Genomic DNA, 144,179 nt, shown 5'->3' with positions numbered 1-144,179 from the left:
TGCAGTATCATCATCATCACTCTCCTCTTCAAAATCTTCATCTTCATCTTCCTCCTAAGAAAGAACAGTGATAGTCCAAGAGATTGGATAGAAAACACACACTGCTCATTTTCTCCTAAGAATTGTACTTATCATATCTTTGGGGGTAGGCTTTCCTAGAGGGAGAGACAGTTGCACTCAAACATCATGATTAAAAAAAAAAACTCACTAAAAAATAAAATAAAATCCAGTAAGATAGCCTGAGAATACTTACCAAAATGTCAACCCCTGGTGTGCTTCAGAGATTATAATAGCATAAAGTATCTTTCATGGCCAAAAGGGAATATACATGTGAAAATATTTCTAAATTCAGAAAAGGAACACTTTCCACTGAAACAGAGAACATATGTATGGAGGGTGATAAACCATTATCACCCTAAGAGGGCCAAATAATTTTATGTAGCTCAAAACAACTGTAAGCTAGAAAGTAAGGATAATTATAAGAACTTTAAAAAGGGATAAATTCTGAAAGGAAAATAATTTCAAATGAAAAATCATTAATCTCATAAAACTGTTCCTGATTTAACTACATTTTTAGTAATTCAATCTCAGTTAACTCTACAATTAACTGCTGATTTATGTGCTTAATTAGAAGCAACTCATGAAAGGCCACTCAGATTTTTCCAATGTAGAAAACAGTAAATTTATTACAAAGTATATAGTGTCAAACTGAATTTAACATTAATAAAAATGGCAATCCTTAAAAATCTTCTGCTTAAATCACTTCCTTCCCTCGGCACGGAGGAAGCCATTAAGTTCACAAAGGACAACACTCATAACATATTTAACATGAAGACTCCCTGTGCATACAACTCTAGGGAGTGCTACTTATTTACACAGTCTAATGTGAAGAGTGCCCTGTGAAGCTACATAGTATGGCAGCCCAATCTCCAGGGTTTTGTACAGGAAATGTTTTAGGGAAACATATCCTTTAATACACTGATTTCTTATTTGGTTCTCCAGAATAAAACTTGCTGTTTTTGAAGTCAACCACAAAATACTATCTGCTTTAAAATGAAATGAAGTTTAGCACTGAGGCCAAATCAGTAAAAATAAACACAGACCACTTCTTAAAACCAAAAGAAAAAAGTACTTCAGAAAACCATTATCAATAAATTACTGGAACAGGAGGAAAGAAAGAAAGAAAACTTACATCTGTTAAAGGATCATCTGCATCGAGGTTGGCAGCAGGAATCTGGTCTAACCGAGGCTTCTTTGACACTGAGGAGGAGGTTGTATGTTCTGCGGAAAAACAATCATCATTGAGCTTACTGAAACAAAGACTATACTTCCTATAACATTTTAGAGAATTGTGGGCACATACAACTTAGATTTTAATCATCATGACAACTGGGATCTTACTGATTACGCAGCAGTAACTGGTGGTCCCTCTCAGGAAATTTAGGAACAGTCTACATACACTGGAAAAGATATTATATCTGATGCCTCTAGAGGACCGCCAATTGTCAGTGACAAATGGGAAAGCCTTAGTCAGAACCAACGGAACCTCACAACACACGGCTGGTGTAAACAGTCTTACACCCCTTGATCTGAACAGACATGATGATTACTGAGTATCTCTGGATCAATCATGTTCATTCTCATACAGAAGCATAAAAAGATGGAATTGGAATGACTCTCAGATATCATGTCTAATCATTTAAAAAAGTGTTACAGCTTACACCAATATATATCTAATATATATATATATATATATATGTATGTACCTTCCAGTTATCTGATGAAAGGAAAAACTATCTCTAACATATAATTTTATGAGACAAACATCTGGGATAGTGCTGGTACCTCGGGTTGGGCGATCCCTATTTTTCTCTCTTGCAGCAGCTCTCTCTCTCTCTTCCAACTCTCTCCTGAAGTCACGGTTACGAACCTCTTCAGGGGCATCCTGTGTAGTTTGTCTAAAGTAGAAACAAAGCAGGGCAAAAATATTTGTAAACAAACATATGGCTGTAGCAAATGGAAACAATTCACAAAAAAACCCATTTGTCTCCAGTCTCTCAAGAATAAGAGGGAACTAGAAAAGATCATTAACCTAACGGAAGTTTACTAACAGGCACTCGTGTGATGGTTATATTTCAAGAAGCCCAAACTAAATCACATACTTTCCCATAATAAGGCTGCAATTTTTTTTTTTAATAGGGGCATCACTCTGGACAAACCTACAAAATCTCATGTCCTACTCAAGGCTCCATGTACTTACAGCGTTCAATTAAACTGTCTACATAAATTATATTAGGAAATGCACAAGTCAAAATATAAATTTTGTGCCAATTAAACATTTTTTTGCTTTAGTTTCACACAGAAGTTGAAGTTTTAAAATATGAATTGCCGTCTATTTTCAACACCCTGCAGTATTGACTCGTTTTATCTCATGCAAAAACATTTTAAAATTTCTACATTTAGTCACTATCATTATACACTCTAGGCATTCCTAGGTTATACCATCTTTATCGTCTATCTTTCCTTTTGATTTCATTTGTGTAAGGCTGCATTGTGATGAATTTTTTTCTTAGTATTAGATCAATTCAGAGTTATTTATAGTAACACTTTAAATCTCATATTGATCAGCATTGATGATGTATGGTCTCTCTGAGGTAATCATGATGATGCATGGTCTCTTTGAGGTAATCAGGTATCAGTTTTTGTTTCACTTACATATGGAAATTCCCAGTTAATAGGAATTTCTGTTTAATGGAAAGTTTGTGAAAGTTTGCAATCAGAAAGTATAATTTCAGTGTTAAACATACTCTATTATATTCTATTTCTATGAAAGTAGACAATTCAAATGACACAACCCAAACATGCTACTGTCTCAGGACCATGCAATTAAATGCACTTGGTCTTATTCTGTAAACAAGAAAAAATGAGTATCTTTATTACCTGTATTTTATCTTTGTATGAGAGGGTAAATCTCTGCTGGAATACTGCTTTGAGAGCTGACTCAAATCACCTTCTCCTTTTCCTCTTCCACCTCTTGCAGGTTCAAAAGTTGGCCTGGCTGCTGTTGTCATCTTTTATGCTTTGAAGAAAAATAGTATCAAAGTTATTTCCAATATGATAAACTGATTTAATAAAGTTTTAATCAATAGTCAACCTTGTGAAATAATTTTCAAAACATAGTTTTCTCAAAGTTCTCAGGATAACAAATTATGACGTTAAAGGTATACAAGGAATGCAGCTTCTTAGGAAGCTGTTACTAAACACAAAATTTTGTAGTGAAGACCTGTGTTTATATTCCAGTTCTTCCCCCTGTGTGGCCTGGGCCAAGTCACCTAGTTTGTTTCTGCCATCTGTAGAGTTATTGCAATTATGAGATTCACCATGTCAAAACTCTTGCAAATTACAGTACTGCCATGAATGACTTAAAAAACCTCAACTCAACTAGACTCCCTAAGGTTTCCATTTTATCTAAAACTTGCACAACAGCAAATAGGCTAGTAGCCACAGAAACAAAATGATACTTTAAAATATCACTGACAAAGTCATTAAGTATCCTAGAGAAAAGTTAAGCTGGAGAAAAGCTCGTTAAACTTCAAATGACAGGTACATAGGAAAAATTCTCCAGCAATCTTATTGATTCAGTTATTCTATTACAACAGCCATCACCCTATAAATCAGATTTTTTTGTAGGTTAGAATTAAACAAATTCTCAAACACAAGAGCCTCACCTCACAGGATTCCGATAACCAAAAATCGGAGGCCTGTTCCTTATGTTACTCTCAGCTTTAAGTAGTTGGTTAAAATATTGCCTAGCAGACGTGACACTAAACGCCCTTAGCCCTCGGAAAAGCCACAATGTGGAAGGATGGGAGAACTGGACGGATCTTTTATTTCTGGTATACTTCTCTATATTTTTCCAAAGGGAAAGGCGTGTCTCCAGAGGGAAAAACAGGGTTTTCTGCCGCCGGGGGCGCCGCTGCCTCCCACAACTCCCCCGGATTCTTTATCACTCCGTCCCCCCGGGAGCCCGCTCTCGGCTATTTCCAGGAACTCGCTGACGCTTCTCCAGCGCCCGACTAACCTTCTTTTCTCGCCCCACCTCCCAGATGAGAAAGAGAATCTGCTACCCACCTGCCGCTCACTTTGGCGGAGATCTGAAGCAGGAACACCCGGAGCTCACTCAGACACCATCACGACTCCTAGTTCCCAAAAACCTCTGCGCCCAAGGCCGAAGCCCAAGACCCGGAAGCAAAACCCAAGCGCTTTAGCCGCCCCTTGGAGGCTGAGACAAAGACCAATCCGCAGAGGCCAAGGTGGAAGTCGGAGTGACGACAGCAAGGGGCGGGGCCGAAACGGCTCAGGGGGCGGGCGTTTGAAATCAGAGCTTTAGAGTAGACCCTAAATATCATTTTATACCTTCAAGAACCAATTACTTAATGTCTCTTCCGTCTTTTCCTTCCCCGACCCCCTCCCAGACTCCTTCATTCCGGTACTGCGTGGACGGAAAGCCCCGGGTAGCCGACACCACGTCCCCGACTAGCGGGAGAGAGCGTGGAAAAGGATTACACCAAATTGTTTAAATCCACCGGCTCCTGCTTCCTTTCTCCTGAACTAGACCCAACAAGCCTAGAGAGTTGGGCTACGGAAAAGCTAGTGTTTTCATTTAATTGGATATGAAGAAAGAACAAATATGTACGGGGGCAACCACGATCTTTATAAAGGTACCATTCCTGCAAAAATATTAGACTTCAAAGCAAAGGTTGTATTAGTATTGTTTGTTAAAATTATTATTTTTAAGTGTGAGTTCTAGTGGGAGGGAAGATGTCAGTATTAACGATTCATTCGTTTATTCACCGGACATTGAGCGTTTAGAACGGTGGGCCCAACTGCCAGAGCACAAGATGCAATTATAAATAAGATGGCTACTCAAGCGTTAGATGAAGTTTTAATAAGACAATCAACAGGAAAAAAAATCAGATATCTCCCCTCTCCCGTCGCAAAAAAAAAAAAAAAGCACTCAGTAGAGATCTTGTTTGCTGAGTTCATCTTGATAGGTCATCACATAGTCCTTGCACATAGTAGGCACTCAATAAATATTTGTTGAGTAAGTGAAACTAATCTCCCCAACTCATTTTCAGATGTAAAAAATTTCACAAAACTAAACATTTAAAAGCGGTTTCCCTAAACTCTTTCTTTGTAACTTTGAAACGGGAAAACAACAGTGGAAAAGTCCCTTCCGCTTAAGTCCAAGATGAAAATCTTGATTTTCTTTATAGAAAGTTTTCCTCCTCCACTCTTAAACATTTCATTAAATGACACTACCATCAAACCAAAATGCCAGGGCTCATTCTTGAGTTCCCTTTTCTTCATCCTTCACATCCAGTTCATCTGTAAATCGTGCTAATTCTTTCAAAATATGCCCTAAATTTGGCCATCACTTTTCAATCCATGGCCACCGCCCTAGTCCAAGCCACCATGATTTTACACTGAACTAACAATGAATTTTCACTTCACAGCATCAGTTTGGCAACAGTTAAAAAAAAATAAGTTAATACATCTGGATGGGATGAGAATAAAAAGGCATCCAGTCAGACAGGTGGGATTCATTGACTCCCGGTTTCCCACACAACATAGCCGAAGTCCACCTGATGGCCTACAAAGCTCTCCTGTTCCAGTCCCTTCCCTCCTTTTTTTTTTTTTAAACCTCATCTCTTGCACATGCCCCTCTTGGCTACATCGCTACCTGGTATTGCTTGAGCACACCCAGCACTCCTGCCTTAGGACCCCTGCACTATCTGTTTCTTCCACCCAGAACAGACAATCTTGCCCTCCTTATTTAAGTCTTTGCTCAGATGAGGACTACTTGACAGCCCTATTTAAAACTGCAACTTTCCTCCCCCTTTCTTTCTTAATACCCTACACTCCATATCTCCCTTAACCTCTTTTGCTCTACTTTTTTCTTTTTACATAACATGTATCATCTTCCATTATCCTGTATAGGCTAATTATATGTTACCTTTACTATCCTTCATCTATGTTTTCCATGCAGAATATAGATTCTACAAGCGCAAGGATCTTTGTTTTGTTCAGTGATGTGAGCCAAGCACCAAAAACAACACCTGGCACCAACAGGCAAAAAACACAACGAAATAAACATCTTCCAAATGAATGAATGAATGAAAAAATGAGTTTTAACAAGAAAAAAACACACTCTAATGTAAAAAGCTATTGCTTTTGTCTGTTTTATATTTTGAAGGGGGAGAAAAGTAACTTACTTTCTGCTAGTCTGAAATCCTGATTTTGAATGAAGATACACCGAGACTCAGAAAGATGATTTGCTTTTAGGAGAGGCTGTTTATATATAAAAAAAATCTGTGGTTATGATCAGGCTTTATATATACTATCAGAATTCTAATTGAATTAATCCCCTGATCTAATCACAGACTCAATGCACCATCTCTCCATCTCTTCCAATCGAATCATCTTTCCCAATTCTAGTAACCCCCCTCATTTACAAAGCTACCAGCCCATAAAGTGTGTTTTTACTTGAAAAATGTTTCTTTGAGCCTTTTAATAGGAAAATGAACAGAAAAAACCAACAGCCACAAGCATTTAATTTTTTCGAAAGCCTTAAAAAAAAGTTCTTTAACTTTGAGAGATGTTTATTTCATAATGCCTGTTTCCAAATGATATAAATAATGGCAGTGACTTTAAATTTTTAACCCCCAAAATACCTGTTTTCCCATTTGTAAAGTTAATCTTTTAATCCATTTTAACAAGTGAGAGTAGAAAAAATAAAGCCTCTACCAACCAAATCCTGATTTTACATGAGACCCTCGAGAGCTCAGAAAAATGATTTCCTGGAAATAGCCTCCAAATTAAATGCAACAACAAGAAAACAAAAACAAAGAAAAAATTAAATGCCACTTGTTGATGGTCCAGGCTAGGTTACTAGATACCTAATCTAATCGCATGGCTACCTGCCTAGCTGTCCAGTTTATTATTACTAAGGCAATTTAAAAGCAAAACACTAAAAATACACAAAACTAAACAAGTAGTGCATAGAAAATAAAGGGATAAAAAAGACACATCAGGCAAATTCTAACAAAATATTTTATAGCCATATTCTTCAAAGTATTAAAATTAAGTAGCATTAATATGGGCAAAGAGGGACATAAATTGCATTACAAAGAAAAATCCACTAGGAAAATATGATAATCATGTGCATTTGTACAACTAACCATATATAGCCTGGAAAAGCATGAAGTAAAAATAAAGAATTAAAAGGAAAGATGGATAAATCCGCAGTCATGATAGGAATTTTTAAAACTTAAATTTCTCATATCGATAGATCAAGCAGACAAATTAACACTGATCTATGTATGCATATTATATTTATATAATGAATGCACATAAATCCTGTAGCAAATAGAAGAATACATATGCTTTTCAGTAAACATTGAACCTTTACAAAAAGTGATTAAATATTAAGCCCCAAAATAAATTTTGATAAATACTATATGTATATTTCTAAACAATATTGTTTAGTCTCACCAATATTACATATGTATTATTTCATTTTGCATTTTCCTTCCACTTAATGTGTATTATGTATAATTTTAGTATACGATATAGAATTTTATTGTGTAAAAATACACCCTATAATTTAATCATTCTGAGAATTATGTTTGCTGTATGAGACTTACAAATAATGCTGCTATGAACATTCTTATAAATGTGCTGAGGTGCAAGTGTGTGCTTTTCTCTAAGATTTATATATCCTAACATTCCTATCAGCAGGATAAGAGTTCTTGTTCCACAATCTCAACACACTTGGTGTTGTCCAATTTTAAATTTTAGCTCATCTGGTAGGTATATAGTGATATATCACTAAGGTCTTACTTTGTATTTCCTTCATTATTAATAACTGTTTCATAGGTTTGTTGACCATTTGGATTTCATCTTTTGTTATCTGTTCAAGTATTTTTTGTTGGATTGGCTATCTTTTTCTTATCAACTTCTGCACGTTCTTAATACTCTGGATACCAGTTCTCTATCAGATATTTGTACTGCATATATATTCTCCAGCTTCCTGGTCTCTTTTTAGTATATTTTGATATACAAAAATCTTTTCTTTTAAGATAGTTCAGTTTAGCCAGTCATTTCCTTTTTGCTTAGTGTATGGCATTTCTTGATTAAGAAATTCTTTCCTACTTAGAGATAATAATGATCTTTTCAGATATCATCTTCTAAAGCTTTTATGGTTATGTATTTCACAATTCCACCAGGAATTCATTTTTGTGTATGGTATGATGGAGGAATCTTGGAATCTGGTAGAGCAAGTCTTGGCCCACTTTCTTACTTGACCCTTTGTACTTCAATATGAAATTTAGAGTCAGATTGTCAAGTTCCACAAAAATAATTTTGGAATTTTGATTGAATCTATAAATCAATTTAAGGAGAATTAACATCTATATTATATTGAGTCTTCACATGCATTAACAGGTTATATCTTTCCATTTAATTAGGTTTTCTTTAGTTGCCTTTTAAAAATGTATATCTTCCTAAAAGTCTTGCGCATTTTTGGTAGCTTTAGCCTTAGGTATAGTATGTATTTTTTTATGCCAGTGAAAGAGGATCTTTCTTAAAGTTTGATTGTCTAATTGTTTATTACTGGTATACAGAAATATAATTGATTTTTTTATATTACTATTTTAAGTTCAGGGATCTTATAAAACCCTCTTATTAATTAAGATAGTTTTATTCATAGATCTTTGGGATTTTTCACATATACAATCATATCATCTGACAGTAATTACAATTTTGTTTGCTCCTTTCCTATTCTCCCTCTCCTATCCTTTTTCCTTTGCCTTCTTCTATTGGTTAGGACAGTGTGGAATGAGTGGTAATCAAGGCACTCTTGTCTTTTTCCTAATCTTGTTACTTGTTTCCTAGTATTTTTACTTTACTAAATAGACGATGAATTTCATCATACACATTTTCTGAATCTAATGAGATGATTATATTATTTTCTCCTTTATTATGATAATTTGTGTTATTATACTAATTTCTGTTTTTAAGTTTCAACCAATCTTTTACTCCTGGACTAAACCTGACTTGGTGATGATGTGTATCTTGCTGGACTCAGTTTACTCAGATATTATTTAGGATTTTTACATCTGTGTTCATAAGTGAGATTGGCCTATTATTTTTCTTTTCATAGAGCCCTTGTTTGAGCTTTGTATGATAAAATGAATTGGGAAGTATTCTTTCTTTTCTGGGAAATTTTTCTAATGTTGGAATTACTTCTTACTTGAATATTTGGTAAACTCATTGTTGTAGCCATCTGGGCCTGAAATTTTCTTTGTGGGTAAAGTTTTGACTTCTGCTTCAGTTTCTTTAATGGTTATGGCGCTACTTAGCCTTCTTGTTCTTCTTGTACTTTTAAAAGAGAATGTATTGATTTCATTTGAAATTGAAAATGTATTGGCATAAAGTTATTCATATGATCTTTACTTTTTATGTCTACAGCATCTATAATAATGACCTCTCTATCTCTTCCAATATTGGTTATTTGTTCTTTCTATTTTTGTTCTTACCATTTTTACCAGAGGTTTGTCTATTTTATTAGTCTTCTTAAAAAACTAGCTTTTGGTGCTTTCTTCATTCTTTCTTTATATGTCAGTTTTCTATTTTATTAATTTCTAGTCTTGATTTTATTATTTCTTTTCATTTTTTATTATTTCCTTTCTTCTACTTTCTTTACTGTTCTTTTTGTCTAATTTCCTAAGATGAATTCTTAGATCACTTAAATTTCTAGCCCTCTTTGTTTTCTTAAATATTCATTTAAATCTATAAATTCCCCTTTTAATACTATTTATCAACATCCCACAAGATTTGCAATGTAGTATTTTCATTCTTATTCAGTTCAAAGTATTTTCTAATTTCCATTTCCTCATTTTTTTATGAAGTGTTATTTAGGTATTTTTAAATTTTACCAAAAAAGGTTGTTTTAAAATGTTATAGAATCAAAGATTTTCTAGTTATCTTTTACATATTAATATCTAACTTTATTATTTTGTGGTCAAAGAACATATTCTGCATGGTTTCAACTTCTTGAAATTTGTCAAAACTTACTTTATTGCCACAGTTATATGGTCAATTTTTGTAACGTTTCCATACTACTTGAAAAATAATTACACCCTGCAGTTTGAAAGTACAGAGTTCTATATATGCCCATTAGGCCAATTTTTAAATTGTATTGCTCAATTCTATATGCCCATTGCTTTTTAATGCTTAATCTGCAGAAGGATCTTGGTTTGTGCCTGTCAACTTTGTCTCCCTTTCACTCTCAAAAGTGCCTAGATTAGGTGATAAATGATAAGATGTAACAATGTTAAAGTTTAGAACCATTCCTATTAATATGTGAAGTGAACAGAGAATTTCTGCTAAGTCAGTCACCCTTCAGCATTTACTGGATATAGTATTTTATTACCTACATCTTCCTGCCAAGCTCCCAGATTAAAAAGAAGAAGAAGAAGAAGAGATATGAGTTTTGGAAAAGAAGAGGTATAATTTTTGTGATTTTTTTTTTAGAAAATATGATTATCTACATGAAAACTCTAAAATTTCAATGGTCAAGTTAGTAGAATTAATAAGAATTGAGTGGTATGACGTTTGGAATGGGATATAAGATAAATAAGTAGTAAGAAAAATTAATAGAAAAAAGTTTTCATGCACAATGGACTGAAAAATTGCAAAGTTCCTAAGAATATGTCTAAGGAAAGAGATATCTTTTATGGATAAAATTCTGAAAATGTATTGAAGTATATGCAACAAGATCTGAATAAATGGAGAAATACACTAGTTAAGGGATGAGAATCTTCAATAAGAAAACTATGTCCTCTTTCATGTTTTCTTTAACTTCAGTGTTATCCCAAATCAAATACCAAAAAGATTTTTATGGAACTTGACAAATTTACTCTAAAATCAGTGCTGAAGATTAACTATAAATCTAACCAAATTAATTCTGAACAAGATGAATAGGACATGGGGACTTGCCTCACCAACAATAATTATGAAGTATAAAGCTATGTAGTGGTGAAAACAGTATAGTTTTGGTGCAGAAACGGACATAGATCAGTGGGCTAGAATGGAGAGTTTAGAAAAAAAGATTCACGCTTATATGGGAACTTGGTGTGGGAGAGGATTTCAAATGCATGGAGAAAATGTTAGTAGATAATTGGATTTTCATTTAAAAAAAATTCCTGCCTCCCAACAACAAAAACAACCACACGACATTCTAAGTGGGCTAAACAAATAAAGATAAAAAACAAATTAACAAAGAGAAAATGGACCTTAATGACCTCAGGAAGAGAGAGATTTCTTAAATAGGACATAAGGGAACAAATTATAATAGAAAAAAGATTGATAAATTTGATTACATTTAATTCTTCACAAATATCTACCAAAGACACCATAAATAAAGTTAAATGAAGGTGGTGGGACTGGGATAAAATATTTGCAAAATACGATATACATTTAATTAGTATCTCAAACCTTTAAAGAACTTTTACATATCAATAGAGAAGAAAGACAATCTGAGAAGTGAACAAAGAATATAGCTAGCTATTCATAATAAATCAATTGAAAAGCGCTTCACCCCAGCAGGAAAAAGTCCATACCCAAAAATTAAGTAAATAAATAAATAATATAAACTACAATGTTATTTTACCAATTAAATTGTCAAAAGATAAAACACTGACTTTATCAAGTGCATCTGGATATGTAGAAAAAAATTCTCCTGCTCTGCTAGTAGGTGTGTTAACAAGGATAGCCACTTTGAACAGTATTGCCAATAAAATGCAAAATATAGTTTCTGTATCATGTAGCAATAATAATTCAAAGTATCTACCCTAGATAAATTCTCACATATAGCAAAAGCATTGTTTAATGTTTAATGCAGCATTGTTTATAATAGGAAACCAATACCAATAGGGAAATGGATTAATAAATATATTTCTAAAACAGACTATAGGTATATATATGTATGTGCATATTTTAAAATTATAATGTTGAATTAAAAATTGCAAAAATTAGCATACTTAGTATAAAATTATTTATATAAAATAAAAATAGCAGATACACAAAAACAATTATCTGTATCATTCATTGTTTTTGATAGAACAGATGTCTCTGGATAGAAAATCCAAATTCAAGACAATAGTTGCTTATGAGGAGGCAGAAGGAGAATGGAATTGAAGATTTGCATCAGAAAAGGATGTCCTTTTCATGTGAAATATTTATTTTATTTCAAAATACTTAAAGCAAGGACAAGACCCTAAAGGATGCCTGTTCTCACCACTTTCATTCAACATTGTACTGGAGGTTCTAACAAGGGCAGCAAGGAAAGTAAAAGAATAAAAAGCATCTAGGTTGGAAAGGAAGAAATAAAACTACTTGCAGATGAAAGGGTCTTGTACATAGAAAATTCTAAGGAATCCACTAAAAAGGTATTAGAACTAATAAACAAATTCACCAAAGTTGCAGTATACAAGATCATTATACAAAAATCAATTGATTTCTATACACTAGCTATGAAATGTAAAAGCTAAAATTATAAAAACTCTTAGAAGACAACATAGGAATAGATCTTTATGATCCTGGGCTAGGCAATACTTTCATAAATAAATCAGCAAGAGCACAAATGATAAAAGAAAAAAATTGATAAATTGGGCTTCATCAAAATTTAAAGCTGTATACTTCGAAAGATATGATCCAAGAAAGTGAAAAGACAGCTCACAGACTGGGAGAAAATATTTGCAAATCATGTATTTAATAAGGGGCTTGAAATCAGAACCTATAAAGACCATTTACAACTCAATAATAAGACAACTCATTCCAAAACGGGCAAAGGATTTGAATAGAAATTTCTCCAAAAAAATATTGAATGGTCAATAAGAAAATGAAAAGATACTCAACTTCATTAGTTATTAGGGAACTACAAGTCAACATCTCTTCACATCCATTAGAATTGCTTTAATAAAAAAGACAGTAACAATTGTGGTGAAGATTTTGAAAAATTGGAACCCTTGTGTATTGCTGGTGGAAATGTAAAATGGTGTAGCTACTACGGAAGACAGTAGCCATTTCTCGCCAAAATGTTGAATTTAGAGTTACCATATGATTCATTAATTCCAGTCCCAGTTGTCTACCGAAGAATCATTTAAATATATGTTCATATATATATATATTTGCATACAAATATACACAGCAGCATTCTTTGGTAATTGCCGAAAGTGGAAACAGCCTAAATACCCATCGACTGATAAAAGGATAAGTAAAATATGGTATATCCAGACAATGGAATATTATTTGGCCATAAAAAGAAGTGAAATACTGATGCACGCTAACCTATATGAATCTTTAAAAAGATGCCACATCGAAGAAGCCAGACACAAAAGACCATATATTGTATGATTCCAATTATAGGAAATGTCCAGAAAAGGCAGATATATGGAGATAGAAAGTAGTTTTATGGGTGGGAATGGTGGATGACTGCAAATGGCCACCAGATTTTCTTTGGAGGGAGGTGGTGGATGATAGAAATGTTCTAAAATCAAATTGGGGTGATGGTTGCACAACTCTGTAACTATGTTAAAAACCATTTTACAATTAAAATGATGAGGTTTATTTTATGTAAATTATATCTCAATAAAGTTAAGAAAAAGTACTTGAAGCAAACTGGACAAAATGTTAAGATATCAATTCTGGCTGTTTGCAATACAGGTTTTTACTATATATTCTCTCTGGTTGCACTATTTTAAATATTTCTCAAAAATAAAAACCCAGGCACCATAAATTCCTGGGCCCCAATTTCAAATGAGATAGATGTATAAATTTAAAGTCTTTTCAGATACTGATTGATGCCCCATCCTCAAAGGAGATGTCTGGATCCCAGCCAGAGTACTCTCAGTCAGGCCCACTAGTTACACATAGCAAGCTCAGCTATGCACAACTTTATATATACCAAGAATAACTAGATATATGAGAAAGGCATTCAATGTGAAAGACATACACCAAAACAACCTGGAAGTGTGAATTTAGGGGAAACAGACACAATGGTGAGAGAAAATGGAAACTTTAAAAAAATCCCTACAATTAATACCTTGAGAGAAGAGAAAATCTTTAGCCATGAAAAATATCAGAAGTCTATAATCAAAGAACTATTCAGAAAGAAGAATAATTTTTAGAAATTAAAAACAGTTGATAGAAACTTTGAAAAATAAAATAAAAGAACAAAAAGTTGAAAAATAGGATACTAAAGATTAATAAAATGAGAGGATCAATTCAAAATGTTTAGTATCCAACTAATTGTATTTCCAGAAAGAGAACTGAAAATATAGTGAGAAGGAATGTATCAACGAAATGATGCAAGAAGTTTCACAGTACTGAAGGACATGAGTTTCTACATTGAACGGTCTAGCACAATAGTTTACAGAAAAAAAGACTTAACCGGTCTTCTTAATGAACTCTCAGAAACTAAGGAGCAAGAGAATATCCTAAGAGTATCCAGAGAGAAAGAAATGAGTTATAAAAAGGATCAGAAAACAGATTGGTTTGGATTTCTAGAAGCTATAATTCAACGGAACAAAGTCTTCAAAATCCTGAAGGAAAAGTGTAAAAGTAGAATAAAAACATTTTCAGACATGCAAACTCTGGTAGACAGCTTTTATATTTGTGGCCACTGAACAACTTTAGAAGCCCTTTTTGTAATTTGGGAAATCCCTACCTTGTGACTTCTGCCTTGCCAAGGTTGGCGCCAGAGCTCAATTATCCAGCATCTCTTGTAGTAAACCATAGGCTATGACCTAGACTTTTCCATGAGAAATTTTCATGCAAGACCTCAATCTGGAGAAATGTGAGGAAGTTGCACAGGATTTGTTCTCCAAAGAGGGTCATGAGACAGTGAGCTTCCAGAGGCAGCAGTGGCATAGGTTCTAGTTGGTAATGTCCTTTACACAGGGTCTTTGGTAGCTTTGACCAAAGAAGGCATAGGAATATCTTGATACAGTTTGTTGTATAGTTGGGGATTGGTCCTGAATGCACAGCCTCCTGTCCTTTGGTCCTCCTCGAGATCTATAAGCTACCTAATACTCTCCTAAAGTCCTTTTTTGCATGTCTTAACATGTTTTCCTCTCCTATATGCTTTCCAAGAAAGTTCCTGGAGAATATATTACACCAAAACAAGGGAGTAAACCAGGAAACAAGTCTGGAGATGGAGGAATCAGGGATCTAACATAGTAGAGAGAGAAAGGAAATCCCCAGGATGCAGGCTATGTGATAAACAGTGGCTAGTGTAGATTCAAGCAGGCATATTGAGGTCTCCAGGAGGAATATTTTTGAGAAGAGATGTAAAAATGACATACTACCGAATGTGTTCTATGTTTTTAAATGAAATTTATACATCTGGAAAAGAATTTGGGAGTGAATTATAAGATTGGTGTTTTAGTTTGCTAGCTGCTGGAATGCAATATATCAAAAACAGAACAGCTTTTAAAAAGTTTACAGTTTACAGTTCTAAGGCTGAGAAAATGTCCCAGTTAAAACAAGTTTATAGAAATGGCCAATCTAAGACATCCAGAGAAAGATTCCTTGACTCAAGAAGGCCGATGAAGTTCAGGGTTTCTCTCTCAAGTGAGAAGGCACATGGTAAACACAGTCAGGGTTTCTCTCTCATCTGGAAAGACATGTGGCAAAACACAGCATCATCTGCTAGCTTTCTCTCCTGGCTTCCTGTTTCATGGAGCTCCCCGGGAGGCATTTTCCTTCTTTATCACCAAAGATCGCTGGTTGGTGGATTCTCTGCTTCTTATGGCTGTGTCATTTTCTGCTCTCTCAGACTCTCCCGCATTCTCCAAAATGTTTCCTCTTTTATAGGATTCCAGTAAACTAATCAAGACCCACCTGAATGGATGGAGACACGTCTCCACCTATTCCAGTTTAACAACCACTCTTGATTGAGTCATATCTCCCGGGAGATGATCTAATTAAGGTTTCAAACATACAGTGCTGAATAGGGATTAGAGGAAACGGCTGCCTTTACAAAATAGGATTAGGATTAAAACATGGCTTTTCTAGGGTGCATACATCCTTTCAAACCAGCACAATCAGTAAGTACAAAACCAAGAAAAGGAAAGAATGAGATAATTATTAATTACAGGATAAATAAAAATTTGTACATGTGATCATAGTAAACTATATGATCCAGCTGTGAATAATCTTTATATGGTTTAAAAAACTCAGCTTTTGATTTAACCAATAAAACTACACACACACACACAACACAATCTAAGGGAACAGAAATGATCCCGGTGGAAATGAAGTAAAAAGGACAATAGAGGACATCTTCTCAGAAGATAGAGCATAGTGATAAAGTGATAGAAAATTGGTAGGAAAAAAAATACAAAAGTGAGAGGGCCAGTCCATGATGTGAATAACCAAGTAACAAGAGTTAATGCGCAAGGGAAAAGAAGTCTTTGTCATCAAAGAAATAATGAAAAAAAAGAAAAAAGAAAAAAAGCCCTAAAGCTATAGAGCCTGAAATTTGCGATTGATAAAATTTAAGATCAATAGGGAGAACAGAAGGTCCTACAAACTTTCAGAGAGAGAGAAAATCAACAGGTCATGTATAAAGGGCCAGGAATCAAATGTACAGCTCACTTCATACCGAATAACCACGAAATAAAAAAGTTAATAAAACCAAAATCAGAATGAAATGTGTAACTAAAGCCAGAATTAAAATTATAATTAACATGTAAAAAGGGACAACTGTAAAATGCTTATCAGCCTCTGGATGGAGAACTAACTTTCTAAACATAAAAAAACAGGACAGCTATTACAGATGAAAAGATAGATTAAACAACATAAGAATTGAAATATGTGACAAACATTTTTAATGAACGTAAATTTAAGTAATTAAATATATGTCAAACTGGGAAAAAATTTAACATATCTAACAAAAGATTTAATATAAAAGATATGTAAAATATTCACATAAAATTTGTATTATTCATATAAGTAGATTAAAAAAAAACACTGGCACTCTATTAGAAAAAAAATGGGGAAAGGACATTCATGAAAAAAAGCCAACCTTAGTGGTAATTCAAGATGTGTAAATTCAAACCTGAGGTACACTTTTTTACTTACCAAATTAGTAAGGATTTTTTTTTCCCCCAAGTGGAGTTACTCAGGATTGAATATATAAAATGATATATTCTGAGTGGTGCAATGGTGGCCCAGTGGCAGAATTCTCACCTGCCATGACAGAGACTTGGGTTCGATTCCTGGAGCCTGCCCATGCCAAAAAAAAAAAAAGAATAAAATGATATATTCTTTCTGGAAAGTTTTGGCCGTATGTGTTAAGGATCTTAAAATGTTGAAATCCTACAACCCAGTAATTCCATTTCTAGGTATTTAAACTAAGGAATTTTATTCATTTAATCAATATTTTGCCTGATATGTTATTTTAGATACTGAAATAGGGGATAAATATTTAGGCAAAAATGATTAGCAGTGATTGTGGGAAAGTGGAAACTATTCAGTAATAGGGCAAAAGCTCAGTCACTTATTATATCCATGAAATGTCAAAGCCATCAAATATTATGGTTATAAATTATTTACAGTGAGTAAGAATATGATTGTGAGATACCATGGAGTGAAGGAAAAAACACAAAAAGACATCTAAAAGAGGAAATTTGTTTCAGGAGAAACATGATTAATTTTCACTAAGCAAGTTGACTTTCAGGGGGCACAGTGGGTCATCCAAGATGGAAAAGCAAAGCAAAACCCTAGGAAAGCCATGGTAATAGATATCTTCAAAGAGAGAGAGTGCAATATTAACGAAAGCCATGTGCATACATAGGAAATTTAGAGGGAGATGTTAAAAAGAAAGAGGCATGAGACCTGAGTTTTGAGATAAATCTGCATTTGTGTAGTAAGAAGAAGTTGAATATCAAGAATAAGAATGAAGACCCAGAGAGTTGAGGAATATCAGTGTGCTGGACATCAGAGGAGTTTTAGGAGGAAGGAGGTATTTCATGATTTGATGTAAAGATATTAAGTGTAACATGTAGAACAGCATTTGGGAGGCAATTTAATTATCTACAGAGAACAATTTTCAGTAGAGAGGTGGGGGCAGAACCAGAAGACAGATGATGAAATCGGTTCATGAATGTAGGGAATTGGTTTATGTTTTTGACATGCTGGGAAGGTGAGATCAAGGACAGTAGCTTAAACCAGGAAAGAGACTGATGACTGATTTAAGAATAGCAGAGATGAAAGTGATTATTTAATTGACCGTAGCCCAGATCAAGGGGGAAGTACTGATGTAAGGGACTCAGATAGAGAGATTAGCCTTTGAGAGAAGTGTCTCCTCTTCCTCTGAGATAGGAAGAAGAGCAGGAAGAAAGACTGGGTGTAGGCAAGAGGAGAGAGGCTGCAGCCCGTGCCAAATGTCCTCAACTAGTTCTTTAATAAAAATGTTTTGAGTGCCTGCAATGTAAAAGGTACAAGATACCTTGGAAAATAACATCATGAATAAGACACAGATGATCCTCTCAAATACTTTTAGATGGAAGATAAGATAGCCACAGAAAGAAATCTAAAGGTTGAGAACACAGCTATGGAGTTAGCTAAAAATGTTTCTACACCTTAGTTTCTTCCTCCATAAAATGAGACTAATAATAATACCAACTTCATAAACTAGTTGTGTGTTTGAATGAGATATTGCATAGAAAAGTGCATAAATAAAGGGCCTGGTAAAATGAAAGCTATATAAAAGTGACTCTTGCTATTCACGTTACGTAAGGTAGGAGTGATATGTGCCTAAAGAACTACAGGAGATCAGAGAAGAGATGGTATTTTGTTGGGACAACAAAGAAAGATCAAGGGTCAAAGTCATACACTTGGAAAGGAATGGAACTTGAGGAATAAGAAGGAAGGGAATTTTTTTTAGAAGAGAGAATGTGGGCAGAGATTAGACAGTTTGAAGTTTAATAGCAAAAAGTTAAAACTCAGGAAGATTTCATGTCATCCATAAGCTGGACTCAGTTAAAAACTAAGTTCATCTAGATTTTGAGAGGCTCTTTTATATATATATAACCTGGTATTTAGAGATAGGAACACAGCTGATCAGGTTGGAATTAAGGTAATTCAGAACACAGGGGTAAGGAAGACATTAAAAAAAAACAGAGTTCAAAAAATATTTCAGGCTTAAGTTTCTCTTTCTAGCTTATATTTATCTCCTAGTCAAACACAATTATTTGACTTAATGGAAGACTGCAACCCATGAATTGAATACTTTTTCACTCTCCATCACCATCCTCATGTTTTCATTTTCTTTTTAACCCAGGATAGATTTAAGGTCCATCATTATAATTACTCCTATGTCCCCCCATCTAATCTATAGAGACCTCCCTGAATCATACTTGCCTTGAAAAATCCTACCATGATGATACCTTTCTATTTGCTGTCTTTGTGCCTTTTGAGTGTATCTTTTCTCTATGGGAAATAATTCTGTCATATTAGATTGGTCCTTGCAGGGCTGCCACCACAGGGACAAATTCCGCAAAGTCACACCGTATGGGTTGAAGATACACAAGACTGAGCATGCAAGCTCCCTGTTTTCTCAGCATCCCCATTAAGAGATATTCCATGTTCAGGAGGTATGCAGGATAGAATTTGGATTTCATCCTTGTGAAGGGGCCCCTTCTCCCGTTTTTTTTCCCTTCACATGGGGCATTGATAAAAGCAACTTTATCAGCAAAGGGGCATACAGGCTGCTTGGGAAATCAAGCTGTCTAGGTATCATGCTAGTCATTTAAAGGAGTCTTACTGGTAAAGCCAGTGGCCCTATATTTTTGGAGGTGGTTTGAGGACCTTGGGTCATTTTGGATGATATAGTCCCCTAGTCATGGGGAAATCGTTACTCCCATGGAGAGCTGAATTTGAGCACTTCCTATTCAGCTGGGAGATGAGGTGTGAGCTAGCTATTGTTCAGGACTCAAACTGAACTCATTTTTGTATAGTCCTGCTCCTTTCCTAACAATCCATCCCCATGACCCTAGATGTTCATTTTGTATATCTAGTATAGAGAGAAAGAGATGTTTGACTCCCGCCCAACTTTGAAGTCCAAATTAATTGGATTTGCCATATCCCTTAAGGATGAGTTAGATTGTCATCTATTCTTCCCCCTCTACACCACTCCCTCCCTCCGCTCCTTTCCATCCATTAGCATAAATTCTGTAGAGACCTAGGACTGTTTCTACCAGATGTAAAGCTTCCATTCATCCTTTCATGTTAGAGGTGGAAAGGAGAGGAGTATACTGATCCTTCTCACCCCACCCTCTACAGATTCCCCTGATCTGAGAGTCCAGCCAAGACAGAGGTGCCAAGAGCTACTACTGCTCTCTCCAAGGGCTCCTGCCATTAGCATTTGAGTCTACATCAGTGAGTGATACACTCTTATAAAAGCCATCAGCAGGATCACAGTGAGTAAGACTTCCTTGACTATTTTTGCTCCAGACGCATAAGAAAAAAGGGCTTATGCTTAGTCAAAGAAACCAAATTATGGTGACCTCCTCGGTGTGGGGCTAAGTGAAGGATTGGGCCCTAGCCCTGGCTTCTGCTTTCCAAATGGATCTTGGGCAGAGTACAGGGACCTCTGGCACCAGGATCGGCTTTTTTTCACAGAAGCTGTGGAGGGTTTCCCTGAAGTGATGAGGGAGGAGCACATGGCAAGCTTCTGGGTTAGTGGCAATATTTTATTTCTTAATTTGGGTAAATGGTTCAAGTGTGTTTCCTGTAAGAAATGTAAAATTGTAAATAAGTGTTTTATGTCCTTTGCTGTATATATACTGCATATATATACTAAATGATTTTTTTCAAAGACGATTATACTCAGAAAAAGCAATTAATTGGCATGAAGTTACCGTGGTATTATCTTGTGATTTTTATTATTATTATTATTTTATTTTATTTTGCATGGGCAGGCACCGGGAATCGAACCCGGGTCTCCGGCATGGTAGGCGAGAGAGAACTCTGCCACTGAGCCATTGTGGCCTGTCCTGATTTTTATTATTTTGATTGTAATTCTATTATTTATGTCATTCCTCTTTTTTTCTCCCTTATCAGTATTGTCTCTCTCATCTTTTTTCCTTGAAAGTATCTTCTTTTTCTTAAAAAGTCTTTAAAAGTATCAGAATCTGGCTTAAGTGCCACTTTATTTTTGTTTATTTTCTCCTTTTATCATTATTGATACCTCACTTTTACCTTCTTTTGCTTAATTTTCTTTTTCTGACTGCTTGAATTAAACATAAAATTTTAATAATGAACTATTTAAGAATGAGGTTGCTAATTTTCAAACACATGGGTTGGGTGTGTCTTTTGTATTTTTGACTTTCAAGGTAATAGCCTTGTAGTCAGAGATTTGGCTCCACCTGACAGTGGTTGTTGGGAATCTGTTGAGTTTAAGGCATTGTATTTGCTCATTTTTGTTTTGCTGTTTTTGCAAGATTTTATATATGTAATATTAGTTCAAATTATTTCTTGTGTTATTTTGACTTTTTTATAGCTTTTCTAGTTTTTGAGATGCTGGAGTTAAAAGATATCTCCCACAATGCTTACGAACTTATTACTTATTCCTTTTAGTTTTCTCATGCTACTTCCAGGCTGTGTGGCTAGGAACAGACAATTTCAATATGTCGTATTTTCTGGTAACACTGCATTTCTTATCCTAGAAAATCTGTTTTCCCTTGGGAGTGTATCTCAAATTAATGATACTTTTAATATTGATATCTATCAGGTTTCTTTGATTTGATGTTTGTTTTCTATGTCTTTTCCATCCTTTAGTTTCAAGCTTTGTAGTTGTTTGGGTTTTGTTTTGTTTTTCTAATGTTTTTGTTTGTTTTATTGTTATTAGCATTTTAATGACTTGTATACAGGGGCTGGTTAGCTAGGGAGATACCCATGTGAATTCATTTTAGGTGGATCTCATTAAACGAGAAAATTATCCAGTTATATAGCCTGGACTATGAGCACATGGGGTCTTATTTTGATGTTTGTTTATGGAGAAAATACATCTCTCTGGAACCTGTAACATCTTATTTGGAATCAGGATTTTGGTTAGCGGAAGGTAGACTATTTTATTTTCCTTTAAACTTGAAAATCTTACTCTGTTAAAACTGTACAAAGCAGTTGAGATATATTATTAATTATTATAAAAATATGCGGTACAGTATAATTATATATAATGTATATTTTTAACTTTCGAAACTGGGGCTTTGTGAGAGCAGCATTTCTTTGAGTTTATAATTTGTGTTTGCATTTAAATATGACTTCAGACTTGTTAAGAGTTGGCAGACATTTTCCCTCCTATGTTTTCTTAGAAGAAGCCTCAGAAAAGTAGTGAAACAAAATATTTGTTTTTTGTGGGGTGGTATCTTTGAAAAATGATGTTGTTACTGGAATAGGGAAGGGTGATTCTGTTGGAAGTGATAGTTTGGATAGCTGATTAGATTCAATTGTGATTGGACTAAGGGAGGATGGAAATAGGATGGGTGGGGCTGCTTTAATTAGAGTTAAAGAAATTTATAGACCCTAAACAAAAGTACATTTAGAGGCTTCTCCTGAGATAAAATTATTTCTCCAGGTCCTGGAGGTTCTTTATTTGAAATCAGAAAATGAACTATTTTTTTGAATGCTTTTTATTGTTAGCTATAACATATATATAAAGAAAAGGAGAAAAAGCAATGATTTTCAAAGTACACTTCAATAAGTAGATACAGAACAGATTTCAGAGTTTGTTATGGGTTACCATTCCACCATTTCAGATTTTTCCTTCTAGCTGCTCCAAAACACTGGACACTTGACAAATTTTTTTTTCTTTTTTGTGAAAAATAACATATATACATAGAAGCAATAAATTTCAAAGTACATTGCAACAATTAGTTGTAGAACAGATTTCAGAGTTTGACATGGGTTACAATTCCACAATTTTAGGTTTTTTACTTCTAGCTGCTCTAAGGTACTGGAAACTAAAAGAAATTTCAATATAATGATTCAGTAAACATGCTCACTTGTTAAACCCTTCCTTCTATGTATAACTCTACCATCACTTTTTTTTTTGCATGTCATTCTTTTTTTTAAAAATTTTTTATTAATTAAAAAAAATTACAAGAAACACAAACATTCCCAACACATACACTCAGAAATTACATCATCACATAGTTGCATATTCATCATCATGATCATTTCTACCATCACTTTTGATCTTTCTCCCACTCTTTAGGGGTATTTGGGCTATGGCCATTCTAACTTTTTCATGTTGGAAGAGGCTGTCAATAATATAGGATAGAGGGATGGAATTAGTTGATGTTCTAAAGAGGCTGGCCCCTCAACATTTCAGGACTTATGTGGTCCAGGGACCCATTCGGAAGTTGTAGGTTTCTGGAGAGTTACCCTAGTGCATGGAATCTCTGTAGAATCTTATATAGTGCCCTAGATATTCTTTAAGATTGGTAGGATTGGTCTTGGTTGGGGTTTGGCAAGTTATGATAGGTAGCAATGCCTAACTGAAGCTTTTGTAAGAGTGACCTCCAGAGTAGCCTCTCGACTCTATTTGAACTCTCTCAGCCACTGATACCTTATTTGTTCCATGTCTTTTCCCCCTTTTTTGGTCAGGATGGCATCTTTGATCACGTGGTGCCAGGGCCAGGCTCATCCTGGGAGTTATCTCTCAGAAAATGAATTAATTTTTATATTCTGTTCTTTTTATCTTGTTGAAAGTGTAAATAGAATAAACAATAGTTTTTACATTAGAATTTGTTTTTCCAATTAAAAATCAGTGCAAACTAGACAAAGTCCCTGATTTCAGGGAACATAAATTTTACTGGATATAAAGGGCTGGCAACATAGGCAATCTACCTTTAAACATAGTACCATCCTTTTAAATTATATTAGTAATTTATAGGGGAAAAAACCAAACAATTAATAATTGAAAGTAGAAAATAAAGTATTCCAAATGTGTGATATCTGTATAATGTATATACCAGATGTGTATAATAATTCATTTGCAATAATAAGTATACATCCATTATGTGCCAGACACTATTCCAGGTACTTAGGACATATCAATGAAAAAGAAAGCAGAAAAAATATTCCTGCCCTTGTAGAGCTTACATTGTAAATTTGATAGTACCATGGAAAAATGAAAAGGAGGATCCAGGGTGAAGAGTGGAATAGGAGAAAGGTTGCAGGTTTCAATATCATCAGAAAGACCTCACTGAGATGATATTTGAGTTGAGACTTGAAGGAGTCTGAGTTGCCTATGAACAAAGTCCGTAAGGGGAGAAAATACCCAACTCTTTTTGAGAAATGAGCAAGGAGTGCAGTTGGAACTGAAAGCAAAAGGAGTAAAGAAGAAGGGGTGCAGTCAGGAGGAAAGGCCAACCACTTTTAGGACATCTTAAGGATTTTAAGTGGGTTGGAATAGGCATACAGGAAGTTTGAGGTGAGAAGAAGGTGAAATAAAGTTTTTGGAGAGTAGAAAAACAGGAATTCAAGAAGCATGATAGGATTAGCAAGCAGTATTATGGGACCGCTTGAGATTTGTGTTATGAAATTAAAGTGAAAACACCAAGCAGAGTTGAGAGACTTTTGCCACAAGTTTCAGCAGGAATGGAGGGAGGAAGATATGGATTTTTCTTTTTGTGTAAGATAGGTGGGAAAAGGTAATGTCTCTCCAAGTTAGGGTTTCTCAACCTCAGCACCATCGTCCTTTTGGGTCAGATAATTTGTTGTGGGTGTGTGTCCTGTACATTGTAGGATGTTGAACAGAGTTCCTGGTCTCAGCCCAACTGATGGTAGCAGCACCCCGCACCTAGTTGTTACAACCAGAATGTCTCCAGACATGATTATATGCCCTGCGGTTTTTGGAAGAAGAATCGCCCCTGGTTGAGAACTGCTACTCTAAGTTTAAAAAGTTGTTTTTAATTTTTGAATTGGGAGATTAGATTTGTTTGAGGAAGGCTTTTTGCTAAAATTTCAAAGAAAGAGTTTCACTCAAACAAATATAACTTTGTGAACAGTTACACTGAAAACTGAGGACTGGAAGGTAACAGTGTTTCTGGGCTGTTCTCTCCCTCTGACTGTTTGAGAAAAGAGAAAAGCAGTGATATTAGGCCAAAAAATAGAACACACATCCAGAATCCCACTGCCCCAAAATAACATTTGTTGCATTTTTTCATATTTGTGACCTGTATTTTTATTCAATTAGAATTGTATCCAATTATTTTTATACAATAAGTAAAACATTAAAGATAAAGAGGTAATCTTTCATTTAAAGAATTCTTCCATATCGAATCCCTATGGACATTATTTATATTCCCCTCAGATATGGGATTTCATCTCTGTAGTAAAGCAAGTACTTATAGGCAGAGGCCTGTTTCTGCACTATTTTGTTCTATTGATGCTATTTTGGCATCATTATCACACTTTAATTACTATAATATATAACATATTTGATATCTAGTAGAGCAAGACATTTCTTTTTCAGGATCGCCTTTACTATTTTTAGATTTTTATTATTCAACACTAATTTTTAGAATCATGTTGTCTGGTTCATATTTAAATTGAAATTATGTTTAATTTAGAAATAAATTAATGGCCAGCTGGAGTCACCGAGATTAGGCCCACGGAAGTGGTGTCGGATTGCAGTGGTGGCAGCCCTTTTGCTGACCCCAGTGACAGTGGTGGTGTTTCACGATTGAGGACAGTATGATGAAACTTTCCATCACCAGGGAAAATTTGGAGAATGGGGATGTCGTGGCAACATGTCCTAGCTGCTCTCTCATTATAAAAGTGATTTATGATAAAGATCAGTTTATGTGTGAAGAAACAATCCCAGCACCTTTCAACAATCAGCTAAACACCGAAGAAGGCTGTATGAATCCAAATTTGAACAGATGAGAATGAACTAAGATGGGAAAATCAAATGCAAAGTTACAGACCTCTTCACAAGGACAACCTTTTTTCTGTGGTTTGTTGTTCTGTTAGAGTATGAGTTCCTTCCATCAACTGCTACGTTTCCCTTCAATTCAAGAAGCAATCCACAGCATGACACATCTGGATTTCATGCATAAAATTTAGAATTGCAAGTGTTCTTAAGTTTCCATCCAAATTTTTGAAAAAGATAATTTCAAATCTATATCTATCTATCTATCTATATATAATTTTTTTAATTGTGAAGTATAACGTATATACATAAAAGCAATAAATTTCCAAGAAAATTTTAACAAGTAGTTATAGAAAAGATTTTAAAGTTTGGTATGTGTTACAATTCCACTATTTTTCGTTTTTTCTTCTATTTGTTCTAAGACACTGGAGACCAAAAGAAATATCAGTATAATGATTCAGCAGTCATACTAATTTGTTAAATCCTATATTCTCTGTTATACCTTTCCTTCTCTTAAATCAGTATATATTTTCTCTCAGTTTCAACATTTTTATAACTTAAACCAAAATTACTTCAGTATCTGATAACATAATCATTACCTCAAAGTTACTAGTATTCATTGACAAAAAAGTGATTGTAATTTTTAGTTGGTTATTAAGATATATTAACATTAGCCCTTCCTTTGAAATTTGGCATCAACCTTGCTAATCTAAATTTAAGAAAATTAGTCTCTCCTCAGTCGTGTCATTGTTAGAATGCTGATTTTCTGTTAAAGCATGCCGTTTCTGTTATAGTTCATGCATAGAGTGCTGGTTGTGGTATTAAAAAGAAAGTACAGTGAGGTTATAATTTCTTCAGAGCTAAAAGTTAGTGAATAAAAAGGAAAAATTAAAAAGTAAAATGGGCAAAGAATATTGAGTTTCCTTTTCAATGTTCTGTATGGTCCTTGAAATTCAGGATAAGATAAAAGACAAACAGCCAAGGAAAGAAAAATGAGAGGAGCCAAACATATCAACTTAGTAAATGAGTTGCTTCTGTGATTTTGCCAGATCAGAGCAAATAGCATTTCTGTATCTGGGTTTTGCTTGTTTCTTCTTAGAAAAGGCTAATGAACTTGTACTCTAGACGGGGGGCCCGATCTTTATGTCTGGAGGCAATGCTTTCAGCATGATTACAGCATCATGCCACTGTGGTTAAAAGGTGAAACCTCTAGACAATGGCTGCTGTTTGCTGAAGATGAATTTGAAAAATGGAGGTCTATTCTGAATAAATATACCATGGAGCATATCTAATGTGCCATTACCTGCAACCAAATCCGACATGCACTCTTACTCAGATGTTGCTCTGGAGAAAAACACATATATAATGATATTTAGCCATTAGTCTTCCTTTGCTGCAGTGCTGAGAAGTAGCACAAAATTAGAATAATTTATATGGAAATTCAAAATTTCCCTTTATATATACAACTCTCCTGTGTATATATAAAATCGAAAAATGAACTGATGTCTGGTAGATTGTTTGGGAAGTGGCTCCTGCAACTAAAGAGAAAACTAGCTTGCTAAAATTTGAACCTTCTTTTACTGATCGATAACTGTGCCACACACACTCACTGGAGGGTTAAATTAAAACAAATTTGTAGCTTTTCCCCTGCTTGCAGCATGGCTATGTGCAACCATTAGGCTGAGACATAATAAATCACCATGGTACATCATGTGAAGCATTCATTACATGGTATATTCTTGATGTGCTGAGAAATCTCATTGCTATGTGGGATACCGACACCCCTGAGGTAATCCACAACTGCCTTGCAAAAGCAGGTCTCCGAACCGGAGGCTGTTCAAATGAATACAGCAGGATACGTGATAACTGACTGAAATGAGCTGCCCCAGACACAGATATTGATGATTTTGTATATAGTGATACCATGTTAGCGCCCTCTGCTGATGTTGAATTTCAAAAAAGAACAGACCCCTTGATATAAGTTTATTATGAGCACAGAACCGAAAGAGAAGTTGCTGAAGTTGAAACATCCCAGGAAAATTGAAGTAAAAAACAACACTGGCCATCTGTGATGGATGATAAACTTTAGTGGTGGGAATGATTTTGTTTCCAAAGCAACCAAATCACCAAATATGTTTGTAAACTACAGAATAACCATCAGAATTCAATTTAATGTTAAATGGAAAGTAAAAACAGGGTCATTTTACATATGACTAAAGTTCCATTTGATTTATGTGCCTTATTTAGCTCAACAGACATTTCTGGAGCCTTTCTAAGAAACAATTTGTAGTCTAGGTCCTGCTTCTTATAAAAGGTTTGTAATTTTTGACAATGCCAATGGATTCCTTCTCTGTACAATTAGGTGGTTGGATCAGATGATTTCTGAATTGTCAGTTCTATAATGTCAGGTATGATAGCCTGCAGGAACTGATATGGCATCTAAAACCTTTATAAACTCAAACTATCTAAATCATGAATTACAGAGAAAGAGATTCTATTCTTCAAAAACTTGATGTTACCATACTTGAATTGGAAAACTAATAAAGACAGCTGTTTAAATGGTACTATATACACTTTTAGTATTCACCTCCTTGGAAAGCAGCCAATATTTTTTGATAACTGTACATATTCATTTTTTACCAGGATAAACTATTGGTCTGCTAAATAAAGTCAGATAAATAAAAAAAAATAAATTAGTGGGTGAAAGAGGGTAGGGATAACACAGACAGATGAGTGTACATCTTCTCAACCATTAACATGGGGTATTTCTTTATTCATTTGGGTCTTCTATTTAACTCATGAAAGTTTTAGAATTTTCTCTATAAACGTCTCATCGATCATTTTAAAGATCTGTTCCTAGGTACACAAAAAATAAGAAATTTTGCCATTCCATTTTGTAATAGATTTTTATTGGTGTATAGGAATGCCATACATTTCTGTATGCTTATCTTATTTTTATATGTTTGTCTTATATATAGTTACTGGGCTAATCTTTTTTATTCTGATAGTTTGTTGATGCATCTTTTTCTATTTTTATTAGAATGTTTCTCCTCCTTCACTGTTAAGGATGATATTTGCTTTTTATTTATTTTTATTTATTTATTTATTTATTTTTGTTTGTTTTCAAGGCTGAGGGAAATGGCTTTATTTTCTATATGTATAAAACTGTTATCTTAATAAAGTTGTTACTGCATTGGGCTTATTTGCATTGATTCCAGTCGCCTGGAATTTCCATTATGTAAATTTAGTCCCTACATGAAAAACTTTGTATAGCAATTGCTTTTTCAATTTAAAAGTTTGTCTCATTTTAATGCCCCTCCTAAGCTTGTATTTTTTTTTCTTTTATTAACTTTACTCATCTGCAGTTTGTTACTTAAACAACACTGAGATTAGAACAACATATGTAAGTGACTCAGATATTCTTTTGATCTGGGCCAGCCACATATCTCATTTCTCCAGAGATTCCACAAATTTATGAATGTTCAGCTTACAAAGTAAGTTGCCTAATATGTCTGCACAAAAAAAAAAAAAAAAAAAAAAAAAAAAGCACCACAATGGTGTGAGTTAACATTGAGACCTAAGTCTGGAAAAGTTTTTGTTTTTTTTTCTTTTAGACAAAAGGGAAAGAAAATCATGGTGCAGTTTGTCTTGTCCAAGAACAAGGAAGAATAGTACCTTCCAAACCTGTTTCCAACGAATCTCTTGTTGCTGTACTTTCTTATAGAATGTGAATAGGTAAAAATGTTATTTTCTCACTTCTAGATAAAGAAAGAAAAAATGATTGGAAGTCACAGAATTTGTAGATAGAGATGACTTGAGCAATCCCGTATTTTTCAAACTTCTTTTGTATCTCAGGATTCTTTCCTCCAGTGAAATCATTTCAGAGGCTGAAAGTCTTGCTTCCTTGCAGGGGTAGGTAGAATTCTGGCTGGCTGCCAGTCCTTAGTTTCCTCAGGTTTCCTATCACATGGTGATGTCCTCTCCTTTCTTTCCATGTTCTACTGACTTCTAGCTCCTCCTCATGAGTTTTTCTGAGCATGCTTGACTTTCTTCTGCTTATCAAGGATTCCAATAATTCATATTAAGATCTTCCTTCATTCAGTTGACAACACCTTTTGTGTCTGTCTTCTTTCGCTTAGCATATTTCAAGTTGCCTCCACCTTGTAGCTTCTATCAATACTTCATTCCTTTTTATGGCTGAATATTATTCCATCACATGTTTATACTACAATTTGTTTATTCACTCATTCATTAATGGGCATTTGTATCTTCACATTCATAGAGCTCTCTCCACTTGGATAAAACATCTGAGCTACGTGAATCTGCCTGCCTCAGAGTCAGCATCCTGGTACATATAATGAGCAAAGTCAAGTAGCACCAGTTTCAGAGGCTAGAAGGGCTGCTCCCTTCTGGAATCAGGAGCATTCTGAAGCCAGCTTGCTAAATCCTTGAGGTTCCTTGGCTTCGTCTCTACTTCCTTTGCTTTTTATTTTTTGATGACCTTTAAAACCCCTTATCCTACTTGTTATAGAAATTCTTTTCTTTAATATTTTAAAAGTAAGGATTTTAAAATCATGAATCGATGTTGGGTTTCATCAATTGTTATCTGTGTAACTCAAAATGATATTTCCTTCATTAATTTTCTGAGTTATATCACTAGATTTTCTGATGTTGAATTGTCCTTGCATTTCTAAGATAAATTCTATTTGGTCATGATGTATTATTCTTTTGCTGTATGACTAATTGATTTGATAATATTTTATTTAGCATGTTTACAGCTATGTTTATAAACGAAGGTGGCCTAAAGCATTATTTTCTGTCGTCCTTTTCTGGTTTTGCTTTCAGAGATAAAAATAGCCTCATAAATCACCTGATTAGCTTTTCAACCTTTTCTGCATTCTGAAAGTACTTGCAAAATAAGGGTTAAATGTTTCTTCAAGATTTATAGATTCATCTATAAAACAATGTGTCTCATGTATTTTTAGGGGTTATACTTTAAACCAGAGTGTTATATTGGGATAATCAAGCTGTCAATTTTTATATATGTTTTGGATATTTTTCCTCTCCAGAAAATTGTTTTCACTTATGTTTGGAAAAAGTTTGATGTTAAATTGCTCAAAAGATTCTCTTCCTTTTTTTACTGCAGTAAAGTACATATAATGTAAAATTTACCATTTTAACCATTTTAAAGTGTATAATTCAGTGGCATTAAGTACATTCACAATAATGATGTTCATTAAGATTAAAATCTCTCTACTACATGACTAGCTTTGTGTTCTATTTCACTCTTAATTTTTATTGTTACCTTCTCTTTGTTCTTATGATCATTTATGCCTGTGGTGGATGGCTTTTATTTGTCTCTTCAAAGAATGTTTTTGGTCATCATCCCTCTTGACTGTATTATCTTTTTTTTTCTTCAAAGAGAGAAAGAGTTTATTACTAGCCAGGTAGTAGGAGAGCAAATGGCCTAGAGGCCCAAAATCTTGTCTCCCTGGACCAGTAAAAACTATCAGTAATTCTACCAGTAAAAACTATCAGTTTTATTAGAGAAAAGATGGGCAGGGTTTAGGATAATGAGCACAGTGGCCCTAGATGATATAATTAGAGGTGATCTAATTACTGAGCATACGCAGATTGATGACATGCTTAGAGAAGGTATATAAGAAAATGGCAGAATGAGGTATAGGTGACTTCTAGGTTAAAGTCTAAGCTACTGTACTTGTCAGGCAGGCCCACTTTGGTTAGAACTAGTCTCGGTTATCAAGATTACTTTGGACTTGGGGTGGGTCAGTTCTGGGCTGACCCAAGATGCTTTTGAATGTATTATCTTTTATTATATTCTTTATTTCTTTACTTCTCCTTCCTCTTTTTTGTTAACTTCTTCATTGAATGTTTAGTTCATTTATCCTCAGAGACCTCTTTCATTCCCCCACTGAAAGCAACCTTTCTCTTTCCCAAAGATAACCACTATTCTGACTTCCAGCATTATAGATTACTTTTCCTCTTTTTGATCTTAATATAAATGTAATCATGTAATAATATTCTTTTGAGTTCAATAAATTTTGCTTATTATTATATTTGTAAAATCTATTTTTGTGTTTATATGTAGCTTTTTAAAATTCATTTTTATTGCTCTATGGTTTTCCATTGTAAGAGTGTACCACAATGTACTTATCCATTCTACTGTTGGTGAACATATGGGTTGTTTCCAATATTTAGCTACTAGAAATAATGTTGTTATGAACAGTCTTGAATGTGACTTTCAAGTATAGCCAATACTTATTTCCTAGACATGTGGAATAATTGGATCATAGTCCATGCATATTTTCAGTTTTGGTAGACACTACCAAAATAGTTTCCCAAAGTGATTCCAGTGATTTGTAGTCCCTCTTGTAGGGTATATAAATTCCCTTTGTTCCACATCCTTAGCATCACTTATATTGTCCATCTTTAATCTTTCCATTGGGTGGGTAGTAGATCCCATTGTAGTATTTAATTTGTAGATCCCACTAACTTCTTGCAAATGTTAATTTTCTGCCTTTCTGTATTTTCTCTTTCAGGTTTGGTTTTAAGCACTGTTTTTCTCTTTTAGGTTTAGGTTAGGTTTGCAAACATTAATTTTCTACCTTTCTGTATTTTCTCTTTTAGGTTTTGGTTTTAGGCCTTGAAGATACATCTGCTACATTTGGGTCACCCACCCAAGTCTGGGTAACTCAAGAGGAGAGAGCCAGCCTCTGTCTCACGAGGTCAGAGCTAGCCACAAACAGGATCATTACAGAGTTGCAGCACAAGAGCTGCTGCCCAGTGAGCCACCTGTTGAATCAGCAAACCTAATCAAGATTATCATCTCATTTACTTAAAAATTCTGTGGTGGTTCCTGCTGTCTCAGAAACACCAACCCATTTTCCAGCATCCTCAATTTAACAGAATATCCCTAGAAACTTGGAAGTTTGCTGCTTATTAAATTGAAACTATGAAGTCTAAGGCCAACTATACTCAGAACCCAACGTGTAGCATAATGATATTTCATCCAACCAAAGAAGAGTTTAATGATTTTGATAAATACATTGCTTACATGGAATCCCAAGGTGCGCACCGAGCAGGCCTGGCTAAGGTAATTCCACCCAAAGAATGGAAAGCCAGGCAGACCTACGATGATATCAGCGACATCTTAATAGCCGCTCCCCTCCAGCAGGTGGCCTCTGGACGAGCAGGTGTGTTTACTCAATACCATAAAAAAAAGAAAGCCATGACCGTGGGGGAGTATCGCCACTTGGCAAACAGTGAAAAATACCGGACTCCACCACACGTGGATTTTGAAGATCTGGAGCGAAAATATTGGAAAAACCGCCTCTATGATTCACCGATTTATGGGGCTGACATCAGTGGCTCCTTATTTGACGAAACCACTGCACAGTGGAACCTTGGAAACCTGGGAACGATTCAGGACCTGCTGGAGCAGGAATGTGGAGTGGTCATCGAAGGCGTCAACACACCCTACCTGTACTTTGGCATGTGGAAGACCACCTTCGCTTGGCACACGGAGGACATGGACCTTTACAGCATCAACTACCTGCACTTCGGGGAGCCCAAAACTTGGTACGTAGTGCCCCCGGAACACGGCCGGCGCCTGGAAGGCCTGGCCAGGGAGCTTTTCCCGGGCAGTTCCCTGGGATGTGCGGCCTTCCTGCGGCACAAGGTGGCTCTCATCTCGCCCACTGTGCTCAAGGACAACGGCATTCCCTTCAGACGGATCACTCAGGAGGCTGGAGAGTTCATGGTGACGTTTCCCTACGGCTACCACGCCGGCTTCAATCACGGCTTCAACTGTGCCGAGGCGATCAATTTTGCCACCCCGCGCTGGATCGACTACGGCAAAGTGGCCTCGCGGTGCACGTGCGGGGAGGCGGGGGTCTCCTTTTCCATGGACGCCTTCGTGCGCATTCTGCAACCCGAGCGCTACGAACTGTGGAAACAGGGGCAAGACCGGGCTGCCTTGGACCACAGGCAGCCCACGGCGCCGGCCGGCCAGGTGCTGACCACGTGGAGGGAGGTCCGAGCGCCCCCACGAGCGGCGCAGGGCTTGAGGCACCTCCCGCCCCGCCGCGCCCCGCGCCCGCCTCGGCCTCCGGCTGTGAGCGGTGGGACCCGCGGCCGACCCCGCGTGCACGCTGCGCTCCCGCGCCCCTCTGCGGCCGGCCGCCGCGCCGCCACCAAGCCCCGGGCCGCTGCCGCCGCCGGCATCTGCTCCGAGCCCGGCCGGGCTCTGCCGCCGCCGCTGCCGCCGCCGCCGGGCTCGAGCGCCCCGCAGCTCCACCCTTCAGCTGGCAGACGGCGTCGTGGTCGACGGCCTCGGGAGCTTGCGAACCCGGAACCGACCCTTCAGCCTGCAACCAAGAGGCGCCTTTTGGTTGATACAGAGCGCACAGCTCCGGGACCCAAGGCTCAGCCCCTGCCAAGGGATGGACCTTTACTAGATGACCCCGCTCTTCCGAGCTCTGGGCCCCAGCACCCTAAGGCTTCCGGGGGCTATTGTGCCCCTGACCCCTAGTCCCAGAGTCCACCTTTGTACCCATTCTCTCCTGTGTGGAGACTAGCTGAGACTTGTCACATTTGCATATATAGAACTTTGGGAGAATTTGCAGGACCCTAGTCACGCATGACATGCAACTGGATGCTGCTGAGTCCGTGGTATTTACCAAGACCACCATACCTCGTTCTCTTTCCCTTACTTCAGAATATTCTGGACAGTACTAACTTTTATGTTGCCAGCTTGGGTCGCATTAGTGACACTCTTGTGTCTCTGAGAACTGCCCCGCTGAGGTTACTGGAACCTGATTTGCCCCAGATTTCCATTCTCTTGGCCAACTCTGGGCTTTGCTGCACTTTGAATTCTAAACTTTTGTTTTCTTCAATTTCCTTCTGTCTTCTGGTCTCTGATCCTCCTTGTCTTTCTTTGCAGAAACTAGGCCCTTTTGGCCCCTGAGGTCAATTAAGCCTCAGAAGAAGTTTATGACCTGTGTGAGTTGATGTATTTAAATGTGTTATCACAAGTGTTTATTCACAAATATATTAAAGTAATTAAAATGTTAAAGTCTGATTTTATTTGTATTCCAGTTTCTTTCAATTGGGAGGAAGAGTTGCCGCACTTTTATTAGCTATTTCAAAACATTTAAGGCAAAATTCATTTTTTATGGGATGGTTACATTATGCAGTACTGGTGAATGAATTTGGGGGTGGTTGTTAGAGTTGGCTGGCTGGCTGGGTGGGGTGATTGGTTTGCAGTCACACCTTGCCAGATGACTTGGTGCAGTCAGCCAGGTACTAATCTGGGCTGGGCACAAAGGGCCAGTAAATTGCCAGATGGATGCGCTAGTTTATGGAAGAGTGCCACCTTCAGACCACCTTCAAACTCTCCAAGTCTCCACTGCTTTTTCAAAGCTGTATAGGTCACGTTTTAATTCATTATTTCAGCTACACTTTCAATAGTAATATGCCTTGTGAAGAAATTCAAGTAAGCTGAAGTGATATAGCAGGATGGGCAGCAGCTGGCCTAGGTTAAGTGGTTAGAGAAGGCTTTCCAGAGCAGGAGACTTTTGTAAAGGCTGATTGACAAGAAAGGAAAGTCCAGAGCAGACCTTGGAAACAGCATGTGCTATGAACTCAGTGTGGGAATTGGTTTTGTTTTCCCAGGAGTAGAAAAAGAAGCTCACTTGTGTTTGGGGCATAGAGAGGAAGGAGGAAAGATGCAAGCAGAGGCCAGATCTGGTTAAGCATTTGACCTTGATTCAACTTGAAATGAGAAGGCTTTTGGAAATTAAACACTAACAGATTAAAACACTAATATGATTTACATATTTAAATAAACCACCTAGTTCTGTGGAGAACAAGGGGGACTGGGAATGGGCAGTAGTTAAAGCATCTAAAAATACAGGTGAAAGTTGATGATTATTTAGACTAAGGTGGTAGCGTTGCAAATGCATAGAAATGGACAGACTCAGCATATTTTTTTTGGAGTTAGAAGCTGATAATTTGGATACAAAGGAAATACTTCAGAGAAGCAAGCCTACTCTCACCCCACCACAAATCTCAGAAATGCTCTGGAATTAGAAGTACTGTGTAATATTGAAGGCAGAGGTAATAAAAACTTAGGACTTGTTTGAAGTTCCTAATGAAGAGAAGCAAAAACCCATGTCTTCATCCCTATGACATGCAGCTAGGCAAATTTATCTTTCCTAATGTAATAGGAGATGGACATTTATTCTGGGGAAAATTGAACCTGAGTGGCCTCTGTACTCAGGGACTCCAGGCACAATGGAGTATGAGTGTGAGATGCATGATTGAAAATGGGATTAAGGGTGATACTGAATGGTGAAATCCTGTAGTCGCCTTCTGCTCAGCTCTAGAACCTCAATAGGCAGGAAGTTTTTCTCTAGCAGGAGCTTTGAAGGGGTTTTGCTGGTTGCCTGATGAAAATCTGACTGAATACCAGACCAGATCACCCTGCAGTGCAGACAGAGCTTCCCATCAGCTTTTTGTCCTTTCCCTTAATTAAGAATGGATTTGATGACACCTGCAATATGAAAGATAAAAATAAGAGCAAACAAAAAGAAAGAAAAATGGGACTCAGAGGAGACTGAGACAATGTAGGTAGCAAAAGAATTTGAAACTAAGCATATTTGTGAAAATAAGATATTACACTCATGAGACCAGATTAGATGGGTGTAAAAAAAAATCAAGGTAGAGGAAAGACCTCTCAGAAATTAAAACTATGATAATAAAAATTTAAAAATCAATAGAAATATTGAAAGAGCAAGCCAAAAATATTTCCCATAAAGCAGAACAGAAGAAAGAGTTTTAAAATAAAGTAGAAGAAAGATAAGAAAATAGTGAATCCAGGAGGTCCAACAACTGACGAATAGAAAAACAGAAAGCGATAATAGGAAATCATGAAAGAAAAATGCTCATAATGAGCATGAGTCCTCAGACTGAAAGGACAAAGCATGATTGAAAAAGTGTCCCCACCACAGCCTGTCATCATGACAATTCAGAATGCTGGGGATCAAGAGAAATCTCTAGAAACTTCCAAAGAGAACAAAATTAGTTTACATGTAAAGGTTTAGGAATAACGAAGTCATCTTTCTTTTCAATAGCTACAACAGAAAAATGGAGTGATATAGAAAGTGTGAAGGAAGTTGATTTTTCATCCTAGAATTTTACCATCAGTCAGTCTATCAATAAGAAGCAAGGTCATTTTTCACTTGCAGCCCTTTGGCTGAAACTAATTTCTTGGCCTCACTGAACTGTAAGGGAAGCTTGGAATTCTTCTCTTGGATCCAAGAAGGATAGGAGAACTGGATGTGGTGAGCATTAATAATGTCCACCATACTTCAGTAGGCAGTCAGAACAAGGGCTCAGATCCCTCAGGACTGAACATGAAGTCAGCACACTTTGTAAAGAGCCATATGTATTGAAAAATCAACTGAGGCTAAAGCAGTGGAGATGGCAAATCACAAATATTCACTATGGCCAAATAAGCAGTAATAGAAATGAACACCATAGCTTCCAACTGTATTTCATTTTTTGCTGTGTCACACATATATATTTTAGAGATTAAGTTGTTCACAGAGGCAGTTACAATGAGTTTCCCATCATTTCTCCTTCCCTGCCACCATGATCCTGTAACACATGTTGAGATGGTGGAACCACAAGATGGAAGGACTGGGTTCACTTGGAAATGAGCAACTCTAGAGAACAACTCAACCCACAGTAGATCTTTTAAAATTATTATTTTTAAATATTTTTATTGAGAAATACCCACACACAGCCCAACGATATACAATCAATGGCTGGCAATTTCATCACATACTTGTGTATTCTTCTTCATGATCATTTTTAGAACATTTGCATCACTCCAAAAAAAGAAAAAGAAGAAAAAAGAACTCATACATCCCATAACCCTTCCCCTCCTTCTCACTGACCCACAGTATTTCAACCTATGCAAATTTTACCCTTTATCTCCCCCTATTTATTTATTTTTTATCCATAGTTCTTTTACTTATCTGTCCATACCCTGGATAAAAGAAGCATCAGACACAAGGTTTTCACATTCACAGAGTCACACTGTAAAAGCTATATAGTTATGTGTCTTCTTCAAGAATCAAGGCTACTGGAATGCAGTTCAACAGTTTCAGGTACTCCCCTGTATCCAGTCCAATACACCATAAACTAAAAAGGGATATCTATATAATGTGTTTGAATAACCTCAGAGATAAACTCTTGACTCTGACATCTCTCAGCCACTGAGAATTTATTTTGTCTCATTTCTCTCTTTCCCCTTTTGGTCAAGAAGACTTTCTCATTCTCATGATACTAGGTCCTGGCTCATCCCCGGGAGTCAGGTCCCACGTTGCCAGGGAAATTTATACCCCTGGGAGTCATGCCCCATGTAGGGGTGAGGGCAGTGAGTTCACCTGCCAAGTTGGCTTAGAGAGAGAGGCCACATCCCACAGTAGATATTGCATGAGCAAGGAATAAACTTTTATACAATAAGTAGCTAAAATTTTGAGGGGTTTTGTCCTTCAATTAAGGTCTTATTGCTGGGCGGTGCAACAGTGGCTCAGTGGGAGAGTTTTTGCTTGCCATGCCAGAGACCCGGGTTCAATTCCCAGTGCCTACAAATGGAAAACAAACCAGCAAACAAAGATCTTATTGCTCCAGTTGATGGGAATGTACTAGACAGACAGCCTTCAGCTGTTAGCCCCTTCAGCTACAGAGAGCTGTCTCACCCAAGGTCATGCCTCTTCCCCGTGTGGCCACATTCAATGACAGATTTAACATTGTAATATAAAGGACTAGCCATCTCTGCTCAATTCAGGACAACTTTGTAGGTCCATTCTACCTCTAGAGTGCCCTGCCCTTGGGACTGCACCATAGCTTGACTTATCCCTCTGCTCAAGCCTGCTTTCTTCCCCTCCTTTCCACAGATGTGGATCCCAGGGGTATGATTTATAAACATCTTGTGTGATGAACTCTTAGAATCTACTTCCTAGGGAAAACAACCTGCAACACTATTCTAGGTTTCCACCCTATTTCAGAAATACAATTTCCTTGAGATCACACCCACCAATAATTGCAGACTAATACCCCTTATGAATATAGATGCAAAAATCCACAACAAATACTAGCAAAAATGAAACTGGCAGCATATTAAAAGGATTATACTATGGCCAAGTGGGACTTAGCACAGGAAGGCAAGTGTGGTTCAACATAAGAAAATCAATCAATGTAATACACCACATTCATAGAATGAAGTGGGAAAAAAAGCATGATCACTCAGTTGACACAGAAAAGGCATATGTCGAAATATAGCACCCTTTCTGGATAAAAGCACTCAGAAAACTAGGAATAGAAGGAAACTTCCTCAACATGATAAAGAGCATATATGAAAAGCCCACAGCTCACATCATACTGAATGGTGAAGGACTGAAAGCTTTTTCTTTAATATCAGAAACAAGACAAGGATGCCTGCTGTCACCAATACTATTCAGCACTGTACTGGAGGCAAGAAAAAAGCATAAAAGGCCTCCAAATTGATAAGAAACAAATAAAACAACCTCTATTCACAGATGACATGATCCTATATTTAGGAAATCCTGAAGAATCTACAAGAAAGCTACTAGAGCTAATGAATTCAGTAAAGTGGTGTAATACAAGATAAACACACAATTCAGTGGCTTTTCTATACACCAGCAATGAACATCTGGAAAGAAAATCAAGAAAACAATTCCATTTACAATAGCAACTCAATGAATCACATATCTAGGAATAAATTTAGCCAAGGATGTAAAGGACTTGTACCCAGAAAACTACAAATCATTGTTAAAAGAAATTAAAGAAGACCTAAATAAATGGGAAGATATTCCATTCTCATGGATTGGAAGACATTTTCATTAAGAGTACATCCAAAGCAATTTACAGATTTAGCATAATCCTAATCAAAATTTCAACAGCCTTCATTGCAGAATTGAAAAATCCAGTTGTCAAATTAAAACAGAAGGGCAAGGGGCCCCATTATTTTATTGGGTTTTATTTATCCCAATAAAACCATCTTGAAAAAAAAAGAATTACTAGGAGGATTCACACTTTCTGACTTCCAAATTTATTACATAGCTACAGTAATCAAGATAGTATGGCAATGTTGCAAAGACAGACATATAGATGAGTGGAATAGAATTGAAAGTTCAGAAATAAACCCTCACATATATAGCCAATTGATTTTTGACAAGGACGCCAAATCCACTCAATGGTGAAATAATAGTCTCTTCAACAAATGGTGCTGGGAAAACTGGATATCCATATGCAAAAAAAATGAAGGTGGACCCCTACCTCACACCATATATAAAAATTAACTCAAAATGGATCAAGAACCAAAATATAAGAGCTAAAAATACAAAACTTTTAGAAGAAAACAAGGAAAATATCTTTAGCAACTTTTATTAGACAATGGATTCTAGGACACTACAGCAAAAGTATGAGCCACAAAAGAAAAAATAGGGAAATTGGACTTCATCAAAATTAAAAACTTTCAAGGGACATTACCAAGACAGTGAAAAAACCTACACAATGGAAGAATATGTCTAGAAATCATACATCTGATAAGGGTTTAATATCCAGAATATAGAAAGCATGCCTACAACTCAACCACAATAAGACAAACGACCCAACTTAAAAATGGGCAAAGGACTTGAATAGACATTTCTTCACAGAAGATATACACACAGTCAATAAATACATGAAAAGAGACTCAGTATCCTTAGCCATTAGGGAAATGCAAATAAAAACCATAAGATACTACTTCATACCCATTAGAATTATTAAAAGAAACAGAAAATAAGTATTATAAGAATACAGAGAAATATTTGAACACAATGCTGTCTATAGATCTGATTAGCCCAACAAAATCAACTAGATCTGTTTAACTTTTCATTTTATCCATTCTCCTGCTGATGGACATTTAGATTATTTTCACGTCTTTGTTAGTTCAAATAATGCTGTGTTGATAAGCATTGTGGATAGCAGTGGAATTGCTAGGTTGTATTAATGTTCATTTTCAGCTTTTCCAGGAATAACCAGATTGGTCTCCAATTTTCATCTCCATCAGCAGTTTGGAAGAGTTCTGGTTACCCCATATTTCAGTCCTCTTTTGATATTGTCAGATCTTTTCATTTTTTCTAATCCAAATGGGTGAAAAATGGTATCATTCTTTTGCACTAGTTACTAGTGACCTTGTCATATTCATTGACCATCTGGGCTTCCTATTTTGTGAAATTGCCTGTTCTAAGGCTTTACCAACTTCTTTTGGATAGATGTTTTTTTAAATTGATCTTCAGAAGTTTTGTGATATTCAGGACACTAGTTCTCCATCTATTTATGTATGATAAAAATCTTTTCCTAGCCTGTAACTTTTTAAAAAACTTTTTGACGTTGTCATTACATGGGAATCACTTAAATGTATCAGACATTTCCATCATTGTGTTTGCTTTTGGTTCTTCTTGCAGATATTTTTTTTCCTACCCCGAGTTCACAAAGATATTCTGCAATTTTTCTGTACTAGTCTTAAAGTTCTGTTTCTTTTTATCTTCATGACTTTATTTGGTCTCAAATTTATGTAAGTGTTGTAAGGTCATGCTCTATCTTAAAATTTTTATCCAAAAAACACCCCAGAGTCAAGGCCAGTACCACATATGAATAGTTTCTTTCTCCCCACAGATTTCATATGCCATCACTGTTATCTTTAGACTTTCATGTATAACAGTCTGCTAGCTGCCATAATGCAATATACCAGAAACAGAATGGCTTTTAAAAAGGGGAATTTAATAAGTTTCTAGGTTACACTTCTAAGGCTGAGAAAATGTCCCAGTGAAAACAAGTCTATAGAAATGTCCAATCAAAGGCATCCAGGGAAAGAAACCTTGGTTCAAGAAGGCCAGTGAAGTTCAGGGTTTCTCTCTCAAGTGGAAGGGCACATAGTGAACACAGTCAGAGTTTTTCTCTCATCTGGAAGGGCACTTGGCAAACACGGCATCATCTGCTAGCTTCTTCTCCTGGCTTCCTGTGTCATGAAGCTCCCTGGGAGGCATTTTCCTTCTTCATCTCCAAAGGTCGCTGGCTGGTAGACTTTGCGTCTCGTGGCTATGTCGTTCTGCTCTGCTCTCTCTGAATCGCTTTTTGTCCAAAATATTCCCTCTTTTACAGGACTTCAGAAGCTAATCAAGACCCACTCAAATGGATGGAGACTAATTTCCCCAATCCAGTTTAACAACCACTCTTGATTAAATCACATCTCCAGGAAGATGATCTAATTACAGATTCAAACACACAGTATTGAATAGGGATTATTCTGTCTTTATGAAATGGGATTTGGATTAAAACATGGCTTTTCTAAGGGACATACATCCTTTCAAACCAGCACATTCCACCTTCTGGACCCTAAAAAAGACATGTTTTCCCCATATACAAAATACACTCATTCCATAACAATATCAGAGAACCTTAAACCATTTCAGTAGCAATACAAATGAAATACAAAGTTAGAGACTGTATCAAAGTTAGTTACAGGCATGGTCTGTTCTAAGGCAAAGTTCTCCTCTGTCTCTGCACCTATAAAAACTCAAAACAAAATATTTTCTGCCAACATACAAAGGAGGAACAGTCATAGAATACATATACCCATTTTTATAGGGAGGAAGGAACACAGGGGTCACCAGACCCATACAGTTTTGAAAACCTGCTAGGCAAAGACCATTAGATTTCAAAGCCTGAGAGTCATTTGTCCTCGGGGCTTTAGAAAGTGGCAGTTCCACCCTTTCCAAAGGACTACCCAGAAGCCTGCCTCTCTCCGAACGCAATCTTGGGGGACATTGGGGAGACCACCTTTTTCTCGACTCCGCCCTCTCCAAGCATCGGGGCTGCACCTGGGCTCTCTGCCATCCCGGGGCACACGCTCAACCCCTCCATGTGGTGGCAGCCAGGCTCTCCCCAAACCCCAAGGAATGTGCTTCACCCTCTCCAAGCCTGAAGCAACATGACTCTTCCACTGCAATGAAGTGGAAGGCCCACCCTCTGCCTTTGGGGCAAACTCACCCTCCCTGCAGGCTTGGGTGGGTCCGCTCTCCTGGCCTGAGGCTTCTTAACTTCAGACCCTAGCCTCCATGGTTTTGCCTCTGAACTTATTTTTCCTCCAATGTGTCCCTTCTCTGAGTCCCCGAGTCCAGACTGGCCGTGGTTCTGTTTATACAAATCCCACAGCACTCTTGTTGGCTTTCTATGCAGTAGTGTTGGATCATGCCCATAAGACATAAGGAATTTCCACAAATCCTTCCTGGATAACTCCATGTCCAATCCTGGCTTTCTACGAAATGGCTGGCTGGTTCCACATTTGGTTACGTCCTCACACAGGGCACTATTCTCTGGCGTCTTCCTTTCTGGAGGCCCAGAATTTTCCAGAACTTCAATTTCTGGTTTCTTCTTACCCAAGAGTTCAGTTTTCAGCTTATCTCTTTCCTGTCACATTTCACTATAAGCTGCAAGGAGAAACCAGGCTGCACTTTCCACATTTAATTTGGAGATCTCTTCTGCTAAATATCCAAGTTCATGGCTTTTAAAATCTGCCTTCCAGCCAAGCGGCTAATCAATTTTGCCAGATTATCTGCAATTTTAAAACAAGGCTCACTTTCCTTCCAGTCTGAAATAATACATGCCTCATTTCTGTCTAGAGCTTCGTCACAGGTAGCTCTAGAGTCCACATTTCTCCTGAGTCTCTTCAAAGCATTCTAGGCCTTCTCTATCAAGCGCCTCACAATACCTCCAAAATCTTCCCCTTATCCATTTAAAAAACTGTTCCAACATGTTTGGTGTTTGCAAACTGCAATAGCACCCCACCCTCGGTACCAAAATCTGTTCTAGTTTGCTAGTTGCCATAATGCAATATACCAGAAACAGAATGGTTTTTAAAAGGGGGAATTTAATAAGTTGCTAGCTTACACTTCTAAGGCTGAGAAAATGTCCCAGTTAAAACAAGTCTATAGAAATGTCCACTCAAAGGCATCCAGGGAAAGATACCTCGGTTCAAGAAGGCCAAAGAAGTTCAGGGTTTCTCTTTCAAGTGGATGAGCACATGGCGAACACAGTCACAGTTTCTCTCTCATCTGGAAGGGCACATGGTGAACACGGCCTCATCTGGTAGCTTCTTCTCCTGGCTTCCTGTGTCATGAAGCTCCCCAGGGGGCATTTTCCTTCTTCATCTCCAAAGGTCGCTGGCTGGTAGACTTTGCTTCTCATGGCTATGTCATTCTGCTCTGCTCTCTGAATCGCTTTTTGTCCAAAACGTTCCCCCTTTTACAGGATTTCAGAAACTAATCAAGACCCACCCAAACGGTGGAGATTCATTTCCCCAATCCAGTTTAACAACTACTCTTGATTGGGTTACATCTCCAGGGAGATGATCTAGTTACAGATTCAAACATATAGTATTGAATAGGGATTAATCTGCCTTTACGAAATGGGATTTAGATTAAAACATGGCTTTTCTAGGGGACATACAGCCTTTCAAACCAGCACAACAAGTATCTGTGTCTGGTCTCTATAGTCTGTATATAGATATATTTGTCTACTTCGATTCAAATACCACAGATTGATAGCGAGGGCATTGAGGGTAGTGAGCAAGAGAGGTAAGTCACCTCTTCTTATTCTTCTTTTAAAGAATCATCTTGGAAATTCTTGATTAAAATAACTGACTCCACCACTTACTAGTTCTGAGACCTTGAGCAAGTTATTTAATGTCTGTGATTCAGTTTCCTCATGTGAAAAACAGTTCTAATAATAAGATTTACCTTATAGTCATTATGAAGATTAAACGAGTCATTATGTAGAGTACTTTCAATAGCACCTGGTATTTGATAATCACCCTGTCGCTCAGCTAGTTTAATAATATTTTTGTTATTAGAGATAAAGGAGGATGTCTGTTTGTCTGACGATATGAAAATGGGAATGAAAAGACGAGTCAAGGAATAGGAACAGATATTATGTAACTCATATCAACAAATCATTAAAAGCCAGGATATATAAGGAAAACTACAAAGACAGATGACACAATAGAAAAATGGACAAAATAATTGAATAGGCAGTTCATGAATGAGAATGAAAATAACCAACAAACATGAAAAAAATTGCTCAGGGAAATGCAAATCATAACGAGATGCTAGTACATTCCTAGCTGATTGACTAAAGCGAAATCACCAAAAATTTGTAAAGGTGAAGAGCAACAAGCACCCTAATAAAAAGCTGCTGATTCTGTAAATTGATAGAAACTATTAAAAACCAATTTGATGGAGTAAAACTAGAATTCACATATTCAATGCCTCAGGAGATCCATTCTTAGATATATACACTAAAGATATGAGCGCACATATGCTCCCTTTTATATGTCTGAGTATGTTCAGAACAACTTGTTTGTAAGAGGTCAAAAGTGTAAACAACCCAAACGTCCACTGATAGAAAACATTTATAAAATTGAATACATTGTAGAAATGAAACAGAACTTAATACAGCCATAGGGAACAACAGAAATGATGGAAAATACAAAGGAATACATAAACTATGATTCCACTTATATATATAAAATTTTCAAAAATGAGCAAAACTTTAGTTTATGCTGAAGTTAGGGATAGGGGTCTGCTGGTAATGTTTCATTTTCTGACCTGGGTGATGATTACATTTCTGTTCCCTCTACAGTTATTTGTTAAATTCTAAAACGCTTTAGGCATTTTCTGTAAACATGTTATATTTCATCATTTTAAAGAGTTTAGATAAACTGCTTTCTGCTTTAAAAAATTAAGAGCATGAAAAAAAATTAAGAGCATGAATTGGTTTATTGAATCCTTTGGTTTATATTGTGTTGCACTGTTTTATAGCCTTGTTTATAGACTGTTTTGAAAATGTTGATGGGATTTCTAAAACTGTTCATTTCTTATATGCTTTATTTGCATCACTTCTTTTTTATTCATTATTTATTTATTTCATTTTTTTTATTGATCGACTTCATTTTTTTAGAAGGACTTCAGATGCACAGAAAAAAACTGAGCAGCTAATACCGAGCATCCCCATTAACATCTGCCTCCCACACATAGTTTTCTTATTAACACCTTTCCCCCACCCCCCCTTATTTCCAAAGTCTTCGGTTGCTTTGTTTTATGTTGGTTTTAAAATCCCATCTCAGAAAAAGTGAGATGGCTAATCAGGACCTAACCAGGTGATTACATTAGGCAGTCACTGATTACATTTTGCCCAGGTATAAAGCCAGGATCAGCAGGGCACAGGGCTTCATTCCTTCTGAGAGGAAACCGTCTTTCCACATCCTGAAGCGTCTTCATGTGGAATCAGGATTTTATGAGGAAGGTAGGTCCCCATCATTTTCTGGCATTTTTGTTTGTGAGCAAGAGTGTTAGTTTCCTACTATAAGTTTAAAGAAGTTTGCTTTAGTTTTATGTTTATTTAGGGTGGAAAATTATACATTGGGATGTTATTTCTTTGACTTCCTAGAGCGTATTTTTTTTAACTTTTTAAATCGTATAATATATATTCAAAGCAAAGAAATACAAAAAGCAATTCTTTTCAAAGCACTCTTCAACAAGAAGTTACAGGACAGATCCTAGAGTTTGTCATGCGTTACCATACCATCAACCCAGATTTTTCCTTCTAGCTGCTCCAGAACATCAGAGGCTAGAAGGAATAAGTATTTTTCTTTTTTATCTTCACAATCGGCTTTTCCCCTCTTTTTTGTGAGAAATAACATATATACAAAAAAGGCATTAAATTTCAAAGCACGGCACAACAATCAATTGTAGAACAGATTTCAGAGTTTGGTATGGGTTACGATTCCACAATTTTAGGTTTTTACTTCTAGCTGCTCTAAGATACTAGATACTAAAAGAAATATCAATATAACAATTTAGTGATCAAACTCATTTGTTAAACCCTATCTTCTCTGTATAACTCCACCATCACCTTTCATCTTTCTATCCCACTTTTTAGGAGTATTTGGGCTATACCGATTCTAATTTTTTCATGTTGGAAGGGACTGTCAATAATATGGGGTAAGGAGACGGAATTAGCTGATATTCTGGAGAGGCTGGCCCCTCTAGGTCTCAGAACTTATCACATCCAGGGACCCATCTGGAGCTTGTAGGTTTCTGGAAAGTTATCTTAGTGCATGGAACCTTTGTAGAATCTTAAATATTGCCCTAGGTGTTCTTTAGGATTGGTTGGAATGGTTTTGGTGGGGAGTTGGCAAGTTATGATAGGTAGCAATGTCTAACTGAGGCTTGCATAAGAGTGACCTCCAGAGGAGCTTCTTGACTCAATTTGAACTCTCTCAGCCACTGATACCTTATTTGTTCCACTTCTTTTCCCCCCTTTTTGACAGGATGGCATTGTTGATCCCACAGTGCCAGACCAGACTCATCCCTGGGAGTCATCTCCCACCCCGGCAGGGGGACTTTCACCCCTGGATGTCATGTCCCACATAGCAGGGAGGGCAATGATTTCACTCACAGAGTTGGGCTTAGGGAGAGAAAGGCCATGTTTGAGCCACAAAAGAGGTCCTCCAGAAGTAACTCTTAGGCATACCTATAGGTAGGCTAAGCTTCTCCGTTACATATGTAAGCTTCACAAGAGTAAGCCTCAAGGTCGAGGGCTTGGCCTATTAATTTGGGTGTCCCTAATGTTTGACACAGTATCAGGGGTTTCCCCAGTGGTAAAGTTTAATAGTTCCATAGTTTTCCTCCGATCCATCAAGGGACTTTGCCAATATTTTTTGATTATCTGCTTAATATATTCTAGGATATATCCAGGCATTACATTAAGCTATACGTGATTAAAGGCCCTCATTCTTATTCTGGGCTCCCTGTGTTTTGATTGTTTAAATGAGCTACCCAGATAGGTTGAGTTAAATTATGTGCTACAGAAAATTTAGGTTCTGGACAAAATAAAACTTTCTTCCTTTGGTCTCAAAGAGTTAGTGAGGTTCTAAAATATAGACAATGTCTTCCTTACCCCTGTGCCTCAAATTACCTTAATCTTGACCTGATTAGCTTTGTTCTTATCTAAAGAGCTATATTTTTAAACTACCTTTTCCTGAGACCTCTGGGGTTGCGTTAAAAATTTTTTTTTCATATAAAAATCTCAAGCATATCATTTGTGTACAGGTGCAGGTCTCCATTACTGCTTCAGAGATAAGCCAATGCATTAAACGAAGCAGAAGAGACAGACAGAAAGAAAGAAAAAAAGAAAAGAAATTACTTCCCCAATTTCTAAGGTATCCAGAACATACCTAAGAACTTAAAAATCTCCTGCTTATTCAACTGCCACCATGAAATCTGAGAAGTCTGGTACTCAGAACCCAAGCTATACAATCATGACATTCTGTCCAACCACGGATGAATTTAAAGATTTCAACAAATACATTGCTTACATGGAATCCCAAGGTGCGCACCGAGCAGGCCTGGCTAAGGTAATTCCACCCAAAGAATGGAAAGCCAGGCAGACCTACGATGATATCAGCGACATCTTAATAGCCGCTCCCCTCCAGCAGGTGGCCTCTGGACGAGCAGGTGTGTTTACTCAATACCATAAAAAAAAGAAAGCCATGACCGTGGGGGAGTATCGCCACTTGGCAAACAGTGAAAAATACCGGACTCCACCACACGTGGATTTTGAAGATCTGGAGCGAAAATATTGGAAAAACCGCCTCTATGATTCACCGATTTATGGGGCTGACATCAGCGGCTCCTTATTTGACGAAACCACTGCACAGTGGAACCTTGGAAACCTGGGAACGATTCAGGACCTGCTGGAGCAGGAATGTGGAGTGGTCATCGAAGGCGTCAACACACCCTACCTGTACTTTGGCATGTGGAAGACCACCTTCGCTTGGCACACGGAGGACATGGACCTTTACAGCATCAACTACCTGCACTTCGGGGAGCCCAAAACTTGGTACGTAGTGCCCCCGGAACACGGCCGGCGCCTGGAAGGCCTGGCCAGGGAGCTTTTCCCGGGCAGTTCCCTGGGATGTGCGGCCTTCCTGCGGCACAAGGTGGCTCTCATCTCGCCCACTGTGCTCAAGGACAACGGCATTCCCTTCAGACGGATCACTCAGGAGGCTGGAGAGTTCATGGTGACGTTTCCCTACGGCTACCACGCCGGCTTCAATCACGGCTTCAACTGTGCCGAGGCGATCAATTTTGCCACCCCGCGCTGGATCGACTACGGCAAAGTGGCCTCGCGGTGCACGTGCGGGGAGGCGGGGGTCTCCTTTTCCATGGACGCCTTCGTGCGCATTCTGCAACCCGAGCGCTACGAGCTGTGGAAACAGGGGCAAGACCGGGCTGGCTTGGACCACAGGCAGCCCACGGCGCCGGCCGGCCAGGTGCTGACCACGCGGAGGGAGGTCCGAGAGCCCCCACGAGCGGCGCAGGGCTTGAGGCACCTCCCGCCCCGCCGCGCCCCGCGCCCGCCTCGGCCTCCGGCTGCGAGCGGTGGGACCCGCGGCCGACCCCGCGTGCACTCTGCGCTCCCGCGCCCCTCTGCGGCCGGCCGCCGCGCCGCCACCAAGCCCCGGGCCGCTGCCGCCGCCGGCATCTGCTCCGAGCCCGGCCGGGCTCTGCCGCCGCCGCCGCCGCCGCCGCAGCCGGGCTCGAGCGCCCCGCAGCTCCACCCCTCAGCTGGCAGACGGCGTCGTGGTCGACGGCCTCGGGAGCTTGCGAACCCGGAATCGACCCTTCAGCCTCCCACCAAGAGACGCCTTTTGGATGGCACAGAGCGCACAGTCCTCGCCCGAAATGCTCAGCCCCAGGTTGAGGATGTATCCTGGATGGAAAATGCTGGTCCCCAAAGTCCTGGAATTCGGCACCCTGCTAAGGCTTCGGGGTGCTGCTGTGCCCCTGATCTTCAACCCTTAGGGCCCCCGCTGAATCGTGATTCACCAATGCATCCTGGCCAGTGCCTGCTATCCCTGGACACCATCACCGTGAATCTTCCTAACATTGTCCGGCTGACTCCTCCCAACGGCATTGTGCCTCTGAGACAGTTCCCCGGGTTTTCTGCTGGAGACTGCAAGGCCCCTGTGAATCTGGCTGTGGCTGTGGCCATGGACCACTGTTACACGTCTCTGATCCTAGTCCCAGACGAGGATGCTACAAGTTCCTGGGACCTAGAATGTGATCTTCTGGGCCAGAGCTTCACATAGCTGCCCCTGTGAGTCCTGGGATGTATCTGCCGCCAATGAATGTTCTTTGAACCTGTGGCTATTGAAGTTGATGCCAAACTCCAGAAACTTCAGGAGCTCCGAAGGAAGCTCCATTCTGTGCTGCAACTCCCTTCAGCGGAGACTCTTTTACCTCAGAGAACTGGCACATTTCCGAGGAAGCCGAGACTTTCTTCTACTCGGATAACCAGGGCTCCCGGGAGCCAATGAGGTGGACCTTCCCACCCCTAAGGCTGCCATAGGATGTTGTAATATTTCTTAGGAAATCTCAGACACTGAGATTCTCAGGAACTGATATGCTTCTGATCTCTAGCATAACCTGGGATCAGTGCCATGTGCATTGCTTGTTTCTGAGGTTACCCTTAGGATATCTCCCCTGTATGTCTCTAGCCCCTGAAATAATATGGATCAATACTGGATAATGCTGAGAATCTGAGTCCATTCTTTTATCCCCAAGTTGCATCTGGACCTCTGAGTCACTACCCTGGCTGCAGCTCTGATAAGCCTCCCAGGCCACCCCTCATGCCACTGCCCATCAGACTTTTTGACCCATTGAGTCTGTCAGGCAATACTGGCCTCACAATGTTTTATAAAATGATGTTTATTAAATTTGCTATTCCTGGTGTGTATCTGCAAAACAAACAGAGGTATACATTTTTGCAGTTTTATGGAGATATATATTCACATAACATACAATCCATCCAAAGTGTACAGTGGGTCACAGTGTCATCACATGGTTGTGCATTCCTCACCACCCTCAATTTTAGAACAAGATATATTTTAAAAATAAGAATCATATAAAAGAAATGGGTCAAAAAGGTTAAAAATAGAAGAATGGGCAAAAATATACAAAGAAAATACAAAAACCAAAAATATATGAAACAAACTAGAATCCAGGCTCAAAAGTAAATCAAAGGTCTTTTTATAATGCCAATACCTAAAATTCACAATGAAATATGTCATAAAAATCCATGAAACTTTAAGAAAACGTAAATCATAACTAAAAGACAATTTGAAAAAAGTACATTAACAGGGGAGTTTAGGGTGGGTCATGGTGGCTCAGTGGCAGAGTTCTCACCCGCCAGGCCAGAGATCTGGGTTCGATTCCTGGTGCCTGCCCATACAAGAAAAAAAAAGGGGGGGGGGATTTAAATTAGCTTACTTAATCAAGTGGACATAAGGAATGAAGTGGTTGGCAGGAATGGGCAGGGGACTAGTGCAGGGCAGAGTGGTTGGCACATAAAATATGAGTTTTTTATAGAATCAAGAACACAGCACAAAAGTTACCACCATATGGCTATCATTTTCCCATTTTGTATCAGCACTGCTTCTGTTATTCATGTATCTGTCACAGAGCTTGACTGAAACTTACAATCCATGTTCCAGGCATTAGTTTAGGCTCTGGGAATATGTGATAAGATACATAGGACATTGCTCTCGGGGAAGAGACAAGAAAGAAGTAAATACATAATTGAATAAGAAGGTTTCATGTAGTGAGAAGGACATGCCAGGGTGATGTGATATGGAAGATTTGAAGAAGGTAGGATTCATTAGTTTAGAATGGGATATTCTGAGAAGGCCTCAAAAATGACATATCAGAGCTAAGCCCTGCATGACAAGACAGGAAAGTGTAAGGGCAGCACGTTTCTGGTAGAGGGAACAGTAAGCACAAATGCTCAGAGGTGAGAACAATTTTGCTGTGTTCCACAAATGGGAAAAATGTAGGTATGGGAGACCAGAGACCTAAGGAGAAAATAGAAGAGAAGGGCCAGATCATGTCATGTCTGGCCTTTTAGCTGGTTGCATTTTGTGCAATTGGAAACCATTCAGAGGATTAACATTTTGTAATGAACGCTGTGGGTGCTGAGTGGAGAATGGGTTGCAGGAGGCTGACAGCAGACGCTGTGAGACACTTGCAGTCATTCTGAAAAAAAAAATGGCAATCACTTGGACTAAATGGTAATATAGACATAAGTGGACATTTTCAGGAGATATGTCTGTTTTAGATCTAACAGAACTTGATAATGGAATGGAAGTAGGGGAGTGAATAGAGTTAAGCATGATTCTTTAGTTATTGGCTTGAGATATTAAATGGGTGACAGTACTGTTCATGAGCTGGGTAATACCGGGAGAGGTAGAAATTGAGAGTTTCATTTTGGACATTTTAGATTTGAAATACCTGGTAAATATTCAAGAGGAGCGGCGAAGTAGGCTATTGAATATTCAAATCTGAGGTTCAGAAGCGTGATCAGGGCTAGATGTAAGATTTCTGGAGGCCTCAGCTTCTGTGTGGACATGCTGTTGGTTTCTTAATTTGTACACTAATGATGAAGATCCAATATATACCATGTCATCACACATCATTTAAAACAAACAGTTTCATTTGGGGATACATCAGTGTGCTGGTTTGAAAGGATGTATGTACCCTAGAAAAGCCATGTTTTAATCCCAATCCCATTTTGTAAAGGCAGCTGTTTCTTCTAATCTCTATTCAGTACTGTATGTTTGAAACTTTAATTAGATCATCTCCCTGGAGAGGCGACTCAATCAAGAGTGGTTGTTAAATTGCATTAGGTGGAGACGTGTCTCCTCCCATTTCAGGTGGGTTTTGATTAGCTTACTGGAATCCTAGAAAAGAGGAAACACTTTGGAGAAAGTGGGAGATTCAGAGAGAACAACAACAGAGCCACGAGAAAGCCACACCAGAGACTGCCACAGAACCATGAAGCAGAGCGACTTTTGGTGATGAAGAAGGAAAACACCTCCCAGGGAGCTGGAGAGGAAGCTAGCAGATGGTGCTGTGTATGCCATGTGCCTTTCCACTTGAGAGACAAACCCTGACTGTGTTTGCCATGTGCCTTCTCACTTGAGAAAGAAACCCTGAACTTCATCGGCCTTGAATCAAGGAATCTTTTTTGGATGCCTTAGTTTGGACATTTCTGTAGACTTGTTTTTATTGGGACGTTTTCTCGGCCTTAGAACTGTAAACTAGCAACTTATTAAATTCCCCTTTTTAAAAGCCATTCCGTTTCTGGTATATTGCATTCTGGCAGCTAGCAAACTAGAACAATCAATCACTCAGCTCAGGACATGATCGCATGTTTGTATACTGATATACTCCAAGGGAAGGAGAAATTGAGTCTGCACACACACAAAAAAGGGTCACATTTGCAGAAAGGCTGTCTTTTGAGGAGGCTTAAAGAAGATGTGATTCAGAACACAGTGGAGAGCTTTTATTTGGGAGGAGTAAGAACACTTCTAATGTAACAAAATGGGAGAGAATGTAAATTCAGATGCAGATATGCTAGATTTGGGTGATGGGACGATGAAGGTATTCAGGTCAAATTGAATCTGTTTTCTAGTAGAATGTGGTAAAATTATATGCTGAGAATGTAGGTGTATGTGTGGAGGCAGGTGGTGATAGGAAGAAATTTGAGGAGAAAATAAATGGAATAAAATAAATGTCTGATGTGTGGAGAATTAAATTTATTAAAAGAACAAATTCCAGAATTCTGATTTTAAGATTATTGGGTAAAAACTTTTTGTCCCTCCCTCCTCTGGGCTAACACCCCAAAACCACAAAGAGAATAAAAACAGAAACATAAACTTTATCTCCTCCTTTCATGTTTAGGAAGTCTCTTCCATGTCCAGATATTAATAATTTTTTTCAAAAATGGATATCTATTTAATTTTAGCTATTGTTCTAAAAAAAATTTTTAGAAATTTGTTTTTCCTATTGCTCTAATAGCCTAAAATATGGAAATTTGAAACCTGACAATTCATTAAAAATATACACACCAAAAAGTAGGTTTAATGAATAATTTTTAGCCAAACACCTTCTGACCACTACCTTGGTCAAAAAAGGAAATACTGTAAGAATTATATATTTGTCTATCCCCAACTACAAGTCATTATTCTGACTTTAAGATGACCATTTCTTTGCTTGTTTTCTTTTACAGTTTTATCGTCTCTGTGCATTTCTAAAAATATAGGTTAGTTTTACTTCTTTTTTAGCTTTATACAGAAAATATTCTAAGTGCTCTTTTGTGTCCTGGTTCTTTTGCTCAGTATTATGTTTTTAAGATTCTCTGTTGTGCTGGTTTGAAAGGATCTATGTTCCCTAGAAAAGTCATGTTTTAATCTAAATCCCATTTCATAAAGGCAGAATAATCCCTATTCAATACTGTATGTTTGAAACTGTAATCAGATCATCTCCCTGGAGATGTGATTTAATCAAGAGTAGCTGTTAAGTGGATTAGGTGACGACATATCTCCACCCATTTGGGTGGGTCTTGATGAGTTTCAGGAGTCCTATAAAAGAGGGAACATTTTGGAGAATAAGAGATTCGGAGACAGCAGAGAATGCTGCAGCACCACGAAGCAGAGAGTCCATCAGCCAGTGCTTTGGAGATAAAGAAGGAAGATATCTCCTGGGCAGCTTCATGAAACCAGAATCCAGGAGAGAAAGCCAGCAGATGACACTGTGTTGACCATGTGTCCTTCCAGCTGAGAGAGAAGCCCTGACTGTGTTTGCCATGTGCCTTCTCAGCTGAGAGAGAAACCCTGAGCTTCAATGGCCTTCTTGAACCAAGGTGTCTTTCCCTAGATGGATGCCTTTGATTGGACATTTCTATAGACTTGTTTTAATTGGGACATTTTCTTGGCCTTAGAACTGTAAACTAGGAACTTATTAAACTCCCTTTCTTAAAAGCCATTCTGTTTCTGGTATTTTGCATTCCAGCAGCTAGCAAACTAGAACAGAAAGTCAAAAATGGAAAATCTACCAAATGGAAAGAGCCTGGGACCCTAAAATACCACAGAGGAAAAACACCCACTGGTCAAGAGAAACCCTTATAGACTGTCACATGAATGTAAAATAAATTTCTTTTGTATTAGTTATAGCAACTAGCGTGATGCTAACAAATTCAGCACATCACCAGGAACCATCCTCTCTTGGATCTGATGTGGTATGAATCTCTGTAACCCTACCAGGATGCAGTATTTACTTTGGACATTGTTTTGGTTAGAAGGCTAAGGGTCAGGGGCTTCCATTTGGCCCTCTTTCCTTTATAGCAGTTACCCTATGTAGGGATTCTGCCAGTGGCTGAGGTTCTTTCTACTAAGTTTACTCATAGTAATTGATAAATGCACCCTAGCAGAGGGTCAGCTTTGTGGAATTGGTGAACCTGGGTCACAATTCCATTTGTCACCTGAGTGCTCACATCCTTAGCATCTGAGTAGTGAACTTCAGTGGCATTTTGGGGTCCCCGTGAATTCAGGTTAGTTCAGAGCTGGCATCCAACAATCATCGAAAGGTCTGAGCATTTCTCTTTCCCCATTGCACAGTTATCTACTAAGTGACAGGTCCCTTTGGAGAAGACTAAGAGGGAGATTCATAGTATATACTTGTGATCTGACGTCAGAATCCTTTTTCAAGTGTACCTCCCTTCCCCTTTATGGCAATGATTTTGGAAACTAGATGAGGAAGCATGCCTGTCCAGCAGTGGTTTAAGTCAAACATCTGTTTATCAGGTTTTCTTTCTGTTTGGTTTTATACAGTACAATGTATACATTAATCGGCCACACATGAGTGGGTCCTAAACCCCCACCTGACATTAGTCTACCTCTCAGCCTAATCACTCTACCTCCCAATGTAACAGACTTGAAAATGTGCCCTGGAGAACACCACTTCTGAGAAATGCCATGAGAAAAGTCCTAGAAATGCCTGCAACTTCCCATTCCACGAAAATAAAGAATTCTGGAATCCACACACAAGCACTTTGCCAGAGGAATTAAGGATTTTAATTTCCAATCTATAGAGAAAGGTTTTTAGACTCAGACCCCAAAGCATCCTACAACACCTGGACAAACATTTTCATTTGAAACAATAATATTCTTCAAGAAAACGGTCCCAATTCCACCATCTTCCTGAAATTTGCCTGTTGAAGACACTTTGGAAAACAGAGAAGAATAAAGATGAAAGTTAAATGGCCATAGTCTTAGCAACCACTGACAACCATTGAGAAGAGTCTTGTATATTTTGTTCATTTATTTATTCATCAATTTAAAAAGCACCTTCCATGTATCAGGCACTCTTTTAGGTACCAAGAAAGCAGCAATAAACAAAAAGGACAAAAATCCCTATCTTCATGGAGCTTACATTCTAGTGAAGGGAGGAGGGACAGACATAAACAAAGTAAAGCAATAATTAACATGTCATGTAAGAAGGTGATAAATGATGTAGAGAAAAATAAAGCAGCCTTGTTGCCTTTTATCTGTGGTACATCTTTATACATAGGAATTTGAACCCATGCTATTCTCATTTCCTGCTCTTTTCACTCAGCAAATAAACCTTTGTTCATATCTAAGATGATTTGCTCAGGATAGATTTATAGATGGGGAATGAATGGGCATCAACAAGTTCAGAGATCCTCCCAGAAGTAAATCACCCAGTGACCTCCAGGAGCAGAGTGTTTTGTGGCTGAATGGATTAGCTTTGGCATCAAACAGACCTGGGTGTAAATCCTAACTTTGTCACTCATTGCATGTTATGGGACCTTGAGCAGGTTAATTGTCCTCCCTTAGCCTTGGTTTCCTCATCCATAAACTGGAGATAACATGCTCACTTCACAGGATTGACCATATTAGCTAGTCCATGTAAACCATGTTTTAACAGTGCCTACCATAATAGTAAGAGCTCAATAAGTAACTATTGTTTACTCAACAGTAAACAGTAGAGCTCAATAGTAATTATTATTATTTTTTTATTGCCTCTTTAGAAACCATCTGGGCATATGGGTTCTGCATGGTTTTTGGAAAAGTCTGGGTCAGAATGAGGGAAGAGTTTAGGTGAATACTCTTAGGAGAATAAAGATAGGAAATGCAAAAACGACCTATAGTTACCATCTGGGACGTGAGTAGGGAGTCAGACCAAGGACATTAAGAGCTTTGTAGGTACCGAAGTTGTGTGTGTGTGTGCATGATAGTCCTCCATGGCTGCTTGACAAATTACTAATAACTTGGTGACTTACAACAATGGAAATTTATTCTCTCATAGTTCTGTAGTCCAGAAGTCCAAAGTGAGTATCCCTGGGCTTAAATCAAGGTGTTGGCAGGGTTGTTATTCCCCTGGAGGTTCTAGGGGAGATTCCATTCCTTGACTCTTCCAGCTTCTGGAAGCTGGAATTTATTGGTTTGTGATCACATCACATCACTCTCTGCCTCTGTGTTCATGTCACCCTCTCCTCTTAGCTCTGTGTTAAATCTCCCTTTGCGTCTTTCATAAGAACTTAGGTGATTGCATTTAGGGCCCATCTGGACAATCCAGGATAATATTCCATCTCAAGATCCTTAACTTAATCACACCTGCAAATTCCTTTCTTGCCACATAAGAAAACATTCACAGGTTTCAGGGATGAGGACGTTAATATCTTTTTTATCTTTGGGGAAGGGACAGTATCCAGCCTTCTATTCTGTGTGCATGTGTGTATTCATTGAGTTGTGCTGCAGTGACAAGGAATGAAATCTATTCTCTCCTTGGAGTGATGAGGAAGTATGGACAAGGGGGGATTATATCCCTCTCTCCAGTCAGGCTTGGAAATAGAAGAATAGAATGCATACAACTACAAAGGGCTGAAGAAGACAGGCCACGTCCCTGGGGTGTATCACAGAGAAGAATAGACTTGGGCAAGACTGCCTGGGTCTAGAGGTGTGCTGGTTTGAAAGGATGTATGTCCCCTAGAATGCCACATTTTAATCAAAATCCCATTTCATAAAGGTAGAATTATCCCTATTCAATACTGTATGTTTGAAACTGTAATCAGATCATCTCCCTGGATGATGTGATTTAGTCAAGAGTGGTTGTTAAGTTGAATTAGATGACGACATGTCTCCACTCATTTGGGTGGGTCTTGATAAGTTTCTGGAGTCCTATAAAAGGGGAAACATTTTGGAGAATGAAGGAAATTTGGAGAGAGCAACACCATGAAGCAGAGAGTCCATCAACCAGCACATTGGAGATGAAGAAGGAAAACGCCTCCCAGAGAGCTTCATGAAACAGGAAGCCAGGAGAGAAAAATAGCAGATGATGCTGTGCTTGCCATGTGCCCTTCTCCAGAGGGAGAAACCATGACTGTGTTCACCATGTGCCTTCTCAGATGAGAGAGAAACCCTGAACTTCATCAGCCTTCTTGAACCAAGGTATCTTTTCCTGGATGCCGTTGATTGGACATTTCTATAGACTCATTTTAACTGGGACATTTTCTTGGCCTTAGAACTACAAACTAACAACTTATTAAATTCCCCTTTTTAAAAGTCATTCTGTTTCTGGTATATTGCATTCCAGCAGCTAGCAAACTAGAACAAGAGGGATATGGGGAACTTAGCTACAACAAAGGCCCATGTGATACTCCTCTTCAAGTGCTGGAGAAGATGTTCAGAGAGGGACTTCTTTTTCTTAGTAGCATAGCCAGAACTAAGGATGAGGTTCTGGATGTCTATGGAAATGCTCATTGTAGTGGGTTGTGTAAGAGAAGCTTCTGTCACAAAATATATCTTCTAATGTAAGACGGTCTTAAGGACAATGGGGACCTAAGACTTGCTGTTGGCCCATGAAGACAAAGCCTTGAGAGTGATGCTCATGGATTGGAAAAACTCTGTTATAACTGGAGTTACATGTGACCACCTGCAGCATCTGACATGAAAAGTTTACAAAGGTTTAAATAGCTCTAGCAGAGATCACTCTGAAAGGCGTTCATGTTGCTGAACTGGATCCTCATTTTGGCTGCTGTAAAACAGAGATGTTATGGTTGAGTCCTACTCCTGGAAAGCTATACTCTCTACTCTGAGTTCTACCCTTGTTTCCTCCCTCTCACTCTGCATTTCTACATGCTCTTGCCATCAGTCATCCCATCAGTAAACAGGGACCTGCAAGCCTGCTTCAGTGTGATGGCTGTCATGAACCGAGCCAGATCTCCCTGGGGCTAAGCCACTCTGGCATTGTTGCACAGTTGTGAGATAATCTTTCTTGGCTCAGCTCCAGAGAGCTGCAGAAGGATTTCCTTCCTCACCATCAAAGAGAGGTGACACCCAGAAACGTCTGACTCTACCTGTACATTGCAAATGGTCTTGCGTCCTTGGAATCGAAAATTCTTGAAAGGCAATTATTCTGGACAGTAATGATTCTCTATTCATTATTTCTTCTCCATTGTCTCCCCACAGCCTCTTATTTTTCTTTTATTGGTGAAGTAAATGATGATACTGTTCATAAAGTTTTATGTTTTTCTTCCATTCACAAACTGAGCCCAGTGATATGCTTGTTATATATGCAGGTGCACACAGTTGATTCTGAAAAGTGAAGTATTTAGTAAAGCAAACCTTTTCCTAGTAAAGCAAACCTCTGCTTTTGTCTTTCTAGGAGTTCTTTAGAAGGGGAAACTGGATGTAGAGTCAACAAACCTACATTTGAACCCAAGCTTTTCCAGTTGCCAGTTGTATGGCCTTCAGCAAATCACTGATTTTCATTGAGCCAAAACTACAGGGCAGGATTTTTGTGAAGAAACAGTGGACTGTAAAAGTGAGGCATGTAGGGGAGTCCTCAATGAACACTGAATGAGAATTACTTCTGTGCATCCGCACACTCTCCCACCTCTAGGAGGAGCACAAGATCAGGGAGAACTCCCAACGTCTCTCTTGCAATGTTTGGTTCAACCAATGCCCTCATCACCATCCCCACAGGCTCATGTGTTACTTAATGATAGCATATTGTCTGGTATGCTATCATGGTAGTGAATAGTGCTAATGGTAGTGAATAGTACATTGATGCACTACCATTAAGGGTAGAAGACTGCTTTTTTTTCTCTCATAATCTACCTGCATATTTATACAAGAGATTAAATATGTCCATTTGCAAAGTCCATTCCTTGTTGTGTTTGGCCTTGTTGCAATGTTGCCAAAGCAAGGTCAAGATTTCAAAAACAATCAGGAGCCAATAGACCCACTGTTTCTGCAGAACCACTAAACTGCCTTGTTGAGTAATCTTTCAATCAATCAGCTCTTTCCTCTGGCTCTCAGCTTCCTTATTTAGACAAAAGGGAGCACTTAGCCACATTACACCTGAGTAGGCACCTGAAAAGTACAGAGCAGGGCAAACATAAGTTGTGCTAAATAAATGCTAGCTGTTATTGTTATTACTTATGAGCCCAAACTTGTAAGATATATATTAGAAACTACACTCGAATGCACATTTGTAGAGGTTGGTGTTTGCGTCTTGGGATTCCTCCAAGGTTTATTTATAAAAAGTCTTAGTTATGGGTCTCATCTGATTACCTGGCCTCAGTGAATTTTTCATAAAAGTAAACCAATATGCAGGCGATGGTGGTGCAGTGGCCGAGTTCTCACCTGCCATGCGGGAGAACCAGGTTCTATTTCTGGTGCCTGCCCAAACGGAAAGAAAAAAAAAAGTAATTGTGGTAGTTAGATTCAGTTGTCAACTTGGCCAGGTGAAGGTGCCTGGTTCTGTTGCTGTGGACATGAGCTAATGGTATGTGAACCTCATCTGTTGCTGATTACATCTGCGGTCAGCTAGGAGGCGTGCCTGCTGCAATGCACAGTCCAAGCAGCTCAGCATACCTCATCTCAGCACTCAGCAGCTCAGCCCAGGCCTTTGGAGATGCAGAAAGAAATCACCCTGGGGAAAATTGTTGGAACACAGAGGCCTGGAGAGAAGGCCAGCAGAGACCATCCTGTGCCTTCCCACAAAGGAAAGAACCTCAGTTGAAAGTTAGTTGCCTTTCTTGTGAAGAACTAACAAAATAAATCTCCTTTTATTAAAAGCCAATCTGTTTCTGGTGTGTTGCATTCTGGCCGCTAGCAAACTAGAACAGTAACCCATTGCACTAATTCATTTTTGTATGGTTAAGCAGTTCTTTCCACATATGCAGAAATAGCTCTACCACAATATCCTATTTCATTGGATTGTGCCCATATATGGATTTACAGAGTTTTTTTTCAAGGTTTGTGTTGGCTACTGTCACTAAATAGGAAATCACAAACAGCTGGCTAGGAATTGGCTGTAGAGATAAACAGAAAGAAAACCACTCTGAGTTTAACAGAACCTTGGTGAGAAACACTAATCCACCCTGACCACTTGCTCCTACCACTCTGCCCAACAGTCTCTCAAAAAAGAAACATCTAGCATACTGCTGTTGCCCCTCATTCCCCTGCTCTCTGGTGACTGCTAGAGAAATACACCGAGATTTTCTCACCAATCCTCACTGTCTTAGTCTCCAGGGTGCAAGGACCATAAAATGGGTTGGTTTACACAACGGTAATTCATTGTCTCACAGTTTTGAGGCTAAGAGAAATCCAAAATCAAGACATCAGCAAGATGAGACTTTCTCTCCAAAGCCCGTAACATTCTGGTGCTGGCGGCTGGCGATCCTTGGGTTTTCTTGGCTTGTAACTCGACTTCCCATTGTCACATGACAATGCCCTCTCCCCTCTCTTCTGGTTCCTGCTGATTTCCAGCTTCTGGCTCCTGTGTTTTTTTCTTACTATATCTGATTTCTTCTGTTTATAAAGGATTTTCATTCAGTTGGTCACACCTTCACTAATAACATCTTTCAAAGGTCCTATTAACAATGGTTTCACACCCACAGAGATGGGATTAAGAGCATGTTTTTTTGTGTGTGGGGGGTACATAACTGATATATAATAACATGTCAAGTGGTCATAAGGACTATGAGGAAAAATAAAGTATAGTAAAGGGTCAGAGAGTAACAGGCATGCTATTTTGATAGGCTGGTTAGAAAAGGTCTCTCTGAGGAGGTGGTCTTTGAGTGAGCCACACGCATCAATATAGGTGACAACACGTGCAAATGCCCTGAGGTGGAAATATCCTTAATGTGCTCGTGGATTAGCAAAGATGCTGGACTGAGGGACTGGAGGGGAAGCAGGTACTAAATGTCTTTCCAAGTGATTGGCACAATAGATGTTTTAGGTAAGCTTGGAGAGGGAGAATTTTGGTAGCCATAGAGCCTTTTAAAGCATTCGTAATTCACAGCCAACCTGCAACTGGTTCTGACTTCTCCCTCAGATAACATGGTATGGGTTTGTGCTTTATACAATATACTGAATTGGATTGGAGCCCTGGTAATCCCTAGTTTAACAGCTGATGTTTCAGCTATTTATAAATAACAACCAAAAACTAATGACAAGCAAGCATTAATTTGGAATTTTGCTGAGGACCTCATTTGAATAATGCAGAGGGCTATGAAGCTAGTGTGAAGGAAGGGGACACTAAGTTTAGGAGAAGCCTGCAGCAGGAATTACCTTGAAAATTAGCTTCCAGGTGAGAGATCAGGTACGAGAATTGAACAGGTAGTTCCTTTGGATTGTGAGGAAGCCAAGGCCCAGAGAGATGAAGCAGTTTGCCAAGGCCATACACTCTGTAACCTGACTTAAGAATAATGTTTGGGAACTTTGGAATTTGGAAGGTCTCAAGGATCCTTTACCCATGTTAAGGATCTACTGAATAAACAATACTCCTTGTCTCTTTTCTAAGAAATTCCTTGGGAACCAGCTGGCCTAATCTCACCTCTCTTGTGAAGATATCATCTCGACTATACTTACACATGACCTTCTAGAGTCCTATAGAATTTAAGTACTTTATTTGGCCTATATTTTATCTCACTTACTAAATCAGATTAATACAACTGATTATCTCTGTACAGTGAGAACTCAATGAATATTGCCGATGGAATGAATAAATGACCTGAAATTATCAATGTAAAAGAAAAAGGCTACCATCATGAGAGAGCTAAAATAAATAGTCTCTATTATAATACTATCATTGCTTTCCCATTAGTTATCTTTTAAAATAAGTTATCCATTTGTAAGCTTGGGGTTGAAATAATTTACAGAGCTAGAGTATAAATTCTGTTTCTCATATTCCAACACAAGACTCTCATTCATTCACTCAACAAATATTGTTGGGCACTCTCTCCGTGCCAGGCACTGAACCAGGTTCTGAGAAGACAACATAATATGGAGCTTAGAGTAAGGCTAGGGGGAGAGACAAACCATTAGGCATGTTCCCCAAGCCACAGCTTTCTCTGAAAAAAAAACAGCAATACTCAGCCTCTCTCCAGCCGCTGGTTTTAGCGCACCTGAACAAATACATGTATTGTTTATCGGAGCCATCAGGGCCGAGGCGCACAGGGCTCTCAGAGCATTTTCAGTCATCCTCGGCTCACGGTAGTCCCCTTGGTCACTTCTTCCCAGTAGTGCCTGACAAATGGACACAGGCCAGCTATGTGGGAAGTGATGACTGTCCCTGGGTTCTAGGTTCTTTTCCTGCTGGTGCCACCAGGCATCAGCTGCAGGGTTTGGGGTGGGTGGGGATCGGTGGGCCGCCGGCTTTCGTTTCCCATTGGCTGCTCCACTCTACGTAGAGGGCGTGGCTTACTGTCAAATCCTTCCCCTTCTCCGCCCTGGCCCTTGACATTCCCCGGCTCCTTTCCAGAGCTGGGTCATCTAAATCCATTTTCTCTGTTCCTTTCTCTCTTCCCACCAGCTACTACCCCTGCCCCCCAAACAAAAACAAAAACAAATAAACAAACAAAAACTATTTGTCTAAACTTAGCACTGGCTACTCCAGGATAAAGGTGAAATAAGCAGGAAAAAGGGACCTGGAAATACTTTCTAATGAGTGTCTACAATGTGCCAAAAACCCAGCCAGCACTTTGTATGCACACTGTAGAGTAAAGCAGATGGGATTAAAACACCAGCTCTGCCATCTATCAGTGTGACCATGGGCAAGTTACTCTCAACTCCAGCCTCCAGCAACCTGGAGAACCAGTGCAGCGAAGTGGTCCACTGCACGCCTGGTCAGAACTCTTAGAAATGAGATGAAGTGTTCAAATTTGCATCACGTTGGCAAGCTGCTTCATCTCTGTGTGCCTTGGCTTTCTCTTCCCTAAAATGGGAGTGATAACGACAGCTCACACCCATCAGAATTGTGAGGATGTCAATATAAAGTAAAGTCCTTTGAATTGGAAGGAGCTGAGGTAAGGATAGAGACTATTCCACATCTTCTTGATGAAATAGTAAATAAAATATAACTGCAGTCCAGAGTTTGTAAAGAAGCAGCACATAGCTATTATTGATGTTACTGTTATTATGACTTTTACAGACCTGGTGTCTTTCCTACTAAAGTACTGAAAAGAAAATGATCCAGGAAAAGGGCTCTAACTCTTTGTTCCAAACAGTGTGGTTGGGGAATCCAGCAGCAGGGACATTGTGATATTTACGTTTTGTGTGTCAACGTGGCCCTGTGGTGGTGTCCAGTTTTTTATCAAGCAAGCACTGGACCAACTGATTCTTACTGTTAGGACATTTCATGGACTTACATCATCAGTGAGTTGATTGCATCTATAGCTGATTGCATCTACAATCAACTGAGGAGATTACCTTCAACAATGAAGCTGAAGGCTTTAAAAGGAGAAGTGGTGATTTAAGCAGTTAGAAGAGAGAATCTCTATCTCTATTTCAGACAGCCAGCTTCTCCTGGGGAATTCATCACAAGGCTTCATTTGAGTTCCTAGTTTGCAGCCTGCCCTACAGAATTTGGACTTGTGCATCCCCATAGTTGTGGGAGACAATTCTTATAAAAATCTCATACTATTTTCAGATATCTTCTGTTGGATTTGTTGGATCTTTTTCTCTAGAGAACCCTGACTCACACAGACATTGCCTGCAGGTGTGTTAGAAGTGCAGCCGCTCAGACTCCACCCCATGGTGTGACTCACAATCTGCATTTCCCTAAGATCCCCAGGTGATTGACAGGCAAGTTGAAGTTTGAGGAGCACTGCTCTAGCACATTGGCTCTCAACCTTGGCTTCCTATTGAATCACATCAGAAATGCACTGAGCCCTAGCCCCTAGGAAATTCCGTTAGAACTGGCTGGAGCACGAAAATTAAAAAACTCCCTGGGTGTTTTCTAATGTGCAGTCAAGGTTGAGAAACATCCATCTAGCATTTGGTTCCTGGGGACTTGGGCTGCAGGAGTGGATAGAAGGTTCAATTTTTTCCAACAGTTGCCAGGAGAATTCTGGTTTGTTTTCCTTTTTTTGGACTCAGTGGAAGGACGAAGGGCCACATTCTTCTCTCCCCACCCCCGCCACTTCCCAGTCTTCATTCCAGTTAACGGGACATGTGACAAGGCAGAGCGCCAGCTTCTTGGCCAACGTTTCTGTTTCTCTTTGTTGTGGTTTACAGTGTCCAGGCTGTGATGGCCCGCAGTGTCACTTTCCCTCAAGTCATTGTGCTGATGGGGCTTGGTTTTTCTCATTGGGAGTTTGTATTTTCTTGAAATGGGGTCCTTCCCCTTTCTTCTTCTGCTCCTACCTCCTGTCACAGCACAAGGGGTTGTTTGACTAGAGGAAACGCTGTCAGAAATCTCTTCCAGACCTTCCATGTAAGATCCTGGAAACCCTGGTCAAAAACTCAGATTGGTACAGGGATCAGACAAATTATCCACGTGAGCAGAACTGCTGGAGAGATATCTCTTGCCTTGTTTTAAGGCCAAGGACGCTCCTGGGGGGTCAGCCAGCTGTTGTTATATGGGAATGAGGGTCGTGTGACTGTCATTTTCTGAATATTCAAGAGCCAGTGGGAACTTGGAATCTTATGAAAAATCTTCAAAGTTTTAAATGTTGTTTAATGTTTTAAATGTTGGCAGCTAATGCAAAAATTTTAAAAGCACTACTGGCCAAATCAAACATTTCCAACCTTCTAGTTGTCCCATTGATCTCTGAGAGGTAACCCTGCTCTAAACAAGTTACTTGGGTTGTAAAGATCCATGAGCCATGGCAACAAAACTAAATGATCTTGCTCTCCTTTGGCACTAGTAGCAGAGGGGAGACACCTGGAGTCTTCTAAGTCATGTAGCCAGGTGACTTGTTTTGGGCTTAGTAGTTTGGTAGACCCTCTGCCAAAAGCACACCTTCAACATATCTGGGTCCAAGCATGGCTATTTTCTGACCATGCAGCACGCAAGTCTTCTGTTTATCCTCCTAGGGTTACAGCAGACCTCTCTGCCTGACCTCGTGCCAAATAGTGTCCTATTTCCAAAAGACAGCAGATCAGAAGGAAAGGAAGATTTATACATTTTAGTCTTCTCCCTGCCCTCTCATTTTCTCCTTTCTTCCCTGTGCCTGCCCCATTCCACCCCTTACCCCCCAGTAATCAACAGCCCCAACATCTGACAGAGCTCCTTGTTTAATGCTGCCATTTCTCTGCTGTGACCGAGTGTTTCTCCCTCAATATTCTCTTTATACAAGATGATGTGACTTGTGTTTGTTGCTAATATTAGATTTGCAACAGATGCCCTCATTGTTGAGTCCTGAGTGCATACAGAGCAGATAACTGATGCCAAGACAAAAGTCTCAGATGCCCAGTAACATGAATAGCAGAATTTGCTGCAAGGGCTAGGAGGCTCACACTATGTTGTATAAGGTGAAGTTGGATAGGCCTGGGAGAGATCCAAAAGCTGAGTCGACAGTCCAGATGCCATTGGAAATGTAGGCAGAGCTCTTGGGGTGGAGGTGGGGGGATTATCAAGCATTAAAAGGAAGCATCCTCATGTGGAAGACAAGCAGTTATACCAAGGTGTGTGGGCGGATATTGCAAGTCATCTCGTCACCTTGGAGTGACCAAAATTAGGACCCAGGAGCAATTCTAGGGGGACAGTTAATATTTTAATCGATGTGGCCAATATCATGGTTCTTTCTGCTCCTTTCTATTTTTCTCAACAATGCCTGTTCAGACAAATCAGAGGACAGTGATTATATACCATGAACTCTCCTGCATCTAAGCATGACTATCTGGGACTTTCTTTCCTCCTCCCTCATTTCCAGAATGCTCTCATCTCACTTCTGCAAGATAATTTAAGTGTTTCTTAATATCTATCAAATGTGGGGGCTTTTTCTTTCAAATTCTATTTAGTTGCCTGAATGCTTGTGTAAGTTAATGTTGCTTGCCGTGTCTGCCTCTGTTGCCTCCCACATATATACACATGCTAATAGACATTTTCTTTAATAAGCATTTCTTGCCCAAAATAATAGCAATGCCTTAGACTGAGTCAAAGTCAATGGATCAAGGGCCTTTTGATATCAAGGAGTTTGTGTTTGAGAGGTTCTATGATCTTAATGTCCTGTCTTGATTTGAAATTGAATCGTTGAATTGAACCCTGCCAGTAACCAGTTTATAAACTGAGTTTAATCTTCCTGAAAATAAAAATCATGTCCCTAAAATACCTGTTTTGTACATTGTAGTTGCATTAATCTAAGTAAAGGCTAGCTGCCTTCTTACAGAAATGAAGGAAAGAAATAGGCATTTATTGACTTTTTGCTGTATGTTAAGTGCTTCACAGAGATCACTTCATTTAATTCTCACTTTGACAATATGAGGTATGTATGTATTGTTATTATTCCCATTTTACAGTGAGTGGCTTAAGGCTCAGAGAGCTGAAGCAGCGTGTAAGTGACAGAGCTCAGATTTAAACTGAGGTCCCCCGATACCGAAACCTGTGGTTTTTCCATTTGTCTGCACTTTTGGAGCTCGTTTACAGTTTCCTGATATTAACATGTAGGCTCATATGGACACATACAGACTTAGAGATAGGACTGAATGCTTTCATTAATTTTCTTCCTAGTTATAAAAATAAACAATAGGACGGTGCGACGGTTGCTCAGTGGCAGAGTTCTCGCCTGCCAGGCCCGAGACCTGGGTTCGATTCCCCGTGCCTGCCCATGCAAAAAACAAAAAACAATAGCTTTAACTCAGAGGTACTTAGTCAGATGCTCTGGTAGATGGATTTCTGAAATAAGTGTTTAATGTTCTGTGTTGAAAATAATGATGACCTGGTAGAAAGTCTGCACTGAGAGTGCCAGGAGGGCTGAGACCATGATTTATTCACTCTGTGTCCCCCACAGTGAGTGCCTAAGCCAGGAGAGACCACCCAGGATTTGTTGAATGAATGCATTTCTCCTCTATCCACATCAGTATCGAAAGAGACTTCTACTTAATTTAAATGGAACGTCTCAAGGCAGAGACCGAACCTCCTTCAACCCCTGAGTAGACTGCTGCTTTCAACTACTACTAAATAATCCTGACAGGGCTCAGGCAAAGGAGCCAAGCCAAATAGTGTATCCACGTCAGGAGAACGTGGATTTTGGTCACCTTGCTTTATCAGCATCTCCCTCTTATGTTTGCATTATAAGGAAGAAGGGTTAAATGCCTCGGTGATCTATGAATATCTAGTAAAATGGGAGTTCTGGAAGTTTTCTAAAATTTGCACATTAAATTTGTAGCAATTTCCAAATTTCAAGTGAATTTAATGTTATTTACTTTAGGAAAGTATTTTGTGCATTTCTCATAAAATAATTTCTCTCTATAAAATTTTAAATATTAAAAAATAGAATATAATTATTTTACTCATCCTATCACATAAAAAAAGCAATTACTTAACTCCTCTCAATCTTTTCTTCTTTGCATATGGTTCCACAATGTGATCATAGCGTGAATATAATCTCTTTTTTTTTGCAGGTACCAGGAATTGAAACAGGGTCTCTGGTATAGCAGGTGAGAACTCTGCCTGCTAAGCCACCGTGGCCACCCTGGTATGATTTTATATTCTACTTTTCTAATTTCTGTCTTCCATTATTAAATATTTTAATAGCACTATACTATACTTTTTTCCTGGAAGAATTTTTATAAACTTTCCAATACAAAACACTATGTATCCATTCTAGACAAATTTAAAAATATATAGATAAGCAAAAAGAAGGAAATTAAAAATAGGTTTAAAATGGAATGTTCTGCATTCTCATTATTGATGGTTAAATACATTTTAAATCACTCATCTTTATTGATAAAATAAGTTCCTATGCAGTACATACTCCCATACATAAATTTAAGCTTCTGCTTAAAAAAAAAAGTATGGAATGGAAAATTGTCACTATATAGCAAAGTAAATGTCTCTAAGCACCAAAACCTTAAAATTATATCCAAGCAAGAAGACCAAGAATAAATTCACCTCAACTTATGGTTTATAAAAATAATTATCAAGTAATGTTTTATAATAAAGTTGCCTCAATGAATTACCTCAAACTTAATCTCAACTATGTAGCTTATTTTCTTTAATTCTGATTTGAAATAAAGGCTATTTAAATGAATATGCCATCATATTAAGGAATAGTTTCTCAAAAACCAATAGAAATGTTTAAAAGTGAGAGCTGTCATTTATTTATAAAATATCAATTAAGGCTTTTGAATGTGAAAAGAAATATATTTAATGTTTAGATCATTAGTCTTTTTCTATTTCATCAGCACTATCTATCCCCTTTTCCCAAAACTTAAGGTGGAAACATTTTGAAGTGAAAAATTGAGTTGAGTTTTAGTAATATATGAAATTATACATAAAAGTTACTGTGTGAAGTCACATTTCTTTAACAAATTATTTACTCAAAGATAGACTGTTCTATATGTGCTAATTTTTATATATACTTAATAAAAATGAGTATATTATAATATATAATATAATATTATAATATACCACCTATAGGGTGGGCCACGATGGCTCAGCAGTCAGAGTTCTCGCCTGCCATGCTGGATACCTGGGTTTGATTCCCAGCACCTGTCCATGCAAAAAAAAAAAATGAGTATATTATATTTAAGCTTGACATTTTCCTTTTAACCTTTTATTCTAAAGTCATCATAAAATAAGAAAAACTTAGATTTCAACTGATGTTAAAATTTGTAAAATAAAATCTGTATTTGGTGGTCTTTAAATAATTTATATATTGGGATGTTCTAGTTTGTTAGCTGCCAGAATACAACACACCAGAGATGGATTGGCTTTTAATAAAAGGGAATTTATTTCATTAGTTCTTCAGAGGAAAGGCACCTAACTTTCAACTGAGGTTCTTTCTTACGTGGGAAGGCACAGGGTGATCTCTGCTGGCCTTCCCTCCATGTCTCTGGGTTCCAACAACTTTCCCCATGGTAGTTTCTTTCTGCATCTCCAAAGGCCTGGGCTGAGCTGCAAGTGCTGAGATGAGGAATGCCGAGCTGCTTGGGCTGTGCTACCTTGAGCTCTCTCACTTAAGCACCAGCCAATTAAATTAAACATCATTCGTTACAGCAGGCACGCCTCTTAGCTGACCGCAGATGTAATGAGCAAAAGATGAGGTTCACGTACCTCTAGCTCATGGCCACAGCAACAGAACTAGGTACCTTCACCCAGCCAAGTTGACAACTGAATCTAACTACCACATGGGATAGCTGATATTTGCTTAAAAAAACACAAGTTATAAATACTTCTAAATCCACAGAATTTTTTTCCTCTTTCATCTGGAAGGTTGTGGGAAAAATGTTACAAGTTATGAGGACCAGACAGAGCTCAAGAATAGATACAGAAAAAACCCTGACATTATAATTTACTTTTTTGGGGGCGGTGGTGGTGTGTGGTCTGGGAATTGAACTCCGTTCTCCCACATGGAAGGTGAGTATTCTACCACTTAACCACCTGTGCACCCAATATAATTTATTTTTTACTGTTAGTATTTCTTAAGAGTAATTATTTTAAAAAAGAGTCAAGGCCAAGGGAATTCCCAGTTTTCTTTGGAATTACCATACCTAACTTACCATATCAAACATTCCAACTCAGTTAAACTAAATGAGCTATATAGTATTCTTAAAAGTCAACCAGAGAAGAGAGAAATTTTATCTTCATTATTGACTCAGAACCAAAATACTCTTTCAGAGTGATTTAACCTACTAAATACGCCTCTTATATGATCTTCTTTCTTAGAAAGTAGTATTCCTTCTCTTTCATTCCTGAAACATTTCATACACTTAAGAAAGTCATTGACAATTATTAACTAAGTATCAATTATAGTAAATTAGCAAAAATTAACCTCTTTTGTTTATGGTGCATACAGAACATTCTTATGGTCATTTAAACTGAATAATTTTTGACAAATTTTTTTAATTAATGGGAACTCAGGCAATCATGAAAACTGAAATCTCATGGTGCACAAGCCATTTGTTAAGTTTACCACCAAAGAGGAAGTATAAAATTTAGTATAAAGATCTTCCATTCATAAAACAGTGGCAAAATTTATATGTTTAACATGGGGCAGTGCAATGGTGGCTCAGTGGCAGAATTCTCACCTGCCGTGCTGGAGACCCATGTTCAATTCCTGGTGCCTGCCCATGCCAAAAAAAATAATAATAATAAAATTTAAAAAAATAAAAAAATCTCTATATATTTTAGCATGGCTTAATTCTATACATTTCCAAACAACTATTGGGAATATTCAGGTTTATCCAGCATCATACAAAATGCCAACAGCACTGCTGAAAGTTCTTGGAATATTCAGTAGTAACGGTCAAAACCTTTCATCTGTTCACCAGTTAACAAGGGTTCAGTTTCTATTTTTCAATTATGTTTTGGAATAAAGTTTATGACCATTAAGTACACATTTTTTGGTTTCTATTCCTTAAAAATGTCATTGTCAGTGTACTGTACATAGTATATATAAAAAATAAAACCAAGGAGTAACAGAGATCGACTTTTCTGTTAATCCATTCATTTAGAAGGCAAGCCTACTGACCACTTGGAGCTCAGTAAGAAACTTGCAGATTTAAGAGGCTCTTCAGCTCTTCCTCAGACTGAGGTCACTAATGCCAAAAGAAAAGCACTTTCTGATGCTTTGCCTTTCCTAAGGTTCAAAAATGATTCTCGAGTTATTTGATGGATAGATATCCCTCAAGCCTTTGCTTTCTTGTTCAAGTTGAAATATTCTTTCCTGTTCCTTGCAACTTTGCCACCCATCAACTTCAACTGCTTTTCTCATTACTGTTGTCATTTCAATTATCTGGTCAACACGTGTTTGTAATTCATTCTTATTTGCTCCCGAGTCTCTCCTCTCCAGTTCATGTTGAGGTGCTTCAAGGAAGTGTAAAGACACACCAGGGAAGAATTCTTCAGAGCTGTTGAGATATATCATGTGAATTTTGGAGTGCTTCTCTTTTAACTTCATTATTATACCCAGATCATCTTTTTTGCATTAATAATCTAAACATTTATTCTTGATACTTGCTCATTATTAATTCCAAGACAGACTGATGCTCCTCCAGGGAGGTACACAATTCTTTGTTCTTTTGTTGCAATTCTTGCTGGATTCCCATGATTAATGTGGACCATGGCCGATGTCCTGTGACTTCATGAAGTTCTTGAATTTCTTCCTGATATAGCGTTATGGCTTCTACTCGCTTGTTGAGAGCTGTGGTTTGCTACGTAAGAGATTCTGCTACAATGTAATACTCTCTCAATCTTTCAACAAGAACTTTAGCATCAGCAAGTGCCTGCTCAATTGTGTAACTCATTTCTAAAGGAATAACTTGGTTTAACAGGACAACTTAAGTATCAGGAATCACTAACCAGTCCTAAATTCCAACTCCATTCTCAATCTCTTGCAGCCATCAGTGCTGGCGATAAGAGACGCAAAGGTTATGCCAATGGGGACTTAAGGACCCAAGGGAAGAGACTCCCAGAATCTGTTCAGCTTCTTCAGCGAGCAGGTGCAAGGTCAAAGACAGCAGAGGAGCACCAAGGAAAGACCTTAGATTTAGCTTCAACTCCATCAATTGCCTAGCGAAACCTGCGCGGAACCCCTCCGACAAATGCTCGATGAGGGGCCCCAACCTCCAAGATTTCCCTCCTCTACAGGTTGAATACATCTTTAAAGAACTTGCAATCAGCAAGAAACAATATACCAGGAGTGCTCCTTTTGATTGTTTTTCTAAATATACAGCATTCACTTCTGTCTGCAAGTCTGTCAGCTGAGTAAACTGCTTTGGGTGCCCAAAAGTTGAGCTGAATTAAGGTGAGGGCCCAGCTAGGGTATTGCTGATGGGACCACTCTCTTAAGTGTCGATTTAAAATTATGTATATTATGGAAACTCTTCTTAGGGAGAGTACTGTATGTGATTGAAAAACATTCTTTGAGTTGCCACTTGAGGAAAGGTATGTAGTCTTGAAAGGGTATTCCTGACTATGCCAGATGAGCATTGTCCTTCCTTCTAAGAAGAGTGGTCGACAGTAGAGCTTTTGTTTCATTCACTGTATATGCATGCTTGCAGTTAAAGCTGATTGCTGAGCCCCAGCATAAAAGATCCTACTTCTCTGACATTCTCTCAGAACATTTAGTTTCTCCTGTAAATGACTAGATAAAGCACATCAATCTAAAGAAACACCAAACTATTAGCCAAAGTACCCACATGTCACAGAAGCTCTGTTATCTCACCTTTCTGAGATCTTGTCCAAAACACAGGGATGAATACCAAATTCTCCTCAAAAAAATCTTAAGAGCGCTCTTTCCTGGAAAATGAGACAATCACATCATTATTTGCAAACCATCTTGGGCAGTTGTTTAAAAATAGACTATATGATTGGCTCTGAAGAGGTTAGAAGAGCTATATCTATATTTTATGTCTATATCTGTATCATCTACCAAATAATTAGTACTTTCTATGTGCTGAGCACTTTTCTAAGTCTTATATTCTTAATTTCATCACACATAAGACATCACTGACTGTAAAATGCATCATTTTATATACCACTGAGACAATTAAACTGTCATAATATTATTTGTAAAATGCATCTTGATTTCATAATGTCTATCTTCCCTACCATACTTCATGTTCCATGGTGCAAAGTTTTGGACTGGCATAGAGCTGCACACAGCATGAACTCAATTTTAAGGAATTCACTGGTTGCCTGAAGGTTCCCCAGCATTGCCCTCTCCTGGTTCCAGGCAAAGCAGTTTGCAGAGGACCAGTTAACAGCAGACTCAGGTCCAGGACTAAAGTCTCCTGCTTTCTCGTCTGGTTGACCATGTGACTCTGAGAGGTGCTAGCATGAGAGCCATGAAAGCAGGGGCCAGGTCTATTTTGTTCACCTGGACTACTCAGCATTTAGCACATTGCTGGCTCATAGTAGATGTTTAAAAAGCATCTTGAAAATAAATGAATGAATTAGGGCAATAAAAACCCAAATGAATTTGCAGTCATTCATTCACTCACTCATTATGTTGACTACTCTGTACTAGGCACTATGGGTGTGAGTGCAGAGGCCTAATAGGATGAAGTTTGAAAGACTCCTTCCCTGTGAGAAGAGTCAGTGGAAAAGCAAAGGGCCTAGAGGTGATCAAATGGATAGATAGCAGCGATTTGTTGAGGGACCATGTATCACATGTAAAAAATGCTGTTAGTAGAATAAGAAGTTAGCAAATATTTTAATTCAATCAAGGCACTTCCATTCTATAGTGCATTCCAGAATCTTGGGGTGAGGGGACTTGTAATTTGTATAAGGCAATTTAATATTCGAATATAATTTTTTATCTTTGGAAGGCAAACACACTAAAGAAAGGTCTATTGTTTTGTATTATAAACTAAAGAAAACAAACTAAATAAAATCATCCGAGCTGTGGGATACACAAATGTTCTGTGCATATATGTGTTAGTGACTGATGGGGGATGGGAACAAACCAGAATTTTCCCTGAGGGCTGGGAACAGTAGTGGCAGAAATCTTTATACTTATCAGAGGTTGGCAGGGATCAAGAAAGTTTGTGAAAGAGTGAATTGAAGTCCTACAAATACCTGAGTCACAAATGACAAGAATTTATTTTGTTATAATGTTCTGCATTTGTTAAAACATAACATAATCATCCAATTTTACATTGATCACTCGCCATACCCCAGGTTTTGTGGTAGCCAGTGGGGAGCCAAGTGATTAAAGACACCTTGCCCCCAGGGAGTGCATGGTTAGTAGGGAAGGCAGACACAGGCGTTATTAATAACTAATAGGATAATTCTCATAATAAATAAGTGTCTGAAGAGCGTAGAGAAGGGAGGATTTATTCCTAGTTATTTAATTGTGTTTGTATAGTTCTTTCTTTAAAAAGCAGTTCCATTGAGATACATATCACATAATCCATCCAAAGTGAACAATCAGCAGTGTTTAGCATGATCACAGATTTTTGCATTCATCACTACAATCAATTTTAGAACACTTTCATTACTCCAGAAAGAAAATCCCCATACCCCTTAGCAGTCACCTCAATCCCTCTCTCCTTCTCCAGCCTTATATACCCAATAATCTATTTCTGTCTCTATAGATTTATTTATATTTATTTTATTTAAATGGAATCACACAATATGTAGTACTTGGATTTTATTTAAATGGAATCATACACTATGCAGTACTTGGTTTCTGGTTTCTTTCACTTAGCATAATGCTTTTTTTAATTATTATTTTTCTTAATTAGAGAAGTTGTATGTTTTCAGAATAGTCATGTAAAAATTGCATCGTTCCTATATGCCCCCCTCCCCCATTTTTGACACTTTCCATTAGCGGGGTACCTCATTTGTTACAAATGATGAAAAAATATAAAATATTACTGTTAACTATAGTCCATAGTTTACATTAGGTGTGTCTTCCCCCATGTACCGCCCTTTTATCAACACCCTATTATTAACATCTTGTAGTAGGACTGTACATCTGTTATATCATGAAAGAATATTCTTATACTTATACGATTATCCCCAGTCCATCATTCACAATAGGGTTCACTGTGTTATACAGTGTTTTATCTTCTAACTTTCCTTCTAGTACCATACATGATCCAAAACTTCTGCTTTCAACCACATTCACAAACATAATTCAGCACTTACTTACACTCACCATAATGTGCTACCATTACCGCTATCCATTTCAAAAATTCACAATAAACCTAAACAGAAATTCTGCACAAATTAAGCATCAGCTCCCCAGTCTCTACTCCTCCCCCAATCTATCTCCTGGTAACATATATTCTAGATCCCAACTCTCTAAGTCTGCTTATTATAATTAATTCATATCAGTGAGATCATACAATATTTGTCCTTTGTGTCTGGCTTATTTCACTCTGCATAATGTTCTCCAGGTTCACCCATGTTGTCACATTCATCAGGACTTTATTTCTTTTTATAGCTGAATAATATTCCATTGTATGTATATAATACATTTTGCTAACTTACTCATCAGTTGTAAACACTTCGGTTGCATCCATCTTTTTGCAATTGTGAATAATGCAGCTATGAACATCGGTGTGCAAATATCTTTTTCAGTTCCTACTTTTAATTCTTACATATACCTAGTAGCAGGACTGCTGGGTCATATGATAATTGTATATTTAGTTCCTGAGGAACTGCCAATTTGTCTTCCACAGTGGCTGCACTATTTAACAATCCCACCAGTAATGAACGAGTGTTCCTATTTCTCCACATCCTCTCCAACACTTGTAATTTTTGTTTTTTTTTTTAATAGTAGCCATTCTACTGGGAGTGAAATGATATTATATCGTGGTTTCGATTTGCATTTCTCTAATAGCTAGTGATGTTGAACATCTTTTCATGTGCTTTTTAGCCATTTGTATATCATCTTTGGAGATACGTATATTCAAATCCTTAGCCCATTTTCAAACTTCGGTTGTTTGTCTTTTTATTGTTGAATTGTAGGATTTATTCAAATATTCTGGCTATTTAACCCTTATCAGATACGTGGTTTCCAAATATTTGATCCCATTGAGTAGGTTGTCTTTTCATTTTCGTGACAAAGTTCTTTGATGCATAGAGTTTTTAATTTTGAGGAGGATCCATTAATCTATGCTTTCTTTTGTTGCTGGTGCTTTGGGTGTAAAGTCTAAGAAACTATTGTTCAACATAAGATTCTGAAGATATTTTTCTACATTTTCTTCTAGGAGTTTCAGAGTTCTGGCTCTTATATTTAGAGCTTTGATTTATTCCGAGTTGACTTTTGTTTATGGTGTGAGATAGGAGTCCTCTTTCATTCTTTTGCATATGGATATCCAGTTTTCCCAGCACCATTTGTTGAAAAGGCTATTCTTTCCTTTTGAGTGGACTTCTAGTCTTGTAAAAAATCAAATGTCCATAGGAGTGAGGGTCTGTTTCTTAGCTCTCAATTTATTTCCATTGCTCAATATATTTCATTTTGACCACTGTAGCTTTCTAATATGCTTTAATATCAGGAAATGTGGCCCTCCAACTTGGTTTGTTTTTGGCTATTTGGGGACCGTTATCCTTCCAAATAAATTTCATAATTGGCTTTTTCCATTTCTGCAAAGTAGACTCTTGGAATTTTGATTGGGCTAGGGTTGAATATATAAATCATTTTGGGTAGAATTGACATCAATGATATTTAGTCTTCCAATCCATGAATATGTAATGTTTTTCTACTTATTTAGGTCTTGTTTGATTTCTTTGAGTAATGTTTTGTCATTTTCTGTGTACAGATCCTTTACATCTTGGATTAAATTTATTCCTAGATATTTGGTTCTTTTACTTTGCTATTGTAAATGGAATTTTTTTCTTTTTTTCCCACCTCGGCTTGTTCATTAGAATAGACACACTACTTATTAGAAAGAACACTGTACTTGAAAGAGAATAAGTGTTCACCCAATTGTGGATAAGAAAAGCATTTATTTATGATCTTGTAAGAATGGGTGCCCACCCAAAAAATGGTGGTCGGCAAGCTGTGCACCTTAAAAACAGCGGCATTTATCTAAGCCCTGAGTCCCTCTTGAGTCCCTCCCGTTTCTCCGCTGATTGGATACTCCAGAGACTACAGCCTATCCCGATAATCTAATTTGAACTTCCTGCGTGAGGTTCGCCCTTTGTTCATGTTTTATGTTTTGTTTGCATGGGCAGGGACCGGGACTCGAACCTGGGTCTTCTGCATAGCAGGCGAGAACTCTGCCTGCTATGCCACCATGGTCCACCCATATTTTACATTTTTAATGACCCTGGCCGTTAGGAATTTGGCGCCAGTTCTAAGCTTGCAGCAGCGGCCCTCCCCTTTCCCTGCCTGCCCGTCATCTTTTGTGAAAGCTAAACTTAGTTTGATTCTTATATACTGATTTTGGTGTGTTCATCTATACCCTTCCATTTTTCTGAATTCATTTATTAACTGGTTACCTTGTGGTAGATTTTCTGGGAATTTCTATAAATATAGGATCATGCCATCTGCAAATATTTATGATTGTTACTTCTACTTGGTGGGTTGTCCTGTTTATTAATATATAGTGTCCTCCTTTGTCTCTTATAACAGCTGTTGACTTAAGTCTATTTTATCTGATATTAGTATAGCTACCCCAGCTCTTTCTTGGTTAAAATTTACTTGGCACATCTTTTTCAATCCTTTTATTTTCAACCTGTTTGTGTCTTTGGGTCTAAGGTGAGTCTCTTGTAAACAACATATAGTTGGAGCATGTTTTTTATCCATTCTGCCAACTTACGTCTCTTGATTGGGAAATTCAATTTGTTAACATTCAGTGTTACTGCTATAAAGGCAGTACTTACTTCCACCATTTTGGTTTTTACATCTTATCTTTTCTTTCTGTCTTTTCCTTTATTGCAACCTCCTTTTCTGTATAACCGATTTTTTGGTGATGTATCTGACTGACCCTTCTCATTTTGTTTCTATATATATTTTAAATACTTTCTTTGTGATTACCCTGGGGATTTTTTTACACATCCTACATCAATAATCTACCAGTTTGAAAAGATAACAGTTTTACTTCAGTAGCATACACTTTCTCTGCTCCCATACCATCTCTTTCTCCTCTTTATGTTATTTTGTGCCAATTTACCACTTTATATTTTGCACAACTGTTATCAGGAAATATACCTTTTTTTCTTCAATCGTATTCTGATCCTTATGTGAATTACAGTGTAGTTGTGTATTGAGAATTTAGTACTTCTGGGTTTTGCATTTACCCTTTTAGTTACTCTTACTGATAATCTTCATTTCCTCATAATACTCTAAGCCACTCTCTCTTGGCTTTTCCTTTCAGCCTGTGGAACTCCCTTTGGTTATTCTTGTAGTGAAAGTCCCTTTTTTACAAATTCTCTCAGTTTCTGTTTATCTGTAAGTACTTTAAATTTTCCCTCATTTTTGAAGGACAGTTTTGCCAGAAAAAGAATTTGGGGATGGTAGTTTTTCTCTTTCAGTACCATAAAATTTATCACTTCCTTCTTGCTTCCATGGTTTCTGATGAGAAATCAGTACTTCAACTTATTAAAGATCCCCCGTATGTGATGAATCACTTTTCTCTTGCTGCTTTCAGAATCCCCTCTTGATCTTTGGCATTTGACATTCTGAGTGGTGTGTGTCTCAGAGTAGGTCTATTAGGATTTATTTTATTTGGAGGATGTTTTGCTTCTTAAATATGTATATGTATGTCTTTCATATGAGTTGGGAAGTTTTTAGTCAATGTTTCCTGAAATATTCTTTCTGCCCCTTTTCCCTTTTCTTCTTTTGAAACACCCATGACATGTCTGTCTGTGTGCATCATGCTGCCACTCAAATCCCCGAGAAATGGCTCAATTTTTTTGTCTGTTATTATAATGGCATGATTTTGATTTTCCTATCTTCTAGTTCACTGATCTTTCTTCTGGTTGTTCAAATCAGCTGATGTATACCTCTACTATACTTTCAGCCTCTACTATTGTGCCTTTCATCCCATAATTTTTGTTATGTTTCGTTTTATTTTTTTGCATGGGCAGGCACTGGGTATCGAACCTGGGTCTCCAGCACAGCAGGCAAGAACTCTGCCACTGAGCCACCATCGCCCTCCCTGTTATGTTTGTTTTTGTACTTTCAGATTCTTCTTCATGTTCACACATTGTCTTCTTAATATCTTTATCTCTTTTTTGCATATTTTTCTTCATTTCCTTGAATAGATTTAGGAGATCTGTTTGAACATCTTTTATTAGTTGTTCCAACTTCTGAGTCTCCTCCAAAATTTTAATTCAGTCCCTTGACTGAGCCATATCTCCTATTTCTTAGTATGGATTGTAATTTTTTGCTGTTTTCGAGGCATCTAATTATCTTTATCAGTTAACTCTGAGGGTTTGTTTCTTCCTTTAGTCTAGGGTTTTATTTTTGATTGGTTTTGTGTTAAGGCTCTTTTTTGATGCTTGGTTTAACTTATTTTAAACCTTTAGAATAGCCTATGTTTACCTGTTCGGAGTTTCTCAGCTCTTCATCTGATTCGTTCCTTGGATATTCAGTGCAATTTTTGAGATTTCACTTTTTGTGCAATTGTTTTTCATCTTCAAAAGAGAGCTTCCTTTCCTCTATTCCTTTTCCAGGAATCTTGATCTTTTCTCTTTGCTTTTGTGCAAACTTTTTTCCCCAGGTCCTACAATTTGTTTAAATTCTCTCCCTCACTCAGGGTCCCATTTTCCTCATACTTTTCAGTTCTGGGATCTGTACGTTCTTACAACAGCTCAGTTTAAGCCACTACCTTCTCCCTGTTTGTCCTCTGTGAGACTTTCCTGCCTCTGGTTTCTTCTCTGTTAGGGTTTCCCACTCCAGGATGCCAAAGGTGGGTTACTTCAGAGAAGTCTGTTTTGCCTTTAGGTGGTTCAGCGAACTGAACTGCATTTCGTGAGGTCACAACAGCTCTTACCAGCTTTCTATGGTGGTCTCTCTCTCTTTTTTATTATGACACCCCACCCCATACACCTACCTGCCCAGGACCCTTTTGTATGCAGCCTTCCACCTGGGTCTCTGTGGACTTAGATCCCCGTGCCTGGGGTTCTAACCAACGGCTGTGAATGGGTCTACAGTCTCTGTCCGTGGTTGGAGGAAGCTGGGCCTCTGTGTGAATCCCAGGCCGTGCAGGACCAAGTGAGGGGGAGGGGAAATGAGAACCCACCGGTGGTCTGGGACAGAATTCTCCTACTTGAGATTTTTCTGTTTCTTTGATACAGCATTTGTGGAGTCATTCCCCAGTCTCCACTGTCCTTTGGAGCTCTAAGCAAGTGACTATTTCCTCTTATTTGCTAAATCTCTGGGGAGACTTTTTCAGGGGATGTCTTATGCTGCCACGTTGATGCCATTGATCTGTATAGTTCTTCACAGTCAACAACATGCATCAACGTTGGGGAACACCCAGAATTCACAGCATCCCAGGAGTGGTATAAGCCCCATGACAGAGACCTACAAGGGTACAATGACTTAGCTGAGATACTAGGACCAGATGACCAGGGACTTCAATCTCAAGTCAAGAGAGACACCAAGTCTAGCTCTTTCCATGATATCACAGAAACTGTCTTTTATTTTAATTAAGATACGAATTTAGATTTCACTTCAGAGACCAAACCTAGTCAACATTTTTAGGCATTAGTACCTATGAAGAATTTGTTCTTAAACTCCATTTGTTCTGAAAATTAGCCTCCTACTTTATAGCCTCACTTTACAGATCAGCTGTGACTTAGAGAAAAGTCCAGGATTGGGAATGAGGCAGACCTGTTCCAAGTCTGACTTAGGACTCACTGGCTGTGCCATCAGAGGCAAGTCTTTGAAATTTTCCAGTCCTCAGTTCCCTATGTGGCACTGGGCAAATATGATTAAACAATAAGTTGTTAAATAAAGGTACCTGGCCCAGACTAGGTGCCCAGGTTCTATCTCTACTACCATCATCCTAAGCCAAGCCACCTGTGCCATCTGGATCTTTGCAAGTTTTTCTTCCTTCATTCTGGACCACTCCCATCCTCCATCCTCCAGCCAGAAAGCAAAAGTGATTGTGTCACTACTATTGAAAGATCAAAAACCTATCACGTGATCTATAATACTGCTTTCCAAACTGCAGGTAATAAGCCATTGGTGGGTCAAAGAAGCAATTTTTTTTTGGCATGGGCAGGCACTGGAAATTGAACCTGGGTCTCCAGCACAGCAGATGAGAACTCTGCCAATGAGAAACAATTTTTTGGATTGCCATCAGTACTTAAAAAAGAGAGTGGAATAATGTAGACTAAAATAGAAATAACAGCTTGTAATATCAGCCATAGCATAAGTATTATTTCACAAAATTTGTTTTCTCATTGTGTGTTTTGTTAAAACATTTACAAACCCATTTCTTTTTTGTATGCTGTATGGCAAGGTCACATTTCATTCTTTTCCATGTGAGTATCCGTATTGCAGCACCACTTGTTGAATATTTTGTTTGTTTTCTTTGGGAAGTGCATGGGCCAGGAATGGAACCCGCGCGTCCCACATGGCAGGTGAGAATTTGACCACTGAACTACCCTTGGCTGTACCCTCTCTTGTAAAACATTTGAAATCTTGGTCTATACAACCCTGAATGATATGCCACCTGCCTCCTTCCTTAGACCCACCTCTCATACTCTCTTCCCAGTTTTCTGCTCTCTACCCACCCAAGCTGTCCCTAAGTTCCTCCAACATGACACATCCCCTTCTGCTGAGAGATCCCTTTGCACATGCTCCTCTTTGCCTAGTTAATGTCATCTTTCAAGCCTCAGCCCAGAAGTCACTTGTTCAGCAAACCTTCCCAGACTATATCATCTTGTCCCCTTATGGGTCCAGTTTTAAATTATTCCTTCAACAGCTTGGTTATTTAATGAAAAGCTTTCCCACTAGGCTGTATCTTCCCTCCTGCAGGGATCCTATTCTTGTTTACCACTGTAACCCAGGCCCTAACCCAGCCCAGCATGCAGGGCTCAGTTTATTGACTTACCAACTGATGGAATGAAGAAGGCATGACTCAACCAGCCTACCAAACCATATTGCTTGTTCTCCTTCCATTCTCGGTAGTGATTATGTTTGTAACGCGGTTGCTAGGTAAACCACAGTAGGCTGTATTGGGTACCTACACACAACTTTCTATAACAGGATTTCTTAACTTGGGCTGGGGCTTCTGACAAGCCCAAACTGCATCCAAATCATGAGTGAGTGGGTGGTTGTGCTTTTCCGTGGGGAGAGGGAGACTAATCCTCATTAGATTTCAGGGGGAGTCTCTGTCCGCTCCAAAGAGTCACAGCTCCATGGCTATCTCGCCAAATTTTCCTTTGCATCCCTGAGGGTCCCTAGGGCGCGTGGGCTTAGGAGGCTTCTCGGTCCTCAACCCAGGTGGTCGTTCCTTCCCTGTCCTTCTGGCTAGGCCGACCTCGCTGCGACCTTCCACTCTTGGGATCAGGCGTCCCCGCGGACTGCAGTGAAGAGGTGGTGCAGTGGCAGGGGACCTGCGTCTCTAGGCCCAAGTGCAGTCCCGGGGACATTGCCCGCATCCCCAAGCCTGGTCCCGGGCCTCTGCAGCCATCTTCAGGGACCGAGGAAGGGAGGAAGGCGCGGTCTGGAGACGCTGACCCGCCCCCGCCGCCAGGGCCGCCCCGCTGGGGCTCCGCCTAGCACTCCCCGCGCCGCGTCCGCGCTCTTACATCCCCTCCCAGCCCGTCGCGGCGGACTTGCCCGCTCCCGCCCAGCCCGCAGAGCCCGCACTGCGGCCGCTCAGCCGCCCGGCCGGCCGCTCGGAGAGGCAGCCATGGGCACCGCGCGCTGGGCAGGCTGGCTGGCACTGGGCAGCCTGCTGGCCCTGGCCCGGCAGCTAGCAGGCCGGGTCGTGGGCGAGGAGGAAGCCGGCTTCGGCGAATGTAACAAGTTCTTCTACGCCGCCACCCCGCCTGCGGGCCTGGAGGCCGAGTCCCACGTGAAGATCTGTCAGCGCTCTGAGGGCGCCGAGCGCTTCGCCACGCTCTACAGCACCCGCGACCGCATCCCGGTGTACTCGGCGTTCCGCGCGGCGCGGCCGGGGGCTGGCGGCGCCGAGCAGCGTTGGCTGGTGGAGCCGCAGGTAAGCGAGGGCGTGCCGCTGGGGGTTCCTTCCAGAAACACTTGGCAGCCACCCCGAGGGGCAGGGCTGGGAAAGGCAGCCCCCAAGTCTTTTTGGTGCCTGCGGTCGGGAAACCCGGGTTTCAGATCCACCCCGCAGCGTCCCCAGACTGGACGGCTTCCTCTCCCCCTGTCAAAGCCAGAGCAGAGTTTGGCTTTTTGCGAGGCTTTGCTTAAGTAGCAAGGGCGGGAGGTCCCAGTGGGAGGTGGTCCTCCCTACATTTTTGCGCAGCCATCTGCAGCGGCTCTTTCGTTTCCTGAATGGTGAAGAGCGTGAGACAAATCCAGGAGACGAATCCCTGCGCAGGGAGCCTCGGCTGGGCGCTTATAGGCCTTGGCGCAGGCTATTGCTACGACTTTTATGGGGGGGGGGGGGGGTGCGGTGCGGTGCATTTTCATCTCGAGTTTACAGTAGAAGAGATCAAGGTTCAGGGGGGTGAAGAGACTTGCGGCAGACCACCCAGCCAGAAGCTGGGGCAGATCTTTTGGCTACAAGTTCACCGCCCTTTCTACCAGGAAATAACTTCCGTTCTGCAGAATCTTTCCTCGAGTGAAAATCCTTCTCTTCTACACACGACCTCGAGTAAATGCTATTTTAAGTTTTCTTCTGAGTTAGGACTATAAAATAACAGATTTTTAAAGATGCAATGGAACTGTTATAATTAATTGGGAAACACTGACTATTTCCATTTGGTGGGAGGGACAAATCAGTTTTCCCTAATTCTCCCTATATATATTATCAGACCACTTGGAAATCATGACCCTATGGTCTGATGATGGTGACCTACAAGAGGCCCCCAGAGGCCCTGCTGAACCTGCCTCTCTGCCATACCTCTGCTCCTTGGTCCCCCTTTCTAGATCATCCAGCCAGGGTCCCCTTTGGTAGGTTTGGCTGCTCACTGGGCCACCCAGCCTTGCTCCTCCCTCCAAGACCGCCCTAGCTGGGGGAGAAGCCAACACCCCAGCCCTGCCCATTCCTGATGGCCACAGCTGCCCAGGACCACATTGGTGACCAGGAGACTGTCCTCCCTGTACTTTACTCAAAAAGACTTGGGTGGTAAGCCCATTCAGATGTTTCTAGCTCTGAGATCTTGACCAGGTCTCAAGCAATCTGTGCTTTTGCTACCTCCATTCTGCTTTCCTCACTGTTGATGTCAGGGATCTATGCCATCAGGCATGTGAAACAGCCTTTGTAAATTATACACATTTAAGTGGTATTCTAATCTAAAATTAGTTTGCTCTCTAACTGCACCCCTGGAGCTCTCACCGTATTCCCCAGGTTCTTATTATGCTTTGTGACTATGGGGTTGTGAAAAAAATAAATGACCTGATCCTTTCTCCTTAAGGAGCTCGTGGTCTCTTTGGGGAGACAGAACATACACAGGAGAACGACATGGGGCATGCTAAACAAATTTCACTTAAATTCAGAGCACGTTTAGTAATTGCCTATCATGTGTTAGGTATACTTGAGATTACCTCAGAGTGTAGCTGGAGAAAGTCAGGGCCTCCGGGCAGCCATTGGAGCTTTCTGGATGGAGCATTGACACAGCATCTGGTCAGCGAGGCTGCCTGGGTTTAAATCCTGGTTCCTCCATTTGAGATGGTTAACTTGGAGATAGTAGCAGCATCTACATCATAGGGCGTTGTCAACATTAAATACCTGATTATGTGTTAAATTCTCAAAGATGTGCTGTCACCCAAGTACTAGCTGCTATTATGATATAAGCAGGAAAAAACCTCTATAATTTAATAGTTGTTAACAAATTCCAATGAGATTTAATCCATCTTTTAGGTGAGAGGGGAAAGCCTTAAGGTCAAGATGACATTGGCGCTGTGCCTGGAGGGATGAGGCTAAATTCAGCAGGGAGAAAAGAAGGAAGAGGTCATTTCAAGTAGAAGGGACATCATGAGTAAGAAATGTATGGCAGTTTCAGGGATTCGTGTGTGGGGACTGGTTGGAGCAGCTAAACTAATACAAGTGAAAGATTACACTCTATTCAAGTGTATGGAATAAAGAGGAATAGTGGAAGGAAAGGGTCAGGTAGGAAGTTCTCGAGGGAGGCTTAGGGAGGCAGGAGCCATTTATGCAGGTACTGAAGGACTCATAGAAGCCTGATTTGCCAAAGGAGTAGATGCATCCAAGTCACATAGACAGTGGAGGTGTGGGGTCCCGGGTTAGGGTAATGAGAAATGGCGCTGGGGAGAAAAAAGAGTGAAGATGTACAGCAGTTCTGAAAATTCCAGGAGGCCAGAGTTCTCAGCCAGCAAGGTCAGAATGATCAAGAGTGGCTGAGCACAGCATGATGCTTCTGCCTGCAGGATGTGTTTGCTGCCCCCAAACTCAGGTCAAGTCAGTCAGGAATGAGAGGTCATTAGGAGGGGGGGAGGGAAGGAAAGAAGGGAGGTGTTGCTACCAGAGTCCAGAAGGCTTCAGCACCCACTGCAGCAAACCTATCTGCTCCTTGAGGCTGCCTCAGAGCCAAGATCCCCACTGCAGAGAGATACTCTGGGCTCACTGTGTACTTTTGGCTGCTTTGCAGCAGTTTGCAATGCTAGTTGCTTTGTGCCCACTTCACCTTTTTATGAGGTCAGCATCACCAAGAGGCCCGGCAGACAGGGGAGGAGGAGAGAGGAGACTTCAGGAGGCTATATGCAACCAGACCCGGCTGGACTGGCTCACACTCCCAACGCCCAGTTCAACTGCTTTCATGACTGTCCTGTAATTTCTCTTTGAAAAAAAAAAGCTCTTAAAGATCATAGAAAGTTAGTCACTCTCATGCTTAAAGCCTTTAAGGTGTTGGCTGCCCGACACCTACCAGACAAAGTTCAGACTATACAATGTAGTTAGCAAGGCCCTCTATGATCTGGGTCCTGTCTCCAGCTCCAGTCTTGTTTCTCACTCCTCACTGTCACATTTATGTTCTAGCTGCCTTGGGAACCTCTCATAAACTATGCTGCTTGTTGTGTCTGTTTCTTTGTTCTTGCTGATTCCCTTTGCTTCAAATGCTCCTTCTATACTGCCTCTGTGTTTTCTTTCCCGTGCTCCATCCTTTAAGGCTCTGCTAAGACAACACCTCCAGAAAGAATTTCCTACCAGGCTTATGTCCACCTCTTGTTTTAAGTTCTGTGCCCCTATGGTTTCACTCTTCTGTGCCCCTATAGTTTCTCTATCTCTGTGCTTACCCCACTGTTTCATAATTACCTGCTTATGTATGTGTCCTCCCACCTTGAGCCCTTGCGGTTGACGAATACGTCTCATTCATTCTTGTGTTCCTGGCGTCTTGCACATGGAAAGTACATGTTGGATGCAGTAATTTGATTGTAGGAGGATAAGTCAGGTAGCAGGGGGTGAGATGTTCTGCTTGAGCTTTCTCTGTGGGGAGCTTCCAGCTTTAGAAACTTCCCCCATAGCTGGCCATCAGCCATGGATACAAACATGTTCCATAAGCAGAACTGGAACCTTCTGTAAGTTCACCCCTTAATACCTTTATTAAGATATTGCCTTAATAGGTGCTAGGCATACACAAAGCCAAATGATTTGCATCTCCACTGCATAATGGCTCTCCAGTGTTGTATGCCAGATTCCACGCCTGCCCACGTTGGAGGAATTTAAATAGGACCTTTTGAGGGACCAAATGGGTAATTTAAAAGAGGGAGAGAAAACAGAGGGCTGTGTGGGTTTTATGTGGGATGTATGTGGTCACCTTTAAAGTGAAAATGGGGAGAAGGCAAGGAAGAGATGAGAAAACGATTCCCCATCTAATGTGATGGAGGAGGTTTGGAAGATTCTAGTCAAGACTCTGGAGTCCTGAGAACCAGGCTCTGATTTAGTGCAGGGAGTATCATACCTTTCAGTATCTCAACTCATTTCCATTTAATGTAAGAATTATTGGATGAGGGACCCATGATGGCCTTCCAAAGTGAATTGTCAATTCATGTGAGACGTTAACATATAAGAACCTCTCATTTTATAAATATGAACACTGGAAGGAATGGCCTTATAGGCAGTTAAGAGCGTACATTTACTTAATTTTACCAAACTAAATATCACTCTTTTCATTTTAGAGATATGGCTCCAAGAGATTAATTGATGTGCCTAAGGTCACAGTTTAAACTTGAACTCATGACTAATTGCTCCTAGTCCAGTGCTCTTTCATACAGCATGGAGATTCTTTGACCTCACAGGGGAGTCCACTACATTAATGGTTTTAGGACTTTAGTTCTCTTATTTTATATGGAATTTCTACTCTGATTTCTGTTTCTTGACAATTGTAGGATAAGTAGTAGCGCATATTTGGCCGTGCAAATATAGCTCAGGGTGTCAGTAGCTCCCGTGTGAAGGGGATTTTCTATTTGAGAGCAAAAGCATTTTCCTAGAGGGCCCAATGAGGTCATAATTCACATCTTAGCAAGTGACACATGAACAGTTGTCACAAGTTAGACTTTTAAGTCCTTGATCTTTAATTTCCATCAGTAGCTTACATATCCTGAGACAATCAGAAACATTGTTTTGTTCATTCTAATATCTTTCATTGTGTCAGAGAATAGATATATGAACATATCATACACTTCTATCTCTATGTAAGGGATGCACCAAACAGGACTCTTATCTCCTAGTTAAGAGGCTTGGGTTTAGAGCCCTGTTCTTCATTTGCCGACTGTGTGACCTTACTTCTTCTAGCCTTATTTTTCTGATCTGTTTATTAGAGGTAATAATAATGTTTACTTCATAGGGTGGTTGTGTCAAATAAACAAGATAAATGCGTGCAAGCATGTAGCACAGTGTCTGAAACCTGGAAAACTCTTGATAATTATTAATGTGATATCCTTTATTAAGATACTACCTTAATAGGTGCTAGGCATACACAAATGCACATACACACTTGAATGTAGGATTAGAGAGCTGATCCTACAATTCTATAAATCTCTCCTACAATGTAAGCTATGGAGGTCAGGCCCCAGATTTTGACATCCATTGGTATATCTTTTCAAGTGCTTGGCAGCTGTCCCACATTCATCCAGTAGGTGCTCAAAAAGTATACGGTGAGAGAATGAATGAATGGATAGATGGATAGAGTTAAGTAATTAACAAACAGGTGCCAAATATACCTCCACCCTATTTCTCCTGAGCAACCAGGAGGTGTGTTGTCATAAAACAGAGAACAATAACATTCCAGTCTATTATCCTGAGCCTGGGTAAGGCTGGAGAGTGCTTGATCTCTAGTTCCAAAGTAAATCATTCACGACTTCTTCCTCACTGGGGTGCAGACAGCACCGAGAGGGGCCATCCATGCTGTCCTTCTCTACCCTTTTCTCCTTTTCTGGCTGTTTCCTCATCTTTGAATTCAGTATTTTCATTTGATTTGCAGGTTATTCTTTTGATAAAGTACTCTCCTTATATTAGCAGAAAATTTAGAGACATTTTTTCCTGAAACAGTCCAGTGGTGAGTGCTCTCTACCCTATTCTTTTAGTTCAGGCCCAAATTTGGAAAATCCAGGAAAGGAACTATTATTTATTGATCCCTTATTTAATTGCAAGATCTTCACAAATTAATTTATTTTATCTATATTACACCTCTTCCAGGTAGATACTGTTTTCTAGTTTTGGAAACTATGACTCAGAGTAGTTAAACTTATCTAAGGTCTCACAGCTACTAGATGGCGAAGCCTGCATTGGAGCATATGTTTGCCCAACTCCAAAGATCTTAGTTCTCTTCTTCTCTACCATGCTGCTTTCCAATTAAAATGTCAGTGTTTTCTTTCTAGATTACAAATTGAGTGTCTAGATTTTAATTTTCTTTTTATTTTACTGAATTAATCAAGTTGTTTGCATGGTTTACAACTTTGCTCTTAATATACCATTCTAAAAATCCCAGCTTCAAACATCTAGGGCAGTATATAATTTTCCACAAGGGTTCCATGCACTAGAATAACTTTCCAGAAACCTAGAACTTCCAGATGGGTCCCTGGACCAGGTAAGTTCTGAAACCTAGAGGGCCAAGCCTCTCCAGAACATCACATAGTTCCATCTCCCTACCACATGTTATTGACAGACCCTTCTAACATGAAAAAGTTAGAATTGCCATACCCAAACACCCCTAAAGAGAGGGATAGAAAGATCTAAGGTGATGGTGGAGTTATACAGAAAAGATCGGATTTAACAAATGGGTATGGTTGTTGAATGGGTATGGTTGTTGAATCATTAAATTGATATGTCTTTTAGTCTCCAGTATCTTAGAGCAGCTAGAAGTAAAAACCTAAAATCGTGCAATTATAAGCTATGCCATCCCCTGAAATATGCTCTACAACTAATTGTGGTGCTGTGCTTTGAAATTTATTGCTTTTTGTGTATATCGTATTTTTCACAAAAAAGAATGAAAAGTCGATTGTGATGATAAAAAAAATTTATGCTTTCTAGCCTCCTATATTCTGGAGCAGCTAGAAGGAAAAATCTGAGAGGATCGTGTGGTAGCCATGACAAACTCTGGGATCTGTCCTGTAACTACTTGTTGAAGAGTGCCTTGAAAGCTATTGCTTTTTTCTTTCTTTGCTTTGTATATATGTTCTATTATACAATAAAAAAAGTATTAAAAAAAAGCTCAGCCTTGGGTTGTCATTAGCTCAGTCATTAGCTCATGGTGATTGGATGGAGTCTTGTTAGGGGGATAAGGATTTTATTCTTTGGATTTTAAATCTCTTCCTTTTAAAATGTCAGCTCTATAAGTGAAAATATGAGAAAAAAATCCTCCCACTTGCCACTAGCCCTTGTTTCCAGTGACCTAGAATTCTAGTTTAGCTCTTAGAATTACTGTAAATCCAAGAATGGTTTTGTTTTGTTTTTCTCCTTCAAGATGTGTATCATGTCACCTGAGTGCTTACTTATGCTTTCGTTCCATAGAACTTGACATCTATCTCGGCAATAATTCATTGCCTGCTGATATATGTTTCCCCTGAAGGGAAGGAGAAATAAAAAAGAAACCAACGCATAGGTTGAACCAAGAGTAGAACTACAGTTTAGTATCCAATTGTGTTTTTATTGACCTAGTGCCTGACAGAAGTATGGTTCAATCAAAAGAGGTTAAGCTGAGGGCATTGATGTTTTTAAAACAAACCAAAAATATGAGTGCATTGAATTCTATAGAGTAACACAAATGGATGAAATATTGTTTGAGAATAGTAATTGAATTACATTTTCTAATTGATCTGTAGTTTGATTTTAAAGATGAGCGGCCTTCAGTTTTGAATGACCTTCAGTTGGCAGGGACACCTAAGTTTTTACAAAACCCTGTTGATTAATTAAGAAATATTTATTGAGCATCTCCTATGTGTTTGGCACTATTCTAGGCCCTGGGAATACAGCTGTAAGCCAAACAGACAAAAATTCGTACTCTCGTGTTGCTTAAAGTCTAATAGAAGACACATTTGAAAAACAAAATAAATAAGTGAAAGAGATAGCTTATTAAATAGTGATGAGTGCTAAGAGAAAAATAATAAAGCAAGGAGGGAAATGAAATATCAAGAAAAGAATAACATTTTAGAAAGGTCGCCAGGAAAGCATCATGGTGAAGGTGACTTTTGGGTAAAGACTTGAAGGAAGTGACAGAGTCAGCTATGCAGGTATCTGGGGGAAGAGTGTTTTAAACGGAGGGAACAGCATGTGCAGAGGCCCTGAGGCATGAGTGTTCCTGGTGTTTGAGGAGGAACAAAGAGGCTAGTGTGGCTAGAGAAGGATAAAGTAGGAGAGCTGTGAAGAGGAGAAGGAGGTGAAACCAGAGAGGTGGAAAGGGGCTTGGCAGATCATTTAGGGCTTTCTGGACAATTCATGAGAAATTTGGCTTTTTTCTCTGTGTAGAATGGGAAGTCATTGTGCAGGTTCTTTGCAGAGGATTAATAGGATCATTTTAGCTGCTGTGTTTAGAACAGACTTTATGGGCTCAAAGGCAGAAGCAGAGAGAACATTTAAGGGGCCTCTGTAATCTGGAGAGAGACCATGGTTGCTTGGATCAGAGAGATGGCGATGTGGGGCTAGGTAGTGACAGTGTAGTTCTGGTTGTAGTTTGAAGAAAGGGCCAAGAATCTTTGTGGTGATGAAAGGGGAGAGTCCCAGGTATCTGTAAGGTTTGGGGTTGAACAACTGAAAGAATGGAGTTGCTATGAATAAGAGAAGTACCAGAGGAGGAACTGGTTCGGGGCCAGATCAATAACTGGGTTTTGGACATCCTAAGTGTGAGATGCCTTCGGGTATTCAGTGGCTCTTCAAGTTAGGGTCTAGAGTGCACTGGTGCAATATGGTGGGTACTTTGCTAGACATTTTTTCACATGTGATTTCACTTACTCCTCACAGCAACAATAGGAAGTAGGTGCTGTTGTTATCCTTCCTAGACAGAGGAGGAAATTGAGGCACAGAGAAGTTAAATTACTTGCCCTCATTCACCCTGCTAGTAAGTGGTAGAGCTGGGGCTTGAACCCTGGCAGTCAGATACCCACCAGTGCACACGCACAGAACTAACCCATTAATTCATTGGGAGAGTTCCTATTTAGCTCTCTTGAATGCAGTTCCTCTACTGAAAGTTCACACACTCATTGACCATGACTTTATAGAGCAGAGCCTGTTCCCAACACCCCAGCCACACGGCAGTGAGTTGCCGGATGTTTACTGCCTCTGTTGTGGTCCTAATTTGATAAATACTGCATTGGGCTGAGGGCGCTGCTGCCCCCTATTGCAGTCTTTCCCTTTTTCAATCTGTTGTGAGCCTTTCCTCAGATGCCATGCAAGTAGACTCTCTCCATAAGGCACTGGGTTAGGGTGGGGGAATGGAGCATATAAAAACTGTGTTAACTGTCAAGTAACAGGTATTATCTCCTGGGTGTGGATGGAAAAGAAGGGCCAGGAAAAAGGAGGGGTTTTCCATCTACGGGGTGTAGAGCTGTTGCTGCCAGAAAGGCAGGGCTGGCACTTGGGTGTGGTACTTGAGTCTAAGGAGAGCCCAGCTTTTGACCAGATGCCAGTTGCCTGGGGGGCAAGGGAGTGCCCGTCACAACATACCCTCCAAGCTCCACCTCTAGAGCAGAGGCGGGAAGTCCACTCCTTCATCCGTCCTTCATTCCCAGCCAGTTCAAGTGTAACCTCTCATGCACCAACCCTGGGTCCCTGGGGAAATAAAGCTGGCTGACCAAAGCACTGTTCCAGATGGAATAACCCAGAAATGCAATAAGCCCACCTCTGGAACTTTGCTCTGTCTCAGAAAACCCCACCTCCTCAAAGCTGCAGAAATTCCTTTGTCCTTTTATGACCGACGTTTTTTTACCTCAACACGTTCTTACCTTTGCTCTTACGTCCTGTGCAATCTCGATCCAAACCCCCAGCAGGGTACATGGCACCTTCTCTGTGTGTTTGGGAGATGGCAGTGCTGGTCTCAGGAAATCTGCTTACCATTGTTTTCCCTGTAAAGGAAAGAAATGGATCCACACTGGATCTTTCCTCTATTGATCAGTTTGTTGGTTGAGTTGTCCAGGATGAATGATTGAACGGGGACTATGTGTGGAACCAATGCCATACATTTCCAATGTTTATGCTCTTGAAAGATTGGGCATCCGCTACAGTCTAGCGGCACACAGAATTATGGAGAAAGGAAAGCCAAGTTTTATGAACCACAATGAACCTTTCCTCATTCTTTGATGTCTTCATCGTGTCTGGAATTACGTTACCCATCATAACATCAGATGCCTCCTTCACAGACGAGTTGACTGTGATGATTGATGACCTTACTTTTTGCTCCTCAATTGGACAGACTTCACTCTTTAATCTTCATTATCTACACACACTTGGAGGTCCAGGCTCCCATCGTGTCTTTTCTAGGCCCTTGCAAAGCAATTTCCTACCTGGTTATCTTTCCACCTGATTCTCCTCGATCCTTTCTCTGCTCTGCAGCTGGAGAAGTCCCCTGAAAACATTAATCTTGTGAGCCCAATGGTCTCACTGGAAACTTTCAGGGCTCCCCATTTCTCTTCAGATAAGGACGAAATTCCTTATCGTGGTTTCCAGAGTCCTGCATGGTTGACATGTCCTCTGTCTTATCTGGTATCACATATTTGCCTTGCCTTTAGCTCTGGCCCATGTTGCTTCCTTCAATTTTCTTTTTATTTCCATGTTATCTCCCACCAGAGGGTCTTTGTGTCTGCTAGTTCTTATGCCTTCTGTGGTCTTCCCCATAAGGCCACCTTCCCATAATACTCCCCAGTAGCATTAAATACACTTCTGTTGGCTAGCATGTTGCAATTATGCATTTATTTGTGTGACTGAGTCCTGCCCAAAAGTTCCATGTGGGCATGTGGTGGTGGTGGTTATTTTTGTTTAGTTTTTTTTTATGGCTATAAAAGTATACATGTTCATGGTAAAAATAGTTTTTGAGCATTTCAAAAGAATATGAAAAGACCTCACTGCTCACAGATAACACAGCTTCGTGGTTTGTGCATGTATGTGTGTGTGTGTATGACAGTCCAGAAATTTTCATAACACATAAAGACACATGCACTCCTTCATGACTTTTTCATGCCCTTTATTCTAGTCACAAGGTCCCTGTGGACTCTGTGAAACCACATCTGACAAGTTCCCCCCAGCGGTCATCACACCCATGGAGTGACAGTGAATGGCACCTTTTGATGAGGGGATTTGACCATAAACGAGATTTATTAGAACATTTCCATTTAGAAAATGCAAAGTCTCCTTTATTACATTTTCCTTTCAAGGAAATATAATGTATAATATATGGATGGCTTGAAATAATCATATCTTCTTTCCCATTCCTGTGCTCCTGAAAGAGGAGGCGCTGTCGTCCTCTCGGAGCAGAGGAGATGGGGTCCAGGGAACGTCAATGAATCTGCCCAAAGTTACAAGGCCAATAAGTGGCAGAGACAGCACGTCTCCTAATTCCTAACCTGTTGTGCTGTTGCGACACTCTGCTGCCCTACAGTCTCACACGGAGAAACTTGAAGAAGAGCTACAATCATAAAACCCAGGAGAAAAGGTCAAGGAAATGGGAATTATTTTGCCTGAGAGCATTATTTATTAGCATCAAATGATATTTATTACCGCAGCGTTGAGAGCAGATGTTCTTTGTCTCTTTTGTGTTTTAGCCGAGAGGTCATAAACTTAAATAGCTCAAGGAGAGTTTAGGTTGGATGCAAATAAACCATTTCCTCCTCCACCCCCATAGTTATGCTATGGAAAACGCTGATGTTCTTCTAAAGGAAGGGTAAATTTGGCCTGTTGACCTTGGAGGAAGGTACCTGTGGTTATCATCCTGTGTGAAGAAAGGTTATGAACTTCTCCCAGTTTTCAGATGAAGGTAACTCCATAATTGCGTTGACAGTGGTTATCTCTAAAACTGCAATTCCATGCCCAGGTGGTTTATTGACCACACTTGTCACTGCTCTTGCTTTTGCTGCTGTCAGTACTGGGTACTCTTCTGTTCCCCATCCCTGCCGTGGCCCCATGCCTTAGGCTAGTTGTCAGAAAGGAAGAAGCTAAGGTGTGTGTGTGTATTTTCTCCCAGTTATTCTAACCATTCATTCATACAATAAATGTCAGCCAGTCCGAGAAAGGCGTTTATCATCAATTTGTTCTCATCTCTGTTACTGAATTGGGGTTTAGAAGGTAGCGTGGAGTTACATGGAGCTTCAGGGATAGAAACAGGCTTACTTTCCTTGTTTGTTTGCTTGGTCATCTGCTCATTCATTGATTCATTCCTGGCCAGCAGCTCTAGAATCTTAACTTTGTAAAGGGTGAGTGGTCATTCATCCAGCTGCTGTTTGATACTTTTATCAACGTTGTCATTATCATTAACCTCAAAAACCATTTATTGAAATTTCAGAACTGAGCTAAGAAATGGGAGCCTGAGAACTAGTCCTAGAACAATACATAGTTCCTGCCCTCAGGTGTCTTATTACTTTGTCTGGAAGGCAGATCATAAACAAGAAATGGTTTATGTAATCCTCTCTCCCATTAGGCTGTTAGTCTCCAGAGGGCCAGGACTGAGCATAACAGTGGTTAAAAACTGGGTTTTGCAGTGACACAACACTGGGTTGAGTCCCAGCTCTGTCATTTACCAACTGTGTGGCCTTGGAAATGTTACTGAAGCCCGTGGAGCTCAGTTCCCCATCTGTGGCATGGGGCTAATAAGTCATCTGATCCCACCAAGGAGATATGAAGATTCAGTGAGACAGTGTGTGCAAAAGGCACTCTGCATTGTGGCTGAGCCCTCTATACAAATCCCTTAAATGTGCTCATTGAATAAGTACACTTTGTTTCTCAGACGTGCCTGCCTTGGGTCAACCAGGATGCAGGCGCCACTATACTAGGTCTGTCTAGTATTATTGCTGAACTGCTCCTCCTCCCACTTCAACACATACACACACACCCCTGCTCCGTCCCCATCTTACAGATGACTGGCCTCAACTTCCTTGGACTCAGCTGCCCCTGTACATCTTCTGTGTTACTGTTGCTTACTGATAGTCTTCTCTGTTGAAGAACGTGGAGTAAGTTCCTTCTTTCTGTCCCCTGGTATGCCCCCCTGATCATCTCCCTGACTTCTGGGACCAGTACAGCCTGGTGTCTTCATTTGTGCCTAGTTTTAATCCAGTGTCTAGAAGATTCCATCATCTAAAAGGTTCCTCTATTCCCTCAGGAAGCTTAGAGACTGGGTTCTTATAAGTACAGGGTTCTTGATGATTCAGGCTTGTTGGTATAAGAATCATAAATTCACCCAAACTTATTTGGGTAAAGGGGAAGGTTATTGAAAGATATTGCTGGTAGATTTGCAGGCACAGGAACTGAGATACACACAGTCTACAGAGGAACTGGGGCCCAGAAACTTCTAGAAATGAGATGGTCTCAGAGAGGCTTCAGGGTCTCTCTCCAGGTCTCCTTTGTCCTCTCTCTTTTGGCCAGTCTTTCTGCTTGCCCATGGGTGAGTCTGGTTGCCAACCCTCAAATGAATCTTGGAGTCTTCAAACTTTCCACCAATTGTTGTCTTTCTCTGAGTTTCTTATCTTGAAATCCCAAGAGAGCTTCCTGGTTGGTTGCTGGGTGGATGGGCTGGCCCCTGGTTGGAATTAGTGTGAAGGTTAATAAAAGGCAGTCATGTGTAAGAAATGCTGCCCTTTCATAGGTGGCATCAGAAATACCTGGTTAAGCTAGAAGCAGAAGTTGAGGCACACTGACTGAAATGGCTGATATACCTGGTATCTGCTGGGATTGCCCAGAGTGGACGCCAGATGAGACTTCTCAAGGGACTGTGTTCCGTGTACTGGCCACGTATGCAGTGTGTGCTACAGAGACCCAGGGGTAAGTGTGATCTTTAGGATGGGGTGGGTTGGGATCTTGGAGAAGACTACACAAGGGCCATATCAATTAGGGTCCTGGCAGGAAGCACATGACACTCTCAAATAGTTTAACCATAGAATTTAATAAAGGAACTATTTACAGAGAATTAAGGGTGTCAACAAGGTATGGTGAGACCCGCCCCCCCCCTCCCCCCCGTCCCAGGGATGATTAATAGCAGGAAGCTGTTACCACCCTAGGCCTGATGGGGCAAGGGGTGGGCTCCTGGTGAGAGCTGTGCCTGCAGAGAAACTCATGAGCCAGACTCCTGGCAACCAGTGTGGTGGGGGGAAGAGGAGCAAAGGAATAAATCTCCAGCCTCTCTCTCTTACTCTCCTTGCTCTCCCCATTGGCTGCTGTGTTCTGAAGAGTCAGGGAGCTCAGGTGATGTGGTCCATAGGAGTCAGCTTCCCAAGACACAGGAGAGCAGGGCAGAGTGGAGAATGGATCTGAGAGGCAAAAGGAGAGCACTCACTCAGCACAGGGGCTGTGAGGTTTGGGCTGAGCCTTGGCACCCCACTTAAGTAGCAGAGAGGAATGGAGAACGGTGACGTGGGCAGTTGTGCAGGGGGAAGCAAGGTTATGTAAGTGATGTGGTAGGGATCAGGGATTGGCCTGAATTGGTGAAGTGTAAGGGAAGGTTTGAGAGCAGAAGTTGGTGGAATTTCTTTTTTTTTTGGGGGGGGGGGTGAATGGGGAGCCATGAATATGTCATTTTGTCATATAACCAGGAAGTAAGAGGATGTCATTGAAGGTGTTAGAGTAAGGATATGTTCAAAAGAGTATCCAGAGCAAAACCAGACTTCCCATTCTACGTATGAAAAAGGCATGAAATCCGTGTTTACACACATACTATATGATCAAAATATTAGCCAAATGGCCCTAATACTTGTGATTTGTGGCTGATGCCCCTTACACAGGATTAGTTTCACCTGAATAAATTAAGCCCAGCGGTCCTACCACAAAGATGAATTAAATGTTTGCTTTTCGTTGTGGGGCTCATGGATCAACTGCCTCAGCCTCACCTGGGCTGGTGGTTTAGGAACATAATTGACACCACTGAATTGTACGTTTGCAAGTGGTCTTGCAATTTTAGGTTGTGTATTTGTTATCATAATACAAATTTTTAAAAACCATAGAACTGTAAACACAGAGTAAACACTGAAGTCAAGGATGGACTGCAGTTAATAGTATAATTATAATAATATTGTTTCATCAGTTGTAAAAAGAGTGCCACAGAAATCAAATGTTAATAATAGAGAAAACTGTGTGTGAAAAGTGAGGAGTGGGGAGGGATATATGGGAACTCCAAACTTTCTGCATGATTTTTCTCTGAACCTACAACTGCTTTAATAAAAAAAATAATAATAATAAATAAAGAGGGAAAATACAGGTTCCCAGCTCCACCTCAGACCTGAATTCAATCTCTGATGTGAAGTATAGGTATTTTTGACAAGACCTAAGGAGATTTAAGGAAATGTCACTAATTAGCTGTAGAAGCTGTCAGGACAGGGGCTTAATTTTCACCAGAGTCTGATAACTAGAAATCTGAAAAAGATCTAGTCCAGGGGTTTCCAATTCGGAATATATTAACATCACCTGGAGAACTTCAAAAACCATACCTGCACTCTGGCCCCAGAGATTCTGATATAAATGGTCTGGCGGGGAGGCCCCAGTATAGGGGATGGTAGTTTTTAAAGCTTCTAGTTGATTGAGCGCCTCTGATCTAGTCTGAATTCAAAAGGTGGAAAAAACTAGAAATGGTGACTTCTCAATGTAACTGACTTCTCTGAATTCTGTACCCCACCTAGTCAAATACTAAGAGTGATTGCTCTGCAAAGGAAAGCGGCGTGGAGTGGAAAACCGGCTTCTGTGAGTAATGAGGAAGGAAACCGGAGAGCCCCGGGGCTTGATGTAACCTGAGAAGGTACTGTGGTTCTGGAAGGGTCTTAAAGGAGTCGGCACGTTTGCTGAGGCTCCCAAAAGCAGTCTGACACTGGGGCTCTGTGTGAGAAGGGGCTGACCCAGAAATCCCCAGGGGGTTTTGTCTTCCCACGAGGCCTCCTTCAGGCCTTGCTTGCTTGCACCTGTTTTCAATTTAGAATTGGCACATTTTGTCCCCTCTTTTAGTTTTTTTTCCCCAATTTTTCAAAAAAAAAAGAAGAAGTCTGAACTGGAAATAGGAAACCATTTAGTTATTTTTTTCTGTTCTACCATCTTCTGACTTGGGAGGAGAAACCTTAGGCCCTAAATTTTTCCATCGCCATCATTCGTGCAGCACACACTTAACGCCTGTAGGTGTGCACAGCACAAGCCAGAGCTGGAAGGGCCTCCTCCTACCCATGGGCAGGAAGGTGTGTGAGGGGCGCTGGGAGCCCAGAGGAAGGTGATTCACTGGGAGGAAGGCGGGAGGGTGGCGCAGCCGCCTTAGTGCTAAAGGGCAGGCCTGGGAAATGAAAAGCTGCATTTTTCATTCCTTAAAAAAAAAAAAAAGCCCTAATTCTTTTAAATCTGTTTCCATTCCCAAGCGGATAAAGAATATTTTAGATGTCAAGCAGAAAGGCTTGTTTCTTGTTTTTTCACCCTCCTGTGTGGGCAAGTCTGAGCTTTGCGTATTCCTTTCCTTTGAGATGTGAAAGGTCAGGTGGTTTGTTCCTCCTTAAGTGTCCTTAATACTGCATTTGTCCCCCCACCAGCCTCGCTCCTCTTTTCTGAAAGGCAGCTCTTTCCCCAGCTAAGGTATTTTCTGTGGCAAATAGGTTTCCCTAGGACTCAGCCGAAGCCTCGGATCTAGTTCCTTCCGATATGGGTGACTGTCCACAGGACCAGCTCTGATAAGATTATCTGATGTTCCGATGGTTGGTTGTCAGCTCCGCTCACGCTGCCTTGTAAGGAGAGGCTGTCTGCCCACCTGGTGATGGGCAGGGGGCCGTCGCATCTCCTTACTTCCCAGTGTGTGCGTGCACCCACGCACATGGTAACACAACCGGAACAGAAATAGAACACTGGCCGTTCAGCTCGTTCTGTTATTTAACTCTTGTTGGGAAATGAAACAGCCCCCAAAGGAAATAGCCTCTTTGTACCCAGAGAGTTTGGTAGGAGGTCGCTAGGCCAGCTCCAGATCACAGGATCTTGTCTGAATCATCCCACGCACGTGCTTATCTATCCTCAGCTTAAAGTTCTCCATGGGAAGGAAACTCCACCCTTCCCAAGGTGAATCACTGGAAAGCTTAATAGCCATTCTGAGGTTCCTCCTCTCTGGCCACTTTTTTTTTTTTTTTTAATATTTTTATTGTAAACCTTAACAAACAAACATACAAACATTCTGTACATGGTATACAGTCAGTGGCTCACAATATCATTACCATGATCATTTTTTTGAACATTTGCATCACTCCAGAAAAAGAAACTAAAAAGAAAAAAAAAAACTCATACATACCATGCCCCTAACCCCTCCCTCTCATTGACCACCAATAGTTCAATCTCCTCAATTTATTTTAACCTTGGTTCTCTCTGTTATTTATTTTTTTATCCATATTTTTAACTCATCTGTCCATACTGTAGATAAAAGGAGCACCAGACACAAGGTTTTCACAATCACACAGTCACATTGTAAAAAGTATGTTATTATACAATCATCTTCAAGAAACAAGGCTACTGGAATGCAGCTCTACAGCTTTACAGATTCCCTCTAGCCATTCGAATGTACCATAACCTAAAAAGGGGATATCTATATAATGCGTAAGAATAACCTCCAGGATAAACCTCTCAACTCTGAAATCTCTCAGCCACTGACACTTTATTTTGTCTCATTTCTCTCTTCCCCCTTTGGGTCAAGGAGGTTTTCTCAATCCCTTGATCCGTCTCATCCTGGGATTTCTGTCCTAAACCCTTAGGAGTCATGTCCCACATAGAGGGCGGGAAGGCAGTGAGTTTGCTTGCCCTGTCGGCTTATAGAGAGAGGCCACCTCTGAGCAACAAAAGAGGGTCTCTGGGGGGTGACTCTTAGGCCTAATTTTAAGTAGGCTTAGCCTGTCCTTTGCAGAGATACGTTTCATAGGGGCGAACCCCAAGATCGAGGGCTCGGCAACTGGTTTGGTTGTCCCCACCGCTTGTGAGAATATCCTCTCTGGCCACTTTCTACTGACCTTAAGTGGGACTAGAGGCCAGCCAGTGCCCTCTGAAGTCTCTCTTGTCATCTGCATACTGGAGGAAATCCTATGTGCATCATAAGATTGCTGTGGAGGTCAAATAATTCTTTCAATAGTACCAGTCACTGCCTAGTATGCAGCGCCTTCATTCCAGATGTGGGAGCACAGAGATGATTGGACACTGGCCCTGATCCATTGATTCAGTGGGACAGGTAGGCAGATGACTATATAGTTTCAATGCAGTGGAAGACTCACCCCCACTCTGTCTTTGGTGGTCAGCCCATCACCCTCTTGTCCCGACTTCTCAAGGGCTCCACTCAGAGCAGCCACCTGCTCATCAGCCAGGCTGCACCTGGCCCCTCCACCTGTGAGCTGCTGGCTTGCTGCCCTCTCCCTCAGCCTTCTCACCCTTCCACTTCACTGAGCCTGTCCTCTTCTTCACCCATACTTGCACCAGTTCAATCTGTTCTGCACAAGCAGCACCATTAGCCTTCACCTGCAGCCCTGGCCCTGCTCACTGGGGCTCTGAGGTCACCCGTTCCACCCTGTTTGCAGACCTCCATTTCCCTGAGAAATCAACACCAGCTTCCTCAGCTCCCTCCCCTCATTCTCCTGGCGTTCTCAGAACAGGTTCCCCTCATCCTAGGTGCCTCTTATCCATGAGCTTCTGATAACATTTCTGTCTTCTGTCCCAGTCTGTTTTCCATTGCTGCCATCATGGTCATCAGTCAGCAAATACTAAGAAAATACAGGATGCAGAGCTCTCCAGTATGACAGGTAGACAGTGTATGAAAGACATGATGATGACGCTTGGGGAGCTTACAGTCTCTCTGGCACATACAGGTGTTTCCCTTTTCCTGATAACTCTTTCCTTTTGATTTTTCAAATCCCCTGTTGTGTACATTGGTTGCTTTTTTAAACTAATCTTGGTCTCTAATTATAAGCTGCCTCCTTTTCCACCTTTCCCACCCAGCTGGCCACCCTGGCCCTCTACGAGGCCTCCTTGGTTTCCTGTGCATTCTGAAACAAATCTGTGACCCTTGCTCCCCTGCCCACTCTCAGCACCCCCCACCCCGCCAGGGTCACAGTCCTCTGGCTGACCTCGGAGGTCTCATCTGGGACACTTGCTGTTCTAGTTTGCTAGCTGGTGGAATGCAACACACCAGAGACGGATTGGCTTTTAATAAAAGGGGATTTATTTCATTAGTTCTTCAGAGGAAAGGCAGCTAACTTTCCACTGAGGTTCTTTCTTACGTGGGAAGGCACAGGATGATCTCTGCTGGCCTTCTCTCCAGGCCTCTGGGTTCCAACAGTGTTCCCTGGGGTGATTCTTTCTTCATCTTCAAAGGCTTGGGCTGAGCCGCAAGTACTGAGATGAGGTATGCTGAGCTGCTTGGGCTGTGCTACATTGAGCTCTCTCATTTAAGCACCAGCCAATTAACTCAAACATCATTCATTGCAGCAGGCATGCCTCTTAGCCGACTGCAGATGTAATCAGCAACAGATGAGGCTCACATACCATTGGCTCATGTCCACAGCAACAGAACTAGGTGCCTTCACCTGGCCAAGTTGACAACTGACTCTAACTACCACACCTGCCCTAGTCTTCTGGCCTCCTCTGGGATCCAGTATCACATCAGAATACTTATATGGGCTTGATGCTGGGTAGGAACAGTGATGTGTCCCTTCTATATGCACATCTGAGCTATCTCAGTAAATGCTTGGGAAGACAGTATGATTCTTGTCCTGGAGGAGTTGAGAAGAGAGTGAAAGAAGGAAGGACAAGAGAAGAGAGTCAGTGTGTGCTGCCGAGAGTGTTGCCACTGACAACAGCCAAGGCTGTGTATTTGTGCTCTCCTGCAGATCATTATCACATTCAACCAGCAGTTCCTCCTCCTCGGTGACCAGCTCTCTGAGGTAAATCTGCACTAGGTGACTCTTGTCCCTGAGGTTTATGTGGATTTTGCAGCCCAGAAACCCTCAGGGACTGGGGCTCTGCTCAGTAGCTCAGGACTCTTCCAGCCACCTACCTTCTGATCCTTGCTTCATGAGAGGCTCTTGAGCCTCAAATAACTACCCCAAGATTCTCCTTGGGCAAGACTCAATTATCCCCAACCTCCCAAAGCTCCTTTTCTTTGGGTAAGCACAGGGGACAGGAAGACAGTCTCTTCATATAATTGTAACGCCTGCCCTGCAAGCTAAGGCCCTATTTATCTGCCTTTTACCTAAAGACTTCTCAAACTAGAGGTCCATTTCTGCAGCCTCCTCTTGCCCATATCCAGCCACTGTCTTCCTTCCTCAGCCCTCAGTGGAAATTGCCCTTTGAAACCTCACTATGGGTATTCTAGAGTTTCTAATCATCAAAAGCCTGGGCCATTATCTCATCCTTCCTTTTACCTCTGTGGTAGAGGGCACACACTGTTGACCCTCTTCTAGCTGAAGCTTTCTCCCTCCTGAATTTTGGTGTGACACTAGGTGTCCAGTGGCTTCATTTGTGCCTCCCGGTTCTGTCTTCATTCTCCTTCTGTCCTCTAGCAGTGGCTGCTGTGTGACTCTCTGCTTTCCCTTCCACACTTGGAGGCTTGGGCTGTCACTGGCCTGTGGTTAGGAATTTTGGAGACAGAGGCTGGGCTTAATAAGCCTTCCCTCTGCCACTTATTTGGATGACCTTGAACATACCCTTAGCTGAGTTTTACATTTCCCTATGACAAATGGAAATGGACATGATAACGATGCCTACTTTATAGGGTTGTGTGAAGAGTACATCAGATGCAGCAAAATGTTCCATATTTTAGTGATATCCAAATCTGCTTTACAACTTTTCCTGTACCTGACAACTTTTCCTGTATTATTTTTTTAATTGTACAACTTTTCCTGTACTATTTTTTCCTGCCAACTTTTTAAAATTGTGAATATAACATATATACAAAAAAGCCATACATTTCTAAGTATATTTTAACAAGTAGTTATGGAACAGATCTTAAAGTTTAGTATGGGTTACAGTTCCGTGATTTTTTGTGTTTTTTTACTAGTAGCTCCAAGACACTGGAGAGCAAGAGAAATACCAATATGATTCAGCAGTCATTCTCATTTGTTATATCCTATCTTCTCTGTTACACCACGCCTCTTTTTTTCGGAAAAAAATAACATAAATACAAAAAAAGCAATAAATTTCAAAGAACATTGCAACAATTAGTTGTAGAACAGATTTCAGAGTTTGGTATGGGTTACAATTCCACAATTTGAGGTTTTTCCTTCTAGCTGCTCTAAGATCCTAGCGCCTAAAAGGAATATCAGTATAAAGATTCAGCACTCATACTCATTTGTTAAACCATATTTCTCTGTATAACTCTACCATCACCTTTGATCTTTCTCCCACTCTTTAGGGGTATTTGGGCCATGCCCACTCTAACTTATTTATGTTGAAAGGGGCTGCCGATAATATGGGATAGGGGGATGGAACTAGTTGATGATCTGGAGAGGCTGGCCCCTCTGCATTTCAGGACTTATCTGCTCCATGGACCCATCTGGAGGTTGTGGGTTTCTGGAAAGTTACCCTAGTGCATGGAACCTTTGTAGAATCTTATATATTGCCCTAGGTGTTCTTTAGGATTGGTAGGAATGGTTTTGGTTGGGGTTTAGCAAGTTGTGATAGGTAGCAACGTCTAACTGAAGCTTGCGTAAGAGTGACCGCCAGAGTAGCCACTCGACTCTGTTTGAACTCTCTCAGCCACCTATACTTTATTTGTTCCACTTCTTTCCCCCCTTTTGGTCAGGATAGCATTGTTGATCCTGAGGCGCCAGGCCCAGGCTCATCCCTGGGAGTCATCTCCCATGCTGCCTGGGTGCTTGTACTATTATTTACTTGAAATTGCTTCTTTTCCATTGACTTTAAATCAACTGACATGAAAACAAATTTAGTTGTCTTAAATAATAAGATCATGAAATCATGGGTAGGAAGTGCTGGTTATATTTCCCCAGGGCACATTTAGCAGAAGTGCACAGCTATTAAAAGCGAAGTGTCCCCTCGTATTAGTGCCGAATCACCTTGAGGCCTCCAGGCCCGTGAGGCATGTGGAGGAGCACTGCGCCTGGGCCCCAGAGAGCGCAACACGCTGAGTCTTGGTTATTGTCACTGCCCTGTGAAGGCTTCTGATTTGTATCTCCAGCCCAGCCCTTGATCCTAAGCTTCTGTTCTTTCTTTCCAGCTGCTAGAAACCATTTCTGCCTGTCAGTTTAATCTAATTTAAAGGTCAACCTGTCCACTTTGCCTCTGCAGTCCCTAATTTATCTTTCTCTGGATCCCTCGTTTCCAATGAACGTGGCTCCAGCCTCCGACATTATCTTTTCACTGCCACTCACCCTTCCTATTAGCCACCGCATCCCAAGGCCTCTTCCTTCAGGAATCTTGCACACGACCTTCCTTTTCCATTCCCCTGGCTGCCTTCCTGGTCCCGTTTTTCCTTTGTGGTGCCACCAGGTGTATCTCCGAAATTACACGTCCATAACAGTGCTCGGTCCTCAAGCACCAACAGAGAATTTCCACTGTGTACAGGGTAGAGTTCAATCAGAAGCATAGCTTTCGAAACCCCCCAGAGAGTAGAAACAGTCGCCAAAGTCGGACCACCCATTCTTGCTGCTGTGACATTGGGTAAGTTACTCAACATCTCTGAGCCTCAAGTTCTCCTTCTAAGGGTGGTACTAAAGGTGTTAGGACTTCACAAAATAATTGATGCAAAGCAATTCCCATGGTGCCTGGTATATAGTAAGCACTCAATAAGTGGTGGTTATAATTATTCTATTGCTAGTTATCTATGTATCAGATCACTAAAAATCTGATCCCCAGCTATCCTTTCAATTAAACCTTTTGCTTTTCCTTACTCAGAGTCCTGTTTGCATAGGTCTCTGCCCCCAAACCTTTGCTTAGAAGTCTTGTCAAGCCTTTGTTGAACCATTTCTCTAATTTTATAAAAAATTTGCACATCCTTCAAGTTCCATTTCAGGTTTGATTTCCTCCAGGCAGTCTTCCCTGACTGCTTTCACTGTGTCCTTCCTTCCTCTGAAACTGTTACTTTTTTTCTTTATACCATTCATTTTACACTTAATATTAACTGAACTGCACTATTGTTTTTCTATTTAACTTTGTATATATGTTTCCCTAAATAGATAATGGGTTTCTTGATGTGAAGGCCAATTTTGAGGCATATAAAACTGCTGATGGTGAAGCACGCCTGTTGTGGAGCTGGACTTCTTGTGTTCAAAGCCTTGTTCTACCACTTACTAACCTTGTGACCTTGGACAATTTACTTCATCTTGATTGCCTCAGTTTACTCACCTCCCAAAAGGTGATAATAATAGTACCTAGTTGTTGGGAGCTTCAATGAGTGACCACTTAGCTCTGCCACTTAGTGATTTAATACATGTGAACTCTTAGAATCTTGGCATATAGTTCTCAATAAATATTGGTTGTGTTATTATTAGCTACAGTATTGGTCTTTTCAGTACCTGTACTTCCTCCTGCAATGCTAGGCACACATAAAACATACTTAATAAATATTGATGAATGGACAACTATTTCCTCTCCAGTATTCCTTTTCAGTTTGCCATCCTTTTTTTCTTTTGCATGCATATTAGCACAAAAATCAAAAGTCACTTCATTTAATTCTTGAGCAAAAAAGAAACACTCTGGGTTTAAAAAGTTTTTACTGTCTACTAGAAGGAAATGGGGCAGCCTGCTGAGAGAAAGTTTTTCTTGGTACTAAATTTGAAAAGGAATTTATTATATGATTATTTATGGGACAGGATGTTGGGGGGAGGGGAGGGCTTGTTCTTCTAAAACCTACTTAACAGTGTTGAGATTAGAAAAGGAAAGTTTCGTTAAATACAGGAACTGTATCAAATTACATTGGCAGCCCTGGGGGACTAGTTCAGCAGGGGAGGTGGATTAGACAGAAAGTTCTGTTTATGCCACTACATCCAGAGAGTCCACTCGGAAACCAAAGAGTAAACTTGGTGGTGCATACAAAAGGGCAGGTATAACCCAGAAATAGTAATCTGAAATGACCTCTGTGCATCATAGGTGTATTTTTGTCTTTAGAGAGCACTGTTGTTGGTAATTTAATGTAATTGCAATAACCAGATCATTCAGCTGTGTCTTCAGGGAGCATGTAAGTGACTTATGTCACTTCATTAAGTGACAGTGGATGAAGGAATATATGAACACTGCTTTAATCAAATACTCTTACGATTTCAGTATAACTTATAATACATCAGGTAGGTATTTTAGTTGAACACGTACTCATGTTGGCTGCTCTTTAGAAAGTGAGAGCCTACTAAAATATACTTGGCGGTTTTGTAGAATGAAATATGCAGAATGAAGATGGGGGCTGGTACAGTGATTTTATTTATATTTTTCAGATTCTTTTTTAACAAACGCTATTAAAACATCTTGGAATCAAAGAAAGTTTTGTCATAGGTTAAAAAGCTGTTTTTTAAGACAGAAAGAACAGGAAATGCCTAATGGGCATTTTTTTTTTTCTCAGTAGAGATCGAGTTGGCAGGGTATTATAAAATCCAGGTATTTACTTTAAAAAATAAATAAATGATATGGTAAAGTGAGTTATAATGTAATGTCCAATTTTTTGAATGACTCCAAGTTGAAAAATGCAGAATCGATGGGATAAATTTCAGGAAGATAGAGATAACTACATGAACAGACAAAGGAGTTATAGGTAATAGATAATGTAAAATATGGATTGCTTACAAGCTGGCTAATGTGATTTAGGAACAGGGCTAGGAGTCCCTGTAGCTTATTCCTAGAAAGGTCTTTTAGTCTGTAAATCTGATAGTACAAGTTTTGAAAAATCCTGCTCTCCCTACACCAAACACAGCCGGTGGTTACAAAGACCAGCTTCATATTCAGCCGGAGCAAACTTCAAAACCCTGACTGCCCTTTTCTAGCGGCATGTCTTTAGGCAGCTTCCCACTGTAAATGAGCCTCAGTTCCTTTACCTGGGTTTCAAAATTATATCTCACTTAGAAGTGTCGTAAGGACTGAATGAATGAATTAATGTGAAGTGCTTAGTGGTGTTTAGAGCATAGTAAGAAAAAAGTAAGCTGTAGCAGTAGTAGTTACATCTGGAATATAGAATATAATTTCAGTTATCCCAAGATAGACATGAGGGAGCAAGTTCAGAGGAAGGCCAAAGTACCCAGAATGCCTAGCATCCAATGGGAGGGTGATAAAACATTGTGAAATGAAAGGATGGGTGGATGGAAGGGTGTAAGATGAAGGCTGCAAGTCTTTCAGTTTGCAGACAGAATCTTTCTGAGGACTAAAATCTGGAGACGTGAAGGCTGAGAGAAGCCTTGTTCCAAATCTATAAAATCAGGAAGTGTTTATAAAAGCTAAGCATAAATATTTTTTTAACCATTTTTACTAACGACAACCTCAGGAGACTTGAAAGGGGTATGGCACATGCAAATAAAATTCTGTATCTAGTTGATGGAAAAAATCTTATTTTTTCAAAGCAAACATGTATTGATTACTTACTTGTGTCACACATTCTTTTAATTGTTGGATTTATCAGATCATCACAACAGCATTTTAAATATGAAAAACGGGAGATTTGGGGAGGTTAGAGAATTTTCCCAGTAGTCACCGTGACATAGCCAACTCAAGATTTAACTCCACGGCTTCTGAGACTGTTTCATGCATCAGATCCCAAACTTTGCTCTTCCACAACACTTGTCCAAGAGGTAGTCTAAATACAAAAAAAAAGAGATTTAACCAAAGTAGGTGAATTTAGGGACAATAAATCTATAAAGAGTTATAAAGGGAATCAAGGCGTAATTTAGGAGAAACTTTCAAAGTCTGAGACAATGAGGAAAATATCTGGACAAAGTGCTTGAGCAAATGTGAAATTCCTCCTCTTCCACTGTAAACACGCAGAAATGTCAGATAATATATATGTATACTTTAAAAAAAAATTCATACTTCAGCAAAAAAGAGAGAAAAGGAAACTTCTGGGTGCCAGAAATATATAAGAAACCAATAGCCAAAGCTGTGTGTGGGAGTTCTCTGGGTTTGGGCCCTGAGGCTCCAGCCTGCCTGGGTACAGGAGTCAAGGTCAAATACCCTATTTGTGACATGGAACCGGAAGTAGGCTGGCCAAGTTAAGCGCAGCAGCCCTGGAGAAGCAGGCTGGAAAAAGCTACCTGCCAGCTGTGAAGGAAAGTATTGCTCACATCATGTCATGAATAGAAAGAGTCACCCTCCAGAAGTAAACTCAGAGCCAGTAACTTCCCTGTGTGGGTGACAAAAACTCTCACTGCTTCCTCCACGCGGAAACCCTGAAATGAGAAAACCACTCAAAAACTTGTCTTGAATCATTGAATGCTGTAGGACTCTGCCAGATTTTTTTTTTCCTCCTTCAACAGAACACAATGGTCCTCTAATGAACGTAAGCTCACCAGCAACAATTGCAAAGTATACCCCATCACCTTTAAAGTCAAGCAGTAGAGCAACAAAAGAAACTGAGAAACCAAATAAAACAGAGAAATCTTAAAGGGACTTTAAAATAAGTATGTCTAAACTCTTCAAAGATAAAGAAGGAACATCATGAGAAAAAAGAAAACAGGATGATTTGAAGTAGAACCAATAGAAATGTAAATATGACAAACATTGTTACTGAACTCAAAACACAACTCAACACAGAGGTTAGGTGGACTAGGTACCTCGGAAGAGAGATTTAAAATAATAATATTTGTGCCAATTTGAAAGGATTATGTTCCATAGAAAAGCCATGTTTTAGTCCTGAGCCATCTGGTGGAGGCAGCCGTTTCTTTTCATCCCTATTCAGCGCTGTAGGTTGGAAAACTTGATTACATTATCTCCAGGGAGATGTGACACACCCAATTGTGGGTATTAACCTTTGATTAGAGGGAGATGTGACTCAAGCCATTCAAGATGGGTCTTAGTTTACTGGAATCCTTTAAAAGAGGAAGCATTTTGGAAAAAGCTTCAGAGCCACGAGAACCATGAGAGCCCATACAGCCAGAGAAGCTTTGGAGATGAAGAAGAAAAACCTCCCTGGGGGAGTTTGGAAAGAAAGCTGGCAGACGTGGCCATGTTTGCCATGTGCCTTTTCAGTTGAGAGAGAAAACCCTCAACACCATCGGCCTTCTTGAACCAAGGTATCTTTCCCTGGATGCCTTAGATAGGACATTTTCATAGCCTTGCCTTCATTTGGACATTTTCACAGTCTTAGAACTGTAAATTTGCAACTTATTAAATTCCTCTCTTTAAAAGCCATTCTATTTCTGGTATATCGCATTCCAGCAACTTGCAAACTAGATCAATATTCTTCAATAGTTTCCATTTAATTGGTTTATTTGTTGTTAATAAATTGGCGACATGAGGAAATGCCAGGGGAGTGTTTCCAGCCAGGCTGCTGCCATTGGGCTCAGGCAGGAGACCTGCACTGGGGAAGGGCAGGGCAGGGCAGGGCAGAGCTGCTCTGTGCCCTAAGGGGTGGAGGGAAAGGCTCGCAGTTCTGGGGAAACCCTGGGGAGGAACACAACGGTCAGTGAGCAACCAGAACCCGAAGAGTAAAAGAAAATGAGACAGTCCGGACAGGCAGGCTCGGGGGAAGCTGGCCTTCTCTGTATCCCCCGCCCCTGCAATGTAGAGAGACAACGAGATGTAAAATATGAAAAAGAAGATAACAATACATAAAGTATGGAAAGAGAGGCTTCAATTTTCCTCTAATTGGGTTCTCAGTGGAGGGTTCATGGAAGATGAGCGTCATCTTCTAAAACACCCAGAAATATAGCAACCAGTTATGTAACCTTGGGAAATGTGTCTATTTTTAATTTTTGTGCTTTAATTTTGGCTAGAGGATATACACTGTTATTGTGTGGTATTAAAGCCATGATAAGCCAAATTAAACATGCCTGAATTCCACAATCCCTGGTGACGGGGCAGCCTTTTCTGAATCACTAGAGTCCTCTCTCCAGCACTCAGCCACAGCTGCATGGACAGAGGTTGGCATGTGACTCAAGGACAGCTATTCCATAGGCTTGTCTTGACAGGGCCTGATATGAAAGATGAGTGATGTAAATCAGATTCCATTTCTTGAGCATTCGAAGTAAGAAATTAGGTAAGAGAAGAAAGTAAAATTAAAGGTCAGTGATAGGGCATGTGGGTGGAAAGGCCCAGATGGTCCACATGCAGACTCAAGGTATAATGGAGCAGAAACCCTGGGTAAACAGGACCAGAAATGACATTAGAGTTATGCAAAAAGAAGTAGTCGAAGAAGCCAGGTGGGAGAGGGAGAGAAAGACAGAGAAGTCAAGTGGCTGTCTCAGTAATATCAGTCCATTAGTGTCTAATTAGTCTCATTCACAGACTCCTACTGCTAAGATCCCCTCCGATTGCCTGCACTCCATTTCCACTTCCAGCAACACCAAGTTACATACAATTCTTGCTTCTTTATGTGGCCTGTTGGTTTAACTTTTCTTGGGTTTCCATAAACCCATTATTAGAGGAGACAAGTTTAATGAATGAGTCTTTGTTACTTGAAAACAGAAGGTCTTAAGGACACAGTCCAGATTCAGTTAAACTACATGATTTGTCTAGCTTACCTTGGCTGGGGAGGTCCTTTATGTAAATGTTTCAAGGGTCTCTTTGGAGTGGGATTGGAGGAAGTTGTGGTGGGGGACTGATTTTACTGTTTCTCTCCAAGAGGTTTGCTGTGCTTGGGTGCTCGCTGTCCGATGCTGCCCCTGCTGGCGGAGAGAGGAAAAGGAAGTAGCCAAATAAGGGTTCAACAGAAACTGAGTCTCCTGCAGCGCAGCCAACAGACCAGGTTCCTTGGGTGGTTGCACCCTGGCCGCTACCCTGGCTGGCTGCTCACTGCCTGTGCCACCACATGCTCAGACTGTGAGGCCAGCGGCTCAGCTGCCATGTACCTGGGCAGAGGCAAACAGGAGGCCCCCCCTGCAGCCTTAGGGAGCTTCGTTTGCTCCACCACACAGAGAGAAAAGGAGATTACACATGGTGCAGTAGGTTTTGCCCACTCTTTGATAGTGTCCATTTAAGATGGGAGAAATGGGGCTTAGTAAAAAAAAGCATAAGCTTTGGGAAGGGGGCAGTATCATAAGACTGTTCTGTCCTCAAACCTGGTCCCTGCTGCTAGTTATTGGATGCCTTTGGAAAAGTTACTTCATCTTTCTGAGTCTTCATTTCTCCATCTGTAAAATAATGTAAAAAATACCTTACAAATGATGTTATGTCGAAAACAATTAATTGGTAATTCAGTAAATATCAGCCCCTGACGGTGCCTCTCCACACCTCATCACCATGTAGCATCCAGCCATTCTGTCTTGAGATGGGGAACCTGCAGCAGGTTAGGTGCAGATGAAATACCCTAGTAACCATGGAGAAATGTGCATCTTAGAATCCCTGACCTTAAACCTAGGATTTTATGAATCTTTGCTCTGCCATATCTTGATTGCATGTTTTAGGAATGAGGCTGAAATTTCCAGGAGACACATCTCTCAGCCATAGCAGTGCAGAGGCAGAAGCTTTACAGAATGAATGAGCTTCTCTTCTCTGCCTTATAGGAGACATGGTGGGGGCAGATCATTGCACACTCTAAGATTGGGGTGCCAAGTAAGGTTGACCTGTGGGATACTCCACATTCGACTATGTTCTAGTTTTTCATAACACCATAGTGACTGTGGATATGGGGTTCTCTAGAAGCAGGGAAAAGGGAGGGAAGATGTACTCTCCTGCCTGTATGTCCACAGCTTATAGGGTTAGCTGTTGCTTTGCCTAGAGAGGTCCAGGACAAGAAGGTGCCCAGGGCACAGGGGGAATTGGGCCCTGGCTTTCCCAGCTACCTGCACTCCATTCTGGCCCATTTCTCATGAGCTTGTGAAGTATGCGCAGAAAAGATCTGGTTGTAAGGCTGTGACAGAAATCTGGAGCTCATGAACCCTAGTGGCCTGAGAAGATGCCGAAGTAGCCAGCCGAGTCTCTTATGACCCTCACGGTGGGAGACCATGCTCTGAAGTTTGAGAGTGAATCAAACTGCAATTCTGATTTCTGCCTAAGAGCAAGACACTGTGTTTGTCACACACACTCACACTTCTTTTTTCTTCCCTATCTTTTCTCCATCCCCTTCTCTGATCTCTCTGTTTTTTGCTTCCTTTTCCTTCCTCTTCAAGAGTCTCTCTTCCTAGTCCATGCCTCAGACCTGCCACTCTCTCATCCTTGGATGACTGAGACACACCAGCTGGCTACTGTGTGTTTTGTCACAGAGCTAACAAATCAAAACCATCTCCAGTCTTTACCCCCAGAGGAGATGGAGAACCTGCAACACGTTAAATGCAGACGAAATACCCTAGTAACCATGGAGAAATTGCATCTTAGAATCCCTGACCTTAAACCTAGGATTTTATGAATCTTTGCTCTGCCATGTCTTGACTGCCTGTATTAGGAATGAGGCTGAAATTTCCAGGAGGCACATCTCTCAGCCATAGGAGTGCAGAGGCAGAAGCTTTACAAAATGAATGAGCTTCTCTTCTCTGCCTTATAGGAGACATGGTGGGGGCAGATCATTGCACACTCTAAGATTGGAGCGCCGGGTAGGGTTAACCTTTGGGATACTCCACATTCGGCTTCAGCAAATACTCCTGCTTTCACACCAAATTGCTCATCCATTGCCGTTGTTACCCCTCCACATATGTGCACACACACGCACTCATGCCTGTGTTCATTGTTGCAGAGTAGGGTTGCCCTCTAAGGTACAACACAATCTGAATGGCCTTGACTCCCCTGGGGGCAGAGTAGGGGTTGTTTGATGGGTTTAGTGAGCAGCACCAACTCTAGGGAATCAATTAGCAAGAATTTTCTTATTTTAATTAGTTTCTTTTTTGTTTTTTGATTTTTTTTTTCATTTTGAAAGTAATTATATAGTATCAGTAATTTGTGGATTGATGTAGACAGGGAAAGTGCAGGAAAACAAACTTAAACAAGAGAATGGATGAAGAAAATATCACTAGTATCCCCAGTGACCAAACAATTTTCACATATTTCTTTCCAGATTTTTTCTTACATATTTTCATACTTAAAAAAATCTGTTTGTCATTTAATTCAATATATTGCCATTTCCTTTCAACATTATGGCACATTATTATAAACTCTTCATAATTAAAACCCTTCTAATGACCTCAAGATATTTCTGTGATGGGTATAGAATCATTAATTAATTTTCCCCATTTTTGAAAATATGGGCTTGTTCGACCTCCCACTATTTTAAATATTGCTGTGATGGCCATCTCAGGGCACAAAGGATAAAAGTGCCTTGAGATTTTAGGGTGTGTCAGGCCTTATATTTATATGAGGAATATAAATAGTCCCTGGTCTCAAGAAGTTTACAATCTAGGTTGGGAGATAAAAACATAAAACTAGGTTATATTCTTGAGCACTTCCCCTTTGTTCTTTCAGATTGACAAAGCGAGTGTGTACATTAGACTGCTAAATTGCAAAAAAGAAAAAAGCAGAACCAAGAGAAGCTGTATACATTGTTTATAACTGGTATATAATACGTATCTAGATTGACAAAGGCCAAAATGAATTGTTAATAGCAGATGTCATGTGGAGATTTCATTCAAAAAGCAGTTGGTCAAATTTGACTTTTTTTAAAAAGAAAATTTATTGTAGTAATACATATACAACTCAAAATTTTTCATTATTACCACTTTCTAGTGTACTATTCAGTGTATTAATTACATCTCAATCAGAACCTCTGTGCCCATTAAACAACTCTCCATTCCTTCACCGTCTGACCTCTCATAACCTGTTAATGTAATCTGTCTCTATGCATTTGTTTATTCTAAGTATTTTATATCAGTAAGATCATGTAATATTTTTGTATTTAGCTTATCTCTCTCCATATGAGTCTACAAGCTTCATTCATGTTGTAGTATATACGAGAACTTCATTCTTTTTTACACTGAATAATAGTCCGTTGTGTGTATATACCACATTTTAAAAATATCCATTCCTCTGTTAATGGACGTTTGGGTTGTTCCTACCTTTTGACTGAAAAATGCTACTGTGAACATTGCTGTACAATATCTGTTCAAGTCCCTGCTTTCAATTCTTTGGGGTATATACTAAGAAGTGGTATTGTTGGGTCATATGATAATTCAGTGTTTAACTTTCTCAGGAACCTCCAAACTGATTTCCACAGTGGCTGTACCATTTTACAATCCCATCAATAATGGATAAGGGTTCCAGTTTCTTTGCAGCCTCATCAATACCTGTTATTTACACCTCATGGGTGCAAAGCGGTATCTCATTGTGAATTGCATTTCCTGTATGACCAATGATATAGAGCATCTTTTCACGTGTTTATTGGCCATTTGTATGTTCTTTGGAGAAATGTCTATTCAAGTCCTTTGCCAGTTTTTTTTTTTTTTACCTTTGTTACAATTGATGGAACATTATTATTATAATTATATTATTAACTATATTCCATAGTTTACATTGGGTTCACTCTTTATGTTGTACAGTTATATTCTGGTAATATATATACAACTTGAAATTACTATCAATTGTATACTTCAGTGGAGTTAAACATATTCACAAGGTTGTACATTGCCTATTTTAAAATTGAGTTATTTGTCTTTTCATTGTTGAGTTCTTTATATATTCTGGATAGCTCTCTCTCTGTATATATAGATATATAAGATATATATCAGTTTTATATATATAACTTTATCAGAAATATAGTTAACAATTATTTCCTCTCTTTTTACTTTTTTGGTAATGACTTTTGACATGCAAAAGCTTTTAATTCTGATGAAGTCTATTTTATTTATGTTTTCTTTTGTTGCTCATGCTTTTGTTGTTATATGTAAGAAGTCACTGCGAAAGTCAAGGTTATGAAGGCTTTGCTCAAAGTTGAGTTATACCGTGGCCTGGTAAATATCTAATAATAAGCAAAAGATACAGCTCCCTCCATTTGCTTTAAATAATGTTCTAATAATTAGACTTGATCATTTTCATATACCCACATTGTGTAAACATTCATTAAGAATTTGTGCATTAAATTGCAGTCAACTTTGGAAGCTGATTTTCTGAATCGCAGTTCTCATTGTTATGGGCTTTGTTGAGCTCACTCTCTCCTTGTTTTCCTTTTACCTCTAATTTGAATCCCATAGAAAAATATGCCAAAAAAGAGCTGTGAAATTCATAAAACTAAAGCGATAAAAGATGAACAATACAATATGTTCATATTGTATGAATACAATATGGTGTATTGGGGGAGGGGCGATTACTGCAGAGTAAGAGTCAGGTACCCATGGGGAGTAAAATAAGCAGCAGCCCGTTTTAGTTTCCTGAGCTACTCAAGCAAAGAGTGGGGTTAAACCATGGGAATTTATTTGCTCACAGCTTTGAAGCTAAAAGAAAGTCTAAATCAAGCATCATCAAAGCAGTGCTTTTCCTCTGAAGACTGTGGGGTTCTCTGCAAGCTGTGGCCATCCTTCATCCTTAGCTTTCCCCACGACAGCGCACATGGCAGCCCCTCCTGGCCTCTGCATTAACTTCCTGGTTCTGTTGAGTGTCAGCACCTTGGTCCCTGTGGTTTTCTTTCTGTGAGAATGAATTTCACTCAGTTTACGAGGACTCCAGTAATAGGATTAAGACCCCTTCTGCTGGAGGTGGGCCTCACCTGCTTAACTGAAGTAACCACGTCGAAAGTTCCTACTTGCAGTGGGTCCACACCCATAGGAATGGATTACATTTAAGAACATGGTTTTCTAGGGTACAGGTTCAACCACCACACAGCCTATTTGAAATTGCAAACACCAGAATTGTGGGATCTTAAGAAAGAAGTTTGCTTGCATCAGGGAAGCAAACCCTTCCAAACCGTAAGCATTCCACATGATCATGAAAAAGGGATTTCTCTAGAATCTTGGCAGAATGATTCATGTGCACACGCTCTGCTGTGAATGAGGATAACCTCAACACTTGTTCTCTCCTTTCAGATTGACGACCCCAACAGCAGCCTGGAAGAGGTGATTAATGAAGCTGATGCTGTCAAATCTGTGAACAATCTGGGAAGCAAGCAAGCCCTGAATACAGATTACCTGGATTCTGATTACCAAAGAGGACAGCTGTACCCATTCTCCCTTAGCAATGATTTCCAGATGGCCACATTTACTCTTACAAATGCAGCTCCGATGACTCCGTCCTTCAGGGAACGATGGTACATGAATCTCAACAGCCTAATGGACCGGGCCTTGACCTCCCAGTGTGGCCATGAGGAAGACCTATATATCGTTGTAGGTGCCGTGCCCTCAGACCACAAGGTTAAAGACAGAGTGACAGTCCCTGAGTTTGTTTGGCTGGCAGCCTGTTGTGCTGTTCCTGGAGGTTGGGCCATGGGCTTTGTCAAACGCACACGGAATAGTGACATCATAGAAGATGTGATGGTGAAAGATCTCGAGAAACTGCTCCCATTTAACATACAGCTGTTCCAGAATAACTGTGGTGAAACTGAGCAAGACACAGAGAAAATGAAAAAAATCCTAGAAATGGTTAACCAAGTACAGGATGAAGAACGAATGGTGCAATCTAAAGAGAGCTCCATTCCCCTTTCCAGCACAATAGGCAAAAGGTCAGCTCTGTTGCCTCCAGAGGCAGCTGAAGAGGGTAGTAGCCTTCTGGGAAGACTGACGGGCTTCATCACTACCCCCATCTTCAAGCTTTTCCAATTAATTTATTACCTTGTGGTAGGAATCCTGAAGACCTTTGTATATTTCCTGTGGTATGTTACCAAGCAGGTGATGAATGGCTTAGAAAGTTGCGTTTACAACCTGGGCTCAGCCACCATCTCATACTTCATGGCCATTGGGGAAGAGTTGGTGAGCATTCCCTGGAAGGTGCTCAAGGTCATGGCCAAAATCATCAGGGCCATCCTCCGGATCCTTTGTTGTCTGCTGAAGGCCGTTTGCCGTGTTCTGAGCATCCCTGTCCGAGTCCTTGTAGACGTGGCCACTTTCCCTGTGTATACCCTTCGCGCTATTCCCATCGTGTGCAAGGACATTGCTGTGGGCCTTGGTGGTACTGTCTCCCTGCTCTTTGACACTGCTTTTGGCACCATGGGTGGCCTGTTTCAAGTTATTTTGGGTGTCTGCAAACGGATTGGCTACAAGGTTACTTGGGACAACTCTGGAGAGTTATAGAATCCAAACAATGAATGGTGTCCAACCATGGTGAATATGATTTTTTTTAATAGAGAAAGCTGGAATGATTTTTCTTTACAATGAGTTTCTGATCACTGTCAATTATGATGACATTTTGGCCTTTGATGGGGGAGTCTGCCTGTTTTTGCTAAGAAAGATAGTGCGATTTAGACTTAACCCAAGGGATTATGTGTGGGTACCTCCAGTGATATATATACGTTTCCAAGCTGTTAATATGTTCAGGCATCCACTCTGATCTAGATGATCACCTATGATGCTCTGGTGTTCACTAAAAATTAAAAATTACAGGAATTAGACAACAACTTTAAATGAAGGGGCTTCTGAGAAAAGGAGAAAGGAGTCTTGTTCCTACTATTACTCTCTGAGACTAAAGGCAAAACTAATATAAATATCCTTGGCCAATTTATTAGCATTTGTTTCTTTTTCTTCCCAACTCAGCTGACCTTGGTGAAGTGCAGATGATGCTTCTCTGCTGAGATAACTTTTTTAGCTGGGTTTAGAGAATCTGCTATATCTCTTAGCTCTCCATGATTCTCAAAGACCAGCGACAGTTTCTTTTTGTTTTCCAAGTTGAATTTTGCTGTGTTTTTCTTTTAGGTCATGAAATCTTGCTCCTTGAACAGTGTAATACAGTTCTGTCAGGTGTAAGAAAGAGACCAGAAGGGTGAGATCCCTGCTCTGACAAGTTGCTGTAGATCCTAGGACCTCTTCAGCCAAGCTTGGATTGACTTGGTATATATTAATAAATCTCTGGCTGACAAGGTTGGGCTTAAAGACCTTTCATGTTAACATGAAAGTTCATATTCTTCAACATACTAGATCAAACTTTCTTGTACATCAAACAAGCACCCAATGCTCTGACTTCTATCTCTAAATGAATATTTTGGTATAAATATATAGAAAGAACCACAAAGTAAAAATTGTTCTCTTAGGAAATTATTTTTATTGTGTGTTCGAAGTTGGAAAACACAGCCTTATCATTAATGCAAGTTCAATTTCATAGCTAATTCCAAATTTTTGATAAAGCACTTTGTCATTTTAAATCTTGCATTAGAAATGGTAGCAGGAAGAAGCAGAATGTCTCAAACTTTGCTCTGCCTTCCACAGCTGGGATGGAATCACCTGGATTTTTCTGAGTATTCGAAGAGTTTCTGTGAGGTTGGGAAGGGCCAAATATAAAATACTGATCTTGAGGGTTCAGACCACAAGTCAACTGAAAGTCAGATGCGAAAATTAAGGTCAAAAGGTCAACATGTTTAAAGAGAAAATGATGTGCCAACCGTTTCTGTTGGGTTGGTTGATGGAAAACGTGATTATAGTGAGAATCACAGGTTGCAGAAGGATTGTTGAACTGTACCCACAGTAGAATAGCAGCCAGCAAGCTGCCATCCTTATTGCTTTGTGAAGGAAGGTTGGGGAGTTTGACCCCAGATAGGGAGATAGACATTACATTTAACTATTTAAGACTCTTCAGCAGTATTTAACAACACTTCTCTAAGTGAGTGTAAAAATCCATACTTGGGTTTTCCTTTATTTCAGCAGTGTGAAGGTAGATGGAAGGATGAGGTTTTTCCTTCGTGCTGATGGGTCATGAATCCTGCTGATGAAAGAATGGGAATCTTAGAAGCAACCCCAGAGATAGCCTGGCCAAGCCTTCATTTGATAAAGGAAACGGAGGCACAAGGAGGCAACAGACTTGCCCACAGTTTCATGGCTAGTTGATGGCGGATCAGCAGCCAAAGTCTTTTGCACCTGTACCGTCCGTCATACCTGGGATGTCAGATATGTGGCATATGTGCTACTATTCACCTGCCTCCCTGGACCATGGCAGAATGTTCTAAATTGTCAAACTAACTCCAGGCCCTGATTAATCAATTGGATTTGGAAAGTGTGCTGAAGACAACTAGTCATCCGTGCACAGTAGCATGCTTACAACAACCCATGGATTCCATTATTCCCAGTGCTACGTATTTGCATCCTGAAAGGCCCAAAGAGGGCTTCCATGGCAGCCTGAGCCCCCAGACAACATGCAAGGACAGGGCATCCAAACTGTGCCTCTCAAGAGTCATTCGAAAACCTCTTCTTTTCACTTACAGTGTCTATTTATTCTTGTGGGGCCTTTTTTGAGATCTGGGGAGGAATAATAAACAAAAAGTAGCTTTAAGGTTTGGTAGTTGAAACTCTTGGTTCTGGACCATTAGTGTTGGCTGAGCCTCTAATTCGCTGGAACTGGCTGTTCTGGGCCTGAAGCCCCAGTTGGTAGCTGGACTGCTCGTCTGTTCCCCATGAGCTACTTGGGACTTTGAGGTGGGAGTTTGAATTTATGAACCCCACCACTGGCTTGAGGATTTTTTTTTTCCTTACATGGGCAGGTACTGGGAATTGAACCCAGGTCTCGAGCATTGCAGGTGAGAACTCTGCCACTGTGCCACCATCACCCATCCATGGAATTTTTTTTTTTTTTTTTTGCATGGATAGGCACTGGGAATTGAACCCAGGTCTCTCGCATGGCAGGTGAGAATTCTACCACTGAGCCACCATCTCACCACCCTTGACTTGAGGGTTTTGCTGTGGCTCTATTATGTTCTCAGGTCCTTAGGGAGGTCAGTCAACTCACATGATTATGGAGCTGATTTAGTCTGTGGACTAGCCACACCTTTGAACTCTCCTCTTTTCCAATGTGCCTTTTTAGCATTGGCTTCTCACTGAGTATTAGTGCTTCCACCTAAATGCAGACTAGGGAGTTGGGAAAAGGAACCAAAGTGAAGCACTTTTCATTCAATTATTCATTTGTCTATGAGATACCAAGGTTGCAGAGATGAACTATGCACAGATCCCATCTTAGAGGAGTTCAAAATCTAGTGGGGAGAAATATGGTACAATAGGTACGTGTAACCCATTGTAGTAAGTGCTGCCATGAGGATACCAGAACTTGTTCTCGGAAGCACAGGAGGAAAGGCAACAAAACCAAGGAAATCAGGCTTTACAGAGGATGTGGCATAAGTCAATTTGATGTTTTGAAGCTATATACAATGCTATTCACCTTGCAGATGCTCAATAAAGTAATTATTGACAACTCATTAGCAGTTCTGTAAAATATCTAAAAGAGAAAAATCTTATTGGTTGAATGAGATTTGGGGTATATTTGTGGTTTTCATTTTTCCGTTTTCTTCTTGATCTACATGAATTCAAACAGTAAGATATTAGTTTCCAGTCACATCTGGCATTTGTTCATTGATTAAAATTTTGAGTCACCCATGAGAAAGAAAAGAAAGGGTATGATCAGCAAAACAGAACTTAGAACAACTTTCTGGTGTTTCTCTGAAAAGCTTTCTTTTTGGGATATTAAGTGTTTGTGATATGTCCTTTATTTATTTTTGTTGTTGTTGTTCTTTATCTTTTTGTTGTTGAAATGTCCTTTATAAATAAGCACTCAAAGGCCTATTGCTTCACTGATCCTGAATCCCATACTTTTTCACTTGTTTATGGGTTAGAAAACCCCCAAAATCTGAGAAATGTCAAGCTGTCTCTGAAGAGGACCAGTTCTCTCTGGCTTTGGTGTACAGCGCCCCCTTCTGGAGTAGAAGTGACAGTAATTCTTGGCTGCCTTCCCAGCGATTCTGTCTTGTTCAGTATTTTGCCTAAGCTTATCATACTATCCATGTTTTTCAAAGTTTTATGCTATAAGCAATGGAGTGTGGACTGCTTGATTTCACAAATCGGCTCTCATACTTCTCATTGTCTTTTTTTCTGTATTTCTTCCCCAATCATGAACTGATTTCTAACAATTATATTCCAAATGTTTCAGCTTAAATTTCAACAAAGCATACATTGATGTACCACTTGCCATTGTTGATTGTGTTCAGTGTCCACGTGTCCACAGGAGATGTTCCCAGGATGCCGGGCTGCTCCTGGAAGGGAGGACTGCCTAATGGCTAACATTCCAGGAGTCTAAATGACTTGAACTCGGGTCTTGGCTTCACAGCTTAATAGCTGTGTGGTCTTGAGCAAGTCATCACCCAAAGCTTTGCTTGGCTTCCTTATCTGTAAAATGAGGCTAAGGAATAGCAGCTACCTCAGAGGACTGTTATGAGAATGAAATGAATTAGTGGAATGTAAAGCATTCATAACCATGTGTATACATTGTAAGTGTTCAGCGAATTGGTAGTTATTGTTATAACTGTTGTTGGTGATAAACTCCACATATCATGGATGAGATTTTCTGGAAGTCACCTTAGAGGCTGGGATGCCTCTAGATCTGGCTGGAAGGACCAGAGTCAAAGCAAGGTCCAGGAGTCTAGGTTGTGAATGAAAATGAAGGAAGCCAGAGCCGCATCAATGATGTTGATGTAGCTGAAGAAACCAGTGAGGGTTGGATCTGGAATCTGTGTAAAGGGGATCAGAGAGCAGGGACTCAACATGTTTCTAGCATGCTCCAGGAAGGGAGATGCGAGTATATCTCTTTGCAGAGAGGCATTTTCTCTCCACTCTCCACATTGCTGAGCCCATGATCACCAAATCTCCCTCTTTTAAGAGATCCAGTTTCCCAAGAACCATATTACTTGATAGAATGAGCTAGAAAGAGGGCATGTCCATTTTGGCAGCTGAAAAGGATCATGGCCTCTACCATTAAAAAAATGGTCAATAATATTTATTCCTTAGCCTCTTGAGTGTTAAGGCATTATGAATTCGTTCTAAAAAGACTAACTGATCCTGGCGTATTGAGAAGGTAGAATTTCTGGACCCCATAGTTGGGCTTTGGGCCCTGTCCTGGAATGGACACCCCCCTCCCCCACCTCCTCCTGCCACCCCTCCCCCTGCACACACACAAGGGGCAGCCCCAAGAAAGCCTGACTGTCTTCCTTGAGGACATCTTTAGGTTGTCTCTGTTCACCTACATTCAAAGCAATGTCCAATAATTTTGGGTGTTGGGAATTGAGTGTGATATAAAACTGCACCCTATCTCTGAAGATTGTATAGTATTTGTTAATGAGAAACAATTTTTATAACAAAGAATTCATGAAAGAATCTATGGAACAACTCTTGCTAATCAGATGAGCCAAAATATAATTTGACCATTAATTTAAAAATGATATGGGATCTTATTCTCTTTGTTCTTAGTGCACTTAATGGGTCACACTGCTTTGGTGACACCACAGTAGTCATAGGACAGTAAGAAACTGAACAAGAAACAGGTGGCAGAGATTGAAAAGTCACAGGTGAGCCTCTGAGAACTGGCAGAAGCCATCAGGACCACCCTGGCAACCTACAAACTGAAGACCAGCCCAGGCCTGCAATTTTGTCATCTGTGTCCCCAAGAACAGCAGGCAGCAGCTCCTAGAATTCTGTTTCTGGGGGCTGCATCAGGTGTGTACTTCTCCAATGTATTTCCTAGTCAGACATATCCAGGTGTATCTGCTTGCTGTTCACTGCATCTAGAAATAAACTTCCAGAGAAGTGGAAGTCCCAGAAGTGAGGTATTGGCAGACTTGCATAAAGGGCAAGGTGAGTTCCCACAAGTTACTGCACCTTTTCTGGATGTCACCCCAGGTATATATGCAAAACAAGAGAGGGTTAGACAGGACCATCTCTAGTATCTTGCCCAACTGCAGATAAGGAATCTTTGCTTTTCAACAAATACTTGCATATCCTTGAATCACAGAGATTTTAATCAAGTTTTATCAACTTACCTTTTCTATCTGAGGGTTACCAAAAGTGAGAGAAATCTCCATGCTCCTGGTACATTATCTGCAAACAGTAACTGATTAGTTCTGGAAACAGCAGCAGCGGCAGCAGCATTTCTTATTGGTCCCAGGCATTTGGCATTAATTAGTGGGATCACCCTTAAGTGCAGGTGGTAGCCAACCTGAGAGCATTTAAGAACTGTCAGTCATGTTCCCTGAACCCAGATGCCACCCCCTCAGCAGCCTGTGGTGGTGCCAGAATCCCACCACTTGGTAATCCTTCCTCTGGGTTGTCACAGTTTCCTATGAAAACAGAAATAGTCTATCAACACTGGCAACTTAGAATAAATGATTTGTGAAATCCTTCTCACAAGCTGGGAATAATTCCTGACAGGCAGATAATTGTTTTAATAGGTAAAACGTGTTATTGGAAATGCTGCAGGGGCAGGAGATGCCTGTTTTATATTAGCAATCAATGGAGCTGGAGCTTTACCTTTATTATGACGACTGAGGGCAGGTGAGGTCCCACTGAGATCTTAAAAATAAGGCCAAAAAAGAAAAAAAAAAAAAAGCCACAGACTACTTTCTAAGCGTCAGATATCATCCCATAATGGATCAAAGTAGTGAGTATGGGCCCATTGCACCCATAACCAGTGGCCTGTTGGTTTGTTTAACAACTAGCTTTTTTTGGCTGGGGGGAAGCCCTGATTTGTAATGTTTGCCAATTTTTGTGGTGTAAATACTCCCACCATGGCTGATTTCAAGCTGCCAGTGGGGCATCACTGAATGGGGATTTGGGAAGAGATATGCATAATCTGTTCTCCCCGGCTGGAGTGAGTCAACGTGACCAGGTTCCATCACACCACTGCTTCGTGACCTAATTGAGTGTGTTCATATACATGCATCCAGCAGAAGAGAAGTCCATCAGCCCTAGAAAAGTACAGAATGGGAAATCCTGAGACCAACACTGATCATGCCCGTATGATCGCTATCCAGGACAGAGGAAGGCTAGGCAATTTGAACTTTGAATATTTCCAAATCCAAAGACTGCATTCATTACCTGCCCTGTAAAATGGACGCATCAGGGTATTCTAGCCCAATGACATGAAACATCAACTTATCTAACATCTCTCATTCAATTCTATTTCTACCAAAGGACTATTCCATCCATCATGACTTGGCTTCCTATGATGCTTTGTCTCTATGAAGAGCATGTATGAACAGATGGATTTCAAACCCCCTTGACAATGCTTTCTCACAGTAGCTTTGCCCGTACAAAGTAGCTTTCAATTATGTTTCTGCTTCCTGTGTAGTTTGAGAACATAATGTACTAAAGTTGTTAATGGATGTGTTCCAGTCTAAATATCCATTTTATTTCTTCATGTAAATGAATAAAATGTCATTGTGGTGTTGCCATCAATTTTTCATGTGTCTTAGGGTGAATCCTCATACAGCCTCATTACCTCCAGAAGCTGATCAGAGTCCACATCTCCCAGCCTTCAAATCTGAGAAAAGACCTTGGGTTGTGGTGTCCAAATCAACATGGAGGATACTGCACAGCCCCTACTGGTCTCCCCTGAAATACCACTGCTACATTTCCATTTCCTCTCTCTAGATTCACTTCTTAGCTCTATAGCCACTATTCATAGATGAAATATCGTGAGGATGTATTGAAAATCACTAAAGACTCATCAGTTGTCATTGTACTTTAAAATAGCAAGATATATTAGTCAGGATTCCTTTGGTTGCATGCAACTGCAAACCCCTCTCAAGCTATCTGTTTCAGTTTGTTAAAACTGCCAGGATGCAATATATCAGAAATGGGTTGGCTTTTACAATGACGATCTATTAGCTTACAAGTTTAGAGCTCTAAAGCTCTGAAAATGCCCCAATTAAGGCATCAACAGGTTGGTATCTTCTCTGATGGCAGGTTTCTGGCATCTGGGACACCTCTGTCATCTGGGAAGGCACATGGCCCCAGTCTGCCGGTCCTTCTCTTCTGTTTCATTACTTTCAGCTTCTGGCTTCAGTGGCTTCCTGTCTCAGCTCTTCTGGGGACTTTTTCTCTAAGTTCTCTGGTTTTTTTTTTTTCTGTCCTTTATACTTTCATAAAGAATTCTAGTAAAAGGATTAAGACCCACCTTGAATGGGGAGGGTCACATATCAATTGAAATAATCCATATTATTGATATGAAATAATCCATATCAATTGAAATAAACCATAAGGTCCCATTCACAATAGGTCTGCACCCACAGGAATGGATTAAGACAAAATGGCCTTTTCTGGGTATATAACAGCTCCAAATCACCACACTATTCTAATGCCAAATTAACTGGATCGTGTAATGAAAGCTTAGAAAGAGCCTGTTAGGTTCAGTTCATATGGGGGACTCAAATGATAACAGAACTTCATCACTCTCTCTCCATTGGCTTCATTTTCCCTTAAAGTAGATGGCCTCTCTTCATACTGCAGAGACATGGCAGCCCAGGATAGTGACCCTTTTGGTTTCACATCCAGAGAGGAGGGGAAGCTTCTCTGTTAGCTCTGGGTAGGAAAAGCCTCAGGAAGTATTAGGGGATGGGGTGGATTTGAGTGTATTTCCATCCCTGAGCCAAACACTTTGGCCAAGAAGGTGGGATAAGATGATTGACCCAGACAAGGTTATGGACCCACGTGGTGTTGGTGCTGGTGGTTGTCAAAAGAAGGAGGGTTGCTAGATAGGCATCCACAATAGTTCCTCCCAGCTTGATTTAAGACATGTAATTATGGTTACATGATTTCTAAAGCACTTTCACATTTATTAGTTGTCTACCTGAATTGTAGATATGTTTGGTTTCTGGCTTCTTTTAAAAAATCTGAAGTGCTCACAGCACTGGGCCAGCGTTCCTACAAGGCCATTGTCACCTACAGCCGAGTCAACAGGGTAGGTACGCTACGGTTTGTCACAGTACCTCTCATTTCTCTGTTAACTCTTTGACTTGACCTGCTTTGCTCTTCTAAGTTACTTGCCCATCTCCTGTAGCCATTTGGATTTGCTGATCTCTAACATGATCTCATTTCATTCATACATCTATAGCCTGTGAGCAGTAATTCTACCCATTTTAAAGATTTTAAGTCAAGATTCAGAGATTTGACTGAATTTCCTAGGATCACACAGCTATAAGATTAGACCCAGAACCTCGATCTTTAGAGTATGCTGCATAAGGTTGTACAGGTTGCGCACTGCATAATTTGAGTTCGTTTTACACTGTAGTCTATGTGAATGGAGCCATCTAGAGTTATATTGTCTATACTATATAGGACAACACTGAAATGATTTTCCCTTCCATTTTACCATAGTTATAATGCTATCACAAATTTGATTGAAATAATCCAATTCCTTCAAATTTTTGTCATAGAGTAAACGTTCAGATGACTGTGTGAAATGATGAATGATCAGGCTGGAGCAAAGACCTCAGTTAATTATGTCAGGAATTCCTAACACAGAGCCAGATAGTTAGGTTACTTACGGAAATGATGTAGATGGGTCTGCAATGAAAAACTTGCTCCCTAATGGCCACGAATGTTTCAGGGGTAATTTTTTTCTTGCAACTTCCTTTCTCTATAAGTAACTCCCTTTCTCTCTAGACTTCAATTTCCATGCAGTTAAAATAAGATGTTTGCACTCAATTTTCCAGTAATGCAGTGATACTTAATCCTGGCTGCATGTTAGAATCACTGGAGAATTTATTCTTTTTTTAACTTATGCCTACATCCCATCGTGAAAGATCTGAACAGAAACTTCACCAAACAAAGCATATAGATGGCAAAAAAAATAACATCAAAAGATGCTCAAGGGCGGGCCACGATGGCTCAGCAGGCAAGGCCGCTTGCCTGCCATGCCAGAGGACCCGGGTTCAATTCCCGGTGCCTGCCCATGTGAAAAAAAAAAAAAGAAAAAGAAAAAAAAAAGATGCTCAACATCATTAGACATTAGGGAAATGTAAATTTCTATATGATCCCATATATGAAATTCTAGGAAATGAAAAATAACCTATAGTGATAGAAAGCAGATCAATACTTGCCTGGAGGTAGGAATGGAGGAGGTAGGGGAGAATTACAAAGGGCACAAGGAAGCTTTTGGAGATGATGACTATGTCTGTTATCCTGATTGTAGTGATGGACATGGATGTATGCTTATGTCAAAATCCACTAATTGTTTGTTAAATATGTGGTTTACTGTATATCAATTATGCTACAATACAGCTGTAAAAAATACTCATGCCTTGGTCTCAGCCACAAAGATTCTGATTTAATTAGTCTAAGGTGGGGCCCTGGCATCAGTATTTATTAAAAACTCCCCTGATAAGTAGAGCCATGGTTAGTTCTATGATTTTTAGAGTATTACAGTTGCCCTAGGCTGGGTACATTGGGAGAGACTCTCTTGTTTTGTGGACTGGAGCAGAAGGGAATGGCCCCATAATGGCTGTTGTTCACGCGAGAGGACACTTCATGCTCAAGTCCCTCCCCTCAGCACCCAGGGTCAGGCCTGACTGCCTGAAAGCCAGACCTCCTTTGGTTGTTATTACAACAGAGCATCCCCCCATTCCCACCATCTCTCCATCCACTACAGAGGGCCCTGTGCCTTCTTGCGACTTAGCTTTCCTTTAAAGGCTGTGTTGGCCAGCATGTCAATGAGATTTAAACTAGATAGAGATGTTAGTTAAGGGCTTGTATGTGTAGAAACATGGTCACTTCCCCCAGCCAAGTGCTTCCTAGTACACTTGTAGTAAAACCTTGGGCATAAGAAGAAGCTGACACCTGATGCTTAGATTTCAGAGCTAAGACAGCAATGGGGATCCAGAATCCCGGGAAGTGAAATGCTGAGAAGAAATGCTCCCCATCTCGATGCTGCCACTGATGGCAGCAAAAGTTTACTCATGGCCTTGACCAGGGAATATGGCAGCCAGGAATTCCAATTATGGGGCTGCTCCTTTTTGCTAAAGCTCTTTCTACTCAGCCCAGAGACAAAGCAAGATAGGTCTTGTTTCAAGTCCCATTTGGCTTCTTGTTAGTTTGGGCAAGTTGCTTGGCCTCTCTTGGCCTTCATTTCCTCACCTGTAAAAGGAAGAGAACAAGGTCTTCATCGTTTACCCCATCAGGGTTACTGTGAGGATAGAATGAGAAAACCGAGGTGCTCATGCCTCATAAACACAAAGGCATCATTATTTGCCATGATTACCCCAGTGTTTTAAGAAAGGAAGAAGCAAAGGCGTAGAAGCACTTGCTAGGAAACTGAGTGAGTGGGTGGAGGAATGACACTATCACCCCGTCTCCAGAAACTGAGTTTGCTGTTTACCTGACTTGGGTAATGCCATGATGATGATGCTCATCATCATCATCACCACATCTACAATTTATTGAGCACTTATAGTCTAGACACTGTAGTAAAATGTCCATCTGCTTTATTCTGATTTTACAAAGGAGGACACAGAGGCTTAGGGAGGTTAAGTAACTGGCCCAAAGTCACGGAGCCAGCAAGGAGCCTTGAGTCTTGACTTACCTCAGTCCAGCTCCGAGCCCACAGTACAGCCAGCTCGCCTTTCCATCACAAGGGGACATCTCTCAGCTCACTGTTGTAATAATCCACATAGGTGCCCTTTGCAAATCCTTTTTTCAGTCAATCCTGAAACAAGTAGGGATCTGCTAAGAAGAAAACGAGATAGGCCTTTGTTCTAGATTTTTCTGTCCTGTCTGGAACTGTCAGAGGGTATTGATGATTAGGTTTTTTTTTTTTTATTTTTTTTTTTATTTTTTTATTAATTAAAAAAAGAATTAACAAAACAATTAGAAATCATTCCATTCTACATGTACAATCAGTAATTCTTAATAACATCACATAGTTGCATATTTATCATTTCTTAGTACATTTGCATCGATTTAGAAAAAGAAATAAAAAGACAACAGAATAAGAATTAAAACAATAATAGAAAGAAAAAGAAAAAACAAAAACAAAAACAAAAACAAAAAACCTATACCTCACATGCAGCTTCATTCAGTGTTTTAACATAATTGCATTACAATTGGGTAGTATTGTGCTGTCCATTTCTGAGTTTTTATATCCAGTCCCGTTGTACAGTCTGTATCCCTTCAGCTCCAATTACCCCTTCTCTTTTTTTTTTTTTTTAATTAACGGAAAAAAAGAAATTAACCCAACATTTAGAGATCATACCATTCTACATATGCAATCATTAATTCTTAACATCATCACATAGATGCATGATCATCATTTCTTAGTACATATGCATTGGTTTAGAAGAACTAGCAACATAACCGAAAAAGATATAGAATGTTAATATAGAGAAAAAAATAAAAGTAACAATAGTAAAATCAAAACAAAACAAAACAAAACAAAACAAAAACCTATAGCTCAGATGCAGCTTCATTCAGTGTTTTAACATGATTTCTTTACAATTAGGTATTATTGTGCTGTCCATTTTTGAGTTTTTGTATCTAGTCCTGTTACACCGTCTGTATCCCTTCAAATCCAATTGGCCATTATCTTACCCTGTTTCTACCTCCTGCTGGACTCTGTTATCAAGGACATATTCCAAATTTATTCTCGAATGTCTGTTCACATCAGTGGGACCATACAGTATTTGTCCTTTAGTTTTTGGCTAGACTCACTCAGCATAATGTTCTCCATGTTATTACATGCTTCATAAGTTTATCCTGTCTTAAAGCTGCATAGTATTCCATCGTATGTATATACCACAGTTTGTTTAGCCACTCTTCTGTTGATGGAGATTTCGGCTGTTTCCATCTCTTTGCAATTGTAAATAACGCTGCTATAAACATTGGTGTGCAAATGTCCGTTTGTGTCTTTGCCCTTAAGTCCTTTGAGTATATTCCCAGCAATGGTATTGCTGGGTCGTATGGCAATTCTATATTCAGCTTTTTGAGGAACCGCCAAACTGCCTTCCACAGTGGTTGCACCATTTGACATTCCCACCAACAGTGGATAAGTGTGCCTCTTTCTCCACATCCTCTCCAGCACTTGTCATTTTCTGTTTTGTTGATAATGGCCATTCTGGTGGGTGTGAGATGATATCTCATTGTGGTTTTGATTTGCATTTCTCTAATGGCCAGGGACATTGAGCATCTCTTCATGTGCCTTTTGGCCATTTGTATTTCCTCTTCTGATAGGTGTCTGTTCAAGTCTTTTTCCCATTTTGTAATTGGGTTGGCTGTCTTTTTGTTGTTGAGATGAACAATCTCTTTATAAATTCTGGATACTAGAACTTTATCTGATATATCATTTCCAAATATTGTCTCCCATTGTGAAGGCTGTCTTTCTACTTTCTTTTTTTTTTTTTTTCACTTTTTTTTTATTAATTAAAAAAAGAATTAACAAAACAATTAGAAATCATTCCAATCTACATGTACAATCAGTAATTCTTAATAACATCACATAGTTGCATATTCATCATTTCTTAGTACATTTGCATCGATTTAGAAAAAGAAATAAAAAGACAACAGAATAAGAATTAAAACAATAATAGAAAGAAAAAAAAACAAAAAAACAAAAACAAAAAACCTATACCTCACATGCAGCTTCATTCAGTGTTTTAACATAATTGCATTACAATTGGGTAGTATTGTGCTGTCCATTTCTGAGTTTTTATATCCAGTCCCGTTGTACAGTCTGTATCCCTTCATCTCCAATTATCCCTTCTCTTTTTTTTTTTTTTTTTAATGGAAAAAAAGAAATTAACCCAACATTTAGAGATCATACCATTCTACACATGCAATCATTAATTCTTAACATCATCACATAGATGCATGATCATCATTTCTTAGTACATTTGCATTGGTTTAGAAGAACTAGCAACATAACCGAAAAAGATATAGAATGTTAATATAGAGAAAAAAATAAAAGTAATAATAGTAAAATCAAAACAAAACAACACAAAACAAAACAAAAACCTATAGCTCAGATGCAGCTTCATTCAGTGTTTTAACATGATTACTTTACAATTAGGTATTATTGTGCTGTCCATTTTTGAGTTTTTGTATCTAGTCCTGTTGCACAGTCTGTATCCCTTCAGCTTCAATTACCCATTGTCTTACCCTGTTTCTAACTCCTGCTGAACTCTGTTACCAATGACATATTTCAAGTTTATTCTCGAATGTCCGTTCACATCAGTGGGACCATACAGTATTTGTCCTTTAGTTTTTGGCTGGATTCACTCAGCATAATATTCTCTAGGTCCATCCATGTTATTACATGGTTCATAAGTTTATCTTGTCTTAAAGCTGCATAATATTCCATCGTATGTATATACCACAGTTTGTTTAGCCACTCTTCTGTTGATGGAGATTTTGGCTGTTTCCATCTCTTTGCAATTGTAAATAATGCTGCTATAAACATTGGTGTGCAAATGTCCGTTTGTGTCTTTGCCCTTAAGTCCTTTGAGTAGATACCTAGCAATGGTATTGCTGGGTCGTATGGCAATTCTATATTCAGCTTTTTGAGGAACCGCCAAACTGCCTTCCACAGTGGTTGCACCCTTTGACATTCCCACCAACAGTGGATAAGTGTGCCTCTTTCTCCGCATCCTCTCCAGCACTTGTCATTTTCTGTTTTGTTGATAATGGCCATTCTGGTGGGTGTGAGATGATATCTCATTGTGGTTTTGATTTGCATTTCTCTAATGGCCAGGGACATTGAGCATCTCTTCATGTGCCTCTTGGCCATCCGTATTTCCTCTTCTGAGAGGTGTCTGTTCAAGTCTTTTTCCCATTTTGTAATTGGGTTGGCTGTCTTTTTGTTGTTGAGATGAACAATCTCTTTATAAATTCTGGATACTAGACCTTTATCTGATATATCATTTCCAAATATTGTCTCCCATTGTGAAGGCTGTCTTTCTACTTTCTTGATGAAGTTCTTTGATGCACAAAAGTGTTTAATTTTGAGGAGTTCCCATTTATTTATTTCCTTCTTCAGTGCTCTTGCTTTAGGTTTAAGGTCCATAAAACCGCCTCCAGTTGTAAGATCCATAAGATATCTCCCAACATTTTCCTCTAACTGTTTTATGGTCTTAGACCTAATGTTTAGATCTTTGATCCATTTTGAGTTAACTTTTGTATAGGGTGTGAGAGATGGGTCTTCTTTCATTCTTTTGCACATGGATATCCAGTTCTCTAGGCACCATTTATTGAAGAGACTGCTCTGTCCCAGGTGAGTTGGCTTGACTGCCTTATCAAAGATCAAATGTTCATAGATGAGAGGGTCTATATCTGAGCACTCTATTCGATTCCATTGGTCGATATATCTATCTTTATGCCAATACCATGCTGTTTTGACCACTGTGGCTTCATAATATGCCTTAAAGTCAGGCAGCGCGAGACCTCCAGCTTCGTTTTTTTTCCTCAAGATGTTTTTAGCAATTCGGGGCACCCTGCCCTTCCAGATAAATTTGCTTATTGGTTTTTCTATTTCTGAAAAATAAGTTGTTGGGATTTTGATTGGTATTGCATTGAATCTGTAAATCAATTTAGGTAGGATTGACATCTTAACTATATTTAGTCTTCCAATCCATGAACATGGTATGCCCTTCCATCTATTTAGGTCTTCTGTGATTTCTTTTAGCAATTTTTTGTAGTTTTCTTTATATAGGTTTTTTGTCTCTTTAGTTAAATTTATTCCTAGGTATTTTATTCTTTTAGTTGCAATTGTAAATGGGATTCATTTCTTGATTTCCCCCTCAGCTTGTTCATTACTAGTGTATAGAAATGCTACAGATTTTTGAATGTTGATCTTGTAACCTACTACTTTGCTGTACTCATTTATTAGCTCTAGTAGTTTTGTTGTGGATTTTTCCGGGTTTTCGACGTATAGTATCATATCGTCTGCAAACAGTGATAGTTTTACTTCTTCCTTTCCAATTTTAATGCCTTGTATTTCTTTTTCTTGTCTAATTGCTCTTGCTAGAACCTCCAACACAATGTTGAATAATAGTGGTGATAGTGGACATCCTTGTCTTGTTCCTGATCTTAGGGGGAAAGTTTTCAATTTTTCCCCATTGAGGATGATATTAGCTGTGGGTTTTTCATATATTCCCTCTATCATTTTAAGGAAGTTCCCTTGTATTCCTATCTTTTGAAGTGTTTTCAACAGGAAAGGATGTTGAATCTTGTCGAATGCCTTCTCTGCATCAATTGAGATGATCATGTGATTTTTCTGCTTTGATTTGTTGATATGGTGTATTACATTAATTGATTTTCTTATGTTGAACCATCCTTGCATACCTGGGATGAATCCTACTTGGTCATGATGTATAATTCTTTTAATGTGTTGTTGGATACGATTTGCTAGAATTTTATTGAGGATTTTTGCATCTGTATTCATTAGAGAGATTGGTCTGTAGTTTTCTTTTTTTGTAATATCTTTGCCTGGTTTTGGTATGAGGGTGATGTTGGCTTCATAGAATGAATTAGGCAGTTTTCCCTCCACTTCGATTTTTTTGAAGAGTTTGAGGAGAATTGGTACTAATTCTTTCTGGAACGTTTGGTAGAATTCACATGTGAAGCCGTCTGGTCCTGGACTTTTCTTTTTAGGAAGCTTTTGAATGACTAATTCAATTTCTTTACTTGTGATTGGTTTGTTGAGGTCATCTATGTCTTCTTGAGTCAAAGTTGGTTGTTCATGTCTTTCCAGGAACCCGTCCATTTCATCTAAATTGTTGTATTTATTAGCATAAAGTTGTTCATAGTATCCTGTTATTACCTCCTTTATTTCTGTGAGGTCAGTAGTTATGTCTCCTCTTTCATTTCTGATTTTATTTATTTGCATCCTCTCTCTTCTTCTTTTTGTCAATCTTGATAGGGGCCCATCAATCTTATTGATTTTCTCATAGAACCAACTTCTGGTCTTATTGATTTTCTCTACTGTTTTCATATTTTCAATTTCATTTATTTCTGCTCTGATCTTTGTTATTTCTTTCCTTTTGCTTGCTTTGGGATTAGTTTGCTGTTCTTTCTCCAGTTCTTCCAATTGAACAGTTAATTCCTGCATTTTTGCCTTTTCTTCTTTTCTGATATAGGCATTTAGGGCAATAAATTTCCCTCTTAGCACTGCCTTTGCTGCATCCCATAAGTTTTGATATGTTGTGTTTTCATTTTCATTTGCCTCGAGGTATTTACTAATTTCTCTTCCAATTTCTTCTTTGACCCACTCGTTGTTTAAGAGTGTGTTGTTGAGCCTCCACGTATTTGTGAATTTTCTGGCATTCCACCTATTATTGATTTCCAACTTCATTCCTTTATGATCCAAGAAAGTGTTGTGTATGATTTCAATCTTTTTAAATTTGTTAAGACTTGCTTTGTGACCCAGCATATGGTCTATCTTTGAGTATGATCCATGAGCACTTGAGAAAAAGGTGTATCCTGCTGTTGTGGGATGTAATGTCCTATAAATGTCTGTTAAGTCTAGCTCCTTTATAGTAATATTCAGATTCTCTATTTCTTTTTTTTTTTTTTAATTTTTTTATTAATCAAAAAAAAGAAAAGAAATTAACACAACATTTAGAAATCATTCCATTCTACACATGCACTCAGTAATTCTTAGTATCATCACATAGATGTATGATCATCATTTCTTAGTACATTTGCATCGATTTAGGAAAAGAACTAGCAAAACAGCAGAAAAAGATATAGAATGTTAATATAGAGAAGAGAATTAAAATAATAATACTAATAATATATATATATATAAAAAGGAAAAAGAAAAAAACAAAAACAAAAGATACAAACACACAAACAAACAAACAAAAAACCATATTTCAGGTGCAGCTTCATTCAGTGTTCCAACCTAGTTACATTACACTTAGGTATTATTGTGCTGTCCATTTTTGAGTTTTTGTATCTAGTCCTGTTGCACAGTCTGTATCCCTTCAGCTCCAATTACCCATTATCTTACCCTGTTTCTAACTCCTGCTGGTCTCTGTTACCAATGATATAGTCCAAGCTGATTCTCGAATGTCAGTTCACATCAGTGGGACCATACAGTATTTGTCCTTTAGTTTTTGGCTAGACTCACTCAGCATAATGTTCTCTAGGTCCATCTATGTTATTACATGCTTCATAAGTTTAGTCTGTCTTAAAGCTGCATAATATTCCATCGTAGGTATACGCCACAGTTTGTTTAGCCACTCGTCTGTTGATGGGCATTTTGGCTGTTTCCATCTCTTTGAAGTTGTAGATAATGCTGCTATAAACACTGGTGTGCAAATGTCCGTCTGTGTCTTTGCCCTTAAGTCCTTTGAGTAGATACCTAGCAGTGGTATTGCTGGGTCGTAATCCATTCTGCCATTCTATGTCTTTTGATTGGGAAATTCAGTCCATTAACTTTTAGTGTTATTACTGTTTGGATAATATTTTCCTCTACCATTTTGGCTTTTGTATTATATATATCATATCTGATTTTCCTTCTTTCTACACTTTACTCCATACCTCTCTCTTCTGTCTTTTCATATCTGACTCTAGTGCTCCCTTTAGTATTTCTTGCAGAGCTGGTCTCTTGGTCACAAATTCTCTCAGTGACTTTTTGTCTATAAATGTTTTAATTTCTCCTTCATTTTTGAAGGACAATTTTGCTGGATATAGGAGCCTTGGTTGGCAGTTTTTCTCTTTTAGTGATTTAAATATATCATCCCACTGTCTTCTAGCTTCCATGGTTTCTGCTGAGAAATCTACACATAGTCTTATTGGGTTTCCCTTGTATGTGACAGATTGTTTTTCTCTTGCTGCTTTCAAGATCCTCTCTTTCTCTTTGACCTCTGATATTCTAACTAGTAAATGTCTTGGAGAATGCCTATTTGGGTCTATTCTCTTTGGGGTGCGCTGCACTTCTTGGATCTGTATATTTAGGTCTTTCATAAGAGTTGGGAAATTTTCAGTGATAATTTCTTCCATTAGTTTTTCTCCTCCTTTTCCCTTCTCTTCTCCTTCTGGGACACCCACAACACGTATATTTGTGCGCTTCATATTGTCATTCAGTTCCCTGATTCCCTGCTCAAGTTTTTCCATTCTTTTCCCTATAGTTTCTGTTTCTTTTTGGAATTCAGTTGTTCTATCCTCCAGTTCACTAATTGTAGCTTCTGTCTCTTTAGATCTACCATTGTAGGTATCCATTGTTTTTTCCATTTTTTCTTCTTTGTCCTTCACTCCCACAAGTTCTGTGATTTGTTTTTTCAGATTTTCTATTTCTTCTTTTTGTTCAGCCCATATCTTCTTCATGTCCTCCCTCAATTTATTGATTTGGTTTTTGAAGAGTTTTTCCATTTCTGTTCGTATATTCAGCATTAGTTGTCTCAGCTCCTGTATCTCATTTGAACTATTGGTTTGTTCCTTTGATTGGGCCATATCTTCAATTTTCCAAGCGTCATCCATTATTTTCTGCTGGTGTCTGGGCATTTGATCAGATCTCCCTGGGTGTGGGACCCAGCTGGTTGAAAGGTTTTTCTGTGGAATCTCTGGGCTCTGTTTTTCTTTTCCTGCCCAGTAGGTGGCGCTCGTGGCGGTCGTTTGTCTGCGGGGCAGTCGGCCCAGGAAACCGCGCGTGGAGGCGGGGGTCGCTGGCCGTGGCTTGGGGGAGTGCCGGTCCAAATTGCCCAGCTGGCCCGAGACGCCAAGCGTGACGGGAGGGCCCCGCTATCCACTGTTCCCAGTCAGACCAGGGAGCCACGTGCGTGGAGGGGACCCCAGACGCCAGCCACCCCAGCCGGGAAAACGTGCACCCCTCGGGTATCTCACAGCAGTGGATTCTCCCTACCCGTTCAGCCGTTCCAGAATGGGGTACGTTGTCTTTTTGGTCTCTGTCGTGGCTCCGGGAGCTATTTTGTATTGTTTCTGTTTCTTTAGTTGCTTTTCTGGAGGAGGAACTAAGACCCGCGCGTCTTACTAAGCCGCCATCTTCTCCGGAAGTAGATTCTCTATTTCTTTATTGATCCTCTGTCTAGATGTTCTGTCCATTGATGAGAGTGGGGAATTGAAGTCTCCAACTATTATGGTATTTGTGTCTATTTCCCTTTTCATTGTTTGCAGTGTGTTCCTCACGTATTTTGGGGCATTCTGGTTTGGTGCATAAATATTTATGATTTTTATGTCTTCTTGTTTAATTGTTCCTTTTATTAGTATATAGTGTCCTTCTTTGTCTCTTTTAACTGTTTTACATTTGAAGTCTAACTTGTTGGATATTAGTATAGCCACTCCTGCTATTTTCTGGTTGTTATTTGCATGAAATATCTTTTCCCAACCTTTCACTTTCAACCTATGTTTATCTTTGGGTCTAAGATGTGTTTCCTGTAGACAGCATATAGAAGGATCCTGTTTTTTAATCCATTCTGCCAATCTATGTCTTTTGATTGGGGAATTCAGTCCATTAACATTTAGTGTTATTACTGTTTGGATAATATTTTCCTCTGCCATTTTGCCTTTTGTATTATATATATCATATCTGACTTTCCTTCTTTCTACACTCTTCTCCATACCTCTCTCTTCTGTCTTTTTGGTTCTGACTCTAGTGCTCCCTTTAGTATTTCTTGCAGAGCTGGTCTCTTGGTCACAAATTCTCTCAGTGACTTTTTGTCTGAGAATGTTTTAATTTCTCCCTCATTTTTGAAGGACAATTTTGCTGGATATAGGAGTCTTGGTTGGCAGTTTTTCTCTTTTAGTAATTTAAATATATCATCCCACTGTCTTCTAGCCTCCATGGTTTCTGCTGAGAAATCTACACATAGTCTTATTGGGTTTCCCTTGTATGTGATGGATTGTTTTTCTCTTGCTGCTTTCAAGATCTTCTCTTTCTCTTTGACCTCTGACATTCTAACTAGTAAGTGTCTTGGAGAACGCCTATTTGTGTCTAATCTCTTTGGGGTGCGCTGCACTTCTTGGATCTGTAATTTTAGGTCTTTCATAAGAGTTGGGAAATTTTCAGTGAAAATTTCTTCCATTAGTTTTTCTCCTCCTTTTCCCTTCTCTTCTCCTTCTGGGACACCCACAACACGTATATTTGTGCGGTTCATATTGTCCTTGAGTTCCCTGATACCCTGTTCAAATTTTTCCATTCTTTTCCCGATAGTTTCTGTTTCTTTTTGGAATTCAGATGTTCCATCCTCCAAATCACTAATTCTATCTTCTGTCTCTTTGAATCTATCATTGTAGGTATCCATTGTTTTTTCTATCTTTTCTACTTTGTCCTTCACTTCCATAAGTTCTGTGATTTGTTTTTTCAGTTTTTCTATTTCTTCTTTATGTTCAGCCCATGTCTTCTTCATGTCCTCCCTCAATTTATCGATTTCGTTTTTGAAGAGGTTTTCCATTTCTGTTTGTATATTTAGCATTAGTTGTCTCAGCTCCTGTATCTCATTTGAACTATTGGTTTGTTCCTTTGACTGGGCCATATTTTCGATTATTTGAGCGTGATCCGTTATCTTCTGTTGGCGTCTGCGCATTTAGACAGATTTCCCTGGGTATTGGATCCAAAAGTTTGGAAGATTTTCCTGTGAAATCTCTGGGTTCTGTTTTTCTTATCCTGCCCAGTAGGTGGCGCTCGTGGCACACGTTTGTCTGCGGGTCCCACCAGTAAAAGGTGCTGTGGGACCTTAAACTTTGGAAAACTCTTGCCGTCCCGGGGGTTCGCTAGCCGAAGCGGCTTGAGCCGGCCTGGGGTCCGAACGCAGGGAGGGTTGCTGGTCGCCGCAGCCCGGGAAAGAGCCCGTCCGAATTTCCTAGTCGGCCCGGGGCGACAGGCCTGGCGGGAGGGCGCCAGCGGCAGCGGCCCGCCCGAGAGAGTGCACGTACCCCGGGAGTCACGGGTTTGGAAGGGGCCTCCCCCACCCGTCACCATTCTCCACGGCCTGGGGATTTCCGATCCAATTCTCTCAGTTGGTCCGGGGGGCCACGCGTGGTGTGGGCGCCAGCCGCCTTGGTTTCAGGGGACCGCCTGATGATTAGGTTTTCGATACAAATTTTTTTTTTTTAGTTTCTGAAAATGAGCTTAGTGAAATAAGATTAGGGTTACCAGATAGCTTGCAAGACATGGGATACTCTGTCTTCTAGCATTTCTGTTTAAATATGAAGCAGGAAATACTCATTTATTAAGCAATTCATGTCCACCAAACTCTATATTAGGTACAGAAGGTAGACCAAATATGCAGTCATCTGCCTTTTTTAAAAAATTTTTTAAATTTAATTTTATGTTTTTAATACCAAAAAACACATAACAAATGCAAACATTCTTATTTTGATCACTCCGTTCTACATATATAATCAGTAATTCACAATATCATCACATAGTTGCATATTCATCATCATGATCATTTGTTAGAACATTTGCATCTATTCAGAAAAAGAAATAAAATGAAAACAGAAAAAAAAATTTATACATACCATAACCCTTACCCCTCCCTCTCATTGACCACTAGCATTTCAAACTAAATTCATTTTAACATTTGTTCCCCCTATTATTTATTTGTATTCATTATGTTCTATTCGTCTGTTGACAAGGTAGCTAAAAGGAGCATCAGACACAAGGTTTTCACAATTACACAGTCACATTGTGAAAGCTATATCATTATACAGTTGTCATCAAGAAACTGGAACACAGCTCTACACTCCAGCCTCTTCGTTACACCTTAACTAAAAAGGTTATTCTTATATATATATTTAATATATACGAATAACCTCCAGGATAACCTCTCAACTCTGTTTGTAATCTCTCAGCCATTGACACTTTGTCTCATTTCACTCTTCCCTCTTTTGGTGGAGAAGGTTTTCTCAATCCCTTGCTGCTGAGTCTCAGCTCATTCTAGGTTTTTTCTCAATCCCTTGATGCTGAGTCCCAGCTCATTCCAAGATTTCTGTCCCACGTTGCCAGGAGGGTCCACACCCTGGGAGTCATGTCCCACATAGACAGGGGGAGGGTGGTGAGTTTGCTTGTTATTGTTGGCTGGAGAGAGAGGCCACATCTGAGCAACAAAAGAGGCTCTCTTGGGAGTGACTCTTAGGCCTAATTTTAAGTAGGCTTGACCTATCCTTTGTGGGGTTAGGTTTCATATGAACAAACCGCAAGACTAGGGGTTCAGCCTATAGCTTTGGTTGTCCACACTGCTTGTGAGAATTTCAAGAATTCAACTTGGGAAATTGAATTTTCCCCCATTATCACCACTCCCTGAAGGGGACTTTGCAAATACTTTTCCACTCACTGATCAAATCACTCTGGGTTTCACTGGGGCATCACTCTGGACAAACCAACAAAATCTCATTTCCTACCCAAGTTTCCATGTACTTACAGTGTTCAATTAAGCTGTCTACGTAAGTTATATTAGGATATGCACTAGCCAAAATATAAATTTTGTACCAAATAAACATTTTTTGCTTTAGTCCCACACATAAGTTGAAATTTTAAAATATTAATTACCATCTATTTTCAGCACCCTGCAGTAACGACATGCCTTTGTTCTTCCTCATGCAAAAACATTTTTTAAATTTGTGCATTTAGTCACTATCATTATACACTCTAGGCATTCCTAGATTATACCATCTCGATCTTAATCGTCTATCTTTCTTTCTGATTTCATTTATGCCCCAAGCCCTCCTCTCTCTATCATTCTCACATTCAGCTTCATTCACTGTTTTAACATAATTGTATTACAGTTAGGTAGTATTGTGCTGTCCATTTCTGAGTTTTTATATTCAGTCCTGTTGTACAATCTGTATCCCGTCAGCTCCAATTACCTAATATCTTACCCTATTTCTATCTCCTGATGATTTCTGTTACCAGCGAAATATTCCAAGTTTATTCACTAATGTCAGTTCATATCAGTGAGACCATACAGTATTTTTCCTTTTGTTTTTGGCTAATCCCACTCAGCATAATGTTCTCAAGGTCCATCCATGTTGTTACATGCTTCATAACTTTATTCTGTCTTACAGCAGCAAAATATTCCATCGTATGTATATACCACTGTTTGTTTACCCACTGATCTGTTGATGGACATTTTGGCTGTTTCCATCTCTTTGCAATTGTAAATAATGCTGCTATAAACATTGGTGTGCAAATGTCCATTTGTGTCCTTGCCCTTATGTCCTTTGAGTAGTTACCTAGCAATGTGTACCTGCCTTTACAGGGCTTATATTGTATGACTTACAAACCCTGGTGGTGGTACTGGTGGGGGTGGGGGAAGGGAGAAGGCTGATAAACATATGATAAAGCAGACAAAGGGCTAACAGCCTAACAGATACATATCTCACAAAAGTACTTAAGAAAACACTGTCACCAATTTTTTGTTGTTATAGAAAGTTCCAGTTTATCTCTGAAACAAATGAGTATTTATAGAAAGGCTGGTTAGGAATGCAATTCTTCCTCATATGCAATATTGTATGTATATAAATTTTTACTGTCAAAGTTTTTAATTGGCAAATGGTTTCAGAAGGATATAAGTTCCCTTTTGAGAAGGGAAAATATAACATTATAAAAATCTTGTCTTTATGAAAAAATTGAGATTCACAAATGAATTCAATCTTTTAGGCTAGATGCAAGGTTGTAGAATGGGGTCCCCTGGTGTGAAACTTCTGCCACTGTGGACAGGGCCTTACTCCTGGCTTCCCTGAGTAATTCCAGTCCCCATGTGGTGTTTATATACATACAATATTGCATATGAGAAAGAATTGCATTCCTAACCAGCCTTTCTATAAATACTCATTTGTTTCAGAGATAAACTGGAACTTTCTATAACAACAAAAAAATGGTGGCAGTGTTTTCTTAAGTACTTTTGTGAGATATGTATCTATTAGCAAAGCATGTTCTTAGTCTTAATCAATTCTTTTTTTTTTTTTTTTACCTTACGACTTCATTTTTATGACCACGGTAAAGGTAAAATCAGAGGCTTATAATTACAGGATATAGGGGACTTAGTAATACATAGAAGCTAGAGATGGGTGAATAGTTAGCTAATGAGGTTGAACTCCAACGTAAGGGAATAGACAGAAGTGAAGGTGGTTCTCTAGTGGGTTTCTAAATAACATTATTGTATTAGTTAGGGTTCTCTAGAGAAGCAGAATCAACAGGAAACACTCATAAATATAAAATTTATGAAAGTGTCTCACATAACCTTGGGAATGCAGAGTCCAAAATCCACAGTGCAGGCTGTGAAGCTGATGATTCCGATGGAGGGTCTGGATGAACTCCATAGGAGAGGCTTGCCAGCTGAAGCAGGAAGAGAGCCTTGTCTCTTCCGAATCCTCCTTAAAAGGCTTCCAGTGATTAGATTAAGCATCACTCATTCCAGAAGACACTCCCCTTGGCTGATTACAAATGGAATCAGCTGTAGATGCAGCTGATGTGATCATGATTTAATTCTATGAAATGTCCTCCTAACAACAGACAAGCCCGCACTTGCCCAACCAAACAGGTCAACTTGGCCACTTGGCCAAGTTGACACATGAACCTGACCATGGCAATTACCATACTGAAGATAAA

The 144,179-nt window shown here is 39.8% G+C and overlaps 4 protein-coding genes, 2 long non-coding RNA genes and 1 pseudogene across 11 annotated transcripts in view; 3 read left to right on the top strand and 4 right to left on the bottom strand.

The window, feature by feature from the left end:
• The window catches only part of CWC15 (CWC15 spliceosome associated protein), a 15,334-nt gene extending 11,072 nt beyond the window's left edge, over window positions 1–4,262 (bottom strand). The window contains exons 1-5 of the mRNA XM_077113214.1: window positions 4,132–4,262; window positions 2,941–3,079; window positions 1,846–1,958; window positions 1,193–1,281; window positions 1–54 (exon numbers count right to left, since the gene is read on the bottom strand). The exon at window positions 1–54 is cut by the window's left edge and continues 60 nt beyond it. Coding sequence (XP_076969329.1) covers window positions 1–54; window positions 1,193–1,281; window positions 1,846–1,958; window positions 2,941–3,071 — 387 coding nt within the window. The 5' untranslated portion in view covers window positions 3,072–3,079; window positions 4,132–4,262. The remainder of the gene's footprint in view (window positions 55–1,192; window positions 1,282–1,845; window positions 1,959–2,940; window positions 3,080–4,131) is intronic.
• KDM4D (lysine demethylase 4D) lies at window positions 4,119–35,105 on the top strand. Of its 5 annotated transcripts, none has more exons than XM_077113210.1 (4): window positions 4,119–4,313; window positions 4,476–4,721; window positions 20,413–20,549; window positions 32,660–35,105. In XM_077113210.1, the coding sequence occupies exon 4, from the start codon at window positions 32,985–32,987 to the stop codon at window positions 34,560–34,562; it is 1,578 nt and encodes a 525-aa protein (XP_076969325.1). In that variant the 5' UTR covers window positions 4,119–4,313; window positions 4,476–4,721; window positions 20,413–20,549; window positions 32,660–32,984; the 3' UTR covers window positions 34,563–35,105. The 5 variants fall into 5 exon arrangements, with proteins under 5 accessions (XP_076969325.1, XP_076969324.1, XP_076969326.1 ...); XM_077113209.1 differs by lacking the exon at window positions 4,119–4,313 and adding an exon at window positions 29,626–29,746 and having other exon boundaries at window positions 4,320–4,721; XM_077113211.1 differs by lacking the exons at window positions 4,119–4,313; window positions 20,413–20,549 and adding an exon at window positions 29,626–29,746 and having other exon boundaries at window positions 4,320–4,721.
• A 13,335-nt stretch (window positions 35,106–48,440) lies between these two features.
• LOC143645083 (lysine-specific demethylase 4D-like) lies at window positions 48,441–50,318 on the top strand. Its single transcript, XM_077114705.1, has one exon. It carries the CDS (start codon window positions 48,441–48,443, stop codon window positions 50,316–50,318), a length of 1,878 nt encoding a protein of 625 aa, XP_076970820.1.
• A 19,561-nt stretch (window positions 50,319–69,879) lies between these two features.
• On the bottom strand, window positions 69,880–86,721 carry LOC143644344 (uncharacterized). The gene is made up of 4 exons (XR_013156642.1): window positions 86,572–86,721; window positions 85,634–85,785; window positions 73,709–73,782; window positions 69,880–70,032 (listed from the first exon to the last, which is right to left on the bottom strand). It is a non-coding gene; the product is annotated as an uncharacterized LOC143644344 (long non-coding RNA).
• Window positions 71,914–72,788, bottom strand: LOC143643376 (FGFR1 oncogene partner 2 pseudogene; annotated as a pseudogene).
• On the top strand, window positions 83,731–126,326 carry ENDOD1 (endonuclease domain containing 1). 2 transcript variants are annotated; one of them, XM_077113207.1, is made up of 3 exons: window positions 83,731–84,119; window positions 117,752–118,981; window positions 119,570–126,326. In XM_077113207.1, the coding sequence occupies exons 1-2, from the start codon at window positions 83,811–83,813 to the stop codon at window positions 118,949–118,951; spliced, it is 1,509 nt and encodes a 502-aa protein (XP_076969322.1). In that variant the 5' UTR covers window positions 83,731–83,810; the 3' UTR covers window positions 118,952–118,981; window positions 119,570–126,326. The 2 variants fall into 2 exon arrangements, with proteins under 2 accessions (XP_076969322.1, XP_076969321.1); XM_077113206.1 differs by having other exon boundaries at window positions 117,752–126,324.
• LOC143644345 (uncharacterized) lies at window positions 109,250–118,761 on the bottom strand. Its single transcript, XR_013156643.1, has 4 exons — window positions 117,854–118,761; window positions 112,871–112,942; window positions 112,334–112,477; window positions 109,250–109,452 (listed from the first exon to the last, which is right to left on the bottom strand). It is a non-coding gene; the product is annotated as an uncharacterized LOC143644345 (long non-coding RNA).
• Window positions 126,327–144,179: the final 17,853 nt, after the last annotated feature.

This window comes from Tamandua tetradactyla, chromosome 8 (assembly GCF_023851605.1).
Source record: "Tamandua tetradactyla isolate mTamTet1 chromosome 8, mTamTet1.pri, whole genome shotgun sequence".
Taxonomy (NCBI): Eukaryota; Metazoa; Chordata; class Mammalia; order Pilosa; family Myrmecophagidae; genus Tamandua; species Tamandua tetradactyla.
Note: the sequence above shows the minus strand (reverse complement) of the source record. Positions and strands in the feature narration are given on the sequence as shown.

What these genes read in the sequence shown, in the direction of transcription:
- LOC143645083 (XM_077114705.1), top strand. Translation starts at nt 48,441, where the DNA reads ATGAAATCTGAGAAGTCTGGTACTCAGAACCCAAGCTATACAATCATG.
- ENDOD1 (XM_077113207.1), top strand. Translation starts at nt 83,811, where the DNA reads ATGGGCACCGCGCGCTGGGCAGGCTGGCTGGCACTGGGCAGCCTGCTG. An exon ending in GTTGGCTGGTGGAGCCGCAG is followed by an intron (nt 84,120 to 117,751) that starts GTAAGCGAGGGC and finishes CTCTCCTTTCAG; the next exon opens with ATTGACGACCCCAACAGCAG.
- KDM4D (XM_077113210.1), top strand. Translation starts at nt 32,985, where the DNA reads ATGAAGTCTAAGGCCAACTATACTCAGAACCCAACGTGTAGCATAATG.